Raw genomic sequence first — 144179 nt, forward strand, 5'->3', positions numbered from 1 at the left:
GTTTGTCATTACACGCCCAGCAAGCAGCAGGCTCTTGAGAACAATGTTTCCTGGTGGCAGGATGAAGTTCCAGGGCACTTGTCCCTGTTTAAGGACAAGCTGTCAAAAAGTACTGGCTCTTTCTCAACAACCAGCCTTCTGCTGCTGTGTGCCTTCAAGTTTAATGGCTTGACATTCATACTAAAACCAAATCAAGGTGCTGATACAAACCATTTGGAACTTGCATAAAATCAACAGACAACCCTTCCTTGCTTTTTCTGAAACCCTTTTCCCAGATTGTTCACCTGTTAAGATAGTTCTACATCTGGCCTAGTTTACAGCAGAAGGTGATGGAAGTTTTGGGGTTGGGTTTTTTTCTCTTCGATCAGTGACAGAATCTGCCAGAAGCCATGACCACAGGGACTCACCCGATGGCTCTTTACAGAACCACGGGCTGGAAGAGGTGCCTCTCTCCTTCTCCAAGAAGCAGCCCCGCCCCGGGGACAGAGCAGGTTCTGGAAACAGGGTAAAGGTTATCCCAGGGCAGTGAGGAGGGAGATGCTAAACCAAGTCCTGGCGCCAGCTCAGTCCGAGCAGGTGCAGGGACTGTACAAGCTGAAGGAGATGATTTCTAGAGCCAAGAACCTTGGCCTCCAGGTCATAAGCATCTCAGGGTTGGCCATGACTCAGACTGGGACTTAGCTTTCCTTCAAGTTCTGATGCAAGGAGCCCATTCCTGAACCCAAGGCAGAGAAACTGCACAGGAGCACCCCTGGCCAAGGACCCTCTCCTTAGCTAGCTGTCTTGCTCCCCCATGTCTGTGTCTCAGGGCAGTACGGAGCCAGACTCACCCTCCGACCTTGAAACCAGTGAAGGCGCCTGGGGTCACCTTGGTGACATGACATCGTTTATGGGACTTGGGAATATCTTCCTTGTCCCTGTAAACATTTTCTAAGCCCAGCGCCTCCCACCCTGTCTTTCCCCCACTAGTGATGGGGTTCAGCGCACAAGCTAAACGGTGGGGTAGTCTGATTCTCTTTGCCCTTGGCGGTGGTGAGGGAGAGGGGAACTGACCCTGGGTTCTCCCCTGCCTCTCTCCCTACCTCGCCCCCTCTAAGGGGCACTTGTCAATGCTCTATCCCCTCCCCTGTTTGTCACAGAGAAAACTCAGATGTTTGGGACTTCTTCAGTGCCCCCTAGTTTGGAGCAGACCCCTCCGGGGCTCCACCCAGCGTTCCACTTCAGCAGTTCTCTTCCAACTAGCTCCCCCTGCGGGACTCTGGATTTTTGTCAGGGATGCAGAGATTTCCTCTGTGGTCCAGGGCCAGTGTGGCTTGCCCCTCCCCCACGCCCACGTGTGTCCGTGGCCACGCCCCCACGCAGCCCTTCCCCTGCGTGCCCCTCAGCCATCCATCCTCTCCCTGCACTGCGACACTGGCCAGGCCTCAGGGACCTAGTGAGTCCCCATCACTAGCACGTCCTAAAAGGGCTCGGCTTCCAGCCTCTCTATTCTTGAACCCAGTAGATTAAAAACTGCTAGGTTTTTAAATTAAAAATCACGGATTGCACCTACAGGGTCTCCCAGGGGACTTGCTAGAACTTGGGAGACCGGGGCTTGATGCAGCCGTCCTATAAAGCATTATTCAGAGGTGGCCCTGGAGAATGTGCCTTCCAGCTGAAATCCCCATGTCTGACCACGTTCTGAGTTCGAGGTGCTAATCCATCCAGGACGGCATGGCGACAGCACACACTCGGAGCTGCACACACCTTGGGTTGAGATCCCAGGGTAATCACTTACTGGTTTTGCGACCTTTAAAAAATGATTTAACTTTCCGGTGCCTCTGTTTCTTCCCCCACAAAATGGGGTCAGTGTGACAATTAAAACTCATGGCACATGCGAAGCATTGGAACCAGCAGTAAGTACCACTTAAAGGTAAGATGTCCCCTCCCAGTACGTCAGCCATACATGGAATTTCATTCCAAAATACTCTTTTCACTAAGTCCTTTTCTTTACTCAAAAATACCCGATGCTTACTTCCAAAGAGTAGAGTTTGGAAACCAGGGAAAAAACAACTTTACAGTGGAGAAATCTGACAAACTGTATCTTGACCACAATGGGGTGCCTCAGTGGGTTAAAGCCACTGCCTTCGGCTTGGGTCATGGTCTCAGGGTCCTGGGATCGAGCCCCGCATCAGGCTCTCTGCTCAGCAGGGAGCCTGCTTCCTCCTCTCTCTCTGCCTGCTTCTCTGCCTACTTGTGATCTCTCTCTGTCAAATAAATAAATAAAAATGTTTTTAAAAAATCCTGCAAGAGAAAAAGGACATTAGGGGAACTCTGAGTAAAGAATGGACTTCAGTTCATAGCACTGTATCAACATTGGCTCACTAGTTGCGGTAAACATGCTGTAGTAATAGAAGATCTTAACATCAGGGGAAACTGGGTGAGGGATATGTGGGAACTCTTTGTATTATCTGTACAACCCTTTGGTAAATCAAAAACTATTCTAAAATAAAAAGGTTATTTAAGTAAAAAAGAGAAATCCCAACAACTCCCACCATCTACATCACCCACTCACTACTGGGACACCCAACCTACCTCTTTGCATCTCAGTGGGAACCCTCCCACTCGACCTGGTGGGTCTTCCAGACCTCACCACCCCCATCCCAGCAAGCCTTCTGCTCTGAAACCCACATGCTCAGCTCTGCCTCCCCCGCATCTCCCTTCCAAACTCGAGATCCTGCCAGGCCATCGGGGTGGAGGGATCCTTCTTCCACAGTTTTCCGGCCATGACGCCTCAGACATCCTGACAGTGCCCTCTTCTGAATTCTTATACTCATTCCTTCCTTCTCTCCCTTTGGATTCGCATTTTGTCAGTCAATGTCATTGACTCCATCTCCCCTCCAGCAAAGCATAAACCACTCGAGGGCATTTCTGTGTGTCCCCACAGCACTTCTCCTGTTCCTCCCATTCTCCAGATCTCTTTCCTCCACCTAAGAGAGGCTTCGCAAGCTGTGGTAAAACGTACACAGCATGAAATTTAGCATTTTAGCCATTTTTAAGTACACGGTCCTGTGGCATTAAGGACATTCACGTTGTTGTGCAACAATTGGCACCATCCATCTCCAGAACTTGTCCATCTCCTCAAACTGAAACCCCTTTCCATTAAACACGAGCTCCCCATCTCCCTCTAGCACCCCTCCCCCAGACCCCCAGGCACCTACCATTCTGCTTTCTGTCTCTATGAAGTTGACTGCTTGACCTCATATAAGTGCCATCATACAATCTTTGTCTTTTGTGACTAGCTTACTCACTCAGCACGTCTTTGAGATAAATTCACGACTTAGCATGTGTCAGAATTTCTTTCCTTTTCCAGGCTGAGTAGTATTATGTTGTATGTACACACCACCAAAACAAACAAACAAACAAACAAACAAACAAACAAACAAAACACCTGTTTTTTAAACTGTCTAGAAGAACCACGGCTATCACAGGAAGACTCTAAGGAGATCATGGGTGGAAATACACCAGACCCAATTCTTGGGTTCATCAACCTCCACCTGCTGAAGACCACCTGGGGCAGAGTAACTGTGATGGATGAATGTTTGTGTTCTAACCTAGCCCCCAAGTTCATGGTATCAGGAGGCAGGACCTCTGGGAGGTGATTAGGTCATGAGGGTGGGGCCTTATGAATGAGGTTAGTCCCCTTTTAAAAGGGACACCAGGGAACTATCTTGCCCTCTCTCCCATGTGACAATACAATAAGAAATGGGTCATTTGCCACCCAGGAGAAGGCCCTGCGCAGAACGTGACCATGTTGACACCCTGGTGTCAGACTTCCAGCCTTCAGAACTGTACACAACAAATTCCTGTAGTATACAAGCTCTGCGGTCTGGGGAGATTTGCTACAGTAGCTCAAACCAAGGAAGACACAGCCACAGTCAGCCTCCAGCCCACTCCCCTACCTCAGTCAGCACTGGGCAAGTGGGGGCCTTTGTGTGGGGTTTGCTAACATCCATTTACAGACATGAATGGGGAGCCTGGGTGACTCCATTAGGTTAAGTGTCTGACTCTTTTTTTTTTTTTTTTTTTTTATTTGACAGAGAGAGATCACAAGCAGACAGAGAGGCAGGCAGAGAGAGAGAGGGAAGCAGGCTCCCTGCCGAGCAGAGAGCCCGATGCGGGACTCGATCCCAGGACCCTGAGATCATGACCTGAGCCGAAGGCAGCGGCTTAACCCACTGAGCCACCCAGGCGCCCCAAGTGTCTGACTCTTGATCTCAACTTGGGTCTTGAGCTCAGGGTCATGAGTTCAAGTCCTACATCGCACTCCATGCTGGGCATGGAGCCCACTTAAAAAAATGAGTAAATAAAGTGAAAGCCACCAGTATCACAAATGAGATCCCATACCTATCAGGCCTTACATGGATTCATGGATAAAGGTAGCCACTGTGTCCACATCTCGTCATCCTCTTCATGTAATTATAAACCTGCTCTTAGCCCCAAACAACTGGATCACCTGTTCTTCCCACTGGCCCCAGACCACAGCAATTTGCAGCTGACTGACCAAAATTCAACCATCAGTCCGCGCTGTTCTCTCCCCCTGAATGCCTCATTTACTCTAACAGTGTTGCTGCTGTCCTGGGTTAACAGAAGCTGACATTTGCTCATCTTGGTCAGAGTAAACGAGGGTAACCACCTTAAGGATAATTCCTGAGAGATCTGTGACTTAATCTGATTGAGGCTGGTTTCTTGCCCTTGTCGGGCAGGTAGCTCTCCTGCATGGCGACCTCCACAGAGTGACTCGGGGCCACCTTCTTTCTTGGGATGTCACTACAGCACACACCTTTCCTCCATTGTGGAGGGAACAGAGAAAGCAGAAAAGTCACCCCTGTCTGAACAGTCTCAGACTGGAGATGACATCTCGAATCTGTTTATAGAATCACGTGACACCACCTAGCTGCCAGAGGTGAAAGCCCCCTTTCCTGAGTGTCCAGGAGGAGGACATCACAGAGCATGGTCTCTGCAACAGGATCGTAATGGATACCTCGAGCTCAGCGACCCTCTCTGAGACCGGAAAGGTCTTTGGCTAATTCTCTGCAGAGCCTACAAGAGAGATTTGCCCAGAAAATTCTGTTGTGGGGCTTCACGGTAATAATAGCCATCATTTACTGCATGCTTACTCAACATCAGATACCAAGCCAAATGTTTTATATGCATCATTTCATTCCATTCTCTTCGCCACTTTATCAACAAATATACTCACTTTAAAAAAAAATTTATGTATTTGAGAAAGAGAGAGGGTGTGTGAGTGAAAGAGAGAGCTCGAGCAGGGGGAGGGATAGAGGGAGAGGGAGAAACAGACTCCCCGCTGAGCAGGGAGCCCAACATGGGGCTCCATCCCAGGACCCGGAACCATGACCTGAGCCGAAGGCAGATGCTCAACAGACTGAGCCACCCAGGAATCCCTAATTATTCTTATTTTACAGATTAGAAAATACTTCTGATTCCCTGAATTGGTTATCTAGAGTTGCCATAACAAAGCACCACAGACCAGGGGGCTTAAGCCACTGACATTTATTTCGCATAGCTCTGGAGGCTGGAAGTCTGAGATCAGGTGTCAGCAGAATTCATTTCTTCTGAGGCCTGTCTCCTTAGCTTCGAGATGGTTCCCTTCTCCCTGGGTCTTCACATGTTCTCTTCTCTCTGTGTGTATATACTTGGGTCCTGATTTCTTCTTCTTATAAGGACACTGGTCACATTGGCGTAGGGCTCACCTTAAAGACCTTGTTTTAACTCTGTTTCCTCTTGAAAGAGTTCATCTCCAATGACATTTCCATTTGAAGTACCAGAGATTAAGACTTCAACATATAAATTTTGGGGGAAACACAGGTCAGCCCATAACATCTCCCAACTTTTCTTTTGTGAACTTATCCCATAAAAGTAGTTAATGTGTGCAAAGATTTCACCATTAGTTGCTTATTGTTTAGAACCTTGCTTCTAATAACAAAAATAACTTTTAGGAATGAGTTCAGCAGCAACAGACAGAAAACCCAACTTCAAACTGCTTAAAGCTACCCAAGAGCTTGGGTGTAGGTGATTATTGGTATTGGGTCACCGGCTCTCTGAAAATTTCTTGCTGTTCTCTCACACTTGTCCTCTCATGGTCACATAATGGCTGCATGTTTTTGTTTAGGTATTAAGAACATGGAAAGAAGGATCGCATTTTCTGCCTCTTTCTATGAGGAAAGAAAAGTTTTTCCAGAAATCTCCACAGAAAATTTTCCCTAATGTCTCATGGATTGAAACTGGGTCCCTAACCCAGTGGCAGCTGAACAACTGGGATGTAGAGAAGTTTAGGGTGAGTTTTAGGTTGTATAAAGCTCTGGGGTACCAGGTGGGAGAGAAGGAAAATCTGTATAGGGGTCACTGAGGCTCTATGTCAAAGATTAACGTTACTAGAACATTCTGGGTGGATCAGGACTGCTGCAATTCAGGACTGCTCCAGTCCAATCAGGACTGGTGATGTGGGCTCCGCAAGGGGATCCAATAGTTCTTTGGGGAATGGCTGACCCTTACCTAGGGGTGGCTCAGGCAGCCCTCCCTTCCAGACTTAGCACACATTTTTGGAAGCAAGGGTAAATTTATGAGTGTGGCTAAATTTATGGGAATGTGGTACTCTTGGATTCAAACCACTTTTCTGTAATGACACTCCAGCCAGTAAGAGAATAGGCCTGCAGATCACCCGGGTGACCAGCTACGCTTTCCAACAGCCTTTCCATCTTGTGTCTAGAATAAGAAACAAGGCTTCTGGGCCCTCGGGACTTTTAGGCAATTGAGGAGAAAGGCTGCCCAATGGCCACGTTCGGGGACTCAGACAATTAGCTGGAAAGATAGAAAGTGAGCCCATAGGTAGGTTGTAAACATGCCAAGCAACGTTTACTTCCTAAAACTTCTCTAATGAACACGGTTCAGCTTTGTAATAGGAAAGAAAACATAATATTTTTTAGGAATAAAGACAGTTACTCTTGGGGTGCCTGGGTGGCTCAGTGTGTTAAAGCCTCTGCCTTTGGCTCAGGTCATGATCTCAGGGTCCTGGGATCAAGCCCCGAACTGGGCTCTCTGCTCAGCGGGGAGCCTGCTTCCCCCTCTCTCTGCCTGCCTCTCTGCCTGCTTGTGATCTCTTTTTTAAAAAGGTAGTTACTCTTGACAAAAAGAGAACAAGCGTAATTTTCAATTATTTCTGGTTATCCTTCTCATAGTAGCGAAAAAAAATTATTAACCATCCCTATGCCCAACTTTTAGGGTATTGTGGTGCCATCCATTTGAAAGACTTTAGAGTCATGAAAATAATAAACATGGAGATTGTGTCAACACATGGCAAGTGTGTGTGCATAGAAGGAAGAAAGACACACACATTCATTGATTGCTACCATGGAAAATCACATTCAGACAATGATAAGAAGGAAAAAAAAGAAGCAAATAATGGGCATTTTCAAGTGAAAGGGTTCTTTGTGTGTATGGAAGGTGTGAGGTGTAAATTTCTGTAAAAAATGGTTTTTAAAAAGCAGCAAATCTGGTTTGCTATGGCCTCTGTCATGTGGCCCCATTTTCCCTCAGGTTCAAATCTTCAGGGCTGTCTTGCGCCAAAGAATGTAAGAAGTAAGTTCCTTCTCCCATCTTCCTCCCTAGCCCAGCCCTTCCTAGAATCTCAGGGCTCCAGGTCCATCGTGGGTCAGTCTGTCTCTCTGTCGCCTTCTCACAGACCAAGTTCAGAGAACCCATTCTCTATAAACTTGCCCTCTGCTCCTTGGTAGTTAGCCAACGTGGATGAATTAATGTCTGCTATATAATCAGTGAGGACACACCAGTGTCCGCTACTTTCGTGGGAAATATTTTACTTTCCTCTAAGATACTGTTTTCTACTCCTTTTGTGCTCCGATTTGCAAAGTAACAGGTGCCCATTATAAAGAACTTCTAAATGTTGCAAATTACATTGCAAAGCGATCTGTTACGTTGTGGGGCCCCCAAGTTCGCAGTAGTTCCTGGGGGCTCCTCACCCACTGTGTGCATGCCGCATGCGTGCCTTGGGGCTCTGCCACTCAGCCAAGGCTGGCAGGACCGGGGTGGACACCTGCCACAGGGTTCAGCCAAACTGTGAGCCGGCCACCGTATCTGAGGTGGGCTCTTGAGAAAGTCTGACCCTGCGGCCACTGTAACTCAGTGAGCTGACAAACAGATCTTCTTTCCTGGGGAACTTCAGTGTGAGGCACGCAGGCGAGAAAAGTGGACGAGGGGGGATATTTGCCTAAAGATGTATGGTACGAAAGAAAAGAATGAAAGCTGGCCGGAATTGGGCACACGCAGGAGCCACGGAGGAGAATTAAGGGGAAGAGATGGAGTTCAGCTGCTGGTAGGAGAAGGGAGAAGGGACGTTTGTATTGTACCTGGAGGTAAACAGTGGCTGGCACACGGAAGCCACCGCTGGGAGTAAGAAGGCGGCACACGCAAGTATTTTGCAGAAGTGGCGGGAGAAGTATTATTGTTGTCTTGATGTCTCCCCCCGCCACACACACATACACAGCTTGGGTGACCACAGAACCACTCCACTCCCCTTCATCTAAAGTGTCAGGACGACCGCCTGGGTGGTTCAGTCGGTTGTGACTGCCTTCGGCTCAGGTCATGATCCCGGGGTCCTGGGATCCAGCCCCAGGTCCCCAGGTCCCCAAGTCAGGGTTCCCTGCTCAACGAGGAGAGCCTGCTTCTCCCTCTCCCTCTGCTGCTCCCCCTACTTGTGCTCTCTCTCTCTGACAAATAAATAAAGTCTTTATTTTTTTTTAAAGATTTTATTTATTCATTTGACAGAGAGAGACACAGCAAGAAAGGGAACACAAGCAGGGGGAGTGGGAGAGGGAGAAGCAGGCTCCCCGCCGAACAGGGAGCCCGATGTGGGGCTCGATCCCAGGACCCTGGGATCATGACCTGAGCCGAAGGCAGACGCTTAACAATTGAGCCACCCAGGCGCCCCATAAATAAAATCTTTTAAAAAATAATAAAGTTTCAGGAAAATTCTGATCCACCAACTTCATCCCTCCATCCCTGAAGCCAGAATGCGGCATCCCATGGCTCGTCCAGTTGAACTCCCTGTGACTGTGGGAACTGGTCTGTATCTGAGTGTCCCCTCCACCCGCCACACTGAGCTGCATTCTTGAAATACAGCTAGTGCAAATGAGAGAGCAAATTTCAGATTTCTCCTTAAATGTTCAGTCTAGGTGATCAGCCACACGAGGCTTACGGCGAGGCTACAGGACAGCCTTGCTCTGGGACAAATCTGGTCCCCAAGGACAGGAGAAACGGAAGGGTCAGGAGCTTGGTGTCCAGCGTCCAGTCAGCCCGACTGTGGAGGGCCCGCCAACGCCCCAGTGTCAGGACAGGGCTCCTATTTTGCCCTTCCTGCTGCGGCACCTGCTCAAATTCCCCTCCTGCTCCCCCCCCTTGCTCCCCAACACACACCCTGCTCCCTTTAGCCCCCTGGGGACCCACCCTGTCCTTGGGCCCCTTCACAGGTTGGACACCAGTGCTCTGGATACCACGCTCCACTCAGCTGGCACCGGCCTGCCCCTCCGTCCTCTGAATCTTTTATTCCAAGCCACAACCCTTGTCTTTGAGAACCGACCTCACCCCGTGGGAATCCTCCTAAATGCCACCTATGCCAGGTGTGCTAGAGGGCTGAGTGGACAGAGAGGAGGCATGCGGAGGAAGAGGGGCTGCCAATCCGACCCTCTCCGTCCCAGCTGAAGCCAGGTTTTGCTGGCTGCTAGGATGGAGTGAAGGGAATTAGCACAGAGGTTCCTGGATGGTCCAGGTTTCAAAGGTACACCTGACTCCTCTCTGGCTTGAAGTCCCCACAAGCACCCCCAGGTTGCCTCTGCAGCACCGGGCCTTCACTCCCCAGCCCCTGGGGACACAACCACAGTCCTAAGGAGAGGTTGGCAGAGGTTCCCTTTCTTGCCCATCCAAAGTCAAAACCCGCCTTCCAAGCTCCGGATTCCTGGTAGAGGATATGGGTCTTCGTGGAAAACTGGGACACACGTGGCATTCGCTGGAGGGTGGATATGAATGGAGACTGCTTGCTCGCACTGCCTCAAGTCTCCCACCCTGTCCCTCTGGACTGTGGCATCTCTGGTTTGGCCTTTTTATCATCACCTGAGCTGAGGGCTGGCGGGAATTCAACAGGAGGCGGCTTACTCCACTGCATCAAGGACATTTACGTTCTTTGAGGGGCAGGAAAGGAGGAGAAGCCGCTCTTGCTGTCAGGAGCAGTCTCCAAAAATGACGAGATCTTGTCAATGATCATAGGGTTAACACAGTTCGTTGCTAATATGGCTGTGATGGCAAAAAGTTGTTAGAGGAAACCACAAATTTGCAGTATGTTTTGGAACACGAGTGGTCCGGAGAAACACAGCAACGTCATCACTTGTCCATGTTCATTGCCTCACTGACCAGAGCACGGCCCCCACCCTCGGGACATCCTAGAGGGCCCCGCTGGGCCCCTCCTGCTGTGTAGGGAAGACTGAGGAATAATGGGGGTAGGGGGGCAGTAGTCTGGAAAATCTAGTATTCCATTAAAAGAGGTTGCTAAAGTACAGCCATAAAAATCTTATATGAGTCTGTCATCTACCACTTTGTCCCTCAGCAACTCAAGATTTAGTGTCAGACCTCTGAGGCTAAAACGATTAGCTGAAATGTGGGTAAACACATATCTGATACTTGACGACACACTCCCCTAAGTCCCACTGATTGTTTAATAATCAAACCGTATTTCTTTTGCTAGTAGTAAAACGTGGCATCTTCTTTTTAGGTACAGAATATGTCCTAAAACCCAACTGGAGAGCAGAAGGCTCCGACTGAGTTCACGCCCCAGTTGCAGGACCCACAGCATCATCAGACACAGGTCGTGAACAGGTAAACTGTGGCCTGAAGGAATTCTCAGAAACGGTGACCAATCTTCCGCACGCCGAAAGGCAAGAGGTGACAGTTTTGTCAAGCTTTCCTGGGTATTGTTTGGCCTTCCTCTGACGAGTCGGGTCTGTGACATCCCAGGGGTGCCTCGAGGACAACCAAAGGGGACCAGAACCCGGGCTGCAGAAGACACGGGGTGATTGTGTGAACCCCCATGGACAGATGCTAGAAACCCTTTGCATCGGTCTCTGTCCCACACGGCGGGGTGGGGGGGGGGCATATTTTGTGCACAATATTTGGTTCTGCGAGCTGAAAAGTTTGGATTTTAGCTGAAACCTTAGAGATGAGTCAAATAGTATGTCGTCAGCCCTATGAAGCGAGCAGTTCACACTGCACACATGAGCGTTTATCGCACTTGGTCACACCTGACACAGAGGTGTTCCGATCTGGTGAGCAGCTCACACTTGAAATAGCTCGCATATCTTTTAAAAGGTCTGAGAGATTCAACTGATGTGGTGCATCACGAGAGCTTCAAGGCCAGGGTCTCCAACGGCCTCCGCATCTCTGCCTCCACAGGACCCCGGACACCCCGCCTTGGTCATCCGTGTGCACCTCCAGCTCACAGCCTCCCTCTGGCCTCTTCTCTCCCACAGAAACCTCCATGGCATTCCGCGAGCTGGGAAGCTCAGAGTCCACCTCCTTGCCCTCCTTCATCCCAGTCAACTGATCCCCACGCCCGTGGGCGCTGGGTCAGAAACACCAGTCAGGTGCTACCCTGGCCTATTCAGGCTTCCTCCTGCTCACCCGGGTTCCTGAAACAACCTACCCACTGGCCTTCTGTCTCCAGGCTCCTCCTTCTCTGCTCTCCTCTCTGCCTGACGGTCCTCCTGAGACCAATCAGGTTTTCAAAAGACAGAATTCAAGCTCTCCAGAGGAGCCGACAACACCCTTGAGCCTCTGACCTCCATGTTAACTTGGCACCCCTTCTCCTATCCACCCACACACTCTCCGTGTGCCAGCCCCGCTGAGCTGGGCTTCAGGTCCTGGTCACATGCATGCTTCACCCCTAGCCCTTACCCCTCTGCCCACCTGCTCAACTCCCTCATCCTTGGAGGCCCTCCTATAAAGCTCTTCCAAGGCCCCCTAACAGCCACACCTCTCAGAGCCTTATATCATGTTTTGTGCACGTGCGCGCGTGCGCGTATGTGTGTGTCTCCCACCAGACTCTGAGCTCCTGGGGGGTGGGCAGGAAACTCATGCCTGGGGCACGCCATCTAATAGAGTGTGGAAGCCATTCAGGGCTTGGCCTAGAAAATCAGTTCTGTCCATGTTGATTTGACCAGTCCCATTATGGCTGAGACCGGGGAGGAGAAAGCCCCTGAACACAAGATCCCACTCACTAAGCTTCTGTACCAGGTGTGAGACGCTGTGCCAGGCCCATCCTACATCATCTCACTGGATCCTCACCATGAGTCTGGGAAGACAGGAGTACTGTCACATCTTACAGGAAACCAGGTCCTACAGCGTACTGAGCCTCAGAGAAGCCAAGTCTCATGCCCAAGGCCCAAAGCCCAGACTCTCAACTACTATACTGGCAAAGCAAGTGTTCTAGAATACGTCCTTTGATATCCAACAGTGGCGGTGTGGCTAAGTGTCCTTGGGGAACCTGTCACAGTTTAGGGGTAGCGGGGGTTGGGGGGGAACATGCTGGCTGGTTCAGGTACACTCAGGGAGTGGGTTCACTGGAAATGGCATTCTGATTGGTTGAATGCAGTTTCTTCCTATCTGGGGTCTCATCTATTGATTACTGGGTGCCTCGTACATGTGCACTAAGTCCACATATGAAGCAGAAACATCTAGGACCCTGGTGATCTATTAAGTTTGGGTTGAGTGTGGAGTGCCCTGGGCTGCAGAATCTTTCCTAGAGACTTGGCATTAACTGATAAAAATGGCTTTGGATGGTTTAGGCAGGACGCATCCCAAAATACATGCCATTCTGTTACTCTGTCTCATCTGTAATGGACCCTCCCTTGATCTGGCCCGATGAGGGACCCAAGTGTGGGGCCTGGGCAGCTCCTAGCTGGGCAGACGCCAACTCGCCCTCTCTCCAGAGGCCCCTCCTGCCGTTTAGTCATGCTCCAGATCTATTCTGGGCCACGTTCGTTTCCTGTGGTGGAAATGAGGTTTGGACAGTGTTCCTTTCACATGTAATCTGTTCATTCTCATTACAGCCAGCGTCTTCAGCTCAGTGAGGACTCTTCCTGAATTAGATGAATGGATCTGCCAGAACACAAGGCCCCTTCAAAAGACCCCCACCCCTCGTTTTGCACCTCCTCCTGAGGCAGGAAATCATGGGATTTGTAGGAGACCCTTGCCTTTTACCCACTGTCACTCCACGAAGGATGTGCAGGAAAGCCCCATTCTGGCTGCTGTTTGCTAGCCAGGGAGACACCTAGTGGTGAAAGGGATAAACTACAATAACAAGGGATTCAGAACATTTTTTTTTTTTAACAGCTTTATCCATGTATGATGGACATAGAACCATTGTATATGTTAAGATATACATATGCATTGTGAAATGACCACTGAAATCAAGCTAATTAATATATCCACTGCCTCCACATAGCTTCCTTCTCTTTTTGAGAGTGTGTGGGTGGTGAAAAGACTTAATCCGAGATCTGCTCTCTTAGCAAATCGCAAGTACACAACACAGTATTATTAACTATAGTCACCTTGCTGCACACAGATCCCCACCACTATTTCATCCAGCCAAAGGAAAACTTTGTGCCCTTTGAGGTTATTTTTTTTTAAAGATTTTATTTATTTATTTATTTGACAGACAGAGATCACAAGTAGGCAGAGAGGCAGGCAGAGAGAGAGAGGAGGAAGCAGGCTCCCCGCTGAGCAGAGAGCCAGATGCAGGGCTCAATCCCAGGACCCCGAGATCATGACCTGAGCAGAAGGCAGAGGCTTAACCCGCTGAGCCACCCAGGCGCCCCGAGGTTAAGGATATTCTTATGAATCTCTCATTGATCTTCATTCATTTCTCAGGGTTTGTAAACAGTACCACTGAAGGTAGAGGCTGTATATTGGAGCCTCGCTACATTTTTTAAATCTGGCATCTCTAGGGGAACTGGCCTTACTCCCTCTTTCAACTGCATTGGGTCCACGAGTGTATCTCTAAAAACTAAACTCTTAATTTCAAAGTATGTTATCATTATCCCCCAAAGTAATTTCAAGCATCCCTTAACTGAGGGGCAGGGTTAGCATTTGGCCAAATAGCGGTAACAAGAGGTGGGGGGAAGGGCCAGCAGGGGCGGGACAGGATTCTGGTCCCTGCTCTGCCCCATGGGTCCTGCCTATCAAGCGAGCCCTGAGCCTCAGCCACCGGAGCTACCCAACGAAGATGGTTAACTACAGACCTTGAAGATTCCTTCCCACTGTAAAGCTGCATAAATACAGGTGATGCAATGGACTATCATTCAGCGCTCTTGGGGGCTTGAGAGGCTGAAGGTGCTAGAAAATTAGAATCTGTCCCAAGTAACCTTTCTGGTATGTGAGCACTAGTTATGTGCAAGGGAACTGGCCAAAGGGTCCTTCAGTCCCATTCTGCAATCCCATTTATGAGTTATTCATGTCTTACACACAGCATGAAAGGGGAGGGGGTAATTGCTGAGTTAACCTCTGAGAGGAGATAAGGTTGGGGAAGGAATGTTGTTTGCCCCAGAGCATAAACATGGGCTATTGGGATGAAAAGGGACTTTACAGGTGATGTAGTCTGCACCCAGCTAGCTCCAGATGAAGGAAACAACACCTAGCCTGACTTAAGAGATGGGATCCAGATCACACAGCTAGCTTACTGGAAAATCAGAACATCCCACACAGAGCAAAGAAACAAGGTATTCACGACCCCGCCCATCCAGTGGGAGAGAGACAGGTTTCCAAGTCAGTATTCACAAAAGGCATAGAAGACAACACAAAACTGTCATGAATGTTAAGGGTCATTGCTCTGTGCATGCCCCAGTCACAAGCAGACCCCAGATGTCCCCAAGAGAGGAGAGAGAGCTGGTCCCCAGGAAAAGGAAAGGACAACTCTGGGGAGGCTACTGATTTCTTGGATACAGAGCCTGACCAGGGACAAAGGCCCCATCTTCCTGAATCTTGGGTCAAGGAGTAAAACGTTCCATTTAAGAATTTTCTAATGGTGTTACTGAACACAAAGAATTACAATACCACTAAATTTTCTCCCCGAGTGTTGGCATACTGAAGCGAGGTCAACTTTACCAGCCTCATGTCTTTCTACTGTGCTGCTCCCCGACCCCCCTCCAATCTCACTGCTGGTCCCCTTGCCGGTCCCTGAACCTGGTGGTCCCCTTCCTGCCTCGGCACCCATGCACAGACGGCTCCTCTGCTCGGGATGCCAGCCTGCTGGGACCCACCTGACTCACTCCCCCATCTCCCTCAAGCCTGCTCAAATGTCATCTTTGCAGGAGGCCTTCCCTGACAACCCTATGATCTAGAGGGCCATCCCGCCCCTGGTTCCCCTTGCTCGCTTTTTCAGTAAAACTCACCTCCTCCAACCCCCATGCTGTCTCTCTCTCCCCTCCAGTGTTCAAGCTGGCTCTGCCCACAGCCCCGAGTTCCTCCGGGGGACGGCTCCCATCCCACCCGGATCTGGATCTCTCGGCTGGCACACAGCATGCCTCTCCCCGGCTCATCTGAGCAATGCTGCATTCTGACATTCTGACTCTGCCACCAGGTAGACATGTGGTTTTGGCCAAGTTACTTGACTTCCCTCTGTCTTAGGCTTCTCATTCCTTAAGGGGAATATCTACCTCACACGACGTTCCAAAGGATTAACCCAGATGGGGCAGCACAGACCCTTCCATTGTGCGAGGCTAGGGCCTAGCTGTTTCCTTCCCTTTTGCCGGCTTCTGAGGAAAGGTTAAAAAAAAAAAACACACAAAATTACATTTCTCAAAGTCTCCTGTGTTGCCTTCAATTCCAGGGCTAAACTCCTGGCAGACACTGAAGAAATACTTTGGGAGTAAAAGCAAATTTAAAGGGGAGTTGAGGGGCGCCTGGGCGGCTCAGTCAGGGAAGCATCTACCTTCAGCTCAGGTCATGATCTGAGATCTTGGGATGGAGCCCTGAGGCATCGCTGCTTCTCCCCCGCCTTCCCCTCCACTTATGCTCACTAGAGATCCTGCTCTTTCTACTCAAAGAAAGAAGCTGACCTGGATTGTAACCATTGAGGCAGACTTTCCAGAGACAAAGAATGAAAAATGCATGAGTGTGTGTGTTGTCAGAGAGATGGCACCAGCACTGAGAGATGTGCTCTCGCCTAGAGTGGATGATTCGTCCCCCCAAAACCCCGGCCCGGCCTTCTCCTGCCCTCGCATGTTCTCAGGAATAGTTGAGAACGCGCCGGGGCTGCGTCGGCGGGGGGCTGCACGCCGGGACCCACGGTGAGAGGTCGGACAATGGTCCCCAGGACTATCTGTGTTGCAATTCCCAGAACTTGTCGTTGTCACTTCCTACACAAAGGGGACTTTGCTGGTGTTTAGGTAAAGGATTTTGAGGTGGGGAGATTATCCAGAATTAGCCGGGAGGGAGGGGTGCCCTACATGCAATCACAAGGGTCCTTCCAAGAGGAAGACACGGGGACATCTGGCTCCAGAGTGGAGAAGGCTCCACGCTCGTGGTAAAGGTACAGGAAGAACCCTCAAGTCACAAGGACACACGGCCACTAGAAGCTGGGAAAGGCAAGGAAACAGATTCTCCCTGGAGCACTTAGAAGGAACCAGACCTGTCTGCAACTCAGAGGCCAGGGAAAGTGATTCTGGACTTCCGATCTCCAGAGAACTAACTTGGGTTGTCTGAGGCCACTCGGTTGCGGAGATGTATTCCAGCAGCCCTAGAAAATCAGCAGTTAGATGACGACACTGCGGTTCGCGGTGGGAAGGCAGCGCCGCCCACATAAGGGGTGCGATGGGTCAGGTATGTGGCTCAGTCACCCCACTCGGCTGGCAGCCACCCAGAGCTCGCCTGCCTCCCAGAGACGCCCCCTCACACAGCTTCCTGGGGAAGGCCTTGAGCTTCCCTGGGAAGAGATCAGAACGTCCTCAGTAACCCGTCCCTCCTGCAAGAAGCACGTAAGTGACGGCTCTCTGACACACCTTCCCCTGAAGGCCTCCAGCCACTGCTTTCCTTGGCAGAATCACAATTGAGCCATTGGGCAGCATTCAAGTCTAGCAAGTTAGGTCTGCCTGGAACGGGCTACACTTGCTTTTGGAGCATTTCAACACTTCCAGGCCGTGCTCGCTCCCACATGCTCTGGAACGCTTCTCGACACCCTGATCACTCCTGTGAGGCCCAGACAGGGGCTTTAGCATGAGCGGCCCCCAGATCAAATCTGAGGCCTAGGAAGCCATCTCAGCTGGAACCATCGAGGCACGACGCGAGTCAGAGCAAAATTTCGCACAGGTCAAGGCCGCCGAAGGCAGTGTGTCTGGCTTAGCTCTTAGTTTGTTCATTGAAGAGCGGGTCTGGGGCAACACCTAACCGAGCGGGCAGAACTCCAGCTCCGTGATGCCACTGCTGCAGGCTGCTCGACCTCGCCGTGACCTCCTGAAGCGGGTGCTGGAGGGGAGGGCACGGAGCAGGGGGACCCTCCGTGAGGCCACCCCGCTAGCAAAACCGACGGAGGCAAGGGTTGAGCGATCCTCCTCAAGTCCACACAGGTCCATAGCACTAGAAGCGAGTTTGAACGACACGTGGAAGGTCACCCAGAGCCCCCAGCTTTAGGCCCATCACCAGAAGGGAAGCATGACAAAGAGTAAAGAATGTGGGATGGGACGCTGCTGCCAGAGCCCACAGGACATCATTTCCGCCTGTTTCTTGCTCCTCTTAGGACTGACAAATGCACAAAACCCTACAGGCTTCAGGGAGAAGGGACCCAGGCGCCCCAGGCCCCTCAGGGCTGGGACCAGGCGTCTGAGGGTGTAAAGCTGTACAACTGAAACCTCTTAACTCAGTGGCCCGAGACTGGGTTTCCAGGGTCCTGGAATGCTCTTCCTATCAAATAGATCTGCCTGAGTCTCCAGTGACATTTTGGTCCCTCGAGGGCAATGAAGAGAGTCTATTACAGAGCCAGGCTGCCCGGGTTGGAATTCCAGCTCTGCCATTTATTAGCTGCGTGACCATGACCATGGCCAGCTACTTACACATCTCCACCGAGAAAATAAATAAATAAATAAATAAACACCACCTACCCTCACAGGGCTGTGGTGACTACGAGACAGGTCAGTCTGTGTTCATGTCTCAACAGCGCCTGGAAAAAAAACATTCAATAAAGACTATTAGTTTACTATTGAAGACACGCAAAGGAGTCCCATAAAAGGTCATTACTGAATGACCAAGTTTTAAAATCGATAGTTTCTATAACCTTTATGTTATGATCAGGAAGGCTAGCTGTTGTAGTAGATGATCGCCAAGGGCTGTTGACTTGACACAGGAGAACTCTACTTCTTGCTCAGGGGAAATCGAAATTAAAGCATGTGTCCTTGATCTGCAGGCAAGCAGCTCTCCAAGGGACACCCTGCAGGGACCAGGCTTCCTTCCATCTCATGGCTCCACGTCCTCCAGCTGGGACTTGTCTCCACTGGAGCCAGTCAAAGGCGGACATGGAAGGAGTGGCAGGGGAAGGTTTATGGGCCCGGCCTACAGGTGGGACCTCTCAAGTGAAATCAGTCCTTTGGCCAGAACTTAGCCTATACCCTACCTGCAAAGAGGCTGGCCAGTTAACAGCAAGCATTCCCCACCACCCCCCATCAAAAGATGTATAGGACAGGATGACATTGCCTTCAAAATCTCCTACCTCCAGCCCCCACATCTGAATTGGGTTTTGGTTTCTAGTTGAGTTTTAGTTTCTCCCTAGCCATGGCCCATTTGGAATTCAATATATTCCAGGGATTTCTGGATTGAGATACACTCTGGGGAACGAGAATCCCCTCTATATCTCAAGTTACAAATGTTGACGCTTTCTCAAGTACCCAGGACTTTATAAATGACAAGTTGGCGTTTTCTCTCTTGCAGTAACGTGTTTTCAGTTTAATCCATCACGTTTTGATATCCCCGGATTCACAGACTGGTTAAAACAGGTCATCGAATGAGTAGCTGGTTTCTGGTTTATGCAAAAGAAAAAGAGTCTCAGAGTCTACCATGTGAGAGACACACGAGACTGACGTGCAGTGAGCAGGCTACAAAGTGGATGTGGTGAAACACCTACTTTTTTAAGTGACAACAAAACTTCTTGGGGCACCTGGGTGGCTCAGTGGTTAAAGCCTCTGCCTTCGGCTCAGGTCATGATCTCAGGGTCCTGGGATCGAGCCCCGCATTGGGCTCTCTGCTCAGCAGGGAGCCTGCCTCCTCCTGTCTCTCTCTGCCTGCCTCTCTGCCTACTTGTGATCTGTCAAATAAATTAAAAAAAAAACAAAAAACTTCTTAATTATCGCCCAACTGCGAAACAGACTTAAAAGCTGGTAAAACTATCAGAAGCACCACAATTTATTCTTGACTTTACAAACAGCTATATTTTTTTGTATTTTGATAGACGCTTCATTTTTAAAAAATACTAACATTTTGGTTTCTAACAGGGAGCAACAGGGATATATAGGTTTGGTTGTGGTTTGCAGAAAGCTTCAAGGCAAATGGGCAAAACCTTTCAGAGCGGTGATGCCCCCAGGTATTACGACAAAATAAGGTCTGTCTGGTGAATGCCTCATGTTTAAAATATCCACACCGTAAGTACAAAAGTGTGAATGAAGAAGTAAAATAGTAAAATAATTTTTTTAAAAGTTGAAATATGGGTAGAATAAAAAATAAGCCAGGAAGCAACAGGAAAAATTATATATTAAAATTTGACTATTACTACCTAGAAGTTACCAATGAAGGTTATAGAGTAGTTAAGAAATTTGAGGAATGGTCCTAAAACTGCTTCAAAAAAAGTTAGTCAAACCGAAATCTAACAGAAAAGTTTCCATATAAAACCCTGAAATCGAGGTTCCTAGTGACAAAGTATGCTTTACAAGATCCTAAATATATTTATTCCATAAGAGGGCTATAATGATCTATGATTGTTAGCTTTCTGAAAATTGAATCTTACTTCAATACTGTTAGAGTGAACTGACAAAACCAGTTAACTAAATCTTTCCAGAAAACAGGGGCACCTGGGTGGCTCAGTGGGTTAAAGCCTCTGCCTTCGGCTCTGGTCATGATCCCAGGGTCCTGGGATTGAGCCCCACATTGGGCTCTCTGCTCCGCAGGGAGCCTGCTTCCTCCTCTCTCTCTCTCTGCCTGCCTCTCTGCTTACTTGTGAACTCTATCTGTCAAATAAATAAATAAAATCTTTAAAAACAAAATTAAAAAAAAAAAAATCTTTCCAGAAAACAGTTTGCTATTAAAAAAAAAAAAAAAACAACAACACCATTTTGCTATGAAAGTCATTTCCATTCAAATCGAATGATAAATTTAGTAAATCAGCAAATGTGGCAAATTCAATGAATTCATCATCAGGCAAGTTTTATTTCCACAAAATCAAATTTTGGCAAATCAGTTTTCAATGCATTTACCTAAAATCAACCTATATCTGCTCCATCCTTTTGTAAACAAAGGCACCAGATTACAATGGGACATCACCTGGGCAAAGACCAGTCATGTTTTGTATGAACTGACCGTAGTTCACGAACAATTCATTTGTCCCTGATCCAGCCTTGAGCTCTCCTGCAATAGTTATCACAAATGCCTCCCTCCAAGGGAGGGAGTGGTGGCCGAACCCGCTGAAATGCGAAGGGGACACTGCTGCCAGCGAGGCCAAAAATGAGCCCATGTGTCACCCTTATTAGAAGCCGCATGTAGCCTTGGGCATTTCCTGCCTTCATCAGCTCCAGTCCTCCCCAGGACTGCTGTAATGAATTACCATAACCTGGGTAAGACAACAGAAATGTATTCTCTCACAGTTCTGGAGCCTGGAAGTCCGAAGACAAGGTGTCGGCAGGGCGGGGCTCTAATCTGTCCCATGCCTTTTTCTTGGCCTCTAGTCCTGCCGGCAGTCCCTGGCATGACTTTGCTCAAGGCTGCGGAACTCCAGTCTTCCTGCATTACATGGTGTCCTCTCTGTGTCCTCACATCATCCCTATATATAGATACTTGTCTATATATAAATATCTATATATAAAATTTTTTTAAAGATTTATTTATTTATCTTAGAGAGAGAGAGCAAGAGGGAGGGATGGAAGGAAAGAGGATCCTTAAGCAGACTCCCCACTGAACAGGGAGCCTGAGGAGGGGCTCGATCTCCCAACCCTGCCCAACCCTGAGATCACGACCTGAGCTGAAATCACTGGTTGGCTGCTTAACCAACTGAGTCACCCAGGTGTCCCATCATCTTATAAAACAACAGTCATATTGGATTAGGACCCTTGTCTTTTTTTTTTTTTTTTTTGAAGTGAGCAAAATATAAACATTAAACCAATTTATTTGGATGTAGAGGAACTTGTACACATTCTTAACTCTCATCTATGTTGAATTTTTTAAAAAATATTTTATTTATTTATTTGACAGAGAGAGAGAACAAAAGTAGGCAGAGAGGCAGGCAGGAAGCAGGCTCCCTGCTGAGCAGAGAGCCCAATGCGGGACTCAATCCCAGGACCCTGAGATCATGACCTGAGCCAAAGGCAGCGGCTTAACCCACTGAGCCACCCAGACGCCCCTATGTTGAATTTTTAATAGCTTTTATTTTTTTCTTTTCTTTTTAAAAATTTTTGAGCACTTAAAAATAATTACTTTAATTTCAGAATTGTTACCTAAATTTTTGAGACAGAAAATAAGATTAAGTTTAAATACAAATTTAATATAGAAATATCTCTATCTCTATATCTGGCATAGGACCCTCATCTTAACTAATTACATCTGCAATGACTGTATTTCCAAATAATGTTAGGACTGAGGGATCAGGAGTTCAACAAATCTTTTCTGAGGACACAATTCAACCCCTAACACCACCTTTGCCCTCACTTTCCAAACACTGATGGTCAATGACTATCTCTGTAAGCGATGTCTCCCATGCCCTTTGTCATTTCTCTTTTTCTAATATATTTGAACAATAATTTTCAATGGTAAGTCAGACATACCAACACACTTGACTGACACCAAAGCAGCTTTGGCTGAATTAAACTTTATAAAATCTCTTGCTAAAATCCTGGCTAAAACAGAACACACAATTTTCCTTTTCTCATCTTATTTTAATGCAATAGCTTCACTTGCCCTAGCAACCTGCATTTCATATTTTCTGGAACGATTCCAATTTACTGTCATTTTATCCTTTTTCAGTAAAATCAGTATAGAGATCACTTAAATGCAATATCGTTGTCATGTTTCTTAAGGCCTCTTAAGCAAATAAATTGCAAATAAAAAAACCAATGTCAAGAGTCCCAATTTGGAGATCAGAAAATTTGTCACTAACTGATGGAGATTAAAAAGTAGGGAGTCTGGTAGTACCTGGGCGGTGTAGTTGGCTGAGCATCTGACTCTTTGCTTTGGCTCAGGTCATGATCTCAGGGTGGTGAGATCGAGGTCTGTGTCAGCCTCTGAGCTCAGCATGGAGTCTGCTTGGGATTTTTCCCCTCTCTTTGCTCCTCCCCCGACTCACATGCTCCCTCCCTCTAAAATAAATAAATAAATAAATAAATAAAGTCTTTAAAAAATAAAAGTCTGGTGAAAACTGGGGCAGGACAGTATATGGGAGAACACTGAACTCTGGAGAAAAGTCCAGGACGTGAGCATGAAAGCCAGGATAGGCCCGTGGCACATCTAACTTCTCTCCCTGTGGGTGTCACACCACCAAAAGGAAGGACACCATGATTTTATAATTTAGTTCTTAGTGGAAAATGTCCATCCTCCTATTCTTCCTGGTAATTATCTGAAGAAGGAACTTGAAACCAAGAACAGGAAGTAGCACAAGAGTTAACACTGGCAAACAAAAGGCTTATCAGCTGAGAAGAAGCCAGTAAGGAGGGCAAAGCCAGGCCAGAAACTGTGCACAATCCTGGTGGCAGGTTCATCCTCTGACCCACCACCAGAGCTGGGGCCTGGCCAGAGGGTTTCAGAGTCTATTTTCATAGGACAAGCACAGAATGAAGAAAAATTCAAGATATGCCACAAGAGGAGAGAGTTTTCTCTCAACAGAAAGATTGGAGGAAAGGAACCTAAGTGACAAAGAAAGGAAAAGGGAGAAAAACAGACCTCTGATGTGAGACCTCCAATCTTGGTCGCTGTGTTTGTAACAGAAAAATAAGGAACAGCTATCAGGGAGTCTGGGGGTCAAGATAATCCAAGCGAGCATCTACTGAGCACCAGCGAGGTACCAGGAAATACGCTGGAAACTCAGGATATGAATAGGAGCAGAGGCACTATCTGGAGTTTATCAGACTTACAAACGAGTGATGATACTATAGGATAAATACTACACTGGAGGTAGGATGAAAGGGAAGTGGGAGGGGTATGCCTTCTATCTCCTTGGTGCATCTCAGGAGGCATGTCTGAGCAGTTTTTATGGAAGAAAAAGCATTTGGTCGAGGGAAAGAGAAGGGAAGGGTGTTCCTAATAGAGAACATGACAACCAGGTCAGTGTTGCTGGAGCACAGACTGGGGGACTGGGAGCAGCTCAGTAGGGCCTCTGTGAAGGCTTTCGGTACAAGGAATTTTAGGCTTTGTCCTAGAGCCAGTTGGGAGCCATCGGTAAATTCTGGCGAGGAAAGCATCATTACCTGATTTGTGGAACAGAAAGATCTTTCTGGGAAAACTTCCAAATTCATTCCATAAGGGCAACATTATTCTCATACCAAAAACCAAAGACACCACAAACAAACAAAACTACAGGCCAATATCGCTGATGAAAATAGATGCAAAAATCCTCAACAAATTATTAACAAACCAAATTCAGCAGTACATTAAAAGAATCATTCACTGGGCATCTGGGTGGCTCAGTCAGTTAAGTGTCTAACTCTTGATTTGGCTCAGGTCATGATCTCAGGGTTGTGAGATGGAGCTGGGCATGGAGCCTGCTTAAGAATCTCTTTCTTGAGGGCGCCTGGGTGGCTCAGTGCGTTAAAGCCTCTGCCTTCAGCTCAGGTCACGATCCCAGGAGATCGAGCCCCACATTGGGCTCTCTGCTTGGCAGGGAGCCTGCTTTCTCCTCTGTCTCTGCCTGCCTCTATGCCTACTTGTGATCGCTATCTGTCAAAAAAAAAAAAAAAAGTCTCTCTCTCCCTGTCCCTCTGCCCTTCTCCCCACTCCCAATTTGTTCTCTCTCTCTCTCTCAAGAAAAAAAAAGAAAGAAAAGAAAAGAAAAGGCTCATTCACCATGATCAAGTGGGATTTATTCCAGGGATTCAAGGATAGTTCAATATTTGCAAATCAGTCAATAGGATACATTAGATCAGCAAGTAAAAACCATATGATTATCTCAATAAATGCAGAAAAAGCATTTGATGAAATACAACATCAATTCATAATAAATTCTCAACAAAGTGGGTTTAGAGGGAACATACTTCAACATAACAAAAGAGCCATATATGAAAAAACCACAGCTAACATCATACTCGATGGTGAAAAACTGAAGCTTTTCCTCTAAAATTAGACAAAGATGTCTAAAAGACAAAGATACCTAAAAAAGACAAAGATGTCCACTCTCAACCACTTTTATTCAACACAGTACTAGAAATCCTAGCCATAGCAATCAGATAAGAAAAAGAAATAAAGGCATCCAAATTGGTAAGGAAAAAGTAAAAGTGTCTCTATATGCAGATAACATGACATTATATACAGAAAATCCTAAAGGCTCCACCAAAAAATTATTAGAGCTGATAAATGAATTCAGTAAAGTTGCAGGATACAAACTTAATACCCAGAAATTGGTAGTGTTTCTATACACTAATAATGAAGTAACATAAAGACAAATGAGAAAGATAATCCCATTTACAATTGCACAAAAAGAATAGAATACCTAGGAATAAGTTTAAAGAAGGAGGTGAAACCTGTGCTCTGAAAGTTATAAAACACTGATGAAAGAAATTGAAGGTGTTACAAACAAATGGAAAGCTATGCCATGCTCATGGATTGTAAGAATTCATATTGTTAAAATGTCCATACTACTCAAAGCAATCTATAGGTTCAGTGCAGTCCCTATCAAAATACCAATAGCATTTTCCACAGAGCTGGAAAGAATAATACTAAAAATTGTATGGAACCACAAAAGACTTCAAAGAGGGGCACCTGGGGGGCTCAGTGGGTTAAGCCTCTGCCTTCAGCTCAGGTCATGATCCCAGGGTCCTAGGATCGAGCCCCACATCAGGCTCTCTGCTCAGCAGGGAGCCTGATCCCCCAACTTCTCTGCCTGCCTCTCTACCTACTTGTGATCCCTCTCTCTCTCTGTCAAATAAATAAATTTTTAAAAAACTTTTAAAAAAGGAGATCTTTAAAAAAAAAAAAGACTTCAAATAGCCAAATCTATATGGTGACTGGTGATGAGTCCGCTCATCATGGTGATCACTGACTTATGTATAGAGTTGTCAATCCACAATGATAGAGAAGAACAAAGCTGGAAGTATCACAATCCCAAATTTCAAGACATACTACAGCACTGTATAGTTAAAACTATATGGTACCGACACAAAAATAGACATAGCTCAAGGGATCAGGATAGAGAGCCCAGAAATAAACCTATGCACCTATACTCAATTAATCTTTGACAAAGAAAGCAGGAATATAAAATGAGAAAAATACATTATGTGCAATAAGTGGTGCTGGGAAAATTGGACAGCTACATGCAAAAGAATGACCACTTTCTCACACAATATACAAAAGTAAACTCAAAATGGATTAAAGACCACTTAAATGTGAGACCTGAAACTGTAAATTCCTAAAAGAAAACATAGGCAGTAATCTCTTGGACATTGGTCTTAGCAACATATTTAGGGATAGGTCTCCTTATGCAAGGGAAACAAAAGCAAAAATAAACTATGAGGACTACAGCAAAATAAAAAGCTTCTGCACAGCAAAGGAAACTATCAACAAAACTAAAAGGCGACTTACTGAATGGGAGAAGATATTTGCAAATAATATATCTGGTAAGAAGTTAATGTCCAAAATATGTAAAGAACTCATACAACCCAACACCAAAGGAACACAACAATCCAATTAAAAAATGGGCAGAGGACCCAAATAGACATTTTTGCAAAGAAGACATAAAGATGGCCAACAGACCATAAAAAGATACTGCACACCACTAATCATCTGGGAAATGTAAATCAAAAGCACAGTGAGCTGTCACTTTACTTTAGTCAGAATGGCTAGTATTAAAAAGAGAAGATATAAGTGCTGGTGAGGGTGTAGAGACAAAGGAAACCTTGGGCACTGCTGGTGGGAGAGACACACACGCACCCACACATGCGCAGACACGCGCGCGCGCGCACACACACACACACACACTAGAATATCAGTCATAAAAAATGAAATCTCATCATTTGCAACAACATAGATGAACTTGGGTAATGCTAAGTGAAACAAGACAGAGGAAGATAAGAATCATGTTTCGTTCATATGTGGAATCTAAAAAACAAACAAAAATAAACAGACTCTTAAATACAGAGAACAAACTGGTGGTTGCCCGAGGGGAAGTGGGTAGGAGGACGGGTGAAATGGGTGAAAGGGATTAAGAGTCTCATGCTCTACCGACTGAGCTAGCCGGGCTGGGTGAAGGGAATTAAGAGATATAAACTTGCAGTTATAAAACAGAACCGCAGAGATGAGCAGTGGGACATAGGGAATATGTCGGTAACACTGTAATAACAATGCGTGGTGACAGATGGTGACCATGCTTAGCGTGGTGAGTGCCCAGTTATGTACAGAATTGCCAAATCACTATGTTGTACACCGGAAATAGCATGCCACTGGATGTCAATTATACTTCAAGAATAATTTTGTGTAAAAGATCTTTCTAGACCCTTTTTGGAGGTTGGCATAGAGGAAGAGAGAATGGGAGCAGAAATGCTTAATATAAGGCCACTGCATCTGAACAAGGTCTTGGCAGTGGGATGGGGGACTGGGAGGTCAGGGGTGGTTAGAGAGCAGAGGTGAAGAGATTTAAGAAAAATCACAAAGAGTGCTTGGCAAGTGGGGAAAGGAGGCCCTACAACAACGCTCTGAACTGTCCAGGCAGCTGCGTGTGGTGGCAATCCCTGGATACGTGAAACAGAAGACGGGAATACTGGAATGCATTCAGGCATGCTGTGGAACATGATGGTTCTGTCCCGAAATGCTGAGTGAAACTGATCTACCCAAGGGGCATCTAGGTGGAGAGACAGAGCAGGGGTTCAGGAGAAAAGTCTCAAGAGGAAGAGAGAGATTTTCGCCTGCTGAACCTGTGGGTACAGCTGAAAACATGGTTGTGAGTGCAGTCACTCAAGCTGAGTAGGACGGGTAAGGAAAAAACCTACGTAGCTGGGGACAGAATCCAGCAAACATCCATATTGAAAGGACAGGCAGAGGTAAAAAGAAAAAAGATTGAGGACAGTTCAGAAATCACAGGAAGACCAGGAGAGTAGGGTCACAAAAACCAAGAGAGGAGGGAGCTTCAAGAAGGAGGTGACACCTGCAACAAATGCCGGAAGAAGTCAAATGTCCACCTGGTTTGAGCACGAAGATGCACAGGATGGTTTTACGGGGGCAGTGAATATAGAAGCTGGATTTCGGCAGCTGATTACAAGAGAGAAGGAAGGAGAGACAGAGAGCGGAGCCCATCCTTGCTAGGTGCTTGCCTAAGAACTGAGAGAAAGAGAGCTAGAAAAAAAACAGAGGCAGGCGAGTTTTTATTGTTGCTCTTTGTTTCAGGACATGGGACATTTTGGGTAGGTTTCTATGCTGGAGGAAGGAGCTAGGGAATGGAGATGGATGACACGGAAAAAGAAGGGGTGACCCATGGAGCAAGGTCTTAGAGGCAGGAGGTTAATGGGATCCAGAAAGCAGGGGCCAGGTGAGCGGCAAGGAAAGAGAAGCTAGCCCCTAAGAGGAGGACTGGCTCCTTCTTGCAGGGGTGGGGAGGAGGTAAGAAGGAATGCAACCCGGGAGGGGTGTGGGTAGAGAGGAGGGGCAGAGAGTTCGCCTTAGCAGTAACTACTTTCTTTGTGAAGTAAGACACAGAGGGGCACCTGGGTGGCTCAGTGGGTTAAGCCGCTGCCTTCGGCTCAGGTCATGATCTCAGGGTCCTGGGATGGAGTCCCGCATCGAGCTCTCTGCTCAGTGGAGAACCTGCTTCCTCCTCTATCTCTCTCTCTGCCTACTTGTGATCTCTCTCTGTGAAATAAATAAATAAAATCTTTAAAAAAAAAATTAAAAAAAAAAAAAAGTAAGACACAGAGACCTCTCCAGAGGAGAGGGTTGAGAGAGTCTGGAATTACAACCGAGAGAGTAGGACACATGTGTGAGTACCACTAAGGGTCCATTTGGGGCTGGATGTCCTCAAAGTGGGGGCTGGTTTGTGAGTACCCGGGTGACTCAGGAGCCTGGATGAACGGAAGACAGATGTGAAGCAGATGTGACTCCATGCCTGTCGGTCTGCCGAAGCAAGGGGCCAGAAGCTGGGAGAGCTGGTGAGAGAGGACTTGAATGACGTAGCGCGGGACACAAGTGGGGATAAGCAGGAGCTCATCACGCCTGGAGAACGTCGAGGAGACCTGAACAGTGATGAGAATGGGTTGGGAAGCAGGACGTTTCTTCACAGCACCCGCCTCCGAGCACCATGAAGTCCTTGTTTGCTTATTGTTCTCCTACAGCTGGTCTGGGTTCTAAGCAAGAAGGGACCGTGTCTCCTTGGCCTGCCCACCGCCACATCTCAGAGCCTTGCCGAGTCCCTAGAGCATAGAAGGTGCTCATTAAATCTTTGTGGGATGTGGACGGAGAGAGTTGGAAGGCCTAGGAGAGACTGGAGGAGGGTCAGAGAGGCACTTGGAATATTCCCCAGGAATAACGGGACCCAAGGCAGAGCAGCTGCTGTTGGTGGCTGAGGCAGAGTGGAGAGAGCACCACAGAGGTAAAGAAGTGAAAACACACACACACACACACACACACACACACACACACACACACACACACACACACACTGAGCTTCTGGGTCACAGTTACGGTGGTCTGGAAGTAGAATTGTGGGGCTGAGAAGGTGGTCCACTCATGACCCTGTGGTAGGGGAGTCGTGGGACAGGAGAGAATGAGCGACTCAACAGCAGGTTTCTTTCTTTTTCTTTCTTTCTTTTTTTTTTTAAAGCGACGCTATGAGAAGAGGTGCAAATTTAGGCAAGTAGGGCAGTAAGCTGTGTTGAGCATCCTGAGTTTGGGACAGCCAAGGAGTGTGGAACAAGACTCTGGAAGTGGGGAGCTGCGCCAGAGGAGGCCTGGCAGTAGTACTTCTCAACCTTGGATGCACACTGCTAACACCTGGAAAGCTCTGAAAAATATGATGCCCGTGGCCTGGGCTCAGATCTTCCGATGTAGTAACGGGCCTGGGTCACGATAAAGCCCCACAGGAGATTCGGGTGGGCAGCCAGGATGAGACCCTCTGGCACCAAGAGGAGGGTGCGGAGCCTGAAGCACAGCCCTCTCCCCACTACCCCTTACGAGCCAGGTGACCGTGGGCAAGTCATTGGTCTTTCCCGTCCTGAGTGTCCTCCCCCAGAAAATGAGGATTGTCACACTTCCGAGAACTGAAACCATTAAATCAAAGAATATGTGTAAAGTGCCTAGCCCCGTTCCTGGGACATACAACAACCCAGACAGGGCTTCTCAGCAGGCCCAAGTCTGGGGAAAGGCAGAACTCTCGGCCTGCGTGCCCTAAGAGAACGGGGCTTTCGGTGGGCTAGGAAGGGAAAGGAGGAGTCTCCCCAGCCTGTGACGCAGAGAAGGACGGCCACTGCATGCACATGGTCTGGTGGCTCACACCACAGTCTTCAGGACATACCATGGGGTATGGGAGGCAGCCAAAGTCTCACCCCTCGAAACAGGGTGCTGGTGGCCAGGACTCGGTTGGGGTACGAGCTTGGAAGTGCGACAAATCCATGCGCTCCCGTGGGTGCTGGGCCAGTCTGCAGGGAGCACCACTGCGTGCCAGGCAGGGGCCCCTACTGTGTGCCAGAGGCCACACTAAGTCCCAGGGAAATCGTGATAAACCCGGCAGAGATGGTCAGGATCCTGCAACCCTCCTCGACATCTGCCCATCTGTCCCCGCCCCAGCACCCCCACAGTCACTGCCATTGGCACCCCGTCATTTCTCTCACGGATTCCGGCAAGAGCCCCTCACTGTTCTCCCCGTCACCAGTAGCGAGCTCCTCCAGTCCACTCTACACTCAGGTCACACATCAGTTACCAAGTGGTCACTCAACAACTGTAAGGCAGCTGCGTGAGTACGCATCATGACATAAGCACACGCTACCAGGACGATATATTAGGGGAAGTGACCCCAAAACTGAGAGAGGCGGGGCAGGCAGATCTCTCCGGCCTGCCCACCCTCCCCGTGGCTCCTCCGTGCCCTGCCTCACACACTCCCTCTACCTCGATTGCCCCACTGCCCATGCCACTTCTCCCCAGACTACCCTAACCCACGTCCTCCTTGGGGTCCCTCCTGCCCATACCCTGCCCCCCAGCCACCACCGTCCACCAGCACTGGGCTATCCTCGGACCTCTAGGTCCTCACTGCAAGGGGCTCTCGCAGGTGGCCGAGCCTCTCGGGTCTGTTTCCCACCATACCCAGCAGCTAACACGATTCTGGGAGAATTGGTCAGGGTTCAGAGAAACAGAACCAATAGGGGTGTGTGTGCGTGTCTGCACACGCACACGCACGGAAGAAGAAGCGACAGACCAACGTTTGTAAGTCATTGGCATGTGCGATCCTGGAGACTGACAAGTCCCAGCCCCACAGAGGAGTGGACAGCGGGAACCAGAGCCCAGGTTTCGTGGCAGGAGAGCTCAGCCAGGAGCTGTGCCCAACACTGCAGTGAGGACTGCCTGAGAAGTCAGGGGGCAGGAGAAACCCCACTGACGCTGGAAGGCAAAGCATTCAGAAGGGTTCCAAGCCTCTGGTGTCAGGATCCAGGGGCTGATTCCTCTTCCGGGCAGGGCAGCGTGGGCCCTTCAGCAGCTGTGCACAACCCTCCCAACCCCGGTCCTATATGATGGGAGCGCGGTGCAGGGCTAAGCTCCACTTTGCAAGACTTAATCTTGACCTTCCACATCCTGAGCAAAGAGCAGCAAGTTCACCAACATGCCTTTCTTCCTTTTGCCCTCCCTTCTTTCAATATTTATTTGAAGACTTTCTCCATGCCAGGCCCAGTGCCAGATGTTAAGGATACGAAGATAAATAAGCCAGAGTCCCCATCTCAGAGAGCTCCCCTTTCGGTGGGTGGTGTGGCAGGGCTGTGATGATGCTCTGTGCTGGGTGTACCTAGCCCCTTGCCTACACTTCACACGTGACCCATCTCCCTGGGAGGCCAGCCCTTTGTACGTGCTGACCGCCTATTGTTCACTAATATCCTTGTCTGCCCCTTCCAATTTATACAGAAAAATACTCTGGTCAGGGGTGCCTGGGTGGCTCAGTGGGTTAAAGTCTCTGCCTTTGACTCAGGTCATGATCTCTGGGTCCTGGGATCGAGCCCCACATCGGGCTCCCCACTCAGCAGGGAGCCTGCTTCCTCCTCCCTCTCTGCCTGCCTCTCCGCCTACTTGTGATCTGTCTGTCAAATGAATAAATAAAATCTTTAAAGGAAAAAAGAAAGAAAGAAAGAAAAATACTCTGGCCAGAGAGATGAAGCACCCCAGCAAGACACAGCTGGTATCCAAACTGCCAAGTCCAAGGCAAACAGGCTTGTTTCTTTTCAAGCCCGCAACCCACGTGGGTCAACACGTCCTAGAAGTTGTTGAATCGTTCCAGCCACTAGAGGGCACCAGCTAACCCCTGATCTGTCCAAACCGGCCCAGCATTATGGTTGCAGATCCCTAATACTAATTAATACTGTTTATCTTTTCTCAAACGAGGCTTGCAAATCAAACAAGCTTTAAACTGATCACACAGACTTTCCTCTTGACCCAAGAAGAGGGTAAGGGGAGAGAGAATCAACTGGCCTAATTCAAAGAAGAAAGGCCACAGATAAGAAATGGATCAGAACCAATGACAAAGCATTTTTTAAAACCCATGCTCATCATAACCTCACCTTATTGACATGCCATTGTATAACAATGGTTAGGGACCACTGCATCAGAATCAAAGATGCACATCCAAGGACCACACCATGGGAAATTTTTTTTTAAAGTAGGCTCATGCCCAACATAGGGCCCAATGTGGGGCTTGAACTCATGACCCTGAGATTAAGATTTGAACTGAGATCAAGAGTCTTGAGCTGAGATCAAGGCACCCCAGATATTCCTTTTAATAAGCCTGGAATGGGACCCCGGAATGTGTGGTATCAAAAAGGCTTTGGTGCATAAAAAAGCTTAGGAGTTATTGCTATCTAACTGGAGTATCAGAAATGTGGACATGAAGAGAGAGAAAACTGAATTCAAACATCTGATGATTGTGGGTTAACTTGCACCTTTGGGGGCTGTAAGGAGAATAAATCTACAAGGTCACTGGGCATACTGAGAACTGCCTTCCTGCTTCGTGAAGTAGCAGCTGCATCTGGCTGTTGGACAGTGGGTGTGAGTTATTAGCTGAGAAGTGCTCTTCTCTGACTTCTGATCTCAAAGGGATCAAGGCTACAGCAACGCCAGGCATCCTGATGGAAAGGGGGCTGGTGCTGGAGTTAGGTCAGCCTCATTTGTATTCAGCTCTACCCTTTAATGGTTTTATGCCCTTGGGTCAAGTGTCCTTGAATTCCCCACACCTCTCCATAAAATAAACATGATACTCATCTCACTGTGGGGGTTCAATGAGCAGATACTGGAAAGCACTTAGTGGAAGGGAGGGGAGGAATGCTGGCTGTGTGCTGACCATTATTACTCTTACTAACCTAGGAGAAAGAAGAGCAGCACACCACCCACCACTGCCCTCTGGAGGATGCCAGTGGCCTGGGCTCTGTGTGGATCGGAGCTACACGGACACAACCCATGCCCCGCCCCGAACCCCCCCCCCCCCGCCCCCATCCCCAGTAGTTTATGGGGACGAAGGTCTTTCCTGGCATGTGGTCTGAATTCATCACCTGATACCCTTACAACACTCCTTTTCTGAGTATTTCCTTCTGGAACCATCTGCACCATGGCTCTTAGTAATCCTAGCAGTTATGGGTGTTCATGAGTCTTAGCATTTATAGGCCCCCAATTAAATCAATCATCTTCTGCACCTCCTGCCCCATATCCATGCCTGTCTTACATCTTTCCCTTATTGCTAATCTCAGTGGGGTCACTGTGTAGCCAATTCCCCAAACCAGAAATCCAGCAATGCTCTTCCCCCATCTTCTCCCGCCACGCTGAATCCTTCCCCAGGTCCTGCTGATTTTCTCTCTCCAACACATTCAGCCATCTCTAACTCTCATGCAGGACCTCAGCATCTTTACCTCCACCTGTGACAGAAATTAAACTGCTTTGCGCTGAGCCTGTCCCCCATCCATGACTCATTCCCTACCTCAGTCCTCCTGGAAATTCCTGATCTAGTAAGACTACCTTGTGGTTTCCCCAAACTAGAAAGCCATTCCATGCCCTTAGGCCCCGCTCTGTGCCAAAGTCTTTACTGAGAGCACCCCTCCCACCTGACTTTGCTTGGCTGCCTCTTACCGTGGTGCGTTGAATGGTGGTTTCTCAAAAGTTATGTCCACCCAAACTTGTGGTTGTTCCATTATTTGACAAAAGGGTCTCTGCATATGTTATTAAGGATCTCGGGATGAAATCATCCTGAATTATCCAGGTGAGCTCTGAGTCCAATGACAAATACGACAAATGTCCTTATGTCACGTGAACAACCATGTAAAGACAGGCAGAAACAAGGATTATGCTGCTCCAAAGGAGTGCCTGTGCCACACGAAGCTGGAAGAGCCAAAATCTCCCCTAGAACCTTCAGAGGGCCCACGGCGCTGCTAACCCCTCCATTCTGGACTTCTAGCTTCCAAAATGTAAGAAAATTCATTTCCATTATTTGAAGTGATCGCATTTGTGGCTGCCCTAGGAAACTATACACTCACTCACCATTGAGAACTCGATTCTCACATCATCTCCTCCAGGAAGTCCTCCCGAGTTCCTCTCACCATCACCTGCCTCCTGCCAGCTTGTGATAGAGTCCCTTCCCTGGTCTGCCTCACTCAATAAACTCTTGAGAGGCAGTGCCCGGGTTCTGATCTCCATCATCACATGAAGGGTCAGCACTGTTCCAGGATCAACCCCTGAGTATCTGCTCATTGATCAACCCATGTGGAGGTCGGCCCCTGCGCACTTGCTCGGGGCCAGGCGCTGTGGCAGGAACTTCACGAACATTACCTCGCTGAGAACCCTCAGCCGAGGAAGGAGGTATCAGCTCTGCTTCATGGAGGAGAAACGGCGGGGCAGCGTCTGGGCCAGGACCTCCGCAAAAGCAGAGTCGGGATTCACATCCAGATCTCCTGGAATCACAGGTCCTGGCGAGCATGAGCACGGCGTTTTCAAAAGACCTGTGGCCAATTAGAAGAAGGATGTTCGAGAAGGGTGGGGGGAATTAATTAGCTAGGTCCGTGCCAGAGCCACAGCGCATGCATGTGTGCGTGCATACGTAAGCGTGCGTATGTGTGCGCATGTGTGAGTGTGCTCGTATGCGCGCACGTGTGTGTGCGATAACAAAGGCATAGGTTATAAACCAGAGATGACCTAACTCATTATGCAGCCTAAACACAGCAGCTTTAATCCTGAGGCCTAGGAGCAAGGAGTCCTGTGATGGAGAAGGGATAAGAAAGGAAGAGGGGAGTACCTGGGTGGCTCAGTGGGTTAAAGCCTCTGCCTCTGGCTCAGGTCATGATCCCAGAGTCCTAGGATCCAGCCCTGCATTGGGGGGGGGGGGTCTCTGCTCAGCAGGGAGCCTGCTTCCCTCCCCTCCCCCTCTCTGCCTGTTTGTGATCTCTGTCTGTCAAATAAATAAATAAGTAAAATCTTTAAAAAAAAAAAAAGGATGAAGAGGGAGAAGGGAAAAGGGAAGGAAGACAGGAGGGGTAGCTCCACTAAGGTTGGAAACGGAGTGTGCTTTTCTATTCTCCTCCACCCCCCACTCCCTCTGGTCCAGCCCTCCGGCCCCTTCTGGCCTCAGGGCAGACGCTGTCTGAGCTCCCACTATGGTACTTCACCAGGTTGGTACTTCACCAGGTTCGGGAGGCTAAATAATGGCCCCAAAAGACAACCACATCCCAGTTCCTGGAGCCTGTGAATGTTACAAATGTCACCCGCAAAAAGGACTTTGCATACTTGATGAAGGTAAGCATCCTAAGGTAGGGAGATTGACCAGGTGGGTCTGAAATACAAGCACAGGTATCCTTAGGTGAGCGGGGCAGGTGGGGAGGAGAAGGTGGGCTGACCCTGGAGACACAGATTGGGGAAAGCAAACATAAGTCAGGGAGTGCTGGACCTAAGAAGTTGGAAAGGCGCTGGAAAGGCGAGAAGAATATCCTGCTCTATGCCCTCCAGAGGGAGGGAGGCCCTGCGGACACCAGATTTCCACCCCTCCATCCCCCACCCCCCACCCCACCACTACTAATTTCAGACTTCTGGCCTCCTGTGAGACACTAAATTTCTCTTGTTTTGGGTTTATGGTAATTTGTTTATGGTGATTGTTACAGCAGCCATGTGAAAGGAATACACCAGGTCTTCCAAAATTATACTCCGTCTCAGTCAAAACTTATTTTCTTGACAGCATCCTTTAATTTTTTGTGTTACAGAGGACCAAAACTGAGTTAGATCAATTCACCCTAAGGAGAGTCCCTAATGCTCTAAGAGGCGATGAAATTTTTAAAGGAGGGGATTTCAAATTCTTTTTTTTCCTCTCTCTCTCATTCAACTTTTGTTTTAATGGGTCTCAAAATTCTGTGACAGATTTCTGGTGAAGTTGTTTCCATTACAAACTACTGATTTTAAAAACTGGTAACTTAAAACTGCCACACACACACAAAAACACAAATGGTCCACAAAACATTCTCCTTGCCTTCTGAAGTTTTTACGATGCCTCGTTATCATCAACCAGTCTTTTACTCTTCAACTTAAATGGCCAACTGACACAAACAGCTCTGAGACCGTTCTCCCACCACTGAGTAAAACTTGGGTGGTGGGTATTGGAAAGAATATTCATTTAGTCTTCTGAGCTTTCTGGGCAGACTTGGTGACCAGGCCATCTCCAGCTGCCTTCTTGTCCACTGCTTTGATGATACCCGCAGCAACGGTCTGTCTCATGTCCTAAGAGCAAAACTGCCCAGAGAAGGATAGTCAGAGAAGCTCTCAACACACAGAGACTTGCCACGAACAGTATCAACAATGGCAGCATCACCAGAGTTCAAGAACTTGGGACCATCTTCCAGCCTTTTTCCAGAACGACAATCTGTCTTCTCGTTTGGCTCAGCAAACGTGCAAGCAACGTGAGCTGTGTGAAAGTCCAGCACAGGTACATCTCCAGCACTGCTCTGGCCTGGAAGATGCAGGATAATTACCTGAGTGGTGAAGCCAGCTGCCTCCACGGATGGGTCATGTTTTGCTGTCACCAGCCACACTACCACAACGAACATCTTTGACAGATACCTTCTTGGCACTGAAGACATTGTCTTCTTGACACTGTCTTAGGAAGACCTCACTCAAAGATTCATGGTGCATTTCAACAGAATTGACTTCAGTTGTAACATTGACTGGAGCAAAGGTGACCAGTATCCTGGGTTTCAGAACACCAGTCTCCACTCGGCCCATAGGGACAGTACCAATACCACCAATTTTATAGACATCCTGGAGAGGCAGAAGCAAGGGCTTGTCAGTTGGACGAGATGGTGGCAGAAGGCAATCCACAGCTTCCAGCAGTGTGGTTCCACTGGCATTCCCATCTTTACGGGTGACTTTCAATCCCTTGAACCAAGGCATGTTAGCACTTGGCTCCAGCATGTTGTTAACATTCCAACCAGATGTTGGCACAAAAGTTACGGTGTTGGGGTTGTAGCCAGTATTCTTAATGTAGGTGCTGACTTCCTTAACGATCTCCTTGCATATTGTATACTGTCCAGCTGTAGGACAACTCAGTGGAACCCATTTGTGTGAACACCACAATTAGTTCTTTCACACCCATCCTTGGAGACGCCTGCTTCAGATTCACCAACACCAGCAGCAATAATCAGGACAGCACAGGCAGCCTGAGATGTGCCTGCAATCATGCTTTTGATAAAGTCTCTGTGTTCTGGAGCATCAATGATGGTCACATAGCACTTATTGGTCTCGAATATCTACAGGGAAGTATCAATGGTGATACCGTGTTTACGTTTGGCTTTTGGTTTTTCTAAGACCGAGGCACACTTGGAAGGAGCCTCTCCCATCTCAGCGGCCTCCTCCTCAAATTTTTCAGTAGTTCTTTTGTCGATCCCAACACGTTTGTAGACCAGATGACCAGTAGTGGTAGACTTGCCGGAATCTACGTGTCCAGTGATGATGATGTTGATTTGAGTCTTTTCCTTTCCCATTTTGGTTTAGGTTGAGCACCATTTTTCATGACACCTGTGTTCTGGCTGCAAACCCATTGCGAAAAAGCTAAAATTCCTCAAATTCAGGTCTCATTGGTAAGACTAATGTAAAGAAATAGAGTGGATGGAAACCTTAAGCAGTGGGGTACAAACTGGAAGGTGGGAGGACAACAGGCAGATTGCAAATGAAGGTCTCCTCCAGAAGGGCTGTCCCCTTAGTAGGGTCCTTCTTTTGACCCGTGAGAACTTACAGAGTCTTCAAACACCCTACATTCTTTCTCAGTGGCTTGGATGTCACCGCATCCAATGCCTGGCACACAGTGAATGCTGGATCTGATGGTGAATGAGTGGAGAGGACAGGGAGGAAGTACTACATAGATAGGAAGCAAACAAGTACTTGCACATAGGAGACATCACTCAAGGGAAGTAGTGCAAATGCCCTACAAAATATCTGGACAAGCGGAGCTACAAATCCCCCATTGTTCCTGGGAAGCCTTTCAAGCTAGCAATTAAGGCATACCACCTAGGATAGCCTGGAAGTCCCCTCTTCCTTTGCTCTCCCGCTGCTGCCCGCTTGCGGTAGCCATTCCTACCTGGAATTGGGCCATCATGCCACCATCAGTTGTTAAATACCAAATGGTGCCTCCGCCTTCAGCCAGAGCAGTGCTCCTGGAACTCCGAAGTACACTGGAGTCCACAGAGGGCCTTGTTCCCATGCAGATTCAGATTCAGTTTGGTCCGGGGCGGAGCCGGAGGTTCTGTGTTCCTAATGAGTTCCCAGGTGGCTGGTCTGAGACATACAGTTGGAGTAGCAAGGGATTAATGCACTTTGTTTTTCCTTAAAACAAAGCCAACCCAACTTCTGAAGGCATGAGATTCCAGTAGCAGGTGTGACGTGTCAAGATTTCCATAAGGGTCAAAAGAAGCGGAAAAGCCTTTGGATAAAGGGTGGTGCTAAGTAGCAAGTGTGGTTTCAGAGCTGCTGGCCCGGTCAGCAAAGACTGACAGGTACTGTATCGAAAAACAGAAAGCAAAGAACAGACTGCTTCAGAAACGAGAACAAAGGAGATATGGACAAAGCCCTGGGAAATCTATGATGAGCAAAGGTTTCCCAAGTCTCTGGACTCCTTCTAGCACCTTCTGTGTGTGTCCTCATGGTTGGAGCAACTGCAGTTACACTGGCCCTCCTCATCTTCTTCAGGTTGCATGGACAGGCACTGACCCCCCACTTACTTCCTGTTGATCCCATCACTGAGCTGAGAATACTACTGGTGATCAGAGCAGGGTGAGGAAGCAGAGATGCTGAATAAGGAAAAGTCCAGAGAAGTTGCCAGCCTAAGAGGGTACCTGATACATGCCTGCTGAAATAGGCATAGGTAGTGACCATTGTGTTGAGGCTACTGGACTGGGGCCATCAGTAGAATATTTTCTCCTTTCTTAGAGTGCCAGCTCATGGGCCATGTCCTTTTCTGCTGGGTATTCCCAACTTCTGGTTCCTATCAGGATTCACAACATGCTGCCATCACAGCACTTGTGAGAAGGAGGAGCACGTAAAGGGGGACCAAGGACGCAGGTGATGCCTCCAACAACAGTCACGCCAGCCAACGGCAGGCAGCCGGAAGTCCTACAGAATGCTTGCCAGCGTTAAGTCACAGCGCCCTTGACTAGACTCTCCTGCACAGTAACAGAGAGGAAGCCCGAGCAGCTGGCCCTGGAGGTTACACAGCAAATCCACAAGCAGGGGAACACTCTGAGCCAGCAGCTTGGTGTGCACCGTCGGGCAGCCTCAGGTCTTCCGCTCACCCCCTCAGACACTTCTGCAGTAAAATGGTGTGCTGGATTTGATGGTCTTTCAGTTTCTTCTCAGAGGAAGCATCCTGCCATCCCACATCCTGTGATGCTACTACTGACTTCTGAAAGAGAGCCTAGGAATTCGATTCCCTTCATCCCGCCTCTTGCTGGTCCCGAGAAGTGGAGTAGGGTCCGCCAGAGCCCTGTTTTCTCCACTCTCTGGCAAAGACTCACATTTTCTCACTTGATTAAATCCCCAGTCCCATTAATGAAACTAGAAAAACCTGCTCTCTGTATTAGAGGTGAGTGTTGGAGGGAGAGCTCTGAAACCACCCAGAACACTTTCTCTTAGAGCAATTTGGCTAAAATGACCAAATAGTTACTACATTTTTCTCATTCTATTCACTTCCTCTTCCTCTTCCCAAATCCATAAACCCTCAGTTTCTAGAATTGGAAAGAAACCCCTAAGAGTCCTTCTTTGCAGTGTTTGGAACCTACAGATCAACTCTATAAGGGGAAAAAAAAAAAAAAAAGCAATGCTCACAACCCTAACATACATATTCTGCTTGTGACAGCAGTGCTCTCCACAAAATCTTCAGATGCTAGGAGTCTAAGTGTGGACTAATATTTGGTTAGCATTGTCTAATTTCTAAGTAGTCTTCCTAGGTTTGCTTTGAGGCTAATGTTTGCCTCATTTGAAATGATTCTGATGTTAAGAAACTTCTGTGCTTAGAGCCATTTTCCAGCCTCCCGCACGCAGAGAGGACACTGCTGGCCAGCAAGCACAGGTGAAGCCACCTGAGAGACGGGTATCCACCTACCCCTCCAAAGTTTGTCCAGTTTGGGTCAATTTAACAAATCTCATGAGAAAGTACTGTGGCCTTTTCAGGAGAGGGAAGCTCTCTTCGAGATGAGGAAAAAAAACAGAACATGAAATGAATGAAAATATCACATACAGGTGCAGAACCCACGAAACACCACCACCAGAGAGCCACTGCAGGACAAACTTCTGGGCAAAACAACATTGAATTGGGCACCTCAGTCTTATTTTAGGTGCCTTCCTTATATCTCCTTATTTCATTTCAGGGGCCACCTCGTGGCCTAGTAAATACACTTGTGGTTTCCATTTCATAGACGAGGATACAGCTTGGTCCTGGGTGGGAACAGGTCAAGATCAGGGAACACTTTATCAACTTTATCAATCCTACCGAGGAGGATTCAAGGGAAGATGGCCATGAGGGTCTTGGCCAGGCACTTTCTGGCAGTGTGATTGGAGCTTTCAGGCTGGGACAGAATACAGTCCTTGCCTCCCCTGAACCGGGTGAGGCCAGGCATACCCTCTCTCCCAGAAAGGGCTGCTGCCGCTGTATGACGCATTGAGCAAGCACGTGCCTGCACCCCACCTCCACCCACCTTCACTTGGACCCCCTGCCAAGCCACACTAGGGTACTTACAACCCTGGGCAGGCCGCAGAGCCCAGCTCCTAGAGAAACTAAACAGTTTGCACAGAATGAAATTTGGCCCGTCGAAGGTGCCTGCAGCTGGTGGTTAACACCAGCAGTAAGAGGATCAACGCCTGGTCCGCTGGCTTAAAAGGGGGGTGGGGTGGGGTGAGAAGTGTGCGCGCTCCCTTTTACCCATTCACGTTAGTTAATTTGGATGATAAGGGTTTGTGTTTAATCCCTTTGTGTGCGAGTGAATGTACTGAAATCGACAACCCCTGAGAGGGCACCCGCGGCTGGCAGAACGACCTGCGGGAGGGTGCGGGTCGTGTCCAATCTGGCGTGATGTAAAAAAGAAACGTCCCACCGAGACTGAAAGCAAGACCGAGAGGGACACCTTAGGGGTGCGTCGTGCCGACCAAGCCCCACACCTCCCAGGCCACTTCGGGTGGGCTGCCCTCTTCCCCAAGGCACAACATGCAAATTGCCTCTGCGCCCTAGGAGTCCCCTAGGTCCCACCAGCCAGCGGGGCCCCCTCCCTAGCCACTTCTACTGAGGACTAGAGACTCGCAAAGGGAGAGCCCAGGCCCTGCCATGGCAGAGCAGAGTAGAGAGAATTTAAGTGAGGTGGGGGGCAGAAAAGGAGGGAAAGCTATCTAAGACAAGGTCTCAGTTGTTCTCAGATGGAAGAGATCAGAAAAAGGTGACAGCTCGGTGGCTCTAGAGCAGGTCGTAAAACCAAAATCATTTTTATAGTTTCCATGTGCAAGAAAGCTCACACCCCACCTATATCCCGCAAGCCTGGAGCCCCCGGGGTGCGGGTCCGAGGCCGCAAACGCGAGCGAGCCCTGCGGGTGGGGGAGGAGGCCCCCCAGCCGCCGGCCTGGCTGCCCGCAGGGGCGCAGGAGGCGGAGAGAGTTCCCAGCCTCCGCCGCCCCCCTCCTTCCCCTCGGGCCCGTCCGGCAAATTTCTTCCCCGGTTTCTGTTCTTGCCTTCCCTCCCTCCTCCTCCCCCGATATATTCGCTCTCTAAAACCATAAAAAAGAGATCAACTTCCCTAACTTCACGGAGCCCTTTTCAGTGACAAATATTGATGCCCAAAGTGTCTGCGCTCTCCCGCCCCCAAACGTTAAGAAAAGGCGCCCGCGAAAGGGGGACATAAAAAGTTAACAATGCTGTGAAAATATGTTTGCAGAAAATAGACAATCGTTGGATTAAACGTATTCAAGTATGAAATAATGCCTTTTTGTGTCAAAACTTGGGCGATGGGCGGGTACAAAAGTTCCCTGTGGCAGCTACTTGCTCCCTTTGTGAGCCGTGCGCTTTGGCGTCTCCACTTGGGCGCATTACTCAGAGCACTCTAAGCGCGATTGTTTCTCCCTTTCTAATGACATTTACCGGATCAAAACATGCTGTTAATTCGATCAGAAGGCTTCACCCTCCCTGACAAAGCCACAATAATTTCTCCTGAAGTTTGTTAAATTGACCAAAATTAGGCAAATGAATAGGGGTCTGTAGGCGCCCCCTCTCGCAGGTGACGTCGTATAATGCTCGCCTGGGCCAGCTGCATTCCCCCTTTTCTTCTCGGCCCACTCTTCTCCATGTTGCCCCCCCAATCCTCCCAGCCCCCCTCACTCTCACACACACATACACACACACACACACACACACACACACACACACACGCCTTCCTGTCTCTCCTCCCCCACCCTCTGGCATTATTAAAATTTAGCCCAATGAAACTATTCATACTTTTCAATGGACATTTTCGTATAGGATAATAGGCTACAAATTGAGCCTCTTCCCCCCGCGAAGAGAGAGCCCGAGGGGGGAGAGAAGAAAGCAAGCGACGTGGTCAGGGAGTAGGGGGGAGCGTCGCGTGCCAAAGACCCGCGGGAGGGGCGAGGCGAGGCGGGAGCCTCGTGTGCCAGCCGCAGCCCCACACCTGCCGGGATGTCCGGACAAATAAAGCGGTGTAAACAAAAAGGGGGGAGATGGACGTGTCACCAAGTCGTGTGAGAAAAGCCTGGGAACAAACGGGGCGCCTCCGTCTCCAAGAGCTCTCCCTTGAACCCGGCGGAACAGCCTATTAAAGGCTTACTTAATTACTTTAATGACTCTGGACAGGCTTTAAAACGCACTCGGCGCTGGGACTGCGGGCTTGCTGGGATTTGTAAACAGGCAATCGTGTGAGACTCAGCGGTGGGACTAAAGGAGGCGACACTGTTTTGTGAGGGTCCTCGCCCCCCGGTGCCCGCGGCCGCTGCGCCCCGGCGCTCTGCGCCTGCGACTGCTGCAGGCGCTCGCTCGCCCGCCGGCCCCAGTTTACCGCCTCCTTTTCCCGCCTGGGCTGTTGCCATGCAAATGTTATTCCCCCGCCGATCACGTGTCCTTTGAAGGGCCACGTGGATTAACAAAGCTGATCTGCCCCCAGCTCGCCCCCCTCGGCTGCTAATTTTTTTTTTTTAAACTTCTTTAAAACTGATCTTGAATGCATACATCCCCCAAACGCAGCTCCCCTAATCCTATGGAATAATTCAACTCGTGAATGCACTTGGAGCCCTAGATGACCGCTTTATAAGGCAGTCCCTCGGAGTTGGGAGGCTGCAGTCTACCTGGGACCCTCGAGGAAGCACACGAGGCGGAAAGTGGACGGGTGACTCGCGCCACCGCCTCTCCCGAGGGCGCGTACTGACCAGGATGTCAGACAAGCTCAAGGAACGCAAAGTGAGTCGGCTGAACCCAGAGGGCCCTTGCGCCCTGGTGGTGGGGGCGTCTGACTCCCCGAGCTGCCACCTGGCTGGACAGACGGCGGGCATACGGCACACGGGACTCTCGTGCGGAGGAACCTTGAGTGGTTTGAGTAGGGAATCAGGTTAGAGAGAGGAAACTCCTTAACTGAGGAGGAGCCCATGCCGAGGCTGATGGCCACCTCCTCAGTGCCCTGGCGCTCAGCTTGACGGCGTGGCCCGGCCGGGTAGGGCAGCTGGAAGAGGAGCGCACCAGCCTGCGCGTGGGAGGGCAGAGCTCATTTAACCCTTATGTGGAGGGGCAGGGACCCCTGGGAGAGGGGGAGCGCTGGGCAGCTTTGCGGGCTGGGAAGACGGTTGACACGCAGCTACAGCCATGCCTTGACGACTCCCTAGGCAACACTATCCTAAACGTACAAATCTCTGTTCGCAGAGAACCCCCGTTTCCCACAAAGTGATAGAAAAGCGGAGGAGGGACCGGATTAACCGCTGCTTGAACGAGCTGGGCAAGACTGTGCCCATGGCCCTGGCGAAGCAGGTAATGTCAGAGGCCGAGTTTGCAGAGCCAGGAGCTGGGGATCCTCCGCTGCCACTCTCGGCAGGGATGCAGCGGGTCTGGAGACTCTGGGGGCCCGAGCGCCCGGTGAGCCCCAAGAGACGCTCTGCGCAGATCCACTGCGGCGCCCTGCTCACTGCTCCAGATAAAACCGCGCACCCAGCCTGCTGGGGTCGGCTTGAGCCTGTGGGGTAGCTGCGAGGAGCCCTTCCTCCTTTTGCAGAGTTCCGGGAAGCTGGAGAAGGCGGAGATCCTCGAGATGACCGTTCAGTACCTGAGAGCCCTGCACTCGGCTGATTTTCCTCGGGGAAGGGAAAAAGGTGGGCGCGGGTTGGGCAAAGGGAACCTGGGCAGGGAGAGTTCGCCTCATAGAGACATGGGGGTGGCAGTGGGGGTGAAGGCCTGCAGGAGAGGTCTCCACTCTGGATGCGGCCAAGGGTGGGGGGCGAGGTTCTACGTAAGCAAGGGGGGCGGGGGTTTCTGGGGATGCTGGTTCCGTCGCCTCCTCTCAGGTGGGAAGGGTGGGGTCTGGTTCTTAAGGAGAAGGAGGTCGTTTGCTTGTGCTTCTCTGGCCTCCAGACTGGGGTAGGAGAGGACAGGCATCAAATGAGAACTCTGGCCAAAAAAAAACCGTGATGGGAGGGAGGTGCCTGGCACACATGTCGGGCTCCCGGTGGGGAAGGGGCTGCTCATGGTTTGTTTTTGTTTTTCCTTTCTGCGGGTTTACTCGCCCCTCCAGCAGAACTGCTAACGGAGTTCGCCAACTACTTCCACTACGGCTACCACGAGTGCATGAAGAACCTGGTGCATTACCTCACCACCGTGGAGCGGATGGAGACCAAGGACACCAAGTACGCGCGCATCCTCGCCTTCTTGCAGTCCAAAGCCCGCTTGGGCGCCGAGCCCGCCTTCCAGCCGCTAGGTTCGCTCCCGGAGCCGGATTTCTCCTATCAGCTACACCCAGCAGGGCCCGAACTCGCGGGCCACAGCCCGGGGGAGGCTTCCGTTTTCCCGCAGGGTGCTGCCCCCGGGCCCTTCCCTTGGCCTCACAGCACAGCCCGCAGCCCCGCACTGCCCTACCTGCCCAGCGCGCCCGTGCCGCTCCCGAGCCCTGCGCAACAGCACAGCCCCTTCCTAGCGCCAGTGCAGGGGCTGGACCGGCACTACCTCAACCTGATCGGCCACGCCCACCCCAACGCCCTCAACCTTCACCCCTCCCAGCACCCCCCGGTGCTCTGACGCTGCCTCGCCGGCCAGATTTCCCCAAGCTTCGGGCGCTGCTTAGGAGAAATACTGTATATTGTACAGGTGTAAATATTGTGCCAACAAAAAACTGGGTGGGGGAAAGCCAAGAGCAAATTAGTCTCCTGGAGGATCTCCCCCCTGCCAATAAACAATTTCTGATAAAGACCCAAGAGATGGATTTCTTTGTTACCGTCTGTTCCTCCACAACCGCGCTTGGAGGTGTCGAGGGCGCGAGTCTGATAGGGCCAAGGTGATGATCTTCAGGACGTGGGGGTAGGGGGCGCCGCGGGGTCTGAGGAGGAGGGAGGAAAGCCTAAATAGAGCCTCGCTTCGGGGCGGGAAGTCATGGCTCCCTCAGGGCTCCAGACCCGCACGCGACAGGTGCGCACCTTGGGCATTTGCCTCGGAGCAGGACGCGCGCGAAGAAATAGGCCCACGACTCTCGGAAAATGCAAACCAAGGACCCGCCCCAAACTGGCTTTAGCCGACTTAAGGCTAGCTCCGACCCGGTCGCCCTTCCTACAAGGCCGGGGGTCGCGCGCGCAGTACGCGCGGGATGGCCTGGAGAGCGGCGCAGCTCAGACCCGCGGGATGCGGGACTGTTCACGGCCTTACCACGTCTCTGAAAAACAGAATAGAGAGAGGAAGTAACTTCTGAGCCTTGGATCAAAAACAACAGACGGCGAAGTTTGTTACTTTAGGACGACAACTAATGGGCGCCGCCCGAGGGTTCAGGGAAGCCGGCCTTGCCTTTTTGCGCACAGAGCAGCTCAGCTTCAGGGACGCTAGGCAACCGAGTGAGGAGCCGGCAGCGACCGGGTCCAGAGCCGCACTCCGCGGGGGACTGCTGCCTTTGCAGACTCCCCACCATCCGCCGCTGGCGTGGGGTCCGGACGCTGGGCCGTCTGTCCAGGTTCACAGGCCCGGTGAGAAAAAGGCCCCCTTTCCCCCCTTGCCGAGAGAGGGAGGCTGGATTTTAACCTTCTGCTCAACCCAGAACGTCGTGAGGAAAATTTTCAGAGCCCAGAGGAGACTGCCAGTGATCTTTAGGAGATTAGGGTTTTCAGTTCCCACCGGATCTGCGCCCTACCCACAACACAGCGATACACTTAAAATAGCAAACAAAAATGTTTTTCTAAAGGCCCAAATAGCAAAATGAGCGTGCTATTGTAGGGTAAAATGAACAAGGTATCCAAGCTGCTAGGCTAATGTGTTTGCGGCGATTGGAAAATTTTTTTCCTTCATTGATTTTTTTTCCTTTGTTCCTGTATTTCCTTTTTGGTTCCCTAGCTCCGATACCCTTTAAATAAATAATTCGAAATCATGTAGCATGTTTTCCTGTTTCCAGAGGCCATCTAACCAAACTACAATGACTTGTCTTCTCCCAGATTAGCTGGAGGACAATAAATTAACGTATTCCATTTCTGCGGACAGGGTTTAAGGGAGCTCAGACTGGAGACTATTCACTGAGGTCATGGAATAGATGACCTGTAATTTGTAAACCATTAAACCTGATTGATACAGAGACAGGGAGAAAAAAAAAAAAAGGAAAGAAAGAAAGAAAAGAAAACAAACAAAAAATAAACCGTCTTCATGACTTTGCCCATAAAGTGAAATTTAAAAGCGCATGGAGGGGGCACGGGAAATCTATAAACTTTAGAAAAGTTCTTGCAAGTAAGGAGTTCTTGCCCTAATATCTACTCCACGTCACTGCAATACTGATGGATAAAATGTGAGATGAGAATACCTTGTCCCCTTTCGAACTAAGAGAGCAGGAGCCTGAAAGCAAATGTCAGGCCAGGAGGCCTTCCAGATCACAAACATACATTGTGCAGTATGGGGTGGAAGTGAATTACACAGAAATGGGAGAATGCATGGTGCCTATTATTGGAACACATGTCTTACACCCATTTTCATCAGCGCTGGATACAGAATATGAAGAAGGCCTTTCAGGCTTTTTTTCTCCCGAGCATTAAGCCAATCTGAATTCCCTTTGGCAGTGAAGCATTAAAGATACAGTGTTACCCTGGAAATATAAATTATTAATATATTCAGCATTTTTGTCACTTCTCAACTGTTAACCACATTAGACAAAACTTTCTTTTACTAAGTAGATTTTCTCTTTGGGATTAGCTTTGGGAATGCACAGGGCCACCACAGTAAAAACTTTGGTCATTTACATATAATTTTGCAAACTTCCACTGGCCCATGACAGTCTTTGTACCTCAAATGTTGGTATTCTTGATTTTTTTTTTTTTTCTTTCTCATTTAACAGTGGAGGATAAAACCCTGCTTTGGATTTACAATGACTTTAGGATAAAAGTCTCCCTCCCCTTTCTCTTCCTCCCTCTTTCTGTGTGTGTGTCTGCGTGCGTGTGTGTTGTGTCTTTTTCAGAAACCTTCATCTCAAGTTCCAATTCTCCAGGCTTGGCCAAAAGTCAAACTTGGAATAGTCTGACTTTGCAAAAGATTAAAAATGTCACTCCAAAATGGGATCGATTCAAATCAGATTGTGACTTTAAAGTGTGCTTTCCTGCACTTTCTCTGACAACACATTACTCCCAGCCTCCCAGTCCCAAACCCCCACCTCCTCCCCCCTCTGTCTGAGTCTCTTATGCCCAATCCCTCCACTCTTTCTTTTAAGTAAGTTGTATAGTAATGGTTTCCAAGAGAGGCTCAACCAAACCCAGAAATAACAAATAACAAAAAACAGTGGGTTTGGCTGGAGGTGACCCATTGTGATGCCTCTGAAAGGGGCAACCTCTTGTTTCTTGGGCTTCATCCTTGAGTGGGCAAGAATAAAAATAATCATCCCCATGAAATCAAAGGTTTTCTCCAGAGGCTTGAGGAACAAAGCTGATGGCTGGTGCTCTGGGTCGGTCCCTGTGGCTCTGTAAGGGCCAGAAGTAGGAGCTTCCAGGCTCTCCAGCCGCCCCTGCCGAGAGGGTGGTAATACAGAGCTCACTTGTGCTTCCAAGCGTTATTGAACAAACACAGTCCACGTATCCGTGGGGGCCCTCCAGTCTGGGCTGCTACATACCCGGCAAGGAAGCTGGAGGAGCAGCCCTGTAAGAGCTTCACTGGCCCCACAAAAGTATGGCATTCCTAGGAACATGGTAGTGGGTGTCTGCATACAGTAACATGCCAAGAAAAATAAGGCAACATGCAGCATTTAGTAGGTGCTCAATAAACATTTGGGGAGTGACTAAATGAAGTGCCTAACAGTGCTGAGCCTTTTGGAATTCTTCATCTGCCCTAGACCTCTTGTTTCTGGCCTTGTGGAATTCTTCCTTTTGGAATTCTTCATCTGCCCTAGACCTCTTGTTTCTGGCCTCGTGTTCCCCACTTCAGCAGAGACCAGAAAGCACCGGTAGAGCCAACTGGAAACACATGGTGTAACCTCCGTACATTCTGAGGGTCGTTAGGCATAGCAATGGCTCGGCCTTTGCCTAGAAATTCTACCTGTGGTCTGGCAGCAGAAGATGGTGCTTGGCCTGCTTGGTGAAGGCTATTAACTCTTGCTGAGGGCCCAGCTAAACGCGGACCCCGAATCCAGGGTTTGAACTCAGAACTAACCTGGTGGGGTTCTGATCCTTTCATGCGAGAAAGATCCAAGACTGGGTTGAGCCAGATTCTACCCTTGTTTCTGCATCATTAGTTGTTCAGATTGTGGCTTCTGGAGCCAGAATACCTGGATTTGCATTCCAGTTCTGCTGCACATGAGCTGTGTGCCTTCAGACAAATTGCTAAGCCTCAATGTGTCTGTTTCATCATCTGTAAAATAGAGATATTAAAAGTGCATATACCTTCTGCGGGTTGCTAGGAGGATTAAGTGAATTGGTACATTCAAAGAACTCTAGACAGTGTCTGGCCCATAGTGAATGTTCAAGATATGTTAGCTACTGTAATAATAATTATCTAGTACTCCATCCTTTCTCCCAAAGAATCAAACCTTGAGGCTACCTCAAAATAAAAAGTAAAATGTCAAGGCAATCATTAAAAATAAATGAACCAGGGCACCTGGGTGGCTCAGTCATTAAGTGTCTGCCTTTGGCTCAGGTCATGATCCCAGGGTCCTGGGATGGAGCCCCGCATCGGGCTCCCTGCTTGGCGGGAAGCCTGCTTCTATCTCTCCTGCTCCCCTGCTCATGTTCCCTCTGTCACTGTGTCTCTATCTCTGTCAAATAAATAAATAAAATCTTACCAAAAAAATCTGACCCCCCCCAAACAAATGTTAAACCTCCATTTAGGGCAAGTGGGGCTAGGGAGCTCTAATTCCAGCACATGGTCAATTTGGGGGCTGTGGGCCCTTCTCCCATTTGTGACTGTTACTTGGAGCCCCCCCCCCCCGATGACCTTGGAGTACCATCTCTCACACTCTCCCCTCCACAGAAAGCCGGCCTTATGTTATCCTGCAACAGTTCTTATAGCTGCATTCCCACATTCTCGCTCCAATTACACATCAGTGCCTGTTAACCTACAAATCTTGGCTGGAGCACATCGTTGTTTGGAACATGGGGTACACAAATAAACAAATTCAATATTCCTTAAGTACACTCTCTAATGCAGCTTTCTGCTCTTCTCAGCATCTCCCCCCACCCCTGCACTCTCCCCACGCAAGCCATTCGTCTGTCCTCCTCTTCCCCTGTCCACTCCACTGCTGGCTCCAGGCTCGACCCCTGATGTAGGCGAAGGCTGAGCCCTGGAGGGACCCTGCCCCAAGTGCTCATTCCCTTGCTGTCTTGGCCTTCAGTCCTCATTCTCCCCACTTTTCGGATTGCTTGTCTTGCTATCTACTTCTCCATGGGCCGGGGGCCTGGCTTAAGAATGTGTCTGTGTGTGTCCCCCGTGTGGAAGGGACATCCCTGGAGGAATCCTTCTGACACCCCTAGCGCTCCCTTCCTGGTTTGCAGCTGTCAAGGGTGGTCGGTGCTCAGGAGATGGACCCAGGCACCCAGCGGGCCACAGAAGTCCTTTCTCTCTCTGGCTGCCAACCTGCCCACAGGGAGCAAGCAAGCATCCCTACTAGGCTGGTTGGCAGATTTCTAGCTCTTCCTATACTTCTTCTGGATAAGTTTAAGTTTAAGGTCAAGTGTTGCAAGCCTACCTCTTCATCCTCTGATCAGTAACAAAACAGACATTTTTATCTCCACCTGACACCTACATCTGTGTCTCAAATGATTCAGAGCACAGCGAGGAGGAAAAAAAAAAAAAGACTAATTAATCAGATAGCCTGAAATCCCAGAACCTGGGGGTCTACACGTGTGCAGCTAGGAAGGTAGATACACACATACGCCCCTGTGCATCAGCCATGCCGACCCCGGAGCGCGTGCGTGTATGTGCACAGGATGTCTGCTTGGGTACACAAGTGTGCACGTTGATGGGCAAACTGGAGCCAGAGGAAAGAGCCACCCACTGAAGAGAATGGCTGGGTGAGAACTCGAGGGACCCAGCTATTTCTGGTTGGCTTGGCATTATTAAGCAGCAGCCATGACGAAGGTCTGCACACCTGTTCCATGATAAACTTTGCCAAGCCCGCTGCACCGTGGGAAGAGCTGACACAAAGCAGGAGAGAGGCAGTAGGTGATGTGGTGCCGGTGGGGGCCTGGGAGAGAGCAGGAAAGTCACCGAAGCCACAGAAAAGGGGGGTGGGAAACGGAGCAGGAACTCTGCACTGAGCTGCAGAGCAAAAAGGACCCCAAGAGAGCTGGGACCCTGCACACCTTGTAATTTCTCTATTCCTGACAGGCCTCATTTAAAAGGTGTAGCGTAGAGGCAAGAGTCAATGAAAATCTAATAGTTAAAACTTTATAAATATGATGAAACTTTTTAAATCCAGTATTTCCAGGAGACCTCTTGCAAGGTTTGACAAAATGAAAGTCCCTCCCCTCTATCACTGTTTTGTTATAGGTCCATCAGTAGAGGTCTTTCTTTCTTTCTTTTTAAGATTTTATTTATTTATTTGAGAGAGCAAGCGAGCAAGAGAGAGAAAGCATGACCAGGGAAAGAGGCAGAAGGAGAGGAAACTTCCCACTGAGGGGGGAGTCAGATGTGGGGCTCAATTCAGAGACTCCAGGATCATGACCTGAGCAGAAGGCAGATGCTTAACAGACTGAGCCACCCAGGGGCCCTAGAGGTCTTTTGCAATAGAAGAGTTTCATTTCTCTCACTAAACACTAGGACTTCATTTTCTTTCTTTCTTTTTTTTTTTTTTTTAAGATTTTATTTATTTATTTGACAGACAGAGATCACATACTAGGCAGAGAAACAGAGAGAGAGAGAGAGATGGGAAGCAGGCTCCCTGCTGAGCAGAGAGCCCAATGCGGGGCTCAATCCCAGAACCCTGAGATCATGACCTGAGCAGAAGGCAGAGGCTTTAACCCACTGAGCCACCCACTAAGTGCCTCAGGACTTCATTTTCTACATGAACAGGATTCCTATTTCGTATGTATGTCCGAATATAAAACTGTGACCTAGTCCCGTTGCTTTCCAAATACAACCTAAAATGTACTTAGCGAAGAAAAAGAAATGCTAGAGGGTAGCCACGGGGAGAACACACACAGGCCACGGGACTACAAGGTACAACGTGGCTCCGTACTTCTGGGATGTATTCTATCCCACTTCGATGGCCAAGCCATGACTGCAGCCCATACAGCCTCCGCAAAACTGGGGGAAAGTTGGGGAAGACAGTTCTGGACACTTAGAGAAGTTGTTCTGGAAAAAGTCAAATTGCAGGGAGGGTCATTTGCAAATGTATATTCTGGCCGCAAGCCACCAACAATAAATTTGTGGAAGCGTGAAGAGTCCCTGATCTCACAGACCCTTCCTCCTCTGACATCCAGTTAAGAGGGAGGTAGACAGGAATACATCGGAACCTCATCTGAACTGTAGTACAGCTCAGTCAGAAGGACACGAACAACATGGGTGTTGTCAAATTAGAGCTGAAATTGTACCTGTTCGGACCCCGAGCCCTGGGCCAATGATAGCCCAAACATGTGAGCTGACCCGAGGCTATAGGGGGTGGGGCAGGGGGAGGCATTTCATGGGTGTATCGGTAATTTCAGAGGGACAGTGTTGGTTCAGAGTGAAACACTTCTTCGAATGCAATTAAAAACTAAAAGAGAAATTTTAGACATTCTAAAACTACTGAAAGTAGGATGGTGTTATCTGCTTTCTCGGTATGAAAGGAACACTGATCAGTGAGACAGCATTTTTGCATCTGTTCAATTATGAATTACAGAGAGAAACACCAGGAAAGCTGAACATGCTTTGGAGGATGATGGATTTTAGGAAACAGTGAGTCCCAAGAAGTATCGAATGCTTCCTCTGAGGACAGTCCTGTGGGTAGTAACAAAGAGATGCGGAGAACGAGAACAGACGATAAATTATGTTGTGCCTGAAGGTGGTTTGGGGGCACGAGGTGTTTGCTGTGGTTTGCAAGCTTCTTCCAAAAAAGATTTTGTGGTCTCTTTTTACATCTAATGTCTGGTCGCACTTTGCCAGGACATGATGAACTTCATCTTTATTAAGGAGGAAGGTGCAGAGCCAAGGTACTGACCTGAGTTCTGGGAGGAAAACTATCAACATGCAGCCTCTTAAAAGGCCCTCTGTAGGGTCTTCTAGTCACCCTGGAGCCACAGGAGAGAAGATCATTGGATAAATAAACTCCTTCTCCCCAAATATATAAATATATCGAAACATAAATGTTTCTTCCCTTCCCTTCTTTCTCTACCCACCCCCACCAGTCTCGATCACCAACTTTTTCTCTCATTAGGTAGGATCCACTTATCCTGAAGGTTTCTTTGGAGTTCTTTAATGTAGGCAGGGGTATCCTATACAACAGAAGGGAGAGTGCTCCCATTTTCTTTTCAGATCTCCTTACCTCCAGGGAGACTAACCATCTGCCTCTCCCATCCACCACTGTCCCTTCGTCTGTCCCTCTCCCTTCTCCTGACCTCCACATCCAGTCATCACGTCGGGTTGAGTTTACCTCCTATCTTTTGAATCTGTTCACTTCTCTCTCCTCTGACACAGCCAGAGCCCAGGCCACCAATGTCCCCCTCCAGCTTCCCACCCACCAGCTGCCGGCGTTTGCTTCCTCTAATTCACTGTCAACATGGCTGCCAGAGTGATTTCCTTCTAATGTACAGATCCCAAACTCCCCTGCTCAGCATTAACAGATGCTTTCCCAGGCCTCCTGGGATAAAGTCCAAGTTCCTGTTCAGGTCTTCCTATGGTGGCCTCCCCCCCATACTTCTTGGGCCTCCCTGCTTGCTACCAACCCAGACTCTATATCAGGCACACTGTGTCCTCCATTGCTCAGGAGTACAGAGCTCTCTCTCCTGCCAGGCTCTCGTGTATGCCACATTTCAGAGGCAAAGAGAAGTTCAGAGAACCTTTTCCCCTAGGTGACTGGTCAGGACACTCAGACCTACCTACTCTTCGTGGATGGGATGTGGATGTTGACTCGCCTCATGTGAAGGGGAAATGCCTACTTGCAGCAACACTGAGCCCACACCTACAAATCTCTCTCTGAAATGGCTTCAGAAACATGGACAAAATCATATGAAAATGATGCTCTTGTCTATATGTTTTTTTCTGGACTTTTAAAATAAGTCAAGTAGCACCGTTATTTGAAGCATTAAATACACTCACCAAGAGGCATGGCGATTAAGAACATAAGCTCAGAGCTAAACTGCTTGGGTTAGAGTCTTGGCTCCACCATTTTCTAGCTGTATGACCTTGGACAAATTATTTAACAGCTCTGTTCTCAGTTCCCTGGTTAAATGGACCAACAGTACTTACCCCGTAGAGGGGATGGGAGAACAATTAAGGCAGCAGTCTGTACCCAGGAACTTAGCTCTTATGGCTGAAGTCTGCATGGGATTGTTATACAGACTAAAACAATTGCCTTTCAGATTGATGACCTATTAGTAATATTGGATATTTGGAAAAAAGTTTATCTTGTCAATTCATTGTCTCCTTTTCCTTGAACCTGTCTTAATGTTCGTGTTTTCCTCTCTGTGTCAGAGAAGACATCAAGATGGAAGAAAGGAAGATATCTTTTGTTGTTAGGACTCGCTAGGTACCAGGCACAGGGGCAGCTCCAGAAATTCTAAATAGAGCTCAGAGCAGCTTGGGGATGGAGAGGGGCGCGGGGACATGTCTTAAACTGCGAACACACTATTCAGGTAGGCCTTAGCTGAGCTGATGAAAACTGAGAGCCCAGTCCCCAAAAGGCGCTCCTTGTTGTCTTCCCTGACTTAGCACGCTTCACATGCTGTCGTCCCATTTCATCTTCACAGTCATCCTCGAGTTTCAAATGAGGGCTAACTCAGAGAGACCGTCCTAAGGCACACAGTCTCTTTTGGGGCAGAGCTGGGATTTGAACTATGATATGTCTATGTCTGCTTCCCAGCCCAGTGTCCTTTCTTCTCTGCAGCAGCTGCCACAAATCAGGAACATCTTCGCACTTTCTTAGAATAGTAGGGTTTGGATGGAAGCTTGAGAATACTCTTCTTGTACAAAGTTGTGGTCCTCTAGGACTTCAAAACTGGGTGGTTGGATGTCCTAACATACAGTCTTTAAAATGCAGGTTTCAAAAAATCATATAACATTAAAAGACTAATTACAAAAGCAATAGGTACTCATTGCAGAAGGCTATAAACACATTCAAAAGTATAAGGAAAATACAAAAACACCCATAATACCACTATCCAGTTATAAGCACATTTTTTATATGTTTCCTTAAAATCTTACTGTGCACACACTAATTTTAAAATGAGTTTTAGGGGCGCCTGGGTGGCTCAGTGGGTTAAGCCGCTGCCTTCGGCTCAGGTCACGATCTCAGGGTCCTGGGATCGAGTCCCGCGTCGGGCGCTCTGCTCAGCAGGGATCCTGCTTCCCCCCCCCCCCGCCTCTCTCTGCCTGCCTCTCTGTCTACTTGTGATCTCTCTCTGTCAAATAAATAAATAAAATCTTTAAAAAAAATGAGTTTTAAATAGTGAATACATTTATATGATATAAAATGTTTAAAGTACAAAAGGGTTAAGAGTGAAAAGTCAGTGTCCCTCCTCCCCACCCCTAGCCATCCAAAGCTTTTCCTGGGAAGCAGTCACTATTACCAGTTTTTTAAAAGCTAGTCCGTGCATACATATAAAGAAGGTCATTTTACAATTCTCTTTATTTTAAAAAATGGTACATTTAAAAAAAAGATTTAGGGCCCTGGGTGGCTCAGTTGTTAGGCGTCTGCCTTCAGCCCGGCTCATGGTCCCAGGGTCCTGGGATGGAGCCCTGCATTGGGCTCCCTGCTCTCTGGGAAGCCTGCTTCTCCCTCTCCCGCTCCCCCTGCTTGTGTTCCCTCTCTCACTGTGGCTCTCTCTGTCAAATAAATAAATAAAAATTGTTTTTAAAAAAATTTTTAAAAAAGATTTATTTATGTTAGAGAGAGAGCATGCGTGCGCAGGGGGAGGGGCAGAGGGAGAGGGAGAGAGAGAATCCTCAAGCCAACTCCTGGCTGAGCCCAGAGCCCAACGCACGGCTCGATCCAATGACCCCCGAGATCATGACCTGAGCCCAAATCAAGAGCTGGGCGCTTCATCGGCTGGGCCACCCAGGTGCCCCAAAATGGTACATTCTTTTATGAGTAAATATAAACATACTGTTTCGTTCTCTCTTGACCTGACCCACCTTCCATCTCCTTTAGAGTCATGTCTCCTTCCCAGCATTTCACACTCATGAATAATTCACTCAGGAGGTTGCCTAGGCCAGTCAAAATCGCCTTAAAATCTGCCTTCCTGGTAAATATGGTGTGAGAGGGACCAAAGTCTTGACATTTTTCCCAAGATCATCCAGTAACTATTGCACTGAAGAGACAGGAACCAGAAACCCCATCACCTGAAGCGTCTCTTTAGCAGGGCGGCACATATGCAGGATGTGTGACGTTCTGTCACAGCTCTCTGAACAACGTCCTTCTGGTAAACTAAGTCTTTCTAAGTAGGAAGGGTCACTGGGTCTAAACAACTTGCCTGTTCCACCCGTTACAACTCTGACTTCCAAAACTAGTCAAGCTCTCTTCTGCCTTTGCAAATGCTCTTGGTCCTTTCTTCTAGAACCTTGTTCCACCACCATCGCAACCTCCTCAGCTCCCTACTTTACCTGATGCACTCCAGTATATATATTACATATAATATACACACACTATTAAATTAAAATATTTTCTAACCTCAATTTCCAAACTGGACAAGTGACAAGCATTACCTACAGTCGTGGAAGCAACCCAAAGACTGAACCACAAGCAGCCACTGAAACAGAAGCTTATGAAAGCAACACAGGAACGAGTTAACAGTGGTTTCAGGAATGTGAATTACCTGCGCACAAGAATAAAACCCCGAGGGAAACTTGGCCAATTGCACTGCAGCGATGGTGAGAGCATCATACGTTAAGGAAGAGATTAAAGAGGGTCATAAAATGCTTGCTAAGAACTTTGAAAATCTGTTTATTGTAAAATCAAACAAAGATGCAGAAAACTGCATGAAACGATGACTAGTTTAACAGCGTACTTTAAGGTGGATACCCTTAACTACCGGGCAGGTGAGACAGAACGCTGCCATCTCCTTGTCGCCTCACCCCGGTTCCAAGCCCTCACTCCCCAGCTACTTACCCACCATCCTGCCTTTTACGGCAAGTACTTGCTACGAGACTTAAAGACTTTATTTACTTATTTGAGAAAGAGAGACAGAGGTGGTGACAGAGATGGCAAGAAAGAGCATGAGTGCGGAGGGGAGGGAGAAGCAGGCTCCCCGCTGACCAAGGAGCCCGATGTGCGGCTCCAACCCAGGACCTCGGGATCATGACCAGAGCCGAAGGCAGCCGCTCAGCCAACGGAGCCACCCAGGCGCCCCTAGTTGGGTGTTAAAAATAGCTTTATCACCCAAATGTGCATCTCTGGACAATAACACAGCTTAGTTTTTGTCTTGCTCATCTAAAAATATTTGATACGCCTTTTAAATCTCTTTCAGTCTATAGAATCTCCCCTCCATCCCGCTCAGTTCCTTACCGTTGATCTGTTGGAAAGCCCAAGCCATGTGCCCCGTGCGGTTTCTCCGAGACGGGATGCTGCTGGTGGTCACCTGGCGGCCGCTCCCCACGCTCCTCCTTCAGCTCCTGCAGTGGGGTCCAGAGGCTGGAACAGACTCAGGTTTGAGTGCACTGACAAAATGAAACCCTTTGGTTTTGCTACCCTGGAAGGAACCACGGGTAGCCTCGCCGTTCACCTGGGCCTCCCTCCCTGCCCTTGGACACCTACTGGTCGGGGCGGTCAGACACGGATTTGCTCGCAGTGTCGGTGCACACCCGCCTTGGGCCCTAGGAGTTCACTGCTCTGATGGCTTTTGTGACACAGAGGAAGGCACCAGGCTCTCACTGCCTTAGGCCAAGGCTGACACTACACCCACGAAGCTCCGGGAACGGACACATTCTCTCCTCTTCCCCCCTGATACGCCTCCTCCCCACTTGTCTCCCAAATACGACTGATGATCACACTGAAGGGGGAAAGAAAAGGACTTTAAAGTTTGAAACTGTTCCAGTGACCTCACTGAAAATTCTGAAATGTAGCTTCGTGTTACCTTCTATCATCTGAAGGCACTTTGGGCCCAGGGGCATTTAAAACAACACAGCAGTCACCTGTCCCTGTCATCAGTGACCTCTGACTTGGACAACAGTGGACTAGAACGGTCGTGCTAACAACCAAGATGTGTGCAGCGCTGTTCTTTGAGGAATGAAAAGTACCTCAGCTGTCCGTTTTTCCTGAGGAAGGATAAATAGATCCTCTTTTTCCGATGAGGCTGAGTCACACGCCCTTGATGCCTCACATGGCAGTGACACACCATTTAACTGGTGGAGTCGTCCTTGGCACTTCCCCCTCTCACCTCTACACACAATCCTTCCCCTCATCTCACAGCTTTCCCCTCACACGCAGTCCTTCAGCTACGGCAGAGGCCAAGCCACTACTTCCCACCCAGGATGCTGCATGGCCTAACGACTCCTCAAAAATCTTGTTTTCCACAGAGCAGTCTGAGTGGCCTGTTTACATGGAGTTTAGATCATATTTTCCTCTCTTCCTCGACTAATGACTTCTATAACCTGTCACTGCTGCCATGGAGTCCAAAGGCCTCGCCAGTCTGCAGGCAACATGTGTTCCTTGAGTCCCATCCCACCCACCCTTATCCCTGTTCTCCCCACATGTCCCCCTGGGCTGTCCACCTGCCAGGTCTTCCCTGTCCCTCAGCGTGGTGGTCCTTCTCAGCGTGGGCCTCACGGGCTCTCCCCGCTCGCTCTCCCTTTCCCTGTCGGTGTCAGCAATACCTTCCTGGACCACCTCCTAAATCCAACTGCCCCTATACTCAGCCACTAAACACCCAATAGGAGAAAACTGTTGCTTTTCTCTTTTCAAATTACTCATCATGATTCTTTTAAATTGTGGTCCAGATATAAATTTACCAATTTAACCATTTTTACGTGTACAGTTCCATGGCATCCTGTCTCTTCACACGGCTGGGCCACTAACACCAATGGTCCACCCACAGAATCTTTCCAGCTTCCCTTACTGAAACTCTGTGCCCCTCAAACAACTCCCCATTCCTCCACCCCTACTGGCTGGCAGCCACCATTCTTCTGTCTGTGAATGTGGCTGCTACTGGTATTTCACCTAAGTGGAACTGGTAAACATTTATCCTTTGGGGTCTGGCTTATTTCACTTAACCACTAATGTCTGCATTCTCACATGTGTCAGAATTTCCTTCCTCTTTAAGGCTGAATACTCTTCCCGTCTATGTACAGTCCATATTCTGTGATTCCCTTCATCTGTCGATGGGCCCCTGGGTTGCTCCCACCTCTTGGCTACTACGAGTAATGCTGCTGGGAACATGGGTGTCCAAACATCTCTTCAAGCCCTACTTTCAGTTCTTTGGGGCCTATACCCAGAAGAGGAACTGCTGGATCACATGGGAATTCTATTTGTAATTTTGTAAGGTGCCACATACTGTCTTCCAGAGACTGCACTATGTTATCATCCCCCCAGCAGTGCGCAGACTTGCTGAATTCTCCACATCCTTACCAACATTTATTATCTTCTGGTTTGTTTTATAATTGCCATCCTAAAGGGTAATTGTTTTCATAATTGCCTTCATTCTAAAGGTGAAGTGGCATTTTATTGTGGTTTTGACGTGCATTTATCCAATGATAAATGTCTGGAGTCTTTTCATGTTTATTGTCCATTTGCATATCTTTGGGAAAAATGTCTATTCATGTTCTTTGCCTATTTTTATTTTAAAATATTTTATTTATTTATTTGACACAGAGAGAGAGAGATCACAAGTAGGCAGAGAGGCAGGCAGAGAGAGAGAGAGAGAGGAGGAAGCAGGCTCCCTGCTGAGCAGAGCTCGACTCAGGACTCAATCCCAGGATCCTGAGACCATGACCCGAGTTGAAAGCAGAGGCTTAACCCACTGAGCCACCCAGGCGCCCCCTTTGCCTATTTTTAAATTGGGTTGGTTTCTTGTTGTGAGGTGTTGGGAGTTACTTATACATTCTGGATATTAGCCTTTTATCAGATATATCATTTGCAAGTATATTCTCCCATTCTTTGGTTGTCTTTTCACTGTGTTGATAGTGTCCTTTCAGGCACAAAAACTGTAAATTTTGATAAAGCCCAAATTATCTTTTTTTTTTCATTTTGTTGCTTTGCTTTGGGTGTCATATTCAACAAATCATAGTTTTTAAATATGTTTTTATCTGAGTTTTTATTTCATGAATGTCTACCCCAATAGACTATGCATTTCACAAAGGCAGAAACCCATTTCCCTCACCATCCTACCAATGGCAGGTGTTCCAATACATATATTTGTAGTCTGATGAATGCGTATCTTCTGATGTTTTTAATTTGTGTTATAGTATGGTACCCTATTAACGTGCACATTATATGAAAAATACTGACTGACAAATGTGGTTTCTGTGTGCTATTTAATTATCTTTAGCTTGAAAAGTCACACCAAATTAAGGTGCATACCTTTAAACCAGACAAGTTTCAAGAAGTGTTGGGGAAAAAATTAAACACAACAGAAATTATATCAGGGGCTTATTTTAAAAACATTTCCCCCCCAAACCTTACAGATCAAAAAGGAAAAGACTAAAAACAGTGTCCCGAGTTAAGCCCATCCGTTTCAGACATGAGGTGACTGGATTATATATTTCTTCGTTCTTTGTTGGCAGTTTTCCAAAGTGGTATAGACCCACTTCCTAGCTTAAGAGATAGCCTGGATAAAATGCTTAAAGAGCCTTCCTTTCCTTTCTGATTTGGTAAACTTTCAGGAGGAAGTTAAAAAGCATTTTTCTGCCTCTGAGATCAAGCAAACCCAGAAGGGGCTCTCCAGGTCTTTCACTTATTTGCCTCTGGGATTTAAAACTGAACGGGGCTTGTATTGCAGTTGCGAAACAGCAGGGGGAGCTCATGAGGTTTTTAAGTCTGCTACTACCAACCACTGCCCCACCCCAGCCAAAGAAACAACTTCACATTAAGTATAAACTGAACAGTTCCAAGGTCAAGCCCAAAGAAGGAGAAAAGGAAGCAATAAAAATAAAATTCTCCTAATGAGAGGTGAAAATGGCCAAAATCAATTTCATAATAAAAGACTGATACAAACTAACACTTATTCCAGGCCCACAAATCCGACTATCCTTACTTAACATAACAAGCCAATGTTCCCCGGGTGCCCAAGACCCCATCACTGCCCCAAGCCCTTAATCATCTTTCTCATGTGTCCAAATTAAGTGACTAGGCAGCTGGCTTAAAAGCGATTATACTTAAATTGTCTAAACATGCTTTTTTTAAATATTCAGTGAATTTCTTTTTGGGGAGCAGCTTCAATTGTGTTTAAAAAAAAAAGAAAGAAAGAAAAAGTGGGTTGTAAACAACAGCATAGTAAAAAGAATATACAAAATATAGCCCGTATTCACTGGAAAGAGTGAGGGGAACCAGAAGCTACATACTGAGTTTTAGAGCTGGGCTTAGAGTCACTCCCTGTGAGGACAGGAGCGGTGTGACAGATATGAACAGTGGAGTATTTCCTATTGAGGGAGGAATCCTAGCAAGTGACACTGGTACTCGCTGCCATGATGTCCTTTGAACCTCAGCCTGGGAGGCCAGAATCAATGGTTGGTCACTATCGGCTTTAGTCCTGAGGCCCAACAACGAATGGAGCTGAGAAGCCCAGCCAACAGGAGGCAGAGGCTCAGGCCGCTCACAGGCCTCACCAGGACTAGGAAGGGCTGTGATGTCTTACCTTTGCTCAGACTCTATCAACAAGTATGATAGCTGAGTGTCTTGGAACACATCTGGAAGTAGCTGTCGCCTCTTCTAGGGGGGCTAATGCTAATGCTGGCATTGGGAACATGGACGGATTTCGGTGAGTGGCCAGAATGTCTTACAAACACCATAGGTTCAGGGGCTTATCTTGGTTTGTGACCAGTGCTTCCCAAAGGGGATGGATCTTTCTTTACGTTATTTCAGGATGAGTATCAAACCTTCAAACAAAATCTCGTGAGTTGTAATTGTTCTGCAACAATGAGAGATATAATTTTGAAAGCAACTAGGATAAATACATGTGTAGAAACAGAGGCCAGCTCAGTTTCAGGCTATTGAGTTTTCTGTGTCTTCACACGATTTCAAGGGCTTACAGAAAAGCAAGCTGCTTCTACCAGAGTGGACACTTTCAATAAACTCCATCAAATGAAAGCATGCACGAATCATGCATAATTATGAATTATAATAATTTAATTTTCTTAAAAAGATGATCAATTTTTCTCCAAAACTAGATTAGAATGTATTCTTGGGTGAAAATATACATTCAGAAAGGAAATGAAACCATAGGAAAAAAGGTCAGTGCAATAGTGTGACCTTAAAAAAGAGCCTCTTTAAACAATATAAGGCTTCTTACCTCTTTAAAAGAATATATATTTTTCCTGCATGAAATGCCTGAGGTTCACTTCATCTAAATCTTCAAATCCTTTTTCCATGATAATTTTTGGAAACTCAGTTTTTAATTATCTTAAATAACTTTTGGAGGAAAAAAGAAAAGAATAAAGGAAGCTTTGTTTTCTACATACTAATTTAATTCAACTGCAGCAAGAAGAACCTCAGAACTAAATCCAACTTTTATTTCAGTTACAAAAAACATTGAAATTCACCAGAAATACCACCAAAAGTCCCTGGTGACAGAAATTCGCTTACTTCACAGCAGCATATACAAGATCAATAAACAAGTAGTAAACTCCCTGGAAGGAAAAGAAGTCCTTGAATTTACAAGTTTAGTAAGCCCCATACTTACCCAGTAGACCACTGTCTCCAGCCATACAGCTCAGAGACTGGCAATGTGTCTGATAAAGATGGCCTCTGGCAGGCTTTTCTCATATGGTAAGGACTGACTATTCCAATCACCTGTTGAATAACAAACCCCAAAGTTATCCCAGTTATCGTTTCCCTCCGTTCTGACCACTCTACGCATAGGTGAGAAGCCTGTACAGAGGGGCCCTCCACTGCTCAGGTAGGTCTTTGGTCCATGGACATGCTTACCGCTCCCGTCACTAGGGAAATGAGAGTCAGAAGAGGACCCTTAAGGTCAGATGAGAAGGGACGTGAAGCTGGCCTCTAGAAGGAGCTCAGGATCTTTCCCACTCATCCTCGTGTGCTTTGTTCCACAATAAGGATGGGTCAGGACGTTGCCTTTTACTCCTCTCCACAAGGCCAAGGACAGTTTTATTGTTTGCTTTAAGAGTGAATAAGATATTTCTTCTGTTATTTCTGCAAGTACTGGCTGGATGGGTGTTCACTGACTATGACAAATGTTGAGGTGTTCAGGTATGACTGAGGAGTGCTAGATTAAATAAGAACATTCCAACCCTGCTTCAGACCACCCATTTCCAAGGGCTTCTGAGTAGACAAAGATGATGAGACATAGCAAAGAAACACTTCTTTTTTTTTTTTTTTTAAAGATTTTATTTATTTGTCAGAGAGAGAGAGGGAGAGAGAGCAAGCACAGGCAGACAGAATGGCAGGCAGAGGCAGAGGGAGAAGCAGGCTCCCCGATGAGCAAGGAGCCCGATGTGGGACTCGATCCCAGGACGCTGGGACCATGACCTGAGCCGAAGGCAGCTGCTTAACCAACTGAGCCACCCAGGCGTCCCCAAAGAAACACTTCTAACAAGCAAAAAATTCTACCCTAACCGCTAAGCAGAGCTGGAGTGAGCAAGGTTGAACTTAAAGAATTTCCTATCACCAAGTCTGATCGGTATAAACAGCAGAACCAAAGTACATTTTAAAAAACAGTCCAAACTGCTTTCACTGGGGCTCATACCCAAGGGCCAGATCTGTATTCTGGAGTATGAAGCCTGAACACCTGGGGCCATTTCCTACGAAGCAGAGTAATGAGGAAATGACACTGAAGGAGTAAAAAAGATTTGGACTTCGGACGCCTGGGTGGCTCAGTTGGTTAAGCATCTCCTTTTGGCTCAGGTCATGACCCTGGGGTCTTGGGATCGAGCCCTGAATGGGGCTCCCTGCTTAGTGGGGAGTCTCCTTCTTCATGTGCATTCTCTCCCTCTCTCTATCTTATTCCATAAATTGGAAATGCTTTATTGCTTTCCAAATAAGAAAGAGCTAAAATTGCTTTTATGGCTTAGTGTGTGATGGGTTTGTGGTGTAGCAGTTTTGCTATTCCTGGGGGTGTCTGTTCACTGCAGTCTTCCTCCTGGGAGTGTGAAGCTTTCTGGTTTTTTCATGAATTGCTCTTCACAAGTCTCAGAAACATCCACCGGAGATTTTTCATCCAAAAGACTGGATACCCCTCCCCTGAAAAAAAAGATACAACCCTTTCTCCTTCATAATATACAATGCTGATTGACCCAGTGTTCCCAGCATTAACTGTGGGAAAACAGTAACACGGAACACAAACTCGTGATGCAAGCATTTTGAAGTTACAGTTTCTCCTCGCTGTTAACATCCCTAGATAATGGATCTTTTAGAGGATGAAGTTTTTTAAAAAAGTTTCAAAGATGACACAGACTGATATAAACTCATGACACTGGTGTCTGCTGCCTGAAGGTTCATTTGAGCTGGGAATACTGTCAATGCACGAAATGTCACTGTGGTCGGTGTTCATCTTCTTGTGTGTCATGCACACCATGTTCTCTTCCAGAGCTTTCTGAGCTGAGGGGTTTCACTGACAAGGTATCCTGACTTCATCTGGAGCCACGATTTCTTACTTCTTTAGGATTCAGATGATGGAACTGAATTCTTGAAGGGCTCTGACAGTTCAGCCTAGGTAATCTGCTCTTCTGGAAGACTGAGAAATGCACCCATATATATCAAAATCCATTCTTAAAATTGTACCACATAAAAGGAAATATATGAGGAGATTATAAAACTTGTGTAGATTTCCACGTGGGTTGCGGAGGCTACGTTTTCAAATTTTCATAGAGTGGTGAAATTTTCATTAACATCTCCCTTAACTACTCAAGAGACTCACCATCACTAAAAAGTAACAATTGTAAGACCCCCACATAACATAGCTAGTTTTTAATTCCACGGTCCAGAAGAAGAAAGAAGAAGAAAAATTACAAAGAAGGGCATCTGGCTAGTTCAGTCAGTAGAGTATGTGACTCTTGATCTTGGGGTTGTGAGTTCGAGCCCCATGCTGGGTATAGAGATTACTTAAAATAAAATCTTTAAAAAAAAATTACAAAGAAAATCTTGAAAATCCCCAAGTCTTGACAGTTAAAAATCATGCAAAATTTTTACGGGAATTTTGAAGGATACTGAACAATTGACTTAAAGGGCCTTAATTTTTGGGAGCGCCTGGGTGGCTCAGTGGGTTAAAGCCTCTGCTTTCGGCTCAGGTCATGATTCCAGGGTCCTGGGATCGAGCCCCGAATCGGGCTCTCTGCTCAGCAGGGAGCCTGCTTCCCTTCCTCTCTCTCTGCCTGCCTCTCTGCCTACCTGTGATCTCTGTCTGTCAAATAAATAAATAAAAATCTTAAAAGAAAAAAATAAAGGGTCTGAATTTTTCAATAAATCAGAATTTGGTCCCCATTAATTAAAGGCTGTTACTTGCCCCCTCGGGAGAAAATGACCAGTGAATGGGCAGTGGCGACCCTGGGGGAGGGGGGCCTCAGTTACAGGAAATTAAGGCCCAGCCCACAGGACAGGGTCACAGAGACTTGTGAATTAGACAGGACTCTTCCCGCCTTCGGCTCGCAACCCAAACAGAATGTGTGGCCTGAGTGTGAGGAACGGGCTGCAAGCTCCCGAGCACTAAAAAAGAAAAGAAAAAAAGCACCTCCTCACCCCCCATTCCGCAGTGAAGGCCAGCATGCTTCTCAAAAGACCCTGGAACAGTCCAGGTGACGGAGGGGGTGGGCACCGAGGCCTGGTGCTGTCTCTGACAGGGCACCGAGCGGGGCCAAGGGGCCCGGGAGACCAGACCCAGGCACACCCAAGGGCAGGGGGAGAGAAGCCACGAAAACCTGGTACCCCTAACGAGCGGCTTTTGCACTTGGGTGAAGGAAGCTAGTGACAGAAACCTTCCAGGCTTTTGTGTGGGGAAAGGGCAGGCGGCTGTCCATCCTTTTTTGGGGGCTGCTAAAAAGGACTTTCAGAGTCTTCATGAGAGACGTGGATTTTAAGGGCAACCTTGGATCATACAGAACTAATCAACCGAAAACAATAAGAAAATGAGCCTGACCGTCAGCGAGTATCTGAGGACTTTATCAAAAAGAATTAGAAATGGACAGATTCACTGGGAGCTGCAAAGGATCAAATCTGCAAGGTGGCATTGTGTGACCGGGATTAAATTATTTATTCATTGTTAATTTATTTATTTATGTATGTGCAAATGACCTTGCTGCTGCAGGTGCTAAGGGGCCTCTGAAAAGGCTGGGTTTTTAGATCCAGGCCTAGAATATTGGTCCATTTAACTCATTCTTTCCTTAAGGCGATCAGCACTGACTTTTATCTAAGGAGATAGAGGAGGAAAAACCATATGTGTGCAGGGAAGGATGCAGGACTTGAGCAGCCCTGAGGACCCAAGAATTTCAGCTCCATTCAAGATTCTGGGGAAGGCTCCATGCAGTTTAATGTCCAAGAAATTAGCAAATGAATGCTTATGTCAATATGCGAAAAATCCCTGTTAGTTTAAACAGATAAAAAGCCTGCGGGGAAACCCCAGAAAATGCAGGCTCTTTTTCTTTCCCTTTTTAGTTAATTTAATTTTTAAAAGAGGGCACAGCCCTTCTGGAGTTCTATGGAAACCCACAGAAGTAAAAAAAAAATAAAAATAAAAAATGGTCTAGTGAATGCTTGATCTTGTACATGCCTGAAATAGTCTCAGTGTAACTACTGGAAGAAATAAGGAGATTTTATCAGCCATTCTTTGTACCATGATCATTATTCGGTAATGTCCTGCCCCAATTCTCCCAAAAGCGGAGAATTCATCTTTACCTCTTACACATGCCTCCGGCACGAAAACGTATAATTACTCTGTAAGTATAGCGACAGTTTGTAGGGGAAACCTGAGGGTGAAATCAATAGGGGCATTATTATCTCTAAGTTTAGGCGAATAATGATGAACGAAAATGGTCATCCTGTGTTCCCAGTGACCCGGCACGGTGGGGACACTGTGTCGGACATGACCTTTGGAGGAAGAGCATACAGGAGCTCAGCGTGGGGGCCTCAGACAAGAAGCCACACATACTGAAGCTGGCGACCTCATGCCAGTGAGTCCTCCTTAAGGAGAGAAGGAGAAGAGCCCACTGACTTTGCAAAAGAGATAAAAGACAGCTAAAGATCGCTGAGGGGGAATCCTTCTACTAGATAGGCAAGGGAGGTTAAACAAATGATCTGACTCAGGAAACACTGCCTTTCAGAATATATACTACCTCTCAAGGTGAATTAGAAACTTCTCTTGAACTACAAAGAGGTAAGCTTTCCCCAGAGGAGGCAAGGGTGGGGGGGAGGGAAGTTGGAAGAAAAACAGAAAAAAAGAAAGAAAAGAAAAACCAAAGGAAATGTCTTTGTTTTTAAAGATTTTATTTATTAAAAAATTTTTATTTATTTGACAGAGAGAGTGAGCATAGGAGCACAAGGGTGGGGTGGGGGGAGGCAGAGGGAGAAACCGGCTCCCCGCTGAGCAGAGAGCCCTATGCGGGCTCCATCCCAGGACCCTGGGATCATGACCTGAGCCACCCAGGCACCCCAGAAATACCTTTAAATATAGATTTTGTTTTACATATTCAGTTGGTCCCTAAAATATAACAGATTAGTACCCAAGTGGTAAACCAACTATTAAGTTCTAAAGGAGAAAAGGGACAACGGTATAGAGGACTTTTCCACATTGCAAGCACTGTTAATTTATTCTCCACTATTGTGCAAGGTGCTTTAATGCTAAGTGCCAAACTGCCTCAAGAATAAAAACTTCAAAATAATTTCTCCCCTCAAAAACTTCTTAGATTTGCCTGACAATAAAGGGATAGTCAACCTAAAATCAATAATGGTTATAATACAAAGCCTCATAAAATTATGAATTCCTTAGATAGATTTTCAACTTCTGAATCCCATAATTTCTTTTCTTTAAGATTTTATTTATTTGACAGAGAGAGATCACAGGAGGGGGAATGGCGGGGAGAGGGAGAAGCAGGCTTTTTGCTGAGTGGGGAGCCTGATGTGGGGCTCGATCCCAGGACCCTGGGATCATGACTTGAGCTGAAGGCAGACGCTTAACTGGCTGAGCCACACAGGCGCCTCCATAATTTATTTTCATGTGTTAAAGTCCTCATCGGTTTGTGGCACATCACAACTTAATATATGCCTGGTCTGAACAGGAATTTCAGAAGCTTTATTTCTGGGTAGGTTTTCATTCATCATATGGATAGTGAGGTATTTGAAGTAATGAAGCAGCATATTTATATTTTCCCCCATAATGAACAGATTCTCATTCCTCAAGTTAAAGAGGTTTTTTATTTTAATAACAATAAAAAGTAAAAGTGAAGATCCATTCCAAGGTATTTTAGAAAAACAACTAACTACAAAAAAACCAGTTTTTCATTTCTGGTAGAAAAAGACAGAACGTGTCATTTAAAACAAAAACAAAAACAAAGGCACCTGGGTGGCTCAGTAGGTTAAGCGACCAACTCTTGATTTCAGCTCGGTCATAATCTCAAGTTGTGAGACAGCCCCAAGTTGGGCTCTGCACTGGGCGTGGAGCCTGCTTAAGATTCCCTCTCTCTCTCTCTCCGCCCTTCCCCTCCCCAACTTGTACTCTCAAAAGAAAAACAATTAAAAATTAAAAACGAAACAAAACAAACAACTCTGACATTCATGTATTAGTTTATGCTCTGGAAGTGATTTACAATTGAGTAGTAACTTTGGAGAGATAGAGTTGAAATCTTTCAATAACAAAATGTTTCGTGGAGGGGAAAAAAGAATCTCCATCATTTTTTTTTTTTTACTTCTTTTTCATCTGTGAAGTTTGATTTATTAGAAACTATCAGGGCAGAAATTAGCAGGTATCACCAAAAGAGACTCACTTTAAAATCAGCACCATAAGATGCTCAGGTAGTAGACTGTGCTCAGAAAAGAGTCAGCTGGGAAAAAAAAAAAAATCCTTAAAATTTTTAAGTACCAATTTTTCCAATTAATTTTGTTCAGCAATATCCAGTTTGCCAAATGTTGTTTGTAAGCTTGAAATGTCAAAATAATCATTCAGAAATAAACACAGATCAAGTATCGAATTTTATCGTTACAATGTTTTGCTTTTTCCTTGAAGTACTTGGAGATCTTTCTGTCCATGTCTGCTCATGCAGAACGTGAGCAGATGTTCTGGGGTGGTGAAGCCATCACCTGATGCTGCTCCCTAGGAAGATTCGGGAGTTGGCCAAGAAATTAAGAAGTTGTCCTTTTAACCCTAAAGTCATGCAGAGCAATTAAAACAAAAATAAAAGGAAAAAATAAATATGTAATAAATACTTCACTGTGCTGACTCTTTTCAAGTCATACATAGGGATTCATTCTCTCTTTTATAACAACAGCAATAAGCAACAGCAGCATGTGCTGGTTAGAAGCCTTAGAATGTTCTAGGCATTGTGCTGAGTGATTACCGTAGAGGATTTCATTGTAAACTCAAAATAAGCATGAGGTCGGTATTATTAGTTCCATTTTTGCATATTTTCCATTATTTCCATTCATCAACAAGGTTAAGAAACTTGTCCCAGGTCAGACAATAGTCAACGCCAGAGTCGGACGTGAACTTGTGCCGGTCTCATTTCAGAGCCTGAGCTTTTAGATACAATGTTTCTGCCTCTTTTAAGCATCTTTTCCTTCTTCTTCTTCTTCCTTTTTTTTTTTGTCTTTAAATGACTAAAAGTTATCATTGATTTTCATTAAAAACTCAGCCTTGTATTTATCATTAAACAGGCCATAAGAGGGTGCTTTTCTTTGGTGTCATCTCATTTGTCCCTAAAGACAGACAGCACTCTGGGAGGGCACAAGTGGCTGTCAGCTCCCCTTTCCCCCACGCCTCTGGCTCTTCTCTGATGTCCGTGATGCTGCTCGCCAGCCCTCCTGCTTCCCTGTCTCATGGCTGCCCTTAGGAGAACCACTGTTCTCCTTTCTATGCATTTTTTGCTATCTCCTCTCCCATCTAGTATTCAATAGTGCCTGATAATAACAACAACACACATTTATATGTAGCATTTCTAAGTATTAAGCACTGATCTAAACATTTTACATATACTAACAGTTATATCCTTATAACAACATTATTAGGCGAGTAGAATCATTAATCCCCATTTATAGATATGGAACAGAGGCACAGGTCAAGTAACTTAGCAAAGATTACACGAGGAAATGGTACAGTTCATGATCTAAACAATTCACTATATTGTGTGATAGCACCTTGAATTACTTATTTACATCTTTATTGTCTGCCTACTTCTATGATGTAAGAGGAAAAGAATTTCTGCTTTACCCATCACTGGATCGAAAGCACTTAGAACAGTGCCTAGCATTCAGTAGGTGCTCAATAAATATGTTGGCTGACTGACAGCCACCTTTTAGCTTTCAAGGGCATTTCCCTGGCCCTATAGATATTGCCAGATAACACAAGCTCCTCCTTAACTTCATGTGACAGGGCTGGTCATTTGTAGGATATCAGGGGCAATATTTGGGTCTTTTGCTCTTTTCTTTTTTCTTTTTTTTTTTTTTTTTTTTTTGGTGGTGGCAGGGAAGCAGAATTGGGCTATCAGCTATGAAAATCAAGTGCTTCATAGCCTCAAAGCTTGCAGGTCTCTGACATGGAAGGACGAGGCCACAGAGATGTACTTCTCTGTCTTGCTCAGCACTCCGGGAAGTTGAGCTCTCCCTACAATTGGCTTTATTTCACTTCTTGTGGCCCCCCCCCCCCCCCCCCCAGCTGCTGACTGGGTTTGTCCAGAGAGAGACAGCACAGGGGATGGAAGATGGGGAGGAAGTTCTATCCCTGATGTTCTCCTGCCTTGGTGCCAGGGTTTTGCCAGCAGCTGCTCTGTCTGTGGCTGTCAGGTCTTACTGGAGCCTCCTCGGAGCGGTTGATGACTCCCCTTCCACAGCTCCGCGGGCCCCCTCGGACAGCACTGTCTCCCTTTGCTACTTCCCGCCCGATGGGAAGGTCTTCGCACTGTGCTAGTTCCTAGGTATCTCAACATCCTTTACAGGCTCCCTCAATCCTGTCACACCTCCGGAAATGGTTCCTTCATGGCATAATCTTCAAATGCCAGCTGAAAACGTCTTCCTGCCGGGATGCCCTGGCCCAATGTGCCATCTGCGGCAACATTCCTCTCTACAAATCCCTAGCTTCCATTTGCCCACATCCAGCATTTGAAGGAGTCTTCTTCATTTTTAGGCTCTTCTATTTAATAAAATGTCATTCCTTTGCCAGAGGCAGGGAAGATCTGCTTCCATGAAATCCTATTTCTGCCTTCTGGAGCGCACAGAATAAGCCTCCTCTTTCCTCCACCTGACAGTCCTGTAAATATTTAAACACAGCTGGCGTGGCCTCCCCCAAATCTTCTCCTCCCCAAGCTAAATATATTCGATTTATTTCCCATTTTATATCTCTCCATGCCACACCTAAGTGCCTGAAAACAAGGGAGTGAAGAAATAGGGGAATAAATTTATAATAATTGATAGGTGTGAGGGTTAAGATCAGAGAACCAGGAAGGAAGCAGAATCTGTCTGCAACTGACCTTACCCCTGGGGCTGATGTGTCAACTTCACATCACACATTTTTTATTATTACCATTTAAACTTACATATCACTTAACCCATTCTTTTATTCTGCATTTTTTATATTGGTAAAACATACATACTATGAAAGTTAACATTTTAACCATTTTTAAGTATACAGTTTACTGTCATTAAGTACAATCACAAGGCTGTTGTGCGACCACCACCACAATCCATTTCCAGCACTTTTACATCACCCCAGTCTGTTGTACCCATTAAACATTAACACCCCATCCCTTTCTCCCCAGTTCCTAGTAACCTCTATTCTGTTTTCTACCTCGTGAGTTGCGGATTCTAAGTATCTCTTGTAAGTGGAATTACACAATATTTGTCCTTCCGTGTGCAGCTTCTTTTACTGAACATAATGTCTTTCGGATTCGTCCATGCTGTGGCACGTGTCACAACTCCATCCCTTTGCAAAGCTGCGCGACGTTCCACTGCAGGGACAGAGCGCATTCTGCGTATCCATTCATCTGTTGATGGACACCTGGGCTGTTGTCACCTTTTGGCTATTGTGAATAATGCTGCTGTGAACACGGGTGTGTAAATATCCATTGGGAGTGCCCGCTTTTAATTCTTTGGATATATTCCTACGAGTAGGACGGCTGGATCATGTGGCAATTCTATGTTTAACTTTTTGAGGAACCTGCAAACTGTTTCACAGTGACTATGCTTCTTTACATTCCCATCAGCAATGCACAAGGGTTCCCGTTGGCCCAAGTCCTTGCCAACACTTGTTATTTTCTGGTTTTTTGATAATGGTCATCCTAATGGCTTTTTTCCTTAAACCAAGCTTTATTGATATAATTGATACACAATAAACAGTGCATATATAAAGCATATAATCTAAGTTTTGACATACATATACACTTGTGAAACCATCACCAGGCTCAAGATTATTGCTGTATCTATTATTTCAAAAGTTTCCTCAGGCCTCTTTATAATCCCTCCCTCCTTCTCCTCCTGCTTCTCAGGAAACTTCAACCATTTTTTTTAACCCTATGTATTTTGGTTCCCCTATCCTGCCTTATTCCCCATCTGTAAAGCTGATCTCTTGGATCAGAAGATGAAAGCAAAATTGCCTAGGAGATATATTCAATAGCTTTTACACATACCAAGTCCACTCCTCCCAGAAAGCCAGAAGAAGAACAAGACAACTGTCAAGAACAGAATGTCTTTGAACTTGCAGTCTCTGCTTATACTTCCCTTTTCCCCAGATAGATACAGAGAAATCAGATTTAAATTATAGTTGTCTTTGAGGTAAGAATTATTACTCCAATATTATACACAAAAGAGCAGAGGCTTGAAGAGATTAGACAACTTACTCCAAGTCCCATGACCCAACACTAAAAGCACAAACCATAAAAGAAAAATTAGTAAGTTGGACCACATCAAAATTTAGAACTTTTGCACTTTAAAAGATACCATTAAAAAAATAAAAACACGGGGCACCTGGGTGGCTTGGTGGGTTGAGCCTCTGCCTTCGGCTCGGGTCGTGATCCCAAGGTCCTGGAATCGAGCCCCGCATCGGGCTCTCTGCTCGGCGGGGAGCCTGCTTCCCTCTCTCTCTACCTCTGCCTGCCTCTCTGCCTACTTGTGATCTTTCTGTCAAATAAATAAATTAAAACCTTTAAAAAAATTTTTAAAAATAAAAACAAAGTCACAGACTGGGACAAAATATGTTTGTCAAATCATATATTATCAAATCATATATCTGATAAAAGGCCTTCATCAGAATATATAGGGAGCAAATAGAGGGCAAAAATTAAAAAATAAAAAGAAGATATAGAGAGGATCTACAAAGACCAATATAGAGAGAGTGCTCGACAACTGACCACAATTTTTTAAATGAGCAAAAGATTTAAACATACATTTATCTAAAGAAGATATACTCATGTCTAACCAAGCACATGAGAAGATGGTCAAAATCATTAGTCATTAGGGAAATGCAAATTAAAACCCAAGGAGATACAACTAGACACCCACCAGGACAGTTAGAATAAAAAAGCAGGCAATTGAGGGGAAGAGAGAAACTGAAACCCTCTTGTTATTGGGAATATAAAATGGTACAATCACTTTGGAACACAGTTTGTTAGTTCTTAAAAGTTACACATAAAATTATAAGACAATCTAGCCATCCCACTCCTAGGAATCTATCAGAGAAATGAAAACACATGTCCACACAAAGATATATACACCAATGTTTGTGGCACCATTATTCAGAAAGTCAAAAACTAGAAACATTCTAAACATCCATCAACTGATGAATGGGTAAACAAGATGTGGTAAACCCACACGATGGAACGCACTCGGGCAACCAGAGTGAATTTCCGACACATGCTACAACATGGATAAACCTTAACGACATCATGCTAAGTGAAAGAACCCAGACCCAAAATACATATTGCATGATTCCATTTCTAAAAGATGTCTAGAGAGAAACAAATGCATAGAGACAGAAAGTAGATGGAAATGTTCTAAAATTGGCTATTGGTGATGGTTCCAAAACACTATAAATTTACACGGATCATTGAGCTGTATACTTATAATGAGTGAATTTTATGGGACGTAAATTATACCCCAATGTACCTGTTTTTTTAAAAATCACACAAATGGTAAATGGTAGTACAAAATATCAAGGGAAGCTATAGTGAAGGATTTATGATTAAGGAATTTATGCAAAAAAGGGCAGGAAGTAGAATATAAGTTTCCTCAACCTCCCTAAAAATTCACGAAAGCTTCTTTAGGGGGTTACAGTAAGCAACCATACTGTAAATGATTCTTTCATAAGAAGCCATTAATTATATTTACACCCTTTTACTGTGTTTTGGATTTCTCGCAGTTTCTCTTCAGTCTATTATACTCCCCAAGATTCTGTTAAGTTCCATACGGGGTGAATAAGTTTCTGTGATTTTATTTTAAACTCTGTTTGATTTGAATTCCCGTAACTGAAAGCACTTAGTAAAGAGCAAATAGTTACTGTGAATGTGTTCCTGTGGTCTAAAAACAAACCCTGAGCTTCTCCGAGGACATCTAAAACTGCTTACTGAGCTAACCGCACCAACCATGTATCCACAGTTATTATTTCTGTATAACAGTGTTTATTACTCATGAGCAGTTAAGGCTTCACAGATATACACAGAGTATTCCACCAAAATTATCTGTGGCAGGAACTCAGTCTTCTGCCACAACCCCCAGTTGCCCTCCCTCCTGCTCTGTCTCTGGTCCAGGCTGGGCACATTGCTGCTCAGAATAAAGGACTACATTTCCCAGCCACCCTTGCAGCTAGATTTATCCCCAAGCCTAAATTCTGGGCCACTTGTTGTAAGCAGAAGTATTGTGTGAGATTTCTGGAAATGGTGCTTAAAGTGAACAGACTCAGATAAAAGTATCCCCCTTTTTAAAGCCCTTCTGCCTTGTCCCCTTCTCCAGGCCTGCCAAGAGAGCCTGAAGGGCAGAACTTCAACAGTCATTAGGACGAGGAGGTGACCTTTAAAGGATGAACAATGAGCTTAAGATGGTAGGGCAGCCTGGGTCCCTGATAATAGCCTGGAGCTAACGGGTAATATCCATTCTGGGCTGCCGGCCTCCATTCTCCTCTTACGGGATGGGGAAAACACCTCTATTTTGTTTAACAGACAGAAGCCACGTTTCTTTTACTCACACAGAACCTCCTCCTCATGACACACTGTCTAACAGAAAAAGAAGCTGCTGGAATCGTTTCTGTAAGGATCGAGAGAGAGGAGAGAGAGGAAGTAAAGTCCGAAAGCTGCTGGCAGTGTGTCTGTGAGCCCTGGGCAGCGGGGATACAGTGGCGCTCTGTAGCCATGGTTGCGGCGGCCACAGCTGCTATACCGGAAGTCATCTCAATGATAGGATTTATCGAACTATACTTAATGATGGCTGCCCAGTGAGGCAGCAAATGGTAAACATGCACACTATCACATGTTCATTTCCTAAATCTGATTTATCTTTTCCAAAGATTGGAGAATTACCCTAAGGTGAAAGCCAAGTCCACTAGGAGTCCCTAAAACGCTGATCTAACTAGAACATTCTCTCAAATCACCAAGTCTCCAACTATTTTCAGTTTCTTAAAATTCTCAAGAATATAGTACTTATTGACTGGGTAGAAGGTGATTATATTATCTAGTGGTCCTGATGTGCGTTTATTAGGCACATAAATCACGTACATTCAGCCTTAGGATGGCTGTTGAGTCCCACTGTGCTTGCCACTTTCAAGCGTTCTTTAATGAACATAATGTGGTGGCTCTCTTCGCACTTCGTGCAAATAAATGTTTACTGAGTATTTCAGATGAGACCGAATTTCAAGATTTTTATACCCACAACAGTGGTGAGATAATGTGCCTGCCAACGTCCTCAGTGAAGAACTGCAGGCTTCTATGACTGATGGAATAAATGAGGGTTGGTAGTTCTGCTCTGGCGCAGATGTATGTGGCACTAATTTAGGCTTAGAAATATTAAATGACTAAGAAAAGTACTTAGACACATAAAAATTAATTCCTGAGATTAACCTTTCCTCCAGCGGCCTCAGGATGTTATCTTTTTGAGTCTCGGATTACTTCCCTGCACCAGAAATAAGATGGACAATATGACCTCTAAGCTTCTTTTTAGGGCTTGCTTCCTGCGAACATGAATTTTCTCCTGGGAGTAACATAAAACAAAAACATAAAGTAGTAAATAACTGAGTAAACTGCATTGTTTTCCGATTTGCCGACAGGAAAATCTGGGAGACTAAATCAACTCACATCCCAATGTAGTTAAAAGTAAATGACTTGGGGGGCGCCTGGTGGCTCAGTGGGTTAAGCCGCTGCCTTCGGCTCAGGTCATGATCCCAGGTCTGGGTTCGAGCCCCGCATCGGGCTTTCTGCTCAGCAGGGAGCCTGCTTCCTCCTCTCTCTCTGCCTGTCTCTCTGCTTGTGATCTCTGTCTGTCAAATAAATAAATAAAAAATCTTAAAAAAAAAAAAAAAGTAAATGACTTGGGCGCCTGGGTGGCTCAGTGGGTTAAGCCGCTGCCTTCGGCTCAGGTCACGATCTCAGGGTCCTGGGATCGAGTCCCGCATCGGGCTCTCTGCTCGGCAGGGAGCCTGCTTCCCTCTCTCTCTCTCTCTCTCTGCCTGCCTCTCTGTCTACTTGTGATCTCACTCTGTCAAATAAATAAATAAAAATCTTAAAAAAAAATAAAAATAAAAGTAAATGACTTGGATACTGTGACAAATGAACTTTCCTTTAACATTTCAAGTTACTGGTTATTTTAGACTATTAAAGTTTACACAGTAATATGTTAAAATTAAAAATACATGATCCTGTCAAAATTAAAAGGAACTTGGCATGTAACTATTTGTCTTTCCCTGATACTTTCCTTTATCTAATATTTTTAAAGATTTTATTTATTTGAGAGAGAGAGAGAGATTGAGAGAATAAGCAGGAGGTGAGGGGCAGAGAGAGAGAGAGAGGGAGAAGCTGCTGAGCAGGGGGCCTGACGTGGGCTCAATGCGAGGACCCTGGTATCATGACCTGAGCTGAAGGCAGACACTAAACCGACTGAGCCATCCATGTGCCTTTTCCTAATATTTTTAACAGGCGTACTTGGTATACATACCCTTAGATATCTGCTCTTGCTGAGAGAAACACATTCAAGCTTATCCAAAGGGGTGCATTTGCACGTGGCAAAGAAAGCACTCACAAAATCCTTCTGTTAGGGGTTGTTCAGAGGTTTTCTCTATAGTTAAAGTTCAGGATGTGATCAGTCTGGTCAGCGCACCTAACCTAGCCAAGCTGAAGCAACCTTTAGGGGTCTGGAAATTAGAAAATGTGGCTGAGAAGCTGTTGGGCTGACAGGTCGAAGGAGAGCTCTACTTACTGTGATGTTTGGAGAACGTGAGGTCCTCTCACAAGACATCTTTTGGGGTGCCCGGGTGCCTCAGGTGATTAAGCATCTGACTTCAGCTCAGGTCATGATCTCAAGGTCCTGGGATCAAGCCCTGTGTCAAGGTGTCTACTTGTCCCTCTGTCCCTCCCCCTACTCATGCTCTTTCTAATAAACAAATAGAGCTTTTTTTTTTTTTTAAAGAAAAAAGACATATTTTAAGTTCCTGGAATTTTAAATCTCTCTGAAATCCCTTCAGTTCATCAGTAAGAACTAACTGAGCAGACGTTAACAAAAGTTGCGTATTAAGAAGCGACTCCTAAAATAAATAAATTAAAAAAAAAAAAAAAGAAGAAGCGACTCCCACTGAACCACGGCTCCTCCTCTAATTAATCATTCCATATTACTCTGTACACTAATGTATTCTTATTGCTAAATCACACCAACCAATTCTGGAGTCGGTAAATTATGGGATCCGAGACCAGATAAGTGGTTGCCTGGGCCTCGGGGAGGGGACTGACCGACCATAAAGCGTGCAGGCCATGTAGTGGGTCTTTTTTTTTTTTTTTTTTTAAAGATTTTATTTATTTATTTAACAGAGAGAGATTACAAGCAGGCAGAGAGGCAGGCAGAGAGAGAGGAGGAAGCAGGCTCCCTTCTGAGCAGAGAGCCTGATGCGGGGCTCGATCCCAGGACCCTGAGATCATGACCTGAGCCGAAGGCAGTGGCTTAACCCACTGAGCCACCCAGGCACCCCCATGTAGTGGGTCTTAATTGTGATGGTGGCATCGTTTTTCAGAATCCACTGAGTTGTATACCTAAAAGGGGTGAATTTTTTTTTTTTAACCAGGACTGATATATATATATTTTTAAAAAGGGGGAAAAAAAAGATGGCACAGAAGGGAATGCAATTCTACAAGTGCAAGCCTTCAAGCAGCAGCATATATAATAAACCCCTTCTTTAAAGAGGTATCCTTTCTATCACTGATACCACAGGCCAAATTACATAGCATGCCATCTTCAAGTAACAGTTGAGGCAATAAATGCAGAGGCATCACAATGAATCCACTTAACATAACTACAGACCAACACTTCTCTACAAATTCTTTGTCCGATTGCCAATTAATGCAAGTTTTAACTTCATAGCTTAACAATTAAGGGTGATACACTGAAGTCAATACATACACCTAGCATTCAGTCTGAGCTGTTTCATATACATAGAACTGAAATTAATTACAAGTATGGCCTAACAAATGCTAGGGGAGATTTTTTTTGAAAGCAGTTTTTACAAATATTAAACTTATCTTCCACACTGAAGTCATCATACATACAGGGCAAGTCAGAGCCTTTATATTTGAGTTTATTCTTCATTTAACTTTTAAACACTACTATAGTTGAATATTAAAAGAAAAACAATAGCAAGTAGTGAGCTATGATTATAGTCCTTCACTCATTCACTACTGCACATAAAATGCCAACAGTGTTATTCACTGGCCCCATTAAGAGGTCTGACACTGAACACCACCCCTGGGATGATGTTCATCATCCTCATATGCTTCCCCATTGTAATGGCACCATCTTTCCTGATTTGGATCAAAGTCCACCAGTTCTACCTGGTCCATTTCATCAGTCTCTTCTACTTCCTTCCTCTCAGGTAGGAGTTTTTCCAGCAAGAGAGTTTTATCAGGAGGACAGCCATTCTCAGGAAAGTTTACCTTAAATTCGATGATGAGGCGACCCTTCTCATATGGCCTACGGTAAACTGGCGTGCCTTCATTTAGCACACACTTGATCTCTCCATGCTTGATAATTTGACCTGGATGAGAGGTGATGACAATGGTCGGATGTCCAGAGTAGATACTGGCTTTTGAAAACCGCACAGTGCTTCAACCAGCTGTATGTCCATACACATGAAAGGTCTTCTCGCCAAGTAAAAACAGCATGGTCCTTCTGATCTAAACCAATGATAATATCTCCTGGTTCCAGTCCTGGTTCTTGGTCTCCTTCACCATGGAATGTTATCTTCTGGCCATGCCTTTGTCAATATGAACTTCTAGAATCTTCTTCTCTCGAACTATCTTCCTTCCATTGCAGCTTTTACATCTATCTTTAGGACTGATCCGTTCCCCATGGCCCCGGCACTCCATGCACACAGACTGAATTTGCTGAACCATTCCAGGTCCTATCTGATGAATTCTTATTTGTATTCCAGTACCTTGGCAATTGGGACAACACTCAGCTGCTCCTTTCTTACCACCTCGGCCTTCACATTTATCGCAAATCACATTCTTTTGCAGAGCTAGTTTCTTGTTGCACCGTTATATAAATCTTCTAAGGTTACTGAGAGCTGATGTGCAACATTTTTACCTCTCCTTTCTCTCTGCATTCTTCCTCCTCCTCCAAAAAACATATCAAAGATGTCTATGGGGGAGCCAAAACCACCACCTTCTTTAATTGCCTGCTCACTCCTTGTCATATAATTCCCTTTCTTTGCATCAGAGAGTACTTCATAAGCTTGAGAAATCTGTTAAACTTCTCTCCTTCATTTGGATTCTTATCAGGGTGGTACTTCAAGGCCAGTTTCCTGTAGGCCTTTTTCAGTTCTTCTTGGGTGGCATTGGGTTTGACCCCCAAAACATCATAGTAAGGGTTTCCTTCACCATTTTTCTACAGCCAGTGAGAGGGCCGAGGCCAATGTGGGGGAGCGGGAAGGAGCGCATTGCTGGGCGCACAGCTCGGGTAGCCGCCGCTCCTCCGCGTCTCACCGAGCGTTCTGGAAAGTTCTGCCCAGCGCGCTGCAGCCGTCGTCTTTTGTAGCCGAGTCCCGATGCCAAAAGGGGTGATTTTTATTGTGTGTAAATGACAGGCTCACATTATCTGAGTTAAATAATAAAAATAAAATCACATATTGAAAGACACAGACCCAATAATCATAATTAATCCAGTTCTCTGGGAATTTCAAATACACACACACACATGCATACATAAATCCTGGCAAGAATCAGTACCTTGGGGCGCCGGGTTGGCTCTGGGTTAAGCCTCTGCGTTCGGCTCAGGTCATGATCTCAGGGTCCTGGGATCAGGCTTTCAGCTCATCAGGGCCTCCTTCCCTCTCTCTCTCTGCCTGCTTTTCTGCCTACTTGTGATCTCTCTCTCTCTGTCAAATAAATGAATAAAATCTTAAAAAAAAAAGAATCCGTACCTTGACTGCTCACATAAATATGAGACCAGCAGGACCTTAGCGGCACCACATAACATTTGGAAAAGGTGCAGCCATGAATTCTCACTTAGAAGATAACACAATAGTTTACTATCAACTATATGGAAAATACTCAGTAGAGAATAGGTAACAAAGGAAATTAGGCCAGAACACTCCCTCCTACTTACCCAGGACTCTGACGTGGAATCTGAGCACCTTGTCACTACATCCCCAGCACTTTATTTTTCCCGGCTCTTCTGTCACAAACAAGTGACAGGATGCATTCATGACATTGCATTTACTTATTTAGGTACTTTATTTCTTTTAAACACTTTGATGACTGCTTCAATAATGCCTCAGTAACATTTTCTTAATTTTACTGTGATCAATCATTCCAATAATTTTTTCCTGTATATAAAACGTCCAGTTGCCTCAGATAGATTTTACCAGGATTCCATGTTAGAATTGCTAAAGGGACAAAGATGAACTACTCACTGACTGGTTAAAGTCATTAATGAGTGTCAATGTTCTGTAATGTACATGTTCTGGAAGAAACATCCCTAGATTGTGGCATCGTTCCTTATACTGGAAAGAAAAACTGTATTGCTAAATCAAACCACTTGACCAATACTCTAAAATTCCTTTCCTAGATAATTCAGTGAACAAATGTGATTAAATTGGAGAAAATGTAGGAGAAAGTGGGACTGATAACTAATCTCTCCCATCAATAAAGCTATTCTGTAAACTGTCAGAGAGTTCTAGTTAAACATCAAAGACAAAATGCATGAGTTTACTTCCAATCTTTCCTAAAACCCTTCAAAAATGACAGTAAAGGAATAAAAATGCCATAAACTCACAAGGACAAAGCACAATAGTAAGACACATTTTATGAGAGATGGCAACAAATTTTGATGCCAAAAGGCACAGGGATGAATGGTAACTGCAAAGCAGAGGTGAAGCCTCAGTCCCTGAGCAGAGGCATGCAGACAAGAAGTCAATTCCTAGCACACACCCCTGGACAGGGTTGGAATCTGGAGGCGCTGGACTTTCAACGGCAAGGATAAGGAGACGCCATGAAAAAAGAAGGTAGAAAGTTTGACTAAAGCATTACTAAACCCCATGCAACCAGGCAACAACTCCTTCCTCTCAAGCCAAACAGAAGAGAAAATTGATCTTAGAGAAATTGACCCAGCAAGGTTCTCGTTCAGACACTTCAGGGAAATGAGACCCAGGATCAAGTGTCATATTAAACCCAAGAAGCTGACACACTCCACACTCAATAGTTTAACCCCTGAATACTTTATCCCATTTGGCTCCCCGAATACTGGTGGCCAGGGTCTTATTTCCAAGGCAGTAGATGAGAAGATTCTCTATCAAGGAAGTGACACAAGAGAAAAGACATCAGAATGGACATCTGGACACTAATGAAATGACTGGATCTTCAACAATCACTATCTTTCCACCAACACCCGGTGAGCATTCTATTCACTTGAATATAAATGAACATAGAAAGATCACTAAAGAGTGCTTGGGTGGCTCAGCTGGTTAGGCGTCTGACCTTTGACCTTAGCTCAGGTCTTGATCTCAGGGTTGTGAGTTCAAGCCCCATGCTGTGCATCATGCTGGGTGTTGAGCCTACTTAAAAATCACTAAACATTTAAGAAAGTCTCTAACATGAAAGATAGAGATAATAAATAAAAATAAAATAATTGAAATAAAATGGCAAAAAAAAAAGAAAGAAGGAAGACCATAGAGACAATGTAGGCGGCAGAAAATCTAAAACTACTTCTTATAATTAATATCCTCTGAGGATATGATTAATCATTCATTTAACAAAGACTTATTGAGCATCTAATGTATGTAAATATTGTTTTTATTTCTGAGGATCCTGAGGTTTAAAAAAGACACAGAAATTCCTGCCTTTGCGTAGCTTATATTCTAGTATATAATGTATCTATGAAACTAGACAGAATGCTATATGAGGAATAATTACCACCTAACTCCTACAAAGAGCTCTAATAAATCAGAACTATTATAACCATCTCCGTTCCTACTCCTCTAGTTCAGCCCCTGGGATTTTTACAACAGCTTGGAAGAGGTCTCCTCGCTGTAGATCTTACTACCACCGCCCCAATCCATCTTTCTCAGAGATGCTAGAATGATTTTTATTCAACCAATGCATCTTGATCAGTTTACTTCTCTTCCTACACATCTTTTAACAGTACTTGATTGCCTTTGGGAAAAAATCCAACCTACTTAGTCATTAAGGCTCTCCACTATCTGCTTCTTCCTTCTCTTTTCAACAGCACCATCTACATGCCACCCCCCTTCCATCCATACTGAATAACGGCTTATAATTCTTTAAATCTATAATGCTTCCTCTTATGCCTCCAGACCAATGGTTTCAAAAAATTATTTCAACCAACAATTAGCAATGCATTTTACACTGTAACCTAGTGCAGTGTTTTCCTGCCCCTGCCTCACCCCATCAAACACACACACACACACACACACACACGGTGGTGGGTGGGGAGAGTTTCATGAAAGAGTACTTATCCATACTGTGTGAGGTGTACTATGATATTTTCTGTTCTGGTTTTTTTTTTTTTTATGTTGGTCATGACATAATTAAATTGATTTCATGACCTGCTAATGGTCTAAATCAAATGTCTGAAAAACATTGCTTTAGGTCTTCGTACATTTTAATGTCTCTCCGTGGACACCATTACCTTTTCTTCTTCTGGTTAATTCTCATGTGTCTTCAAGACCCAGTTTAAAGTGCTCACCCTCTCCTTGCTCCCTGGATTAGGTATCATCTGTGTTTCTGTGGTACTTCATGTACACCTGCTACTCCCTATTACCATTGTCCCCTTGTTGGTTTGTTCCCCCTAATTGACTGTGAGCTTCTAGAAGACAGTGATAGACTTGCTCATATGTGACCCCTGCTGCCCAGGAAACAGTGCCCAGCACAGGGAAGACCCTCCATGAATACTGGTGTATGAATCATCTACTCCATTCTTGGGTCATTTTTTTTTCCTATTTGAATGAAGCAAGCTATCTCCAGGGATCTCTCACACATTTCTATAACAGAGCCACCCAGAAGCTTCTAGCTTCAGGCAAGAGCTTTTCACTTCCCATTATGATTTAGAGTAGCAATTTTCAAACTCTCATTCCAAGAGCTCTTCTAAACTTTTAAAATTAGTGAGGGTCCCAAAGAGTTTTGATTTATGTGAGATTATATATATATTTAATATTTTAATATGAATTAAAAATATAAAATATAAAAATATTTTTGTATTTAATAAATATTTTAATATATATTTATATTTAGCACACACATCATGTAAACTCTGGAAACACCACTCTACACTTGTAAGAATGAGAGTGAAAAAGGCAAAGAACATCTTAGCATTATTATGAAAAAGTCTGACCTCCCCCACCACCCCAGTATTTGAAAGGGTCTCAAGGACTCCCACATGTTCTCAGATCACAGTTTGAGAACCACTACTACAGAGTACCTAAGTGATAGATACTGTTGCTTGGTGAGGGGCGGTCTATAAATAAGACCTCTGTTTGTAGCCCCTGAGCTTGGAACTCATTGAGAGATAAAAGAGTGTCATAGGGGTCAGTTTTATTATTGATAGAACTCTTGGATAATGGCAGCAATGATTTTTCTAATATTGTAACCCCAAACTTACCACCTAATCATTGCGCTAACAATCGCAGCTTTCACCCGATAAGAGCAGATTCCCATAAAACTCTTGGCATGGAGCGGTTCAACACGAAAGCACCTATGGACACTGGCTCTTTCACAAACCAAATCTGAAAATTCTCTCTTCTATTTCTGGGGAGTAGAAAATAAGGAGGGCAGAGAAAAGCTGAGAATGTTGTTAGTGGAGCTCCCTCTGCACAGAAAGAAACATCAGGAATGAGGAATAAATATTACCCCACAATGCTGAACATCAATTCTGGTAACACACCAAAATGTCCTAACTTAGCAGTGGGCCAAGTTTACGTAATTTCCCTATTACTACCCAAATTCTGCCTAATCTGTTAAATTCTTTATAACACTTAATAACTGAACCACTGACATGTGATTTACAGTCACAGAAGTGGGTCACCACATTTTCATACAGTAACATCTGCTTATGTTAATGTCTCTGCTTGGGCACAACACTGTTCACTCTTTCTTCTCTTGGCTAATTCTCAACCTTCTATGAATGATTTCCTAACGTTTTAAATTGTTTTTTTTTTTTTACAAATTATTTTATTATATTTTAAATCCATGTTAGAAATAATGTGCCTTTTTTTTTTAAGATTTTATTTATTTATTTGACAGAGAGATCACAAGTAGGCAGAGAGAGGCAGCAGAGAGAGGGGGAAGCAGGCTCTCCGCTAAGCAGAGAGCCCGATGTGGGGCTCGATCCCAGGACCCTGGTATCATGACCTGAGCCGAAGGCAGAGGCTTAACCCACTGAGCCACCCAGGCGCTCCAATATTGTGCCTTTTAAAAAGACTTTAAAAGGCACCTAGGTGGCTCAGTGGGTTAAGCGACTGCCTTTGGCTCAGGTCACGATCCTAGAGTCCTGGGATCGAGTCCTGAATCGGGCTCCCAGCTCCATGTGGAGTCTGCTCTCCCTCTGACCTCCCCTTTGATGCTCTCTCTCTCTCAAATAAATAAAAAATCTTAAAAAATAAAAAATAAAAAGAACTCTATGTTAAGGAATGTCTGCTTTAACTCCTGCTCGCTTTTCAACAAGACAAATTCCAGAATGGGGGTGAACGTGGTGGTCTGTGCCTTTTTGCAACTACCAGTTTTTCTACTACAACTAGGGAGCAACATGACCAAAGATCAGAACTGGACTGTTTTCCACAGTCAGAAGTACATCTCCCAGGCTTCCGTTCCTCAAACACTGCATACAAATTACGCAGCATTATATCATAAACAACATCCCTGGGCAAGTGTGTAATACCAAGAGATCTAAATTCAAGTCTCTGATGATGCAACCAAATCTTTCCTGACAAGATTGGGTGACTTTGCTGAAATGGATACTCTTAGCCTAAGGAAGTGCCTGAACTGTTCCTTTATTTTTCCATCTGTCCAAGAGGTAAAATTTCCTACACTTAACTTTGTTTCAGGCAGGAAGGTTTCTATAATTTCCATTCCAATCAATGCCTCTTAAAATAAAATTTTTTTTTTAAGATTTATTTATTTGATAGACAGAGATCACAAGGGGAGGAGGCGGGCAGGGGGGCGGTGGGGAAGCAGGCTCCCCGCCAAGCAGAGAGCCCAATGCAGGGCTCTCGATCCCAGGACCCTGAGATCATGACCCGAGCCGAAGGCAGAGGCTCAACCCACTGAGTCACCCAGGTGCCCAATAAATGCCTCTTAAAGGGAAGAGCTGTTGAGAACATTAAAATTACAGCATAGTTTGGATGTCAATGCCAGAGAAAAAAGGGAGAGATGGGGAAAGAGGGCTGTATTGTTAAGCAAGTTATAAAAAAGTAAATTTTGCCATGTACTTTAGAGAAAATAATTCTTGGGCAACGAGAAAGACTTTAGGACATTTTGATCCAAAGACAATAGTCTGAATATTTTTGTAGATTCCTCTGAAAAACTGAGGATAATTAAATGAATTGTTTTATAAAAATAATGTTTCAGTGATTTTTAAATGAAGCAATGAGATAAAAATGTAAGATTAAAACCTTCAGAATAATGGTTTCTGAGTAAATCAAGGCAGCACTTCATTTAATTTGCAATAAAAGTGCAATTATTAAAGTATAAAACAAGAACGGTAACTGTAGGCTTCATTTTACCTTTTTAAATTTTCTTCTGCCAAATAAATAAGAGTATGTTTCCTCCTTGTCCTTTTCCGAGGGGGTGATCTTTATGACATGAAATATGCTCTGAAGGCTGCCTCCACTCTTTCTTGTCTTCTACCACCTGCACTTTTCCCAAGTGGGATTCCCTTGGATATTTTCTTCCGCCCAATCCCCTAATATCTTGGTGCTTTTGCTGAGGCTTCAGGCTTCTGTCTTTGGATTTCTCTCAGAGCTCCAGTCCCATTGGACACAGATTTCTTAGCAGCAAAAATATTAATGACATTAAATTGTATATTTAATGTTTATTAACTGCATATATAATTGTTTATTAACTGCGTATATAATTTCCTACTCAAATACAAATTTCAAAGTTAAGTGTCTTCACCAGATAAATTGAAACCCTAGACAGTTGAGAGACACAAGCATGCTGCATGTTGCCAACGAAAATAAGAAAGACCTGACAAACTACAGGCTAAGCGTTAGACAGACACATAGAATCAATGTGCTTTTTCTCATGCAAAGAAAAAAATTAGATGCAAACTTTACATTTAAAACTGCATTGTTCCCCTTTAATCTGGCCACCATCCGAGTGGTGATCTGGATGTTAGAGAAGAGATGAATGGGAGACATTGGCAGGGATTGAAGCCTGGGCATGAATGTGGAAATGTAGAATGGATGTTTCTTTTTTCTGGCTTTGAGTTGACTGTTGTTTCTGTCTGTTTTTTAGAACTGATCCGAGAGGACAGGGAAGTCAGTGTGGGCGGCTCTGAGGAGCCTCCCTCTCTACAGCTGCGGCTCAGAGGATTATGGCGCTTCGTCCACAAGGCAACATTGCACAAGTCGCCTTTGAACAAAAGTCATGGATACTATTAATGATATGGTAATCCTTAATCGAGCTACCTCCCAGTAGTGATTATACTGACATGGGAAGAATATCTAAGTCGTGGAGGCAGCCCACAACAACACTGTGTCATTGTTCACCCCGGGCTTGACCAGGACTAACTTCTACCAGCATCTCTAACGTCACCTTTCCCTCTGGAGCCTCCCCCCAACCCATGGCCCTAGCTTCCACTCCCACCCCACCACAGTAAAAAAGTGGCAAAGAAAACCCTGATCCTAAATTTTTGTAGATTTGTTTTTGCAAGTTCCCACACACATTTAGTGTCGTCTCAAAATTCATGCTGTCAACTGTCTCTAGGAACCATTTCCATCTGAGAACAAGACCACACAAAGGTTAGCTCGGTAGGTCTCAGTGAAGATGTTTTAATTGTCTGACAATAGATTCTTCTATCATTTGACTTGCAAATACTGTCCTCTTGCTCTCCGGTAATACATTCAGAATTAGAGAATTTGTCAATAAATTTCCAGAATTCTTTAATTATGATACTGAGATACCAGTGGTTTCACCATTTGACTCGACTCAAATACTCTCCCGACTTATTCTCCAGCACAGAAAATCCTACAACTCACTATACTGTGGGATTCCCCTGAGGGTCAAACCCAATTCACTTACAGATTATTCCCTTAGTATAAGGAAAGTGACTTTTAGGAAGAAGAATATAACCTTTGGGTAATTAAAAGTGTGGGATAAACATTTCTACATTGACACCTCAACTGATTTGAGGTGAAGGTACTAGCGATGATAAAGAAATCATGCTCGGGGCGCCTGGGTGGCTCAGTGGGTTAAAGCCTCTGCCTTTAGCTCAGGTCATGATCCCAGGGTTCTGGGATCGAGCCCCACATCGGGCTCTCTGCTGAGCAGGGAGCCTGCTTCCCCACCCCCTCTGCCTGCCACTCTGCCTACTTGATCTCTGTCAAATAAATAAATAAAATCTTTAAAAAAAAAAAAAAAAGAAAGAAATCATGCTCTAACCACGATCCTGACCTAAAAGCTTCTTTTCCACCGATCACTAATATTTTAAAGCAATGCCACTTCTCTGCCATCTAAAACCGATCTCAACAAAACCAACAGCCACTATAATTTTATGGACACACTCCCATATTCACAACACAACCTAGATAATCTTTCTAAACCATGTAATAAGCCGTGATCAGCACACAATGAAGTTGTGATATGAAAAAAAATAGGATTTTTCTAACAAATATTTCTGAAGAAGACCACTGTTCTAATCACTCTTTCTTTAGACTTTGAAAAAAATTCTTTTGGAAATCACACATAATTTTAGTAGAGCTGCCATCCTTAAGGTATAGGAGATATAAACATTTAGCTAATATATGGCCATAAAGGACAAACAACAAATTGTATACATAGATTATTTTTATTTTTATTATTTTTTTAAAGATTTTATTTATTTATTTGACAGAGAGGGATCACAAGTAGGCAGAGAGGCAGGCAGAGAGAGAGAGAGGGGAGGAAGCAGGCTCCCTGCTGAGCAGAGAGCCTGATGCAGGGCTCGATCCCAGGACCCTGGGATCATGACCTGAGCCAAAGGCAGAGGCTTTAACCCACTGAGCAACCCAGGTGCCCTACATATAGTATTTTTAAAGGATATTTTCTGTTCAACCTAAAAGTTCGTATCGAACATTATGCCAACTTGTGAAAAATTTAGAACCATGAAATTAATGTGCATACTGAGTTCTTCCATGTTAAAATTAATAATCAACCGGTTATTTTTGAAGCTGGACTGGGGAAAGATGGTAAGGGCATCATCATCTCTTCTTTTGACTTTGTGCTTTTTCTATAGTATTTGCATATTTGCAATAAGAATGTACTGCTTTTCTAACTTAAAAAATAACAAAAATTAGGGGCCCCAAAACATGGATTTCTGCAATGTCTGACTGCTCATCTTCTTTAAGTAGCTGCATTTTGTAACTTTCTCACATGAAGGTGACTTCCTAATCTCAGCAAACTGTAGTCAAGATTCCAACATTCTGGTGTGTGTCACAACTGACTACACACATCCATACATCACGTCAAAGAAAAGCAAAGACGCTTTAACCTCTTCCCATTTACCTACTTCCTCTTCCATGCCTGAGGGGAATCACAGCTAAAAGGCACACATCTAAAAATTAAGTATAATATTCTTTACGTGGAACGTATGATGAGAAAAATACTGGCCTTACAGCCAAGCATGCTAGATATGCATCTTAACCTCTGAGTCTGTTTTTTAAATCTGTAAAAGGGAGAGAATATCACGTGCCTTTGCCAACTCACAGACCTATACTAAAGGAAATGGTCATTATTAAATTACAACTGTACAGCCAGAAATGACGGCTAACCTCCACGCCACACAGATATTTTGTGTATCTGGAGTTCAAAGTTAGCACATCAGTTTGCTGAAAGAAAATAAGTAAATACTTCAAACTTATATTGAGTCTAGATGAGCTACTTATTTATATTATTCCTGCTTTACTGGATAATTATCTAGTCTTCTGTAAACATCGGGTAAAACGACCATAATTACTTTTGCTCCATTTGTTAATAAGTTAAATTTGTGAGGAAAGTTCAGGATTTCTAGCACATTTACAGATAGAGAAAACTAAGCAGTGTTAAAAACTGACTTACCTGTGGTCAGCCATGACTCAAATAATTCCTTCTTTCCATTATGCTGCCTATTCTAATTAGAAAGATTTGCTAATTCAGCACTGTCCAATAGGATTACCACATAAGTAATTGCAAAGTATGTGCAAAAAGTAATTTAAAATTTTCTAGTACCTTTTAACAGACTTAATTAAAAGTTCAAATTAATTTTAATATTCTATGTAACCTGATCTATGCTAACTATTATCATTTCAACATATAATCAATATAAAAATCATTGAGATACTGTAACTTTTTTCCTAAAAGACTAATAAGTCTTAGAATCTGGTATTTCACACTTACCTAATTTCTATTTAAGCCTAAATAATGGTAAGAATAAGTAGCCAGAAAACATGATTTCCTCTGATTTGATTTCATATGCTTCACAGCCACATGTAGCTGACCGGTTAGTGCAGATCAAATTGCTCTCACTTCAGTCCAGAGGAGGGTAGGATGAGATATGTGGGCTCTGGAATCAGCCAGTGTGTCCTAGGTTCTTGGTTCCACCACCACTAAATGTGTGACAGTGGGCCAACTCACTTTCTTTCTTTTTTTTTTTTTTTTTTAAAGATTTTATTTATTTGTCAGAGAGCGAGGAGAGCAAACGAGCACAGGCAGACAGAATGGCAGGCAGAGGCAGAGGGAGAAACAGGCTCCCTGCCAAGCAAGGAGCCCGATGTGGGACTCGATCCCAGGACGCTGGGATCATGACCTGAGCCGAAGGCAGCTGCTTAACCAACTGAGCCACCCAGGCGTCCCGGCAACTCACTTTCTGTACCACATGTTCTTACATGTCAAATCTTTGATAGAGTTGTTGTAAGAATGAAATGAGCTAATATTACTGCTTGACAAATACCAGGCATTAAATATTAGCTATTGTTATCGTTGTTGTCAGACGACACACAGAAACAAACTCTTCTTTGTATCCTCCCCCCAGTGAAATTTATAAGAAACTGAACACATTAGATCTATGACAGGGTTTGTTATGTGTTGAACTACATCCCCCCATAGGATATGTTGAAGTCTTTATCCTCCTATAGCTCAGAAAAGGACCTTATTTGGAAATAGGGTAGTTGGAGATATAATTAGTTAAGAAGAGTTCATATTGGTTTTTTTATATGTTGGTCCTTAATCCATTATGACTTATATCCTTAGAAGAGGAAGAAAATTTGGAAACAGAGACATATAGGGAGAACATCACGTGACAAGAGAGCCAGACAGTAGGATGATGCAGATGTAAGGAAAGGAACATTAAGGACTGCCAGTCACCCTCAGAAGCTGGGAAAAGTGAGGCAGGATTCTACCCAGAGTCTCAGAGAAAGCGTGTCCCTGCTGATACCATGATATAGAACTTCCAGCTTTCAGAACTATGAGAGAACAAAGTTTTATTGTTTTAAGTCAGCCAGTGTGTGGTACTTTGTTATGGCAGTTCCAGGAAACTAATGTAGGATTCTTCACCCAAAAGGAAGCACTGTGTCTTACAAACAGCCAAGGGTTGGAGGACTGACAACCTGGAACTTGCAAAGTCTCCCAGAGTCAGTGGAGGCTTTTATATAGTCTGGACAGTCCTATCTTCTCAAGGGCTCTTAGGTTGGCCCTTAACTCCACACATATCTTTGGAAGGAGGATCCTGCCCTTGGAGATGTATCTGGGTGGGACAGCTGCCTGTGAAATGACTGAGCTAAGTCACAAACCCAGAGAAACAATTCCATTGGTTCCTTGGGAATTACACTGGTGTGAGCACGTCCTAAAGTCTCCATGTTTTTAAACTGAAGTATAGTTGACACAGAGTGTTATATTAGTTTCAGGTGTGTAACAGTGATTCAATAATTCCATTCATGAAGCACTGCTCACGGCCATAGTGAGTCACCATACAACATCATCACAATACTACTGACTACATTGTCTATGCTGCACTTTTAATCTCTGGGACCTTTTTTTTAATAACTGGAATTCTCTACCATTTGCTTTTAATGGACTTGGTCGTTTTTTGGCCACATTTTTTCTCAAACATGCTATGATGATCAAAACATACTAATTTTAATTGGGTTGAGAAGTTTTTTGTATGTCCTTAAAAACTGGGCACTAAAGGGGGTACACACAAAGAAGTAAAATAAAAATAATCTCAAGTGAATTTTTTAATTTTTAATACTCCTGGTCCTGTGAACTGTTCTATAGACTGTTTTCTACAGTTCTTCATCCTCCTAAGTTAAAAGCTACTTTCTTTTTTTCTCCAAATACACATTAAAAAAATGAAGTTCTAAATCACATATACACATCTTGTGACAAATTTAGCAAAGAAATAATCTCTCTAAAAGAAATATTGCTTTCCCAATTTCAAAAATGCTTGGCTGACTGAAAACATAGAAAATAGTCAATAAATATATGTATACTGATTTAATCTGATGATTCTGAAGTACTTAGTGTACTAATTTCAGTGTTATGATCTGTTAATTCTTCATATTTGCCGTGAAAACATGTTTCTACAATAACATCATTTAAATATATTAGATGTCCCCTCCAAATCTCTATTTATATTTATAAGAATGTAAACTGCTCCAAGTAGAATGTTAGGCCTAAAAGAACCTGGGAGAGCTTTTGTCCTGAACTTTTCATTTTATAGATGAAATAAACCAGAGCAAAGGAACGTTAAAGACTTGACCAAGGAGGTGCTTGGCTGGCTCAGTCAGTAGAGAATGCAACTCTTGATCTCAGGGTTGTGAGGTTAAGCCCCACACCGGGAATGGAGACTATTTGGAAAAAAAAAAAAAAAAAAAAAAAAAAAGACTTGACCAAGGTCATGGAATTATTACAGAAGTCCAACTATAACTCTTGTCCCCAGGTCACCTGAAAACCCAGCTCAGGGGCTTTCACCCCATACCACAAGCAATAAATACGATCATCCTGCCACAGATGAGGTGGACTGTTAGCAATGAACTCGGTGAATTTAAGCAGAATTTAGAAAAGTCTTTGTCATTAAATGAAATAATGCATGTGGGCCCATTTTAAATTCTTGTGAAATGGAGCTACTCTTGCTGTTGTATAATTCGGAGCTGCAGTGCAGAGCAGACTCCCAAAGCAGAGGGACTGGGTTCCCCTGGCCGTGTTCTGGGCAAGTCACTTCAACTTTCTATACATCTATTTCCTCACAAGCAAAACAGAAATCATAAAGAGATAAAGGCCTGTCAAATAGCAGATAAGCAGAGGTATTTGTTAATAATGAATTTTTGTTTGTTTTTTGGTATCCTGAATCAAGAATATAATTAATCGGGGCGCCTGGGTGGCTCAGTGGGTTAAAGCCTCTGCCTTCAGCTCAGGTCATGATCCCAGGGTCCTGGAATCAAGCCCCACATCAGGCTCTCTGCTCAGTGGGGAGCCTGCTTCCGCCTCTCTCTCTGCCTGCCTCTCTGCCTGCTTGTGATCTCTGCCTGTCAAATAAATAAATATATCTTAAAAAAAGAATTAAAAAAAAGAATATAATTAATCAAAAGAGCTGCTCCTGTCATTAACACATCCACGTAAAATGGAAGGGAGTAGGGCAGGCTCACACCAACTCTGTCTTTAGTACCCGTCTACCTCGCTTGTCTGCCACCTCACATCGTCCCTCTGGCATTGACAGATCATCCTAAGGGTCCTTACACTGCTGTCCCGTGGGTGTTCAGGAAAACTCCCCCTGACTGCATGTGTCTCTATCTCTCTACAGGTTCCCTGGTTTTAAAAACTCTCCCTTCCTTCACTTCATCCTCTCAAACACTTGATCTTGACTTTATAAGGTAAAGTATACTTAGCAAGATTAACTTATCTAACTAAGGTAGTGATTCCCGAGTCATTTTCTGTGGTGTTCCATGAGAGAAGGTCAATTAAGTCTGAGAAATGCTATAGAATCCCACTACCGCAGATGCCCACTTTTGGATAAGGCCCACCAGTACCTCCTCAGCACTTCTGGTGCCCTTTCACCCTGAGGGCTTTCTGGTACAAGCACCTCAGACTCCCCAGAGGCCATTCTGACTAGGAGCTCGCTCTGCCAGCTCCATGCACAGCCAGAGCGTTCACACTCCAAGAGCAGCCCACGACCCATGGCAGGTGGGAGCTGATGGGTACATCTACTCTAGCTTCCTTGTCCTCAACTGCCACAGTCCTGAGAGAGGTTCTAGCAGTTTTCCAGAGGTCCATGGTAGGAGAGTGCCCCAGATGCCTCTGCCAATAACTCGCTCATGAATACACCCTATTATATTCGCCTTCTCCCGTTCTGGGTCTCATTTCCCCGAAAGCTCACCAGTAATTCATGGGACCATCTTTGAAACAAACTACTTGCTTTAAGATCTGTTTTTCTTTCCTCGAAATTTATGACACATGCTGGCAATATTAGAGACTGTGTGAAATCCTTTAGGAAAGGGATTCATTTAACTGTATTTAATCAGAAACTTTATTTAATGAGTTTCCCAAACTTATTTGGCCATGGGAAACTTTTCCTTTTTTTTTTAAATTTTATTTATTTATTGGAGAGAGAGAGACAGTGAGTGGGAGAGAGCACAAGCCAGGGAGAAAGGCAGAGGGAGAGGGAGAGGCAGGCTCCTCACTGAGCAGGGAGCCCGATGTGGGACTCAATCCCAGGATCCCAGGATCCCAGGATCATGAGCTGAGCCCCAGGCAGTCACTTAACCGACTGAGCCACCCAGGTGTCCCTGGCCATGGGAACATTTTTAAGGATAAGAGTTTTAATCCTATGAAACTAGTGTTTCTCTTTGAAATATACTTTGGGAAATGCTGAATGAAGCATTAATGACCGACAAATTAAAGTATTATCCCTCTCAGAGATAACCACATCTTAACAGCTTCTGCAAATCTGTACTTTCTGACTCAAAGAACTGGGTCCCTTTAGATGAGGAGTTCAGGTTCTACAGCAGACATGATGGGAAGTAATTTGGGAAGGGTGTGTCTTGTCAAGCCTCTTAAATCAAATCAGGTTGCTAAGTGTCTGCATACTCTGCTATCAAGAACAGGAAATTACAGATGGGGTTTTTTTGGCTCCAGAGTATAGTCCTGAGACTTGGAGGACAGTGCAGGAGGTGTATGGAATGAAGACAGTTACTTTCCAAAACTGCTCTGGAGAAAATAACTATCATTTGGAAGAAGGAGCTCATTCTTCAGTGGTCTCAGCCCAAAACATCAGATGCCTAGGACTGCAATGTCCCTTAAGATATTTCAGGGGGAAAAAAATATTTCAGGAATAAAATGTCAATATTTACCAGAGTTTTAAATACTTAAGCCTTGAACTACTTTGGAAACTCCATAAAAAGAGGTTCCCTGATAGAGAAATACAGATCGGGAATATTCTGGAAAGCAGTCTTGCTCTGATTTTAACATAAGCATTGGCAACAGCCATGTACTCACTCTACTGTCCAGGCTGGACCCCACTGGAAGGAAGTGGTAAGAAGCCTTGTGAATGGACAGTACTTGGGAGGTGGGTGAGGGGTAAAAGGTCAGCAAGTGTGGGAGCATGTTTAGCACAAGCTGTGATAGTTCATCTCCAGGGCCTGACTTTGGCCGCTCACAGCAGTTCTCCTCCCAATTCTGCAACAAGATTTATACTATCTCTTTTGTCATTTCAGTCACATTATCCCCTCTCATGGCCGTTTTCCAGATGTTGAGATATTGAATATTTTTAATGAACTGCCATGGGATCAACGTTAAAACATGCCACATTTTTTTTTGGAGGGGGGAGGTCAACACAGCTATTCTGAAACTCTCTCTCACTTATAAAACATTAATAAATGAGCTACAAATCAGTAAAGAGAAATTTCAAGTAATCCTAGTTCTCCTAGGGGTCCATTCTCTGTATTAAAAACAACAGGAACAGAATAGTGAACAGTGAGAAAATGTGGAAGAGCTGTACCGAGCATCCAGCATGGCCACGAATTGGAGGTATCCGACATTTCCATCTTCATCAGGGGGGATTCTGTCAAGTAGCAACTCAAACTCCTCACCAGTAATCTCCACACCAAACCTGAAACAAATAGCAGTTAGCATCAGTCACCCCCCAAGTTCACATCTGGGTCACCCCTACCCACAATACCCGAAGCATATGGCTGCCATTACCGCTTTGTTATTGCTGCGGTCCTCGAGATCAAGAGCACCACGTGAATATCAGAGGTTAATCAGGGTGTTGATCGCTTCAGCTTTCTCAAAGAAAGAGATTCTACCACAGAAACCCCGCATTGGTGATGCACAGAAATAGAAATACCGGCGTGTTGAATTGTGTGGGATTGTGCTCTATAAAAAGTTATTCATTACACTAAAACACTGGTACTGCTTTAAACAAGTTAACCTCTGAAAGGCCTTTCAATTGAACTGCTTAGCCTGAAAGAAAAGGTAAGAAAAAAAAGTGCCTTTCCAAAAACAGCTTCCTAATGCTCTTGCAAAAGCATTTCATAATGGCTTTACAGACATTTTGCATACAAATATTTAAAAAGTGGCAGTGTTTATTCATCAGCAAGAAAGTGTTTTCATCTCTTCAGAACAATCAAAACATAATCCTTGAATTACTGGCATAAATAAGAATGACTTAAGCAATAATATGAACAAGGCATTCATTCATCATTTCGCAAAGCTGATAAAGACCCAGCTGACTTTTGAAAAGAGGGGGAATAGATTTCTTTTGGCAATGCAATGAAAGAATAACATGAGAAGGGTTTTTTTTTTCTCCCCTCATTTTCATTAATACTTCCTTAATAATTATAAAAACAAAACATAGACACCATCAAGAATACACAACAAACAAAAATGGCTTTACAAAGAATTAAGTTATCACATATGTGTATTTCATAGATACGGAGTGTGATAGTGCCTCAGAGGCTTTGCAGTTGGATGTCCTTTTTTTCACTGCATTAAAATCAGGAGAAAAAAGGATAGACTCAATTATTTAATGAGACACGTAACACTTTCCCCTTTATTCCCTGTTACTTCTTTTTTCATTTCCTAGCACTGAAGTTACCAGTACTAATGAATAAATCTTTGGCATTGTCCTGAGACGATAAAACTAATTCTCAGGTTTTATTTGCACTTAAATTCTTAAACTCAGTACTTAAAAAAGAAAAGAAACGGGTTTTTCCCAGGGACACTGGAAAAAGTATCAGACTGAAAGTCAAGAGAACTGAATTCAGTCTATATTTACCACTGCACAGCAATGTAATCATGGCAAAATCACTCGACAGTCAGATTTCAGTTTTCTCAACTCATGTGGTCTGTAAGTGCTCTGTATCTTACTTAGTGGGTCACAGGATTATGAGAAAATGAAAATAAAAGTGCCTTGAAAAATAGAATATTATAAAATATTATGTACTGTGAAAAAATACTGTGTACTGTGCATTATTATTATTGATATAGAGTACAGTTTTTAAAAAAGGGGTTCCTGGGGGGCACAGCCGGTTAAGCATCTGACTCCTGGTTTTGGCTCAGGTTGTGAGATCCAGCCCCTCCCGGGGCTCTGTGCTCAGAAGGGAATCTGCCTGAGGTTCCCTCTCCCTTTTCCACTGTGCCCCTGCTCATCTCTCTCTCCCTCCAAGTAAATAAACCTTTAATAAAATCTTCAAAAAAATACTAGAATTTATTGCTTAAACTTAAACAGTAAAACAAGTAGCCCTTTTTCTCCAGAGGCCTTCTTCCTGAGTGGAAAATGACACTGTGAAGAGAACGTGGGCTTTGGATTAACTAGACTGACATTTGAACCCCAGCTCTACCACTTAGCTCTCTGTGTCTTTGGGCAATTTTCTTAATTCCCAGAGCTTCATGAAACTCTGGGAATTTTTATGCGTCCATAAAAAGAAAGGCTACTCAGGAAATTTAAAAAGTTAATACATGTAATATGCACATTCTCTTTCTCTCTCTTTCACTCTCTCTCTCTTTTTTGGCTTTTATTTTTTTAATTTTTAATTTTTTATTAACATATAATGGATTATTAGCTCCAGGGATACAGGTCTGTGAATCGCCAGGTTTACACATACCTTCCCCAATGTCCATAACCCAACCACCCTCTCCCTACCCCCTCCCCTGGCAACCCTCAGTTTATTTTGTGAGATTAAGAGTCTCTTATGGTTTGTCTCCCTCCTGATCCCATCTTGTTTCATTTATTCCTTTCCTACCCCCTAAACCCCCCACATTGCCTCTCAAATTCTTCGTACCAGGGATATCATATGATAATTGTCTTTCTCTGATTGACTTATTTCTCTCAGCCTAATACCCTCTAGTTCCATCCACATAGTCGCAAATGGCAAGATTTCATTTCTTTTGATGGCTGCATAGTATTCCATTGTGTGTGTGTGTGTGTGTGTGTGTGTGTGTGTGTGTGTGTGTATGTATGTGTGTATATACACACCACATCTTCTTTATCATTCATCTGTTGATGGACATCTAGGCTCTTGCACATACTCTCTTTAATGGGAAAGGTATTTGGGGGGGATGTATTTTCCTAACAGTTAAACCACCTTCCTTTTATTGATGGGTAAAATGAGGCTTTCTCTAACCACTTTACTTCACTCTCCCCTCACTGACCTAGTTATTATCATTATCATTCTATTTTTATTTTCCTTATCAGTGGAAATTATTCTTACTGCTTTATTAACTACTAGGTATTGTCTGTCCTGTGTCTGCACTTCTCATGTAAGCTACATGAAAATAGGTACGTTGCCTGTCATGCTCAGCACTGTATCCCTGGAACTTACAACAATGGCCAGAAAGTGCTCAAAATGTAGTGAATGAATGAATAACTCATGCCTCCAGTAAGATGATATGTATTCATAGAAAGAGGAACTTTTAAAAGCTACCCTTCCATTATCCATTCTAATACAATAGGGAAAAATGAAAGTCAGACATGTTTGCTTTGGAAAATATTTTACACTTCGAATTAAGTGTGGATAGCCTATGTTCACAAATTTACTGAGACTTCTAAAAAATAATAAAGCTATATTTATTCATCCTTCTGGCTATTCAACAAATACTTAGAGACCACCTACTATGTGTTAGGCAGTATATTAAAGGTTTGGAATACAGTAATAAGACAGACCTTACAGCATAGCAAGGAAGACTGTAAACAAGACATTGCAATAAAATGTGAAGAGTATTATGACAAGAAATACAGGATTTTAACAGAGCTTTTAACAACATGACCTAATTCAGACTACAAGTGAGGAAATGCATCTTAAGAAAAGGATGAGCTGTGAGTTACCTAGGTAGAGAAGAAAAGAGAAAGAGCATTACAGGTAGAGAAGAGGCATATTCTGGAAAGGAAAAGATCTCAGTCTTACTAATGCACAGAGTTCAGGTATCAGAGGAGAGAGAGACCAGGTTTGACAGAAAGATGAATGCCAGGTTGTACAGACATTACAGTAGCCCCTGCCCCCCCCCCCCATCTGCAGGAAATACGTTCCAAGGTCCCCAGTGGACACCGGGAATGGCAGAGAGCACTGAACCTTATATACACTGTGGTTTTTCCCATACATATATACCTAAGATAAAGTTTAATTTATAAATAAGGCACAGTAAGAGACTAAGAGCAATAACACAGAAAAGTAGAAAAAAAAATAACACAGTAAGGTTATGTGTGTGTGGTCTCACTCCTAAAATACCTTATTGTACTGTGCTCACCCTCTACTTCTCGTGACGCTGCGAGATGGTAAAAGGTCTATGTGATGAGATGAACAGAGGTAAGCGATGTGAGTACTGTGACATCCTGTTAGGCTACTACAGACCTGACAATAGGTCAGGAGGAGGATTATGTGATTCTAGACCATGGTTGATGCCTTGTAATTGAAACCAGTGACAGTGAAGCCACAGATGAGGGGGGACTACTGTACATGCAGCCACTTTTAAAAAGTATGGGCTGTATTTGAAAGGTGTGAGAAGCTATTTGATGGCCTTTGATGTGTCAGTGTGGCTCGGCTAACAGTCCCCAGTTATTCAATTAAACACTCATCTCTGTGTTGCATATTTGGCAAATACGACTGAAATTCATAATCAATTGACTTTAGGTAACGGAGATGATCCTAGATCATCTGGCTGGGGTTGACTTAATCAGTTGAAAGACCTTAAAAGCAGAACCAAGTATTCCCTGAAGAAGAAATTCTGCCTATACACAGCAATTTCAGGCCATGCCTGAGAATTCCAGGCTGCCCTTCCTAGAGCCTGCCTTATGGCATTTAGACTTGCCTCAACCGGTGTAAACCAATTCCTTGCAAGGAATCTCTTGGTATATTGGTTCTGTTTCTCTGGTTATACCCTAACTAAAATACCATTAAGGGATTTAAAGCATACAGTGACAGACAAACTCGTGTTTTTTTTTTTTTTAAAGATTTTATTTATTTATTTGACAGACAGAGATCACAAGTAGGCAGAGAGGCAGGCAGAGAGAGAGGAAGGGAAGCAGGCTCCCCCGCTGAGCAGAGAGCCCGATGCGGGACTCGATCCCAGGACCCTGAGATCATGACCTGAGCCGAAGGCAGCGGCTTAACCCACTGAGCCACCCAGGCGCCCCCAAACTCGTGTTTTTAAAAGCACTGTCTGGTTTGAGAGGGATTTGAAGGAGAGCAATACTTGCATGCTTCAGAAGGAGGCTCTCTAGCATGAAATAATTCATGTTACAGAGCACACTAGCTTAATTAAGATTGTAAAGTCATGAATGAGAGACACAATGTAAAAGATACAAGACTTGATTTTTTAGTTGGATGTGTAAAGTGAGAGAGAAGTCAAGGATAATTCCTAGGTTTCTGGCTTGGATGACTGGGTAGCTGGGGGTGTCATTAACTGAGATGAAGGAACACTGGAGGACAAACAGGCTGTGATGGTGCAAGTGAGGATTCTGAGTTCAGTTTTAAACATGTTGACTTTGGGCTATGAGACAACCAAGAGGAAGTGTCCAATAAGAGGGCCGAGATAAGGGTCTGAAACCCAGGAGAGCCAGTGGCTGGAGATATAAATGTGGGAGTCACTGCTATATAAAGGTGATCTGAGACTATAGGATTACATGTGATAATAAAGGAAAATACATACAGTGAATTGAGAAGAGGAAGCAGGGCAGAGACCCTACCTAAGGAATGAGTAGAGGAAGAGTGCTGACAAGAGAACCTAAGAAGTCGTGAAAAAAAAAATGGCAGAAAGGAAGCCAAGAGAAATGATAACAGGAGCCAAGAAAACAGAGGGCTGTGAAAAGGAGTCAATGGTCAGTCACTTCAAAGCAGTCTAGAGGTCAAGGAAACCATGCATTTCATTGAGTTCAGAAGTAAGAAGCCAGGACACCTGGGTGGCTCAGTCGGTTAAGTGGCTGCTTTTGGCTCAGGTCATGATCCCAGGATCTTAGGATTGAGTCCCACATCGGGCTCCTTGCTCAGCCAGGAGCCTGCTTCTCCCTCTGCCTGCTGTTCCCCACTGCTTGTATTCTCTCTTTTTCTGACAAATAAATAAAATCTTAAAAAAAAAATAGAAGTAAGAAGTCAATGACCCTCATGAGAGCAGTTCTGGTAGAGTGATGGGGTCCACAACCATATTGTAGTGGGCTGAGGAGTGAGTGGAACTGGAGGGAAGAGACACAAAATGTACATTTCTTTCAAGAAGCTTGGCTCGGAAGGGAAAAGGATAAAGAAGGCAAGCAGGAAGGAAAGATGGAGTCAAGGGAGATGCTTGCTTTTTTAAAGATGAATAATATGAGCACTGTTAAATACTGCCAGGGGCAGTATGAAGGCAGAGGCTGAAAAGAGAAAAAGAAGGAATTACTGATAGAGCCTATGAAAGAAAGATCAAGGGACACCTGGGTGGTGTAGTCAGTTGGGCATCCGGGTTCTTGGTTTCTGCTCAGGTCATGATCTTGGGGCCATGAGATCGAGCCCTGCATTGGGCTCTGCACTCAGCATGGAGTCTGTTTCAGATTCGCTCTCTCTTACTCTGCCCCTCCTGTTCATGTCCGTACGTGCACGCTCTCTCTCAAATAAATAAATAAAACTTAAAAAAAAAAAAAAAAAGACCGCAGGTAGATGGGAGAAAGAATACCTTTCACCAAAACAGGGGGAAAGAAGGAAACAATGGATTTATAGGATTTGAAATATCAGGAGCTCCCTCTTTTCTAATTTTACTATGAAGATGCAAGCCTGTTTTACTGAGTAGGGCGAGGGAGGAAAGCAAGTGAGAGGGCAGCATGTGTTTTGAAGAAATTGAAAAAGATGTGAAATATGCAGAGTGGAGATGGGGATACAGAGTTGACTAAGAGAACATAGTAGGGGGTGACAGAGAAAGTGAAGAGCCCAGCTGAGGTTGGTGACAATGAATTTACAGTTATATACACCTACTCAGTAGTCTGGTTTTTCCCAGTAATCTGGTGCAGTGAAGGTAAAATGGACAACTGGACTTATCCATGTTTGGGAATCTGCCATACAGATGTGAATAAAAGAAACAAAGCAAGATAGTTTATGATATTGACAAGAAAATGTCTAACATGGGAGAATAGATTCTAAGCTGGGTTTTAGCTCAGAGAAGGTGGTCAACGGACTACAACAGATAGAAGATGCTAGTCAGAAATAGGCTGAAAGTATGATTTCATAGGATTTTTGGATAATGACACACACTTTAGGGAGAGTCAAGTAGACATAAGAGTAAAAACTATTTACCAAGAATTTAATATGTTCTTAACACTATGCTGAGTATTTTATGTGCATTGTCCCCATATATTCCCTACAACTATCAATTGAGTATTATCATCACCAACACTATCCTGATAGTATCAGAGATCTCTGAGGTGCCTAAAGAGGGCAGGAGAGATATGGTCTAGAAATGACACTGAAGAGCTTGGACAATGAGGTTTGGGTTTGTTGTTTTCTTTTGGGGGGGGTTGAGATTTTATTTATTTATTTGAGAGAGAGAGAGAAAGCACAAACAGGGGGAGGGGCAGAGGAGAGGGAGAAGCAGATTTCCGTCTGGGCAGGGAGCCCAACATGACGTGACACGGGGCTCGAATTCAGGACCCTGGGATCATAACCTAAGCTTAGGCAGATGCTTAACCAACTGAGTCACCCGGGCAACCCCGACAATGAGCTCTTGAAAGGGCTTCTGGAGAAGTAGTGTCCTTAGCAGAGAGCCATTTGGTTAAACTAGATTGTAACCTTTTGAAGAAGTGAAGAACACAGTAGAAGTTAATTCCTCTTGGATTGGAACTTCTGCCAGGCACAGTGGGAGGATGTTAGAAGGAGAAGAGTGAGAGTTTGGAAGAGGGAAGAAACCCGGATAAATATTAGGATAGGAAAACACCGAGAGGGTACATAGGTTAGACAGTTGAGGGGGTTTACATAATGGGTATTATAGCAAGGAAAATGAGTGTGAGGTCACATGGATTCAGACTCTAGAAGAAACCTTCAAACATAACCACCCAGCCCCTATTTTTCTTTTTTAAGATTTTATTTTCAAGTAATCTCTATACCAAATGTGGGGCTTGAACTCACAACCCTGAGACCAAGAGTCACATGCTCCACTGACTGAGCCCACCAGGTGCCCTTGCAATCCCTATTTTCATTTCATCACTCATTCTGTCCCTACAGGCAATGGGTAAGTAGCTTAAATTCTGACTGTAGTAGTAGGCAATATTTATTGGCCACTTACTACATGTCAGATGTTACAAGTACTAATTTTTTCAGTCCTAATACTATTATTATCTCCTTGTGTGGTGAAATCTTACATCGCTAGTATCTGATGGAGCTTGAACTTGAACCCTGCTAAAGGACTCTGGAGTCCTAAAGATGGCCATTTCGTTATTCTTACTATTTGAATAAAGCTGTCATTTCTTCCCTACAATTGTCTTTCCTACATTCTATACTTTCTCTAGCAGAAAAAGGTCCCTCCACAATCCTTCCATAGAAAGTTAAACGTTAATGTATAAGATTATGACGTCAATACATCCATAGCTAACCTTTAACACTATACTCTGTAAGTGGATTTTGACATAAGGAGAGTTCATCTTGGACTTTATCTACGAAAACTTACATTCTTTTTTTTTTTTTAAGATTTTATTTATTTATCTGACAGAGATCACAAGTAGGCCGAGAGGCAGGCAGAGAGAGAGGAGGAAGCAGGCTCCCTGCCAAGCAGAGAGCCTGATGCGGGGCTCGATGTGGGGCTCGCCCCAAGAACTTACATTCTTAAGTAGCCCAAAGACCTCCTTTACTTAGAAGGTAGTCTTGGGGGGCACCTGGGTGGCTCAGTGGGTTAGGGCCTCTGCCTTTGGCTCAGGTCATGATCCCAGGGTCCTGGGATCAAGCCCCGCATCGGGCTCTCTGCTCAGCGGGGAGCCTGCTTCCTCCTCTCTCTCTCTCTCTCTCTCTCTGTCTCTCTGCCTGTGATCTTTGTCTGTCAAATAAGTAAATAAAATCTTAAAAAAAAAAAAAAGAAGGTAGTCCTGGGACACCTGGGTGGCTCAGTCAGTTAAGAATTTCAGGTTTCAGCTCAGGTCATGATCTCAGGGTTGTTGGGTAGGCCCCACACCTGGCTCTGCGCTCAGCAAAGTCTGCTGGAGATTACCTCCCTCTCCCTCTCTCTCTGCCTCGCCCTCTGTTCCCCTCCTGCTCCCACATGTGTGCCCAGGAACTCTCTCTAAAATAAATCAATAAAATACTTTAAAAAAAGAAGCTAGTGTTGGGCAGCTGGGTGGTTCAGTCGGCTGGTGTCTGCCTTCAGCTCAGGTCATGATCTCAGGGTCCTGGGACTGAGCCCCACATTGGGCTCCTTGCTCAGCAGGGAGCCTGCTTCTCCCTCTGCTGCTCCTCCCAGCTTGTACTCTCTCTCTCGCTCTGTTCTTTCTCTCTTTCAAAAGAATTATTTTTTTTTTTAAAGATTTTATTTATTTGTCAGAGAGAGAGAGGGAGAGAGAGCAAGCACAGGCAGACAGAATGGCAGGCAGAGGCAGAGGGAGAAGCAGGCTCCCTGATGAGCAAGGAGCCTGATGTGGGACTCGATCCCAGGACGCTGGGATCATGACCTGAGCTGAAGGCAGCTGCTTAACCAACTGAGCCACCCAGGCGTCCCTCAAAAGAATTAATTTTTTAAAAAGGGCGAAGGTAGTCTTTAGGTAGAAAGCCCAAAGATACTATTTTAGCACAAATCTACTCTGTTTAAAAAAATCTTCTGTCATACAATAACTTTATTCTGTCCTCAGAAATATCAGAAACCAGTCTCTGATATTTCTCCCTGAGGACAAAAAACAAGTTACTGACAGGCTTATTACTTTCAATTCCATAACTGACAATATCTCAGGAATTTTTTTAGCTCCATACATTTTTCTGTATATAATAAATAAACAAGCAAAGTGGCTTTCACACATATAAAGTAAGCAGAAATCCCATTATAGAAATTCCCCCTTTCTGTTACTGAATGGTTTTAAAATATCAAAGCACAGTATTTGTATATAGAGTGCAGAACTAATAAAAAATAAAAAGCCAACAAAGAAGCCATACTCAGGATTCTATTTTTTTTAAAGATTTTATGTATTTATTTGACAGACAGAGATCACAAGTAGGCAGAGAGGCAGGCAGAGAGAGAGGAGGAAGCAGGCTCCCCACCAAGCAGAGCCTGACACGGGGCTCGATCCCAGGACCCTGGGATCATGACCTGAGCCAAAGGCAGAAGCTTTAACCCACTGAGCCACCAAGGCACCTATCAGGATTCTATTTTAGTATCGATTTAGCAATTAGATTTTACTTTTAATGGGTGCTATTTCCCAAAAACCTAAAAGACTTAAATAAAAAAGATGTGGTATAAGGCCTCACATTAAATGAAGATCTTTTACTTACTCCCAACAGGTAACTACAGTGAGAAGGCTTAAAGTTGAAGTGTTTATATATCAATTATTTTTGAGCATTTCACTAAGGACTTTGTAAATAGCATTCTTCAGAAACAAACAATGTTTATAGCTAACTATATTAGCTATATTATATATTAGCTAACTGTTTCAAAATAGAGACAATACTATGTCTGCTATAATAAATTTGGGGTTGTTTCAATTTATTTTAGCATTGATTCTTCAGCCACATCCCTGGAAATAGGACCATATATTTTCCTGATCGATCTATGTTTAATGGGATAATTCCATTATTTTAAGTGTATTATTAGATCATACTTAACATTCAAAAAAGTATTTAAGGATGATCTCTTTTCTCTAAAGAAGTGTTTGGGGCTTGTTTTAAGACTTTCTTTAATTTATTATATTATGCTTTTTTTCCCAACTAGACCACTTTATTTTTAAAATATAGACAAGGATATACAGTGCAGGAAAAATACTATTTTTCATCACCTCTGTTCCCTTCATTATTGTAGAAACCTTTACCACTATGCTCTCTCAGAAATCATCTGGGTACTACTATAAAATACATTCTCAGGTTCTGAAAAAAGTATTTTCTGCCTTTATTTCAAAGTGGACAAATAATTTAAGCTAATGCTTAGGACTATACTTTTCTAACATGATTAGATGTTAAAACAAAAGCACAGTATAAAAAATCACTGCTCAAACCCAGGATGAGTGATGGAAAACCCACCAACCCAGATCACATATATCAGATCTCTTGGCATATGACAAACCTGCGATATGTCCTGAGTAATATGTCTTGTCTTTTTGCTCTCCTGTGCACCAAGTCAGGCAGAAATTACCCTAGGAGACCTACAGGCTTAGGTTTGAAAGGTCCCAAGGGGGCCAGGTGGAACCAAGCCTGAGAAGGGAAAATTACTAATGTAATCTGGTATGATAAGCCACAAAGTAGTCCAGGGTCACTCCACACTCCCAGAGGACCTCCCAGCTGCCTCTTGGACGACATCACCTTGAGATAGATAGATAAATATATATATATATAAATATATTATTTGTATTTATATTCATATTCATATAGACAGAGGTAAGGATATAGACACACACACACACATACACATATATGTGTATATGTATATGTATATACATATAGGGCATCTTTGTTATTGTTTTATTTTTTAATTAGTTATGGTTAAGAAGAGAAGGATATTTAATATTATAAGAGTAGTCCTTTTCGGGCTAGTGTCCAAAATCTATAAAAAATTTAGCAAACTCAACACCCAAAGAACAAATAATCCAATCAAGAAATGGGCAGAAGACATGAACAGACATTTCTGCAAAGAATACATCCAGATGGCCAACAGACACATGAAAAAATGCTCCATATCACTCGGCATCAGGGAAATACAAATGAAAACCACAATGAGATACCCCCTCACACCAGTCAGAATGGCTAAAATTAACAAGTCAGGAAATGACAGATGCTGGCGAGGATGCGGAGAAAGGGGAACCCTCCTACACTGTTGGTGGGAATGCAAGCTGGTGCAACCACTCTGGAAAACAGCATGGAGGTTCCTCAAAATGTTGAAAATAGAATTACCCTATGACCCAGCAATTGCACTACTGGATATTTACCCTAAAGATCTAAACGTAGTGATCCGAAGGGGCACGTGCACCCGAATGTTTATAGCAGCAATGTCTACAATAGCCAAACTATGGAAAGAACCTAGATGTCCATCCACAGATGAATGGATAAAGAAGATGTGGTATATATACACAATGGAATACTATGCAGCCATCAAAAGAAATGAAATCTTGCCATTTGTGACGACGTGGATGGAACTAGAGGGTATCATGCTTAGCAAAATAAGTCAATCGGAGAAAGACAACTATCATATGATCTCCCTGATAGGAGGGAGAGGAGATGCAACATGGGGGGGTTAAGGGGGTAGAAGAAGAATAATTGAAACAAGATGGGATTGGGAGGGAGACAAACTATAAGTGACTCAATCTCACAAAACAAACTGAGGGTTGCTGGGGGGAGGGGGTTGGGGGGTGGGGTTATGGACATTGGGGAGGGTATGTGCTATGGTGAGTGCTGTAAAGTGTGTAAATCTGGCGATTCACAGACCTGTACCCCTGGGGATAAAAATATATGTTTATAAAAAATAAAAATTAAAAAAAAAGAGTAGTCCTTTTCTTATGTTAACCAAAACAAACACAAGCAAAGCGATTTGAATAATGGATTTTTTTTTTTTTCTCTAAAAATCTCTTAGCCTGGGTAATAAAGTGGGAAGTCCTGCGTTTGAGTCCTCACTTCTGCTACTTACTAGATGTAAGACTTCGGCAAGTGTCTTAATTTCTCACACATTGTTTTTTCGTCTGTAAAACCAGCAAGATAATCACACCTAACCTACCAAACGACAAGACTATTTCTAGGGTCAAGTTGCTTAATAAACATATAAACTACTACATATAACTCCTAAGGCAGTCTCTTGATGTCAGACAGTAGTGATATTAACAACACAACTGGGTAAAGTTTGCATTCACTTCAACATTAACTGAAAAAAGAAAAAAAAAAGTGGGTAGCTAGCTTCCTCGTACTCCCTTTGCATTCCTTGTTCTTCCAGACATGGTAAACTCAGTTTCTGCGGAATAGGATTTCATTTCAGTTAGTGAGAAACAAAGCAATTAGACAATGAATAATAGCCCAGACGGGCTACAGCTGAAGATTTGTGCAGAAGAATGATGAGGACAGGCTTGATGTTGAGCAGGTGTTCTCCCTAGATTGTCTAGCTTGAGGATGATTGACTTTGGGAACTACAGCTTGGTCCCAGGTGGGTGAGCCTTAGGGCCACTGGTTTTTCGAGATATGGAGGAACTCATGAGACCCTGTGGGAGGACGGTAGGGGGATTTTCCAAGCATTAAGGTGGGGATCTTACCTTGAAATATTTTTGTTAACGCACACAAGCCCCCGCCCTATCTCAGGGAAAGAGAGGCAGCTGGCATCTGAGCTGCCCGGGGAATTCGAACCGCACAAGCCTCCAGGAAAGCCCGCTGTGCACATGGCAGCGAGGCATGCCGGGATAGGGAGGGGCTTGCCGGGACAGGGAGGGGCATGCCGGGACGGGGCGGGGCATGCTGGGAAGTCATCAAGGAAGGAGGGAACGTGGATCCCTGGGGCCATCTAAGGAGATGGTCCCAGACACACGTGTTCAGTTATTTCAGAAGTGAAATTGCCCTGGTAGTGTTCATTTTAGAGCTGTTCTTATAAAACAAGACAGCTTGGATTGTTTACAACCAGCATCTCTTTTCCAAAGATGAGTTTCCCCAATTGGGTTCCCCCAAGTACCCCAGCTTGGTCCAGATGGCCTGAACGGGACTATGTCCTGAAGCCTCTTCCCAAGTTCCCCAGTGTTAACGATCCCCACCTGTACTGACTTCCGCATCCTGGCCCTCTAAGTCGTCTCTGCCTGGGCTCTAACTTTTTACAGCACTTCAGGGAGAAAGTCCTCTGAAGGTTTTCTTCTACCTGGTGTAAATAATACAGGCCCTTAAAAGCCTCCAAAATCATATTTCAAATCCCAGTGTTAACGGTTTTTTCCATCTTAGACAAATTCGTTTGATGCATGCATTAATTTGGGATGGAGCCCCAGCCCTAGGTGAGTGGATTATTGATGCAATCCTATTAAATAGAACTCCGACCTGACTGCAACACAGAGATTGGAATATAGCTTCTGTGTCATTTTGTACAAACACAACAAAGGATTTACGCTTTTTCTTCCGTCTCTCTCTCTCTCTCACTCTTTTCGGCATGACTGGCTGAGATTTGACAATGTACTAGAAAGATTCTGGGTCTGATTTCACACTGGAGGTTTTCCCAAATGATAAATGCAAGAATATCCTCCCCGGTGAAATTATCACCATTACCCTGTTTTCCATAGGTAACCTAACCTAGCTAGTTCAAAATTTAGGGCAATTAGGTCCATCTGTGCAAACTATTATTTCCAAAGGATTAGCTTCCAAATTCTGCTATTTTCTCAAAGTCTGATTTTAAATGTTCTGTTAAGTTCATTTTAGTATATTTGAAATGTTCTCATTCTCCCCTTCCTGTTAGCCCTTTGTGATTCTCTTGTGAGAAGGACCATATGTAAATCAAATGCAATTGGAGTTGCCTTATGAGATTTACAAAATGCAAGAGAAGAGCTAAAGGGAATAATTCTACTTAATCAAAAGAAAATATTTAATTGTTGAAAAAATATTAATTACCTCAATAGGTAAGTAAAGTTGTTCTTATGGATCATGTTTAATATTCTATTTTAGAGCAAATACAGTATCATACAGAACACATTTATGACCATAATCATCGCCTGTTATAATCTGTCCCTTGTGTCATTTTAAACTAAAGTTTTAAAATGAAATTAAAACTTTTACTTTGGGATCACAACTTCATAAAGACGGAGGTATAGACAGACATAGATTTAGCTACAGATATAGACGCAGTTCTGTATGAATTACTTCAATGTTAGTTTTCAGTGCAAATAAATAAATTTTTCTTTTTTCAACTTTATCTGTATTGTTTCTTCTTGATAATATAACTTATTTCTATACTTGTTATTGACTTTTTTCTCCTTAAAACACCATGGAAATTATATGAGTTTTACAGAAATGTTTTGAATAGCATAAAAACTTGTAATATAAAACATTATCCCGGGGACGCCTGAGTGGCTCAGTGGGTTAGAGCCTCTGCCTTCAGCTCAGGTCATGATCCCAGGGTCCTGGGATCGAGCCCCACATTGGGCTCTCTGCTCAGCAGGGAGCCTGCTTCCTCCTCTTTCTGCCTGCCTCTCTGCCTACTTGTGATCTCTGTCTATCAAATTAAACAAACAAACAAACAAAAGATTCTCTCTCCCTTTCTCTCTGCCCCCTGCCTGTTCTTTCTTTCTAAAAAAACAAAAAAACAACAAAAAAACAAAAAAACCCATTATCCCTTCCACAGTAACTTCTCCCTCCATCCTCCCGAAAATAACTACTTTTGGCTGCTTAATGCCTCATCCTTTCGATTTTTTTTCATACATACATATACTAACATATATTATTATTTCACAATAAAAGTATATTTGAATACTTATTCTGTTATTTTATTTTTTCATAAGTTGTTCTTAGATAAGCTGTACTAATACTCGCGTACTTAATCCTTTTTGAAAATCGATATGGTGTTCCACCATGTGGATGTACCATCATTTACATAACCAACCCCTTACTAATGTAATATATTGGTTTTGTCGAATTTCTCCTTACAGGCTTGCTTCTTGAACTATGTTTTTTTTTTCTTTTCATTGCCTGTTTACCAACCCCCCCCACCACCAATTTGGTGTTTTCTAGTGACCCAGGGCCACTGTACTTCTTTTTCATTTAGCCTGTTTTCTGAAATGTTTTTCTGACTTTTAAGTCTTGTCCTTTCCTTTTGAAACTTCTCTTTTCATGCTCTTATTTTTTTTGCATTAAGGACAAAGGTCCTCTTAGAGAAAATCTCTCCTCTCCGGTACAAGTGTGAGCTCCTCACACTCTTTTCCAACCCCAGAGGGTGAAGAGAAAGAGGCAGTGAGGATTCCGTTTCTGATAAGAAATAAGAGGCTGCTCCTGGCAGGGAGCCTTGTCAAGATCTCCCTATTCTGAGCACTCCATTCCCACGTGAACAACAATGAATGGAGATTTCACCCGCCCACCCCACATTGTTCAAGTTGTCCTTTGCCCTTTCTGTCAAATCTTGGCATCCAGGAGACAGCAGAACATGTTCTGAATTCAACCCTGGGGAGCCACCGATCAATATCACTTGACTCCTCTTACCCACTAGTTGTTCTCTTTCTGTGCCTGACGTGGAGGGATGCCTAAGCTATTCTTTGTCACGGCCCCTTCTCAGTTGGCCCAGCTAACCCCCATAGGGTGGGATGGCTCTCTCCAACCCCTAGAAGAGTGCCACAGGCGGGGAGTAAGAGTGGGGACAAAGTGAGAGGCTGAGTCTCAGGCCATAGGTTCTCTGACTGCTTCAGTCATAGGGTCAGTGGCTATGGAGAAAGTTAGTATAGTTTACCTCTTTGTGAGCTTAATTACCAAATACCGAAAATATTAACTGTCCACTTGACTCATGGAATACTATGAAAATAAAAATGTATAAAACACTTTGAAAGTCAGATTCAGCCCCCCCCAAAAAAAAGACCTGTTTGCATCCTCACCAAAAAAAAAAAAGTCAGATTCCAAAGAAACAGAGTTTACTGTTTTACATGTCTCTTCTCTCTTTTTTGGTACATCTATTTCAATGACTTCCCTTTTCTTCCTTTTTCTCGTTTCTGGTTTTGTCCGCCATACCTACTTAGCCCTCCCCATGAGTTAGTTCTTATTTATGGAGCACATACAATATATTTATATTTGTCTTCAGTGAGACCTTCTTTCAGCAGAGTTTTTTGTTTTTGTTTTTGTTTTTTTTTGAGGGGGTGGAGTGGGTTCAGAGGGGAAGAAAGACAGGACTATTGTCATTTTTTTAAAACCTACTTTTTTTTTTTATGTTGCTCAAATTTCTTTTATACCTAAAACATTCTCTGGAATGTTTTTATGATTATTAAGACCTTCATCCTAAGTGGCAACATTCAAATAAGAACAAAAATTTTAAAGGGAGACTAAATTCCTGTCTGATTTTAAGTGCTTAGAAAGTTAATTTCTTCCAAGCCATAGATAAATTGGTTAGGAAAACCAAATCAAATCCCTGAACCAACTCAATGTCTCATTGACACTGACCAATGTCTTAATCTCTTGGTATTTGAATCTTCCAACTTTAATATCAGTAAAACTTTGATGCCAAATGCCAATTATCTTCTAATAATTAGATAGCAGATTATGGGTTAAGTAAAACAGATCTGACCATGACACTGAACTCCTCAGGAGAAAGGTATTTTAGAGATTTTCAGGTTTAAAACTAAGAAATATTTTAGGAGCTTAAATGGGACAAAATTTCAGAAAATTGTAAATCTCATTTCCCATCATAGTTTATGGGAAAAGAAAAGCCGGAGAAATTCTATTTTAAATGGCTGTGAAAAATTTTTTTCAATTATAAAAAGTCTTCATGTATGTATAAAAGTTCTTTTTTTCTTAGTTGGAAATGCCCCATCTCTAAGCATATCTTACCATCTCTTCCTCTCCAATTTACTTCCTCCTTCCCAAATGCATTTTAATACTGTACCAATGAATTCCAGAACTAAATTATTGTTTTGGTCCTTGGTTCCTAAAGAAGGGAAAGATAAGCAAATTTCTCTTTTTACTAACAAATGCACACCTTCTAGTATATTATGGACAATCTCATAACTCATGTCAACCTGAATATTTAACATCATTTGGATTTTCAAATACAACACTTAACTGTAATTAAAAGAAAGCCTGAAGACTCAGTATTCAGTAGAATTCTACGATAATGGACATCAGATTGCCGACCGATCGAAGTGATTATAATGTAATGATCTCACTGAGCATTTCCTCTTTGCTGTTCAAAGGACAGAGATTCTGGCCATCAAGCAGAAGGAAAGACCTCAGAATGTGTGCCTAGTAATATGAGGCTGCCAGTGTCCCAAGCTTACAGCCTAAGTTAACTAAAGGCAATTCACATTCATTAAGTTGGAAAATAACAGTGTATTAAAGATTTCAGAAGGGAGCTGAGTGTAAACAGTATTAATCACTAGGATAACGTTTCAAATAACTGCATGGCTTTCATGAGGAGATCTGACATAAGTGGTATCAACAAAAGTATTTTTTTTTAAATAGTTTTATTTGACAGACAGATCACAAGTAAGCAGAGAGGCAGGCAGGAGGAAGGAGGCTCGCTGCTGAGCAGAGAGCCTGATGCGGGGCTCCATCCCAGGACCCCGGGATCATGATCTGAGCTGAAGGCAGAGGCTTTAACCCACTGAGCCACCCAGGCGCCCCATCAACAAAAGTATTGATTACGTGTAAAAATTATAGATCAAGCTGCTGCACAATTGAGGTTTGAGGAAGTCACTAACATTTTTTTCACGAAAGGAGGATCTTATTAAATGCTGGCAGAGGCATATGGTAAGCCAAATGGCCTCCTAACTGGTTAGATTTTCTGACTTGCAATTATGTTGGTTCAATTTGGCTTGGTTACCCTGGACCCTCTAAAAAGTTACCCAGTCTGTACAGGGGATTAGGAAGCAGAAGCATGAACAGCTGATGCCAAAATAAGTCCCAGACCTAATCTCTTTCCCCCATGTCCTTCCCCTCTCTCCTCCACAACCTGCCAAATTCTATATTCAATATATCGAAAATTAGATGAGCCCAGAACACGAGCAGAAGATTATTGAAGAGTGTGAGTTTTGGAGTTAGATAAACCCAGCTTGGAAGACCAGCTCAGCCACTTACTAGCTATGGGATCTTGGTCAAGATATTTAATTTCTCTGAACCTCACTTTCTTCATCTGAATATCTGAATAATGAAAAAAAATATCTGCTTCACAGATTTCACCATGAGGATTTTTTTTTTTTTTTAGCCCAGGATCTGAATGCAGCAGCCAAATGAAAGTACCAGGAGTATCACTGTTAAGTTTCCTGAATAGTCTTTATATGTCTGCTATGTTAAGAGAAAACAAAAGAGAAGGTAGGGTTAATACCTAAGTCTCAGAAAATAACCACTCTTTCCACCAAAGAAGGACTTTGGTGATGAAGACATCTGAGATACTGTGTAATATTACCATTAATACCACCTTACTTCATTTTAGAAAAACGCTTTGTAAGTGGAGACCATCCCAAAAGTCACTGGTTGCCAGTTGGATAACATTTGTAGAGTTTGGGGGATGGCCCCAAAATAGCCATAAAAATAGCTGGAGTTCGCAGCACAAATTAAAATGTATTCTTCTCAGATTCATGAAAATTAAAACGTCTACTTTTCAAAAGTATCATTAAGAAATGAAACAGCAAACCACAAACATACATGTTTGCAAAAGGGCTTACATTAAAAATATATAAAGAAGACTTATACCTCAATAAGAAGACATCCAATTAAAAATGGGCAAAAGATTTGATCAAATTCACAGACGATGACATACAAATGACCAATGAACTTGTGGAAATACTTGTAGCTTCCTAAATCATTAGGAAAACACAAATTAAAATAGTGAGTAAAGACTCTACATGACCATTAAAGTGGCTACAATTAGAAAGACTGACAATAACAAGTGTTGGAGAGGCCATGAAGCAACTGGATTTTCATACATGGCTGGTAAGAATGCAAAATATTACAACCATTCTGGAAAACAGCTTGGCAGTTTCTTATCAAGTCTTATCCAACCCATCAGTTCTACTCCTAGGTATTTACCCAAAAGATTGAAGAAAAAAAAGTCTACAAAGAGACCTATATACACAAAGACCAGCACCTTTGTCCACAACAGCCCCAAACTGAGAACAACCCAAGTGTTCGTCAACAGGTGAATGGATAGACAAATTATGGCATATGCACAGAGTGAAATACTTCCCAGCACCAATAAAGTACTGACACTCTATGGGTAAATCTCAAAAAACATGCTGAATGACAGAAGGGAGACACAAAATAAAACATCCTGTATGTTTCCACATAGATTTATGATATGCTAAAAACAGGAGATCAGTTGGGGGAATAGAGGGAATTGATTGCAAGGGAACATGAGGGAACTTTCTAGAGACATGGAAATACCCTCTATCTTGACTGTGGTGGTAGTTACACTGATATACACATTTGTCAAAATTCATCGAGCTGTAGACTTCACATGGGTGCGTTTTATTGTATATATGTGTATCTGGGTAGTAAAGAATTTAACTTCACCCAAAAAGGGGTCTGGCCTTTTCCTTCAGCTTCTGGGAGGTAATCTCTAAGCCCTTGGAATGTCGTGTATGATAGGAGTGTCTTTGTTTACGGGGGGGCCTTGGATTATGTTCATCATCTAACAATGTGACATAGGGTTGGAGCTGGACGCATCCAATAGCATTTAGGGTAGGAGCTGATCACACCAGGAAGACCAACAATTTGAAGTAGGCGGGGGCTTTGGGCCACACTATATTGGCTTAACCAAAGGGGCTGGAGCCTAGAGAATGAAATTAGCACACAGGCAACCACTCATGCCTGCAAAACAGAACCTCAGCGAAACTCTGAACATGAAGGTGCAGGTGAGCCACCCTAGTTGTCAATATTCCATGTATTAGACACAGATAGGAGGAAAACAGCACAGCCGAGACTCCGTGGGGAGAGGACAATGGAAGTTCCACATTTAGTTCTCTTCCTGGATTCTGCTCGGTGTCATATTTCCCTTCGCTGACTGTAATCTGTATCCTTCCCCACAATAGAGTGTAACTACGAGTAGGACAGCGTTCAGCGTGTTCTGTGGGTCTGCTAGCAAGTTATCAACCTGCACTTGGTGTCAGAAGCCAGAGTGGGCTTATGGAGAGCAGTGTCCCCATGAATTTTGCAGTTTCCTAAACTCCTTAGGACTCAGCTCTAAGCTTTAGCAATATCACATCTCAGTACGTATTATTTTTTAACGTATGTATGTACATATGTTTGTGTGTATGTGTATGTGTATATATACACACACATCCCCAGTGAAACATTGCTTTGACTGCTAGGAAAGAAAGAATCTCTTAAAAATTTTGCAAGGGCCTTAATATTTTGTGCTCCAGATTTTAAACACATAGATAGATCTTTATAAACTTAGAAAAAATATGAATGAATGGGCCTCAACTCACAGAAGTTATCTGGGCAAAGTGGGAAGAAATAAGCACACCAGGGGTTGTCATTTATTTTTCTCTATAAATATTATTCAAGGGCTGCCTGGGTGGCTCAGTCATTAAGCATCTGCCTTCGGCTCAAGTCATGATCCCAGGGTCCTGGGATTGAGCCCCGCATCGAGCTCTCTGCTTCTCCCTCTCCCACTCCCCCTTCTTGTGTTTCCTCTTTCACGGTCTCTGTCAAATAAATAAATAAAATCTTCTAAAAAAATAAGAATAAAAAATATTATTCGAGTGGTAAAATTAAGGGTCATTTTTGTCTCAATATTTTTTCAGCATTTTTCAAATTAATGAAAAAATAAATGCATACTGGGCAAATTTATAAATACATACTTATATATAAGAAATTCAGAAATATGAAAATTTGACACTTAGAACTTTATGGTCACTGGAAATACAAAACATCTATTTTCATTTATACACAGACTCTTGTTGCAGAGAATGAAAATACTGTGGTCAAAGCATGTAGGCATAAAACATTTTATATTCATATAAAATTCTGTAGAGGAAATAAAATGGAAAATAAGATGTCATGGATAAAAAGGAGCAATTAAAGTATCCAATGTAGAAGATGAGCTTGTTTTAGAATTTTTAAAAATAGCTGATGGTTGCTATCATATCACTATGGTATTTTGCACTCAATTAGATTCATTTAAAAAAGTGAGATAATAGTTTAATTTTACAATTTCACTATTTATAGTATGCCAGAAGTTATACCTCTTCAGTTACTTAAACTTTTGTTGAACGATTTTATACGTAAACCTAAAAGTTTGTGGCTCCTGTGTATGTTTTCAGAATTATTTGAGGGGTACATGAATAAAAGATTTGAGGGCCACTAGCGTTCGCTGTGAACCACATTTGGCAATCAGTGGATAAATGTAATATTCGATCTAAGCCAAGGACACTCTGCCACCTGGTGGCTCAGAAATTTTCATGGTCACTAAGCAGAAATAAAAACCTCTTCTCAGATCAGGTATGATGATAAACTAATTCATGATACATAGAATCAAGGATGTAGATTATTTGATTACAAGGCATACGGGTTCAGAGGAAGAAATAAAATGGTTAGTTCTGAATATTATCATTGCAAATCCAGAAAATTATCATTGGTAGTTTTTTAGTGGGTAGGAAGAAGTCTAAAATTTCTCACCTAAGATCAACTAATTTCAGAGATTCTTAAAATGCTAGTCATGTAGTTTTCTGAATTTAAAAGCAACTTTTACTTGTCATTTTATTGTGGAAAAGAAGAAAAAAATTTGATAGACTATATGCACTGTATAAAAGCGAAATCATCAAAGATTCCATCATGCCTAGGACTTTAATGAAAAAACATACATGTAAATAGTTATTACCTGCTTTCAATGGCTATCTGAAAATTCCTGTGGACTAATGATGTTTTCTTCAATTTGTCAACCTTTCTGTCAAAAAATAAGCAAAAAGTAAGAAAATGTGGACTTTGGCAAAGTAAAGCCAGTGGCTATATTTCTAACTTCCTGAAAAACCTTCAACAACTCCTCGGACTTACAGGTAATAGAACTTAAAGGTGGTCCCCTTTCTAGGATGTGTGATTTGAACACATATGTGTGTTCTACCACATTCTCTAGATAACTTGGAATAGACAGACGAGAAACTCTTATTTTCAGGATGCAGCTTCACAATCTTCAGAGTTATTGATAACACACAAATCACATTGCAGATGATTTCAGAACTCTCAGTCCCTTTCATAGAAGTGCCAATCGAAGTGTGTTTCTCTCATATCCCAGTACAAAAACATTTTCAATTTAATAGGTACCATACGTAATGGCTGGCTTTGTAATTCCCTTAAGAAAAGAAAGTAACCATTTAGAAACAAAGATAAAAACAAAAGTGGAACATCCACCTTGATTTAATTTTACTTGAAAGTGGTCAAGAATAAGAGAAAATAAAATTGAAACAAATTTGCTAATTGGACTTCAATTCCAATGAGAGTAGAACTGATTCTTCTCTAGTCACAAATCTATAGAAAAAAATTGTAACGTAAAAGTCATCATAATCTCTTAGGTTGAAAAAAGGAAACGGGGTCAGGAATCCATGACAGTCAGCTTTTTTCTCTGTTACCCTAATTTAAAACTTTGCTTTTTTTTTTTTTCCCTCTTCTCCCTCCCTTCCTCTTTCTCTCCCTCCCTTCCATCCTTTCTCCATCCTTCCCTCCATCCTTTTTTTGTTTATTTGTTTGTTTGGTTGGTTCCTTGCTTTACTTTGATTAATTTCCCCACTGTTGGGATTTCTTCATGAAAACAAGAGCTCTCTTCTAGACGTTGGAGGGGTTATTTTGTTTGGTTGGTTGGTTTTGTTTTTGGCTTGCATTACGGATGAGCCTTAAAAGAAAAGGTCCAATTTATTTACATCTATTAAGGTAATAAAAGGACATATTAATGCATGTGCATATGGGGGGAGGAGGATGTAACATACTGCCCCCCTCCAGCAGGGCTAATGATATTAGCTGCTTTATATGAACATCAGCTATAAGACAGCCTACCCGAGGAAGGTATCATGTCTTTTTTAGTTTATTGTTCCTACTAAGCCTGTCACCACACTTGAATTTAGTAGGTACTCAAAAAACAAACTTACTTAATAAAATGAATAAATAAGATTATGCCCAAACTAGCTGAAGAAGCTATTATATTTCATTTTGGTTGATCCTGGGTAATGTTCACATTATCCAACAAAATTTTATTTTATTTTATTTTATTTTTTTTTAAGATTTTATTTATTTATTTGACAGAGAGAAATCACAAGTAGGCAGAGAGGCAGGCAGAGAGAGAGGAGGAAGCAGGCTCCCTGCTGAGCAGAAAGCCCGATGTGGGGCTTGAACCCAGGACCTGGGATCCTGACCTGAGCCGAAGGCAGCGGCTTAACCCACTGAGCCACCCAGGCGCCCCTATCCAACAAAATTTTAAATATAGCTTCTTCTGAGCTGTCTTGCCTTGTAGCTATCTGTCTTGCTTATCATATGGTTTAGTCAACTAAAAATGATAGTTTAGAGTAAAAACATATAAAATAATTTAAATATAATAATTTTTTATTAAAGATCTTATTTATTTGACAGAGAGAAAGAAATCACAAGTAGGCAGAGAGGCAGGCAGAGAGAGAGGGGAGGAAGCAGGCTCCCTGTGGAGCAGAGAGCCCGATGCGGGGCTTGATCCCAGGACCCTGGGATCACGACCTGAGCTGAAGGCAGAGGCTTTAACCCACTGAGCCACCCAGACGCCCCTAAATATATAATTTTTAATGGTTAATTCAGTGTCTGCAAATGAGTAGCCTATCGGTGACATCTGGCCTGCAGATGTGTTTAATATTAACATCATTTATAAACAGATGCAGGTATTTAAAAAAAATTTTTTTTGAAGATTTTATTTATTTATATTCAGAGAGAGAGAGAGTGAGCACATATGCAGGGGGACCGGCAGGCAGAGGGAGAAGCAGGCCTGATACGGGACTCGATCCCAAAACCCTGGGGTCATGACCTGAGCCAAAGGCAGACCCTTAACCAACTGAGCCACCCAGGTGCCACTAAAGAACTCTGTTCTTAAGTATACAATAGGCAAGTTTTGGATGGCAGCAAAGTTTTGCATGGACTGATATCTTCAGTAAGTCACAAACCGTTTATGGCTTTGGCCAAGAACTTAATTTTACAGATAAAGAAACTGAAACAGATTGATGAGGAGTCAGGAGAGAAGTCTAAGGAGCTCTTGCCCTCAACAATAAGTAAAACCAAACCCTCCTCAAAACTTTCCATTAAGATTAACACTTTAAATAAGAAAATTTCATATAAAAATTGGTTTCCTCATTCTTCTGTAAAAGTCAGAAGATGTGTCAATATCTACAAATCCTTAGTGACCACAACTGGCTATGGCCGAATGGCCACGGCTCCCTTGAGAAGAAACATATCCGCCACAATCTCCACTACTTTTTTCCCCAAACTGAAGCCAGTTTTCAGGGGCTACTTTACCATCTACTTAGTAGTAGAGAAATATTTCCCTGTTGCCATTTTTCTCTCAAAAGAGATTAAAAGGACCACAGAGTTGGAGGGGAAAAAAAATGGGTGAACGATTATTTCTTTGTGGAAATTAAACCTATCCCTGCCTGTTTAATCTCTGGACTATAGCCTCTTTGTTTACAGGACTTGCCTGGCCAGTGTGGGCATCTGAATTTGTGACCCCCTGAGACAGCTCATGAAAGGAGCTTTGTCAACATGTTCAAGCACGTAATTCTAGATTAAACGTATGTGTGTGTGAATATGAATACGAACAAGATTTCGAGGCATAGCTCGCCTTTAAATGGGACTCACGTTTCACAAATTCACCTGCAAAAACGACTAGGCAAGTTTTGAGGAGCAGTGACAGCGACTCGCCCTACCCCACAGTAAGGCATAAAATTGTAGTAATTAAAGTCCTACACGAGACTAGCCACCTCAGCAGCTCCAGAAATAGAGCGCAGTCCATGTGGAGTTTAGAATATGATACAGTTGGCATGGTTGGGTGAAAAAAGGAAAGTGCAGGGACACCTGGGTGCTCAGTTGGTTCGGCAGCTGACTCTTGGTTTTTGGCTCAGGTTGTGATCTCAGGGTCCTGGGATCGAGCCCCGTGTGGCACTCCCTACTCGGCAGGGAGTCTGCTGGAGATTCTCTCTCCTCTCCTTCTGCCCTTCCCTCTGCTTGCACTCTCTCCTTCCCTCTCCCTCAAATAAATAAATCTTTTAAAAAAAGAAAAATACCATAAAATGTATTAGCACATACCCATTTGTGTATGTGTAGTTATATATAGGGGATAATATTTTAAAATTATGGGTGGATTTTTTCTTTTGTGTTTTGGAGTACAAGCCTTGGGCACTTAAAGCATCTATCTGCCGAAGGAGAAAGACTGGAGTGTGTTTCATGCGGTAGATGTTATCGCTGACAAAGTCAATAACCCTTATTTCCTCCTTCTTCCATGGCGGCAGATCACCCCACAAAAGATGCTGGGGACGTGCCTGATATCTTCCTTCCTTGTCTTCCTTCTGGCTGTGGTGCTCCATGTGACATGGGTATGGATAAAATGAAAACCAGAGAAATCTGTTGGGATGGCTCCTGAAGAGATTCTCGCCCTGATAAAAAGGACAGAGACATGGGGAGATGTCTCTCCATCCCAAAAGCTCCCCTTCACAGTCAGCCTTGGAGCGAGGCTCTCGGATGAAATGATGCCCAGAGCAGCTGTGACCCTGAGGTGATAAGACAGAATAAGACAGAAGATGACAAGTCTTCCTGCAGATGGTAGAGACAAGGGTCGGGAACCCTCTGGCATTGAGGCATTGCCAAAACAACTCTGAAGTCCTTAACTCCCAGAGTTTTTTTATTTTGCAAGATTATTAAATGTCTTCATTGATGACGCCCATTGAGTTAGATGCCATCATTTCTACTGCAAATCCCTCTACCTTCTGCATTACAGAAAGAACGTCTAAAGGAGGTCTGAGGTAATATCCAATAACTGATACATAACAACAGTGTTACACAGAGAATTATTCCAACTCCTATCTGCCCCTTGAGTATATCAGCATCCAAGCCCAGGAGAACCAAGCTCACTGGGTTCCCTCACAGAGTAAAGAAGATGGCAGCTCTGTTGGTGACAGTCAGCTGGGTTGTGTTTGTCTTTCAATCTGTGACATCTGATCAGGGAGAAGGTAGCTGAGGGCACAGGGAAAAGTGGACCCCCTCCACAACCGCTCTGTCTGGGTTCTGGGAGGGTGCAGCCTCATGGGGGAGGCCCCCAATAGGGGCAGGATCAACTTGGATCATGGTCAGGTGGAAGGTTTAACCCAAGGTTTAACTTTCATAAGCCACGTGTGCTGAGGCCCGCGTACTGACAGGCCTCAGAAGTAACTAAGAACCCTGGCGAGGAAGTTCCCCAGAGGCAGCTGCCCTCGCAAGGGCAAACTGACTCTGTAGAGAAAGGAGAAAAGACCTGGCACACAAACCCACAAGGGCTTAACCTGACTCTTAAGTCAGGGGGACAATGAACAGATTGTACCCGAGAATGACATGATGACTTTTGCAGTTTAGAAAGATCATCCCTGCAGCAGCGTGTGTGGGTCCTGGAAGAGGTGGGCAGCCTGGAGGCAGGTAGACCAGCTCGGAGGACCCACTGCAGTCTGGCGAGGGCGAACAATACCTCGTCAGAGGCAGGGAGGACAGAGAAGATGGGAGAGATGGTCAGGAAGGAGCCTCTCCTCTCCTTGGTGACCTCTACGCTCCTTAAGGGTGAGACGAGAAAGAATGGGAGTCTAGGATGCTTTTTGGTTATCTGGTTTGGATGGAGGCTGGAAGATAGGAGACCTGGGAGGTGGCATCTAACAGGGTAAGTTTGAGGTGGGGCTTACAGTACACGGATGCATCTGACACGCGAGCAAAAGAGATGTGAGCTAGACATGTACGTGTGAGAGTCATCACCACAGAAGTGATTTCGAAGGTATGGGTGTGCGTGAAAGTGACTCTAAGAACATATGAAGGAGAATAGCATCGGGCCCGTGCCACACCCGAGGAGCGAGAAGCTAGAACCCGCCAAGGAACCCATACAGGAGCGGCCGAAGAGAAGAGTGGGAAACCAAAAGAATGAGACATCGTATAACAAAACCCAGGCTAAATGCAGATTGAAGAAGCAGTGGGTGTTCAGTAGAGCTCCATGTTCCAGATAAACCAAGGACTGGAGAAGGCACATTTTGTCTGGCAACATGGAGGTCCCATGAGGCAGCAGCAAGAGTAGCTTCAAAGGGAAGGAGAGCCAAAGCCAGGGGGCCACGTCGTGCACGAGAGTGGGAAAAGCAGAGTACGCTTCAGAAAGGGTTTGCCAGGAAAGCAGAAGGTAGAAAGATGCCAGAAAAGAATATTAGCTTTCAGGAGAGGTTTTTGTGACGTTTACCCAGAACTCAGGCACTTAAGTCAACACAGCATGGTGCAATCACAGAAGTAGATTATGTTGACATTGACTTCTGACTTAGAACGGAGAGGCTGAAAGTAAATGACGGCCAAGGCTCTCACTCCTTTGAGGTCATCCATTAGAAATACCAGACAACTCATTTGTCTTCCGGGGACCTTTATGAAAAGAGCCTCAGGAGGTGCCGGGGTGGCTCAGTGGGTTAAAGCCTCTGCCTTCAGCTCAGGTCATGATCGAGCCCCGCATCGGGCTCTCTGCTCAGCAGGGGAGTCTGCTTCCCTCTCTCTCTGTCTGCCTGCCTCTCTGCCTACTTGTGATCTCTCTCTCTCTGTCAAAAAAAAAGAAAAAAAAAAAAAAGCCTCAGTCCATGTCAGCTTTTATCTCCAGAGAGAGGACAGTCCTGCAAACAGGCCCCTGATGTGTGCCTAATGCATACGCAATCAATCTGATGACCCATGACTGAGAAACACAGGACTTCTGACCATCTATGTTTCAGGAAGCAACGCAGAAAAAATTTCTGCCCAATGGAGAAGAACAGTTTAGGTGATTCTAAACCTACCTTGGTTGAGGGACTGTGGAAGATGACGGGGACCTAGCAACCCTGAGCCCTGTCTATGGCTTGCATTGTTGAAGCATCTAGATCTACAGTACTAGTTATAGGACCATATTTAGCAAATGTTACAGTACATTTTAAATTAATTAAAATAAACAGATTCCACATTACTATGCATATTCCGCATCGTAGCTATAGTGTGGGGTATTTTTTTATTCAAAGAATAATATTATTTGGTCTCTCGGAACACTGCAGAACAAGGTGTTGTAATGATATAATTTTTTCCTATATTTCAAAGAAATGCAGTTATTTACTTACATGTATATTCACTAAGTTTTGCATCAGGAGTAGAAACTTATAAAGTCATAAAGTAAGACAAAGTGCTAATCATTCTATCATTTAATAAAAATTTCTAAAGTTATTTTCATGGGGTTTTAGAGTACTCTAAGGGTGAATCACAGTGAAACTTTTGGGAATCTCTCTTCCCTCAAATCCTAACATAAAATGTGGTTATGTTAGAAAGACTGCCAAAACAGAGTGCAACCTCACACTTAGACATAAACGAACTCCTATCTTCCAGTCATAAACAAAACCGAATGCACTGAGCAAAAGATCCCTCCCAGAGCAGGTTTTGGTCATTCTTTCCCATAAACCAAGGCACACGCATTATATATCACACGGCCCAGTCTCAGCTGGGGTTTGGAATTTCCTTTCTTGGTTCTACCTATTGGAGGGAAGAGAAATAATCCCTTCAGTGTCGGAACGCACTGTCAAGCTATTCTAAATCACTGAGGGCTAGAAATCTCTCGAGTTTTCTCCTCATGATTCAAAACCAGTGCAGAGATTGAGACAAGGCTGAAAATCATGTTGACAAGTAAATCGGGGAAAAAAAAAAAGAATAAAATGTTAATAAAGAACAAGCTGAGTGAGAGTCTCTGTGTCCTTCAAAGCAGCCCACACTCTGTCCAAGAGGTCTGTGATATCCTTCTTGGCCTGGAGGTCAGAAGCAGCCAAATTCTCACTCACTAGCTGATTGACTCTGTGTCCCTCTCCGAGCATCAGTCTCTCACATATAAAAATGAGGAGATCTGACTACAGGACTGCGAAGAACCCTTCCCTTTAACTTGAAAGGTCGCTGATTCTTTTTATTCCATTAGGAAATACATGTCTTACACGTGTCTCTACATAACAACAAGGCACAGAGCAGACTCAAAATACTCGAGAACTAATGAACTAGTATTAGTTCTCACTGAGAACAAGAGGATCCTCTTTAGCAATTATTTGAAAAACTGTAGCTTTTGAGTTCTCTTCAGAGTAGGAAGAGAGAATGTTACATGGTAACAAGCCCTGGACTGAAATATTTTTGGTTCTTTGCTGGTGACTCCAGCCCTGTTAGATATGCATAGCTCAAAAATCAAAATCTTTCGGAAACCTAAAGAATCCTTTTGTTCTTCATGCCTACAGGATCCCCATGCCCAGAATGCAAAATCTGGACCACCTGGGGAGTGCGTTTTACAGAAAAAAAATTGTAGAAGTACAATCCCTAACAGAGAACTTCAGTGTACCTTCTGAACCAAGAAATAACCTGGGCAGAAGATTTTCGCTTCAGATAGGAAATGGAACAATAGAAAATAAAGTTCTATTTAAACACCTCACATTGAGCAGAAAATAAAGGCAGAGAACATGCTGTAAACTGTGCAAAGACCTAACCACTTCTACGACTTATTTTTGTCTTCGTGGAGCTCAATTTCATCATTATTAAACCTTTAACCCTGGACGAGTTAATTTTCTATTTTGGGCTTTCTCCTCTAGAACTAAGTCATGTTTGGGGTGGGGGAAAATTGATCCAGATAAATTCTAGAGTCACCTCAAGCTCCTATGATTCTAAATAATACGACTTTTCTAGTTATAGAGGTCACAGAGTTCATATCACAAATTTAACATGGAGGAAACTTGAGGACATAATATTTAGCAAAAGAAGCCTGTCACCAAAGGACAAATACTATATGATTCCTCTCATATGAAGTATCTAAATCATAGAAACAAAAAGCAGAAAAGTGATTAGCAAGGGTGGTGGAAAAAGGGAGGGGGGGGAATAGTGCTTAGTGGATACAGAGTTTCAGTTTTGCAAGATGAGGATGTTCCAGAAATCAGCTGCACAGCAGTGCACATATACTTAACATTGCTGCATTGTACACTTAAAAATAGTTAAGATGGCAAACTTAATGTTATGGATTTTTTTTACCACAATAAAAAACAATTTTGTGTTAGTATGAAAGGAAAGAAGAAATCTAAATCCATCCCAAATTCAAAGATTTAGAGAAAATTTCTATTAACTGGCTTGTCTACCAGATATGTTCACTATTTTTCAACAGTTAATGAGTATCTACCCTGCGGTGCTGACTATTGGGAACAAAATAATGGACATGACAGAGACCTAGCTCTCACAGGTAAGGAGAGTAACAATTATATCTAAGGGAAGTAAGTTCCAGAAGAAGGGACACACAGAGAGTAATGGAAGCGTGGAGAAGGGGCAAGTAGGCCAGGGTAGGGATGAGGAAAAGCTTCTCAGCTGAGATGTAAAGGATGAGAAGATATCGAGGCAAAAAGAAGGCAACAGCGTTCTAGTCAGATGTCCGAGTCTCACCAGTGGCATGAACAGCGCTGCAGAGGGGGGAAGAGAGCACCCAGAGAGGAGGTGCTGAGGGCACCAGGGGCGATACTACAAAGGACCCTGGACCCCGTGTTCATGAGCACGGACATTTTCTAAAAGCTGTTGCTCCACTCAGTGGAGATTGTTAACTGTGGAATGGACAAGATTAGCTTTGAATTTCGAAAGACCTCTCTGGCCTCGGTGCCAAGAACGGGTTGTAGGGGTCGCGCCTGCTGGATGGAGCCCATTTAGGGAGCTGCTAGGCAAACATGATGACACAAAGGCACAGCTGTGGTCATGCTGCGTTTGTAGTTTGGGGCTCGAGTTTTCTCCCTCAATACCCCATAATTAGCATTTTCTTATTTCAATAAAAAAAAAAAAATCCATGGTAATCCTTTCTAATGGCTGCATGGTACTTCGCTGTCTGGAAATTCCATGATGGGTCTAACTACTCTTCGGTTTTTGAATGTTATTTCCAAACTTGTTATTCTAAAACAAGTGGGATGATTATTTTGGTACAAGATCCTTATCTACATTTTTAAAATATGTTCATAAAGAGGCGCCTGGGTGGCTCAGTCAGTTGAGCATCCGACTGTCGATTTCGGCTCAGGTCATGATCTCAGGGGCGTGAAGTGGAGCCTTCCACTGGACTTCATGCTCACCCAGGAGTCTGCATCTCTCTCCTCCTCTGCCCCACCCCTTCTTTGTGTGCATGTGTGTGTGTGTGTGTGTGTGTGTGCGCGCGCGTGCGCGTGCTCTCTCTCTCTCTCCCTGTCTCAAATAAATAAATAAATCTTTAACAAATATCTTCATAAATGTTAAGATGATACTAATCTCTTGCAGCAGATGGCAGAAGAGATGTAAAAGAAATGACTGCAATCCAGGCATGCAAGGCAATGTTACAAAAGGAGTGTGTGTGTGTGTGTGTGTGTGTGTGTGTGTGTGCGCATACACACAGCTTTACTTTGTCCTAAAAGACCATTCTGGATTGCAGATCTTCCAAAGAAGGTATAATCTAACACTCCCTGTGTTGCACAGGACATGGGAGGCTGTGGGAGCTCCACAGCACACTGGTCTATCTGGGCAAAAGGTCAAGTGCTGCAGAAGGCCAAAGCTAAAAATAAATTGTGGAACTGGGAACATTAAGGAGTTGTTTGGAACATTAAGGGGGAAGTGAGTCATACTAAAGTAGCACTTCAATATCCTCCCAAGATACTGTGTAACTTCCTCAGCCATGGAAGGTAGACCAGTTCGTTCTTTTGTTCTTTCTTTCTTTCTTTCTTTCTTTCTTTCAGATTTTATTTATTTATTTGATAGACACAGGGAGAGAGAGAACACAAGTAGGGGTAGTGGGAGAGTAAGAAGCAGGTTCCCTGCCGAGCAGGGAGCCCGATGAGGGGCTCAATCCCAGGACCCCGTGATCATAACCTGAGCCAAAGGCAGATGCTTAACAACTAAACCACTCAGGTGCCCAAGGTAGACCAGTTCTTATATGAAAGTAATTTTATTTTATTTTGATTTATTTTTTGAAAGTAATGTTAATAATAATTCTAATAATTTCATTAACAACAGAGTAGTTTCATTCCTATAGCATTTTTGTTCCCAAAGGCCAAGTTCTCATGGACCATCTACAGATCATGCTGTCCCATGTCCATTAACACAGGTCTCCAGAGAGACATAGCACTGCAGAGGTGAGGAATCTGAGTCTCACTGCGAATTTATCAGTGGTTAGTGGATTGGAATATCAGAGCAATGTGGAGGGTCTGTAGAGCCTGTGCATGGACATGGAGAGGATTTTGTGCATGGTCCCATCATCACTGCAATCCTGAAAATTTTGCAGGAAGTCCAATAACTAATGCTGGTTGGACTGTTTGTAAGAGTAGATCTCTTCAGGAAATCATTAAAAGATCCTCCTCCAGGAGCGCCTGGGTGGTTCAGTCAGTTAAGCTTTTGCCTTTGGCTCAGGTCCTGATCTCAGGGTCCTGCGATAGAGCCCACATTGGTCACCCTGCTCAGTGGGGAGCCCGCTTCCCCTTCTCTTTGCAGCTTGTACACACACACTTTCTTTCTCTCAAAAAAAAAAAAAATCTAAAAATAATAAAAATAAAGTTTTATAAAATTAGATCATTCAGGGGCGCCTGGGTGGCTCAGTGGGTTAAGCCGCTGCCTTCGGCTCAGGTCATGATCTCGGGGTCCTGGGATCGAGCCCCGCATCGGGCTCTCTGCTCGGTGGGGAGCCTGCTTCTTCCTCTCTCTCTGCCTGCCTCTCTGCCTGCTTGTGATCTCTCTCAGATCGAGTATCTTTTCTAATTAGATAACTTAATATATAGGTTCATTCTCAGTCTTCATTTAACTCAGCAGATTCATCCGTTTGGCAGAACTAAAAACCAAAGCGAATTAGGCTGATTTTGTATTTTGCTTGCACTGTGTCCCCACCTTGCCTAGATATACTGGGATTTCTAAGAATCTAGGCAATTCTCTGCAGAGACTCATAGCAAAAGAAGCAGAAAAGCAGAAAACTTTGATAAACTGCAAACTGGATAACTGAGTCAGGGAATGATTTACCTGAATGACAACTAGGTACCTGATGAATCTTGAAATTGATAAAAACAACTTTAGGGGCATCCGGGTGGCTCAGTGAGTTAAGCCTCTGCCTTCGGCTCAGGTCATGATCTGAGGGTCTGGGATCGAGCCCCACATCAGGCTCTCTGGTCAGCAGGGAGCCTGCTTCCCTAGCCCCGCCTGCCTCTCTGCCTGCTTGTGATCTCTCTCTATCTCTGTCAAATAAATAAATAAAATCTTAAAAAAAAAAAAAACAACTTTAAAAGTATTTTGGTAATAAGAGTCCTAACCAGGGAAAGCTGATAGACCCTACTGGCCTCTATGCCTTCAAGTTGGTTTTAAAAAATGCAGTTCAAATGGTAAGTATTTACTAAATGCCAACTAGGGTTTCCCAGTGGGGAATATAAAGATTAATAAAACAAAGGACCTAACTTCAAGAACGACTGTCTAGTAGGGAAAATAGACATGCTGATACAGGTCAAATAATACATCATCATTTACAGACATTGAATTGATTTTTAAAATCAATCAGACTGATAAACCCAAGTGGTGGTAAGTATAAAAAGCTGAATTATATCCCCTCAAAATTCATATATTGATGTCCTATCCCCCAGGACCACACAATGTGACTGTATCTGGAAATAGGACTTTCAAAAAGGTAATCAAGGTAAAACGAGGTGATATGGATGGGCCCTCATCCAATAGGGCTAGTGTCCTTATAAGAAGAGGAGATTGGGACACAGACACAGAGGGAAGACCATGCGAGGACACAGGGAGAAGATGGCCATCTATCAACCAGGGGGAGAGACCTCAGAAGAAATTAATCTACCAGCACTTTGATCTTGAACTTATCATCATCAGAGTTATGAGAAAATAAATTTGTTGTTTAAGCCGCCCAGTCTGTTAGTTAAGGCAGTCCTAGCACGCCCACACAGCAAAGATAGAGGAATAGCGGAAACTGTTCTGCATTACTGGTGAAAAGACTATCACAACCATTTTGGAGAGACATGAGCCCTGGTAGCCAACAATTTCATCAGAAGTGTCTACTCTAGAGAAAGTCTCGCAAATGTGCCCAAGGAAACCTGTAGAAGGCTGTTTGGTGTAGCATTACCTTTAATTGTGAAGAACATGAACCCAAACAACCCTTTTCAGTAGAAAAAGAAACTGGTGTATTTCATTCATACAGCAGGATACTACAGAGTAGTTAATATGATTCAATTCATGTATGTACGTATATCAACATGGAGAAATCTCCAAGCTGGTGTTCACTGGAAACCAGCATATGGCAAAAATATTTGTAGGTCTAATATCAGTTAAAACAGAGTCAAATATATTGTTTAAGGATATGCACATGGGTTTAAAGTGCGAATCCATCCATGGGCGTGAGAGGCATATAAGATAAGATTGTGGTTAAGGGCATGGACTGAGGAGCTCCCTTGCTAACTGTTACACAACCTTTAATAACTTCAGTCTGTCTGTGCCTCAATTTCCTCCATTTCCTTCCATCTGTAAAATGAGTTTAATAATAAGGTCTGCCTTATTGAATTGTTGGGAAGCTACATGAGAAAATGCATATAAAATACTTAGCTCAGGTCTGGCTCAGAGTAAATGCTCAATACGTACCAGCTTACTGGAAAAAATATTAACAGTAAATGAACACATGTTCAACTCTACAGGTAACCAAAGGTAAACAAAGCAAAATAAACTTGGGTGTTTATTTTTGGCCATGCTTTATCTTGAAATGAAAATACTATGAATGGCAATTGTACTGTGGTAGGCAGCCTTTAGATCGTGGTATGTGTGCCTTTGTATAACGTCCTCCCCGTGAGTGTGGCCTGGACCTAGTTAACTTGCTCTAATAAAGAGAATATGGCAACATGATGGGACATTACTTTTAAAATGAAGTTATAGGGGCACCTGGGTAGCTCACTCAGTTAAGTGACTGACTCTTGATCTCGGCTCAGGTTTTGATCTTAGGGTCATGAGTTCAAGCCCCGCACTGAGCTCCATGTTGGGCGTGGAGCCTACTTAAAAAGGAAAAAAAGATGAAGTTATAGAAAGACTGAGGCTTCCTTCTTGGGCGCTCTCTTTCTCTTGCTTGCTAGATCTGAGGGAAGCCGGCTGTTTGCTCTGTTGTAAATGGCCCTATAAAGCGGCCCATATGACAAGGAACAAATGTGTCTGGCCACCAGCCAGTGAGTGAACTTGGAAGTGGGTCCTCCCCACGTCGAGCCTTGATTCATCAGTCCTGGCCAACAGCTGAACTGCAATCTCATGAGAGCCCCTGAGCCAGAAACACCCAGCTCAGATCCCTGACCAACAGAAACTGTGAGATAATAACTGTTTCTTGCTTGCAGCTGAGAAATTTAAGGGCTACTTTGTTAACCCACAATAGATAAGCAATACACCCAATCTGAGCCAGGGTGGAAACTAAAGCTGTGTACATACATAGTGTTAGTAAGAATGTGAATTGGTATAAATTTCTTGAAAGCAATATTCCTGAAGATACTTAAAAATTTTTTTGCCCTAAGAAACCAAGTACACAAAAACTGAGATATATTGTTTTAAGTATTAAATGTAACAAATATAATAGTGAATAACTGGGAACAACTTACATGCCCAACACTGGTTGGGGAATTCTGATATTGTGATATAATTAAAAATATATATTTCAGTCTTTAACCTGGGTCCCAGCCAGAGCTCCTAAAAGCTTTAGAATTTTCTAAGTGGTAAAAGTTCTAGGAGAATCTCTTGTTCTAATAGTTGGTCTTTGACTCCTAGGTGATACAGGTGTCTCCTATTCTAATGAGGCAAATCTTGTTGGGCTTCTGGACAGCTTCAGGAGGAGGACTGGTCACCAGAAAGACCAAGCCATGGTTAGAAGCTTGGAATGTTCAGCCCCACTTCCCATGCTTGGCCTAGGGCCTGGCCTGGAGATTGAGTTAGTAATCTATCATGCCCATATAATGAAGCCTCCATAAAAATTCCCAAAGTGGGGGCGCCTGGGTGGCTCAGTAGGTTAAGCCGCTGCCTTCGGCTCAGGTCATGATCTCGGAGTCCTGGGATCGAGCCCCGCATCGGGCTCTCTGCTCTCTCGGGGAGCCTGCTTCCTCCTCTCTCTCTGCCTGCCTCTCTGCCTGCTTGTGATCTCTCTGTCAAAAAAAAAAAAAAAAAAAAAAAAAAATTCCCAAAGTGTGGGGTTTGGAGAGCCCCTGAGTTGGCAGACATGTGGAGATGCTGGGATGGTGGCATGCCCAAACAGGATGGAAGCTCTGAATCCCTTCTCCCCATTCCTTGTCTAATGGGGATGTCTAATGTCTAATGTCTAATTTCTTCCATCTGCCTGTTCTTCGGTTGTATCCTTTTATAATAAACCAGCAATCTAGTAAGTAAACTGTTTTACTGAGGTCTGTGAGCCATTCCAGCAAATTACTGAACCCAAGGAGGGGCCATGAACACCTCTGAGTTATAGCTGGTTAATGAGAGGCACAGGTTGGTGTCTGGAGTTGGGTGGGTGAGTCTTGTGGGACTGAGGCCTTAACGTGTGGGACCCGATGTTAACTATAGGTAGAAAAACTGAATTAAAAGGTAGGACACCCAGGTGGTGGTACCCATAGAGAACTGGAGAATTGTTTGGTATGGGAAAAACCCACGTGCATTTGGTGACAGAAAGTGAAGTATGGAGTGGAGAGTGTTAAGAGTAAAGTAGAAAAAATGAAACTTTTTCCTTTCGGGAATGGTTAAATAAATTATGGTACATCATTTCATAAAAATCTTAAGCATACATCAAAATTCATGTTAAAGTTCTAATGATTTGTTGAAATAGTCACAGTATAATTACAACTATGTACACAAAATAAAAATAATTGAGGATAACCCTAATTTTTTGTTTAATTTTTAAAAGACTAGATAGAAATATATCAACATGATCGTAGTGATGATCCCCAAGTGATTACTCAGTGATTTACATTTTCTTGGGTATATTTTTCTGTAGGTTCTAATTTCTATATAATGAATGTGTATTATTTTTATTTTGAGAAATCTTTAAGTGTAAAATAATTAAATGAGGATCTGGTATGATTCTTTTTTTTTTTTTTTTTTTTTTTTGAGAGAGAGAGAGAGTGGGTGTGTGCAAGGGCAGAGGGAGACGGAAAGAATCCCATTCAACACAGAGCTCAACATGGAGCTTAATCCCACCCCCCTGAGTGAGATCACAACCTGAGCCAAAATCAGGAGTTGGATGCTTAACCAACTGAGCCACTTGGGCTTGATATGATTTACCTAGCATATTTTTCAAATTCTCTCATGTTACTGAATCTTCCCCTGAACTTGCCTTTTAGCCACTTCCCTACATCAAGTAAATCTTCTTGTTCTTCCTCTATTCTTGATATTTTTCTGACATGGCTTTCAGATATTACTGAAAAGGAAAAACATCAAAGTAAATCTTGATTAGATTTGTAAGATACAAAATTAATATACAGGAATCCATTTGTATACACTAACAACAAAGTAGCAGAAAGAGAAATTAATAAAACAATCCCATTTACAATTGCACAAAAAGAATAAAACACCTGGGAATGAGTTTAAACAAGAGGGTGAAAACCTGTGCCCTGAAAATTATAAAACGCTAATGAAAGAAATGAAGATGACACAAACAAATGGAAAGATATACCATGCTCATGGACTGCAAGAATTCATATTGTTAAAATGTCTATACTACCCAAAGCAATCTACAGATTTGATGCAATCTCTATCAAAATATCAATAGTATTTTTCATAGAACTAGAACAAACAATCCTAAAATGTATATGGAACCACCAAAGACCCTAGATAGCCCCTCAATCTTGAGAAAGAAAACAAAGATGGAGGTACCACAGTTCCTGGTTTCAAGATATCCTACAAAGCCACTGTAAGCAAAACAGTATGGTACTGGCATAAACATAGACACATAGATCAAGAGACCAGAATAGAGACCCCAGAAATGAACCCACGTACATATGGTCAATCTATGGCAAAGGAGGCATCCAGCTCTTGGTTTCTGTTCAGGTCATGATCTCAGGGTCATGGGATCAAGCCCTGGATGGGGCTCCTCGCTCAGCATGGAGTCTGCTTGAGTTCTCTCTCTCCCTCTCCCAATACCCCTCCTCTCCTCTTCCTCTCTCTAAAAAGAAAAAAAAAAAAAGGGAGAGTAAATGATATTTTGTATAAAGAGCCTAGGACACTGTGCAGCAATTAATAGGGCCCCAACAAATGGCCTTCATGATGACCAAGTCGGACCTATTCCATAGCTGACCATAATTCAAAGCTGAGTCTAAAACAGGGCCTGGGGTGTGGCTGACAGGGGCAAAAGCTGAGGGGAAATTAAAAGGAGGGTTAGGATGCAACCTTTCAACACACATTTACTGAAAAAAAAAAAAAAAGATTAAAATATAAATTTTTTGAAAAAATATTTTTTAAAAGAAACAAGCACTAATAACCAAGTGTCCACCATATGCCAGGTCCCATGCTGGGCACTGGAGTCAGAAATGAGAAGGGAACAAGGAGTGAGGGAGGAGGGTGGGAAGCCTCCTACCCTTAGACCCTTCCAATCACTGCCCATCTGGCTTTAAAGGCAAAGCCCAACAAATTCAAGATACAAAGATGTGTTTTCATTGATATTAATGTCACACATTTTCTTTGCAGTCCCAAGAGGGATGTGTCAGTATTTGTTCCACGGTAAGTGAAATTTAAAAGAAAAAAAAAATGAAATGAAAGTTACCATTGCCAAAGTTTTCAAACCCCATTTCCTTCATATGAAAACCTAGTTTATTAAGAATTTCCTTAAATTCTGGCCGGAGTGTTGTTTTTTCATCTTCTGCGTTTTTCCCATGGTGTGAGATCCAGGAACCTGTTTTTAATAAAAAGAACAATGGGTTGGCTAAAATGTGAACTATATTCCACTACAGATATCTATAAATAGATTCCCACTGACTTGATCCCTTGAATTGTATTATTTGGATTATTAATGTGAAAGGAGTAGATATAACCCATAAAACCACGCACGTCCAAGACAAACACCTCCTGTAATACAATTAACCCTATAAATTCCAACATAAGCTCTTCGACATTCCGAGCTTGCTTGCACACACTGATAAAAGGCAGGCACTGATTTGTTCATTAGGTCAAGAGCAGACCACCTTTTGGGGGCTTTTCCTTTGACCTCTGTATGGACCTGTGAGGATGTCATCAGTGCCCCCTGCCTTCTATTAAAATGGTCAAAACGGGTAGGAATTCCTGAGGGAAGGGGTTCCTTACCTGCTGTGTACAACTCTTCAAAGTTTATCATGATCTAGTCCTTGGAGTTTCGGCCTGTAAGAAATTAAGATCCCAGGACCCCAGGTTCGAGCCCCGCATGGGACTCCCTGTTCAGCGGGGACCCTGCTTCTCCCTCTCCCCTGCCTACTGTTCCTCCTGCTTATGCTGTCTCTCAAATAATAATAAATAAATGAAATCCTAAAAAAAAAGAAAGAAAGAAAGAAAGAAAGAAAGAAAGAAAGAAAGAAAAGAAAGAATTTCTCTCCACCCTCCTTCATGGAGCCCAGCCACCTCCTGGCACAGTCAAGGAGCCTTGGCCTTTTAGAGTCGGAGAAATACATTCTGCAAATAGAGTGGGGCGATTTACCCTAAATTCTTGAGTGTGACTTCAACTCCCGTTTTTGCTGATTTGCTTTATTATTATTATTTTTTTTAATGATCAACATTAAATCCTCGCCAGGTTTCCACTCCAGCCCCATTCTCACCTCCAGAGGCTGGTTATCTTCCCTGGTGTAGGAGGACCTAGTCTGAGTCTTTAATGCTGAGTACTTTCTGGGACATGACAGAGAAAGGTCCCAGGCCTTCGAGCTACATATGATTTTGGAAGCTATTTCTCTTAGCCAGGCCCAGACACAACAGATAATCCTTACAGAAAAGTGGTAACCTTGGAAAAATAAAAACCAGTTTAATTAAAGGTAAAATAAAAAGTAATTAATATAATTACTGCTAACATTCTGGTGTTTGGCATTCACGTTCTTTATCTTGTGTGTATTATTAACATAGCTGAGATCCTTATTATATGGTTTTATACAGACAGACACATCCTCATACCTTGTTCTTTTCACCTAACCTTATTATATGAACGTTTCTCATATTATTACAAACTTTTGGGAAAGGGTTATTTTACTGGCTGTGTGATATCCCACGGGCTGTGTGAAAGTTCCACACTTTACTTCTTATTAGCCATTTCCCTAGTGGTGGTTATTACATTCATTCCAAGTTCCATCATAAATAACTCTCTAGTGAAGACCTTTATGCATCCAGATTTTCTCTATATTTTCAATGATCTTCTTGAAATAACTTTCCATTAGTAGGATAACTGAGTCAAAGAAAAATATTTAACCTTCTCGATATAATTACCTTCATCAAGTCTACAAAAGGGTACTCTCTCCATCAGTGTATAAAAGTACCAAGATAAGAGTTTGAAGCTAATTCTACTTTTTTTTTCCCTTCAGATTTTATTTACTTATTTGACACAGAATGAGAGAGAGAGAGCATATAAGCAGGGGGAGAAACAGGGAGAGGGTTCAGTTCCCTGCTCTAGGGAGCTTGACATGGGGCTGGATCCCAGGATCCTGGGATCACAACTGAACAGAAGGCAGATGCTTAACTGACTGAGCCAGCCAGGCGCCCCGAAGCTAATTCTACTTCTTATTGACTGAAATATTTGGGGCGAGTTATTTAACTTCTCTGAGTCTGTTATCTGTGTGAAATAAACTTCAGGTTTGTCCCACTTCCTATTAATCAGGCGCTTAGATCATGGTTGAATCATCTTAACCACAAGGCATGTGAGGAAGATAAAACTGTACAATATGGGCCGTTGCTTACAGAACCTACTAGACACTACATAATTGAACTGGTAGTAAATACTTGGTACATTTGTTACTGTTACTGCCTTTCTAAACAGAGTCAGTGTTTTATATATTTTTCTATTTTATCCTTATGCAAATTATTTGCCATCTCTGTTCTCAGCTTCCCCATCAGAAAAAATAAGGATAATACCTGTGCTTTTTGTAGAATGAGCATTTCTTGCTAACTATTAAGCTTTTAACTCACAGACTAATGACACACACACTGAATGGGATACTGGTAGGATTAGCCACACAAGTCAGAGAGATGTGGAGGGGAAGAAGAAAGAACAAAGTAACCTTTATTTTATGCCTGTATTTTATGCATATTAATTTTATGCATTTAAACAGCCTGTATTTTATGCATATTAATTACACATACACACTATCATGAGAGGTGCTTCACAGGTACTCAGATTTTACAGATAAGGAAACCGAAATCCAGTAAGGTTAAGCAACTTTCTCAAGTTACCAAGACACAACACAAACCTGTGTCCTGAAACGCAGAAGGGCACCCTTCTGTTGTATTGGCTTAGTCATCATTAACACATTATTAACATTTTAATAATTAAAATGTTAATTAACATTAACACATCATTAACATCATTAACATTAACATGAACAACTTGTTCATGGAGCTGAACAATTCATTGCTTTACTAACTTGCACTTTGTTGCTTAGAGAGAAAAGCACAAGGTAAATTCATCTGGGAAATTTATTTTCTTAGTTCCGCTCAAAGGATCCCTTTAAAGGAAGCTGCATTGATAATTACGGTGCATCAGTGACACCAGGGGAAACTAGGATGTGTGTGTGTGGTGACCGGCAGGAAGAGTGAAAGAGATTTCATGGCCCATTAGTTTCGTTTGTTTTCAGATTATAAACTATATAAGTTGGAAGACGGTTCAGAAAGGAGAGACACTGAAAGAGGCTTCCTCTATTCCTGAGAACTTCTTTCATGGGAATATTCTTAGGACTAGTCAGAGTGATACCCCCACCTTACCCCCAGAAGGACTGAAGACACAGGCAAAAAACTTGCCAAGAGTGTAAACTAAAAAACATCTGTTAGGTGAGACTACATGAAATTGCAGCTTTGCAGGCCCAAATCAGTCAAGTATCACCATTTTCGTATGGTTCCGACTCTCCCTACGACCTGGTTCCCTAAGTCTAGAGAGAGTGGTTTCTGGGAACTGCCTTCAAAAGTGCCACTTGCTACTTGGGGTTTTGGCGAGCTATATTGCCTTTAAATTCTACTCATCACTTTTAAGCTGGAACTTGGAACTATTTTGACAGATATTTCAAACTACGCAGAAGAAAAATAACTTAATTGCAACTGATTCTGTCTTCCAAGACCTGTGCTGCTGTTTTCTTCACCTGAAAAATCACATGTACAATAGGTAGAGTAATTGGATGGCTAAATGCATAATACTGGATAGGGTTATCTCCATTACTCCCAGGGTGGGAGGGGGCTCTGAATGAGGGACTAGAGGACCTGCCGTCCTACTCCTTGTGTGCGAAGCTTGGCCAAAGCTACCCGCCCTGTCCGGACTTCAGTTTACATCTATATAAAATAAAGATAATAACTTGCCTCGTGGAGTAATTTGTGAGTCTGGCCTGAAATGCAATAAAGTGAGAAACCATTATAATTACGAAGGGTGATAAAATTATGAAATATGTTAATAAAGAGTAATTCTGTGGATCACTGAGCATTGAATCTCTGGTTGGAAAGAAGCTTGGATTGTTTTCGGTTACCTCTTGCAGGGTAAAGAGAGAGCCATCTACAAAGACAGGCTTCACTTTGATCCCAACGCAACACCAAAGGCCAAGTGTCTGTGCCTTGTTGACCTGTAAATGTGGTTAGTGTAGACAGATCCATCTCCTAGCCAAGCCCCTGTAAGATGACTCTGTGGGCTTAAATGATGCAGATAGGCTCCACACAGGAATCAAATTGGCTAATTACAGAGTGTCCATTTTACGGTTCCAGTTGTGTGGAGAGATAGCTGAAGACTGGCTGGTTTCCTAGATTTTCCCTACTTGCACATTCAGAGCATTCCCGAAATCAATGTCAGCTCTGCAAGCAGTGCTCGGGCCTTCTGAGATTGGCTTGTGCACAGCGCCAAGACAAAGATGTGGCCACTGCCCTCCAGGGCCTCCCACCTGAGCCTGGGGCCCAGACAGGTGACTTACAAGGAGGCTGTGGTAGCCAACAGAGAAGACTAAAAAAGCTGTAGGGAAAGAGAAGAGGGAGCAAGCAATCCTACCAGAGGCAGTTTATCTGGAAACTTCGTTGAGAAGGAGGACTTGAGTTAAACTGGGAGGCTGGGAAATAGATGGGAAATAGACTAGAAATAGATGGATTGCTGGAGGCAAGAAACCAGGAGGCCGGGTGGCTGGTCCTGTGCCAGCTAAAGGGGGAATGTGACTAGAGAGGAGGGAGGGATTGAGAGGGCTTTGAATGCCAGCTGGGAACTGAGGCCTTAGACTTTATTCTGCGGGAAGCAGGGAGACATCCCAAAGGCCTCCAAGCGGGAAAGTAACACCAGGACGGAGGTCAGTTCTGTCCTTCGAGGGCAGGTGGGGAGAGTAAGGAGCCTCTCCCTTCCCGGTGACGCAGGAGGCCTGAAAGACAGGCATCCCTCCCAGGAGACAACTTGACCTAAACTGTAAGCTCCTTGACCGCAGGGTCAGGGTCTTGGCCACGTGTGTTTCCCTGCTGTCAAGCACAGTGCCTGGTGATTAAACAAAAGAGAGACAGGAAGGAGGGAGGGAGAGAGGAAGAACGTTTGGGGAATGAATCAAATTCACGCAGAGGGATGGACGCACGCCTGCGCAGGCTGAGCCCCGGCCTCCCAGGGGAAGGGTCTCAGGTCCTGCCCCAGCTCCGAGAGAGGTCGGAGAGGAGGGGGCCTCCCACACCCGCCTGGAGAAAGGTGCTCGCAAAATAGAGGCCGCAGCGCCTCGCTCAGGTCCGCTGGCGGAACTAAGCGTGACGCGGCCGCAGCGAGGCACGAAGTAGTCGCTGAGTTAAGTCCGGGGGAGCTCTGCGTCCTACGGGGGCGGGGGTAGACTCACGAACCGAATGAAGGAACCTCTGCGGCCGGTGAAGGCCGGGAGGGCGCTGGGTTTAGCGAGGCGGGGAGGCTCGTGTTCCCGCGTCGCACGGAAGCTGGACAAACCTCCCCAACCCCCGAACCCCCAACCCGAGCGGACCCCAGCCGCCCGCGCACCCACTCACCTGCCGGCGGCTCCCGCGGGCTCCCCCGGGGCACGGGCTCCCCCGGGGCACCGTCTCCCCAGACGGCGGGGGCGCCAGAGCCCGGGTGTCCGTCGACCCCGGACGCGCCGCGCACTCAAGCTGGGCTGGGGGCGGGGCGGGAGGGCGGCTGTCCCCGCGGGAGGGGCGCGCGGGAGGGGGCGTCCCCGGGCCCGCGTTCCCCGCCGCGTCTCGCTCAGCGGCCGCGACCACCCGCGGAAGCCCGTGCCCTGCTGTCGGGGTTCCTGCTGCGGCGGTTTGGGGTGCCGCGGGTTGAGAAGGGGGCACCGAGAATGCAGAGCGCTCTCAGAGAGCCGGCTCCCTTCCAGCCGCCCGCGATCACGCCCCTCGTCGCGCAGCCTCGGCTGCTGTCCCCGGAGTCCCTGGTGTCTGTCCCAGGGGAGCCGCGAGGCGCAGGGCTCCGCGATGGGCGCCCCACTCGCCGCCGGCTGGAGGTTGCCACGGCCGCGGCCCCAGGGCGCAGCCTGCCCTCCGCACCGCGCTTCTCCCCAAGCCGAGCAGCGGACCCGCCCGCGGCGACCCCCCGGCCCGAGCTGCCCCCGGACGCGCCCGGGATCTGGTCGCGCCGGTCGGTGGCCCGGGTGGGGGCACGGACGTTGGGGTCCTCGGAACCCCAGGAACGGGCCTGGCAGGAGAAGGGAACTGCAAGAAAGGAGTTAATCTGCAGATAGCTCCATTCTTTGCTCTTCCCCTGTTAAGCAAATCGTCCCGCTCCCCTCTGGATAAATCAAGAGAAACAGCCAAGATTGGCCCAGTTAGGCAGCAGGTCCCTTTGGAGAAACTCTTTCTACCACCGGTCTAGCTGTCTCTGTTTTCTGAAGACAAATAATACTCGCTATGTACCTCTCTACCCAGCTTCTCCGGAAGAAGAGCTAAACAGATCTCCTCACCGAGACGTTCTATTAGCATTCCATGTTCTTTGCATTTCCACATCAATTTTATAGAATTCGTTTGTCAATTTCTACACCCAAAAGAGCTTGCAGAGATTTTGATCAGGGTTGCATTGAGTCTGTTTTGTCAAACTGATTCCTAAGTATTTCATGTTTTTGAAGCCATTGTAAATTTTTTTTTTTTTAATTTATTTGACAGAGACCACAAGCAGGCAGAGAGGCAGGCAGAGAGAGAGGGAAGCAGGCTTCTCGCTGAGCAGAGTCCGACGCGGGGCTCGATCCCAGGACCCTGAGATCATGACCTGAGCTGAAGGCAGAGGCTTTAACCCACTGAGCCACCCAGGCGCCCCGTAAATGTTTTAAAAAATATTTTACTTATTTAATTTAGAGAGCGAGCGAGCGAACAGGGGAAGAGGAAAAGGGAAAGAATCCCACAGCCTCCCTTCTGAGCCAGCCGGACCTGGGGCTGGGTCTCAGGACCATGAGATCATTACCTGAGCGAAATCAAGAGGCGCTTTCTTAACCGTTGAGCCGTCCAGGTGGCCTGTAAATGTTATTTCTTAATTTAATTTCCGAGTGTTTAATGCTTGTATATAGAAATACAATTGATTTTTGTGCATTGATCTTATTCTACTGAACCTTGATATTGGATTTCTAGCTCCCAGAACTGTGAGAAAATAAAGTTGTGCTGTATTCAACCACTTAGTTTGCAAATTTGATACAGCAGCCCTAGGAAATGAACACAAGGAGATGGCAATCCCTAATTGTAACTGTGGATCTGTTTCTCCTTGCAATTCTATCGATTTTTGTCTCATGTATCTTAAAGCTCTGTTTTTCGATGAATAAACAGAGGACTGTCATGTCCTCTTGCGGAACCAACACCTTTCTCTTTATGAAATGACCTTCTTCACCCCTGATGACATTCTTTCTGTTACAGTTTTCTCTATCTTTTTACTTTTAGCCTACTTGTGTCTTTTTCTTTTTTTTTTTTAAGAAGGGGATTTTCTTTCTTTCTTTCCTTTTTTTTTTTTTTTTTTTTTTTTTTGCCTACTTGTGTCTTACGTTTAAAGTGCATTTCTTGCGGCAGGCACCTACTCAAGTCTTGCTTTCTTTTCCCATATGACAATCACTGCTTTGACTTCATGATTTTTGTTTAATATTTTGAGGCTTCATGTGTATGTCTTTTTAAAAGTAGGGAGATTCCCCCCCTTAGTTTCTGTAATATTGACAGGCTTTTAATAAAAATCAGAGACCTAGAACGGCTACATATGATCTCCCCCTAGTGGCTACATTGAATAATGCTATGAAATTCAAACAATTATTTCAGAGCACAACTTCTCCGTGGCAAGCTATGCCCATTAAACAGTTACGAAAACCTCGTTAATTTGACTTTAGTGTTTCCTGAGCCGTGAATAAACTCCTCATGGTCGCAAGAGATGCCCAGTCCTTACATAGGCCAAGAAGGGAAACTTGGTAATCTTGAACTGGGACAGTATTATAACCACCCAAAATAATTAATAACCACTATGGTGTTATTAATACCTTAGTAAGTAATTAAGATAATATATAGTGGTTGACAAGGGATAGTCATGGAAAGTAAGGAATGAAATGATGACTTTCAAAAACATTCAGAAGACAAATAGAAAGCATACAATAAGTGATAAATAAACATTTTAAATATGTGTAGTAATTCCTTTGCAACTTCCTTTGAATCTATAATTATTTCAACATAAAATTTAAAACATATCAACGATCATGATAAAGGGAAATGGATCCAAACTCTCTAGCTAAAAGAATAAAAGTATCAACTTTAAAAAAAGAGAGAGAGAGAGAAAAGAAAATATGGAAGTTTACAGGGAACATACATAAAACATACAAAATGGAGAAAAGTAAAGGGTTAGAAAAAGATAAACTAGGAGAATACAGACCAAATGACACCAGGGGGAAAAGACTTCAAGGTGAAAACATTACTTCAGATAAAGAGGATCACAACTTAAGATTAAAAGTTAAATTTGTCTGGGCACCTGGGTGGCTCAGTGGGTTAAGCCTCTGCCTTCAGCTCAGGTCATGATCTCAGAGACCTGGGATGGAGCCCTGCATCGGGCTTTCTGCACGGTGGGGAGCCTGCTTTCCCCTCTCTCTCTGCCTGTCTACTTCTCTGCCTACTTGTGATCTCTCACTCTGTCAGATAAATTTAAAAAATCCAAAAAAAAAAAAAATTAAAAAAAATTTTGCCAAGAAAGTATAACAATTCAAATCTTGTATTCCTTTAAAATTAAAGCCCTAAAATATGTAAACGAAAATTTGACACAGCTACAAGGAGCGACTGATAAGCCAACCATTAACGTGGCTATGATTTCATATGGCAGATTATTGGTACAGTCATATTTCTGCTAGTATAATTACTCCTCCTACTTTATATGATGAAATTCTGCA

At 44.2% G+C, this 144179-nt stretch overlaps 1 protein-coding gene, 2 long non-coding RNA genes and 2 pseudogenes across 4 annotated transcripts; 1 reads left to right on the forward strand and 4 right to left on the reverse strand.

Annotated features, from left to right (window-relative positions):
• Window positions 1-36327: 36327 nt before the first annotated feature.
• LOC125091345 (elongation factor 1-alpha 1-like) lies at window positions 36328-37694 on the reverse strand (annotated as a pseudogene).
• A 5933-nt stretch (window positions 37695-43627) lies between these two features.
• Window positions 43628-45472, forward strand: HELT (helt bHLH transcription factor). 2 transcript variants are annotated; one of them, XM_047714932.1, is made up of 4 exons: window positions 43628-43654; window positions 44111-44215; window positions 44457-44553; window positions 44973-45472. In XM_047714932.1, the coding sequence occupies exons 1-4, from the start codon at window positions 43628-43630 to the stop codon at window positions 45470-45472; spliced, it is 729 nt and encodes a 242-aa protein (XP_047570888.1). The 2 variants fall into 2 exon arrangements, with proteins under 2 accessions (XP_047570888.1, XP_047570882.1); XM_047714926.1 differs by having other exon boundaries at window positions 44976-45472.
• A 4233-nt stretch (window positions 45473-49705) lies between these two features.
• On the reverse strand, window positions 49706-79067 carry LOC125091375 (uncharacterized). Its single transcript, XR_007124666.1, has 4 exons — window positions 78903-79067; window positions 58395-58400; window positions 53264-53268; window positions 49706-49718 (listed from the first exon to the last, which is right to left on the reverse strand). It is a non-coding gene; the product is annotated as an uncharacterized LOC125091375 (long non-coding RNA).
• LOC125091368 (uncharacterized) lies at window positions 64594-78796 on the reverse strand. The gene is made up of 3 exons (XR_007124664.1): window positions 78589-78796; window positions 75735-75738; window positions 64594-64605 (listed from the first exon to the last, which is right to left on the reverse strand). It is a non-coding gene; the product is annotated as an uncharacterized LOC125091368 (long non-coding RNA).
• An 84-nt stretch (window positions 79068-79151) lies between the features above and the next one.
• Window positions 79152-80398, reverse strand: LOC125091350 (dnaJ homolog subfamily A member 1-like; annotated as a pseudogene).
• Window positions 80399-144179: the final 63781 nt, after the last annotated feature.

This window comes from Lutra lutra, chromosome 2, assembly GCF_902655055.1.
Source record: "Lutra lutra chromosome 2, mLutLut1.2, whole genome shotgun sequence".
NCBI classification, from domain to species: domain Eukaryota; kingdom Metazoa; phylum Chordata; class Mammalia; order Carnivora; family Mustelidae; genus Lutra; species Lutra lutra.

Bases quoted from the DNA above. Each gene is read 5' to 3' on its own strand.
- HELT (XM_047714932.1), top strand. From the start codon at position 43,628: ATGTCAGACAAGCTCAAGGAACGCAAA. The intron at 44,216-44,456 runs GTAATGTCAGAG...CTCCTTTTGCAG, and splicing joins CCATGGCCCTGGCGAAGCAG to AGTTCCGGGAAGCTGGAGAA. The intron at 44,554-44,972 runs GTGGGCGCGGGT...TCGCCCCTCCAG, and splicing joins TCCTCGGGGAAGGGAAAAAG to CAGAACTGCTAACGGAGTTC.